The following is a 115,699-nucleotide window of genomic DNA, read 5'->3' as shown; positions in this document are numbered from 1 at the left end:
AGGTTAACAAATTAAAAGGGCCGCGGTACTACTATACGTATACGTGATGCATGCATGAAAAATTCAGACGTCACCAGTGCCATGCAAGCGCAAATTAGTCCCGGTTGGAATTGAGCCGGGACTAAAGGGGGTCCTTTACTCCCGGTTAAAATACCCGGGACTAAAGACCCCCCCTTTTGTCCCGGTTGGTTTATCCCGGATGGATATCCGAGAGATATGACCCTTACCAACCGGGACTAATGCTCAGTTTTCTACCAGTGTTCGTTGAGGAGGTATGTCTGCTCCTCCAACCTCTCCAGCAGCGCCTCCACCTCCGCCACCCTCATCACGTCCACACACACACACACACGCGCGCGCGCGCGCGCGCGCGCACACACACACACACACAATGGCATATAATGCCTCGAAATGAAGTTCTGAAACTTACACACCATGTCTACGAGAAATGTATTGGGTGCACAATAATAGAGGCTGACAAAAATATCAGCCGTCGACTAATCAAGACGATGCGTAAATTTAAATCATGTCTCTACATTTCCAATTCTTTTATTATTTCAGATGCATGGTCCAACATGCAGGCCATGCATGGCAAGCACACTGCATCAGAAGTTCTCAGGGACACCCTTGCTCTGGCGATGCTGTCTGGAGGATGACGGCTTAGCCGCCATAGTTGATTGTAGTTTGGAGTCAGCGTTGATTGGTCCCGGCTTCTCCGTCCTTCTAAGCGAAATTTCCTCTCCCAAGCTTTGTAGACCTTGATCCGGTTGGTTTAGAAGGGTGACCATCACTCGATGATGAGTATAGTTGGAATCACTTTTTCCTGATTCGTTGTCACTTTTTTGTGGAACAGCGAATGAGATAGTGAAATCCAAATCCACAAGCAACACTTGAAGCTAATAGAAGTAAATGGAAACTGAGGGTCAGCAAGCAGCAAACACATATGTAATCAGATATCTAGAACATATATACTGTTACTGTATCAAAAATCTGCTTTGGTAGTTCATCTTGTCAAAAAAATCATGTGTAGCAAACACATGTGTAATCAAGTACACAAAAGAACATGAAGAATGTACAAAAGAAAAGATGGATATCTCACCTTGCAGCCAATGGAGCAGAAGCGACATGCTGCGTCCATGAGAGCCCACTCGCACGCGAAGAGTTGGTGTCTTCTTCCATGTAGAGAGATAGCACTCCAGTTCATGCCACTCCAAGATTTTCATTTGATTTTTTCCGGCCATCTTCAGTCCAGATCATGCAAATATTAGCGAATGGCCATAGGTGCTGATTAGCTAGTCCCTGTATATTACAGGCCGGTGATTCGTTTAGCTTGAACCATGCATGAAAATCACCTCAAGTGTAAATTAACCAACAAGTCACTACACGAACCTTTTGTCTTCAATAGTTTCCTTTCCGATCCGTTTCTTGTCCTAACCCTCTCAACGACAGAAAATCTGACTTATTACCACCTCAATCCCTTGCACAAATACATTTGGGTGTGTCCATCTGATATTATTTTCTACGCTGTAACAATCCAGCATAGCAAATAAGTAAATGCTTGCCGGACGCAAATGAGCTTTTGTAAGCTTGCTTTCATATACTAGACACAAAATTATTTCTCATTTTAAGCCAATTGATCAGTTTAATTTCTAATTTAGGATACATTGTTATGACTTCATTTCCTTCTTATTTTGATAAGGAATTCAATAGGTGTAACATCCCAATTTTTCCCTTACATGGTTACCCAACGCCCAAGTTTGTGGATCTGATTCGTATCTTGTCATTGCTTATGATATAACTAGAGGCATATAGTAACTAGCAAGTAATTGAATTTCCTCATATGAAGTGTTGATTAACATATAAAATATGGCGTGCACACACCCATACTTCAATCTGACCGTCCTGATTGCAAGGAGTGAGAAGCTCATAGGGAGAGTCCCTAAAGAACTTGGAAACTGCAGGAAGCTTGCTCTCATACGTGTCTGTCCTTTAATTCCTTTTTACGGGCTATATATATCCTCAAAGAACTTGCAGGTTTAGAAGCTATTATATTGCCCATTTTGAAGTGGAAGATAACAAAATCACTACGGGAAAGCTAGAAATCGCCGAGTGTATTTTTTTTTCCGAGTGTTTTTTCTCGAGCACTCGGCAAACAAGCTCTTCGCCGAGTGTCAAATAAAAAACACTCGGCAAATCGAGGCTTTGCCGAGTGTCAAATAAAAAACACTCGGCAAACCACCCTCTTTGCTGAGTGTCAAAAAAAACACTCGGCAAAGAGGGGAGTTTGCCTAGTGTTTTTTTTGACACTCGGCAAAAAAATAATTTTTTTCCCTCTTTTCGCCTCGAAATTTTTTCTACTCCCCACATACAACATGTGGTACTCCATGTTAAAATTTGGTATATTTTTGAATTTATTTGCTATATTTATTTAATTAATTGCATTTCAAGGAAATTTTTGGTATAAGTCAAATTTGAACTGCAAGTGATTCAAATTATGGAACAAAATGAGTAGCAAAATGATATTCATATTATTTGACCCAATTTGAGACCTGACCCATGAAATGAAAAGAAATTTCGAACATCTTGTTCAAGAAACACGACCATGAACGTGTGGCAGTAGTATTTTTAAATTGTAAAAAAAACAAGCAAAGTCTGAAAATCATGAGATTTGTCATGATGTGATGATATAATATGTGGAGGCTATGGAAAAAAAATTGAGAAGGTTTTGCACATTTCATCATGTACAATGATTACAAACCGAAGCATCTCAGAAGAAGAATAGTAATTTTGAGAAGATTCGATAAGATTTAGAGTTGAAGTGACGGTCGAGTTTGGTTTGACTACAAAACTTTTTGTATAGTTAATAGAGAACATATATTGATTCGTGTGAAAATTTGATATTTTTTTGAAACTGTTGGATATTTTTTAAATTTTTTTCAAAAAAAATTTGCCGAGTGTCCTATGGTGGACACTCGGCAAATCAACCGTTTACCGAGTGTCCACATAGGACACTCGGCAAACACACGGCCCACAACAAATTAAAACACCCCCCCCCCCGGCCCGGCCCCCTCCCCCCACTCTCCTCTCTTCCCCTGCTAGCCTCTTCCCCTCCTACCTCCTGCCTCTTGCCTCCTGCCGCCGCCGCCACCGCTGCACGCGCGCCTCGAGGCCGGATCCGGCGGGCCCCCTCCCCTCTCCTCTCCTCCGGCCCTGCCGCCACACCTTCCCCCGGCCCCGCCGCCAGCGCCGCCCGGAGCCCCCCGCCGCCCGGCACCCCCGGCCCCGCCGCCCCTAGATCCGCCGCCCCCGGCCCCGGATCCGCCGCCGCCCGACGCCCCTCCACCGGATCTGCTTCATGGCGTGGCGACGGGAAGCAGTGGTGGTGGCTGGCGGCGGTGTGGATGGTGGCGGCGGCGGCGGCGAAGCAGGTGGCGGCGGCGGCGGCGGCGGAGCAGGAGCAGGTGGCGGCGGCGGATGGTTTGGAACATGATTTTTTTATTATTTTTTTCAATAATTGTTCGCCGAGTGTTTTCTGGGCACTCGGCAAAGTCTTTGCCGAGTGCCCGACACAAAACACTCGGCGAACCAGTGTTTGCCGTCAAGATTTTTGCCGTGTGTCGTTTGCCGAGTGTTACACTCGGCAAACGCTTTGCCGAGTGTTTTTGGGGCTTCGCCGAGTGCCCCTGGCACTCGGCATCTTTCCTGTTTCCCGTAGTGAATGTCATGTCATTGGAGATTGGATTCAAAACTGGGGAAATGTTGTATCAATAAATCTGACATATAACAAGTTCGATGGTTTTGTATATACTTCCCGGCTTCCCGCCATATGTCAAGCCAACTCGTTGTGGTTAATCAACTTGCGTTGTAATGATTTGACTGGGAGTATCAAGGATAGATTTAAGAGATGCAGCTACTAGGAACCTTGTTCAACTGAATTTGCAAGGTAACATTTTCTATTGTGAGATATCTGAATACTTGGCTAAGCTACCACTCACAATACTGGAATTGTTCTACAACAATTTTACAGCTATGCTTCCTGGCAAGTTAATGGAGTGATCAAATGCATGCAGTTGCATTCTCCTCTTATAGTCCACGATGCAACTCAACTTCTCCGTTTTGTGTAGTGGCAGAGAGCAGCACCCCCCCCCACCACACACACACACCCCTAATCACTCAATTTACAATTCCTAGTCAAGCTCTAATCACTTCAAAATGCTACAATGGAATCGAGAAAAAACTAGTTGGCTAGAGTTGACGACTTACCTTCCAGGAGTGATTTCCCCATGTTTCCCCTTCGAATCCGGTGAGGGATGGAGTGGATCTAGAGGGAGGGAGGAGGGGCGCCGCCATAGGAGGGAGGGAGGGAGCTTGGGTTGTGCTGAGAAGAAGGAAGGAAGGGAGGACGAAGAAAGGAGGGGGCATGGCCGTGCCCCTAGAGCAGAAGAGGCAGCCTGCATCTTGGAGACCCCGATCACATTCCTCACATCTAGCTACGTCGGGCTTCCCCTGCCCCAACATGGTCCGCTTGTCCAGGAACACCGCCGGCTCACCATTGATGAGGTAGGTCTGCACCAGGAACACATTCAGCAGGTGCGATATCTCCGCCACCTTCACCACGCAATGGGACAACAACTTCCATATCTGCAACCCTACCTGTAGAGATCGAGCAGACGAGCACTCGTCAGAACAGATCACCTTGCATTGAAATCTCCACGGAGCAAGTTCTCCATTCTTCGTACAAGCAGGAGAAAACACGTGCGCGCATGCACGCGCACACGTGCTCAGGTTTAAAATATTTTTTCAATAAACTTTTTGGATGCACCATCCCAACCGTAACCATTAGTCTCGGTTTCCTTGTACTGTTGTACCGGTCGGGAAACCGAGACTAAAAGTGGTTTTCCAACCAATACTAATAATGAGTTCTAGTAGTATATGGTGATGAATTGACACGCTCAGTAGATGCTCCAACTCAGCCACCTTCACCACGCTTGTGGCACTTTGACTTTCAATTCTGCAACTCTCCGCAAAGCACACGCATTGGAATGGATTACCTCCGAACTAAGCTTTGCCACAACCCTAGGGGAGGCATCCCCAACATTGAGCACGACCGGCGTGGTGGTGGTCGGTGCAGAAGAAGCTTCAGCCGGCATTCCTCATCGAATGGCTTGTGCCTGGGTGCTCAAGTCACACTCGAAGAACTTGGTGTTCAATGCTGACAGGGCACACTCCGCATCTAGACAGGCTGTCTCCTTCTTGCTAGCCATCGCTACAACATCTCGCAGGACAAATAGTGAGCTACATACTACCAGCAAACAGTGAAGGAAAACGTACGACCACAAGGTACCTGCCTGCTGCTCAGGTGAATGGAGTGAGGCAGATGAATAGATGAGGAGTTTGGAGCCCTTTTTCTTACAAGCTTTTTTGGATGGATTTGGATTTGAGATCTTAGACATATATAGATGTACCTGAATGAAATTGGTATCTGCACTGCATATTTATATGTCAATTAACAATGGTGAGGGTTATTTGAAAAATAGCACAATGCCAAATGTTCAGAGTGTTAGATTATCCATGAAAACCTTATGAGAGACAACATGCATGCATATATAGATGTGTCATGAGCATGTGTGCTGGATCAGTTGGTGGCCGGGTCTTCGGCAAGGCAAGCGCGCGGTGCAAGGCGTGACCTGAGGGCAAGGTGTAGAAGAAGTTGCAGGCCCGGCGCTCTATGTTCCTGTGGCTTGCATCCAGGTGGTCGGAGCACTCCTCGAAGTACTTAGAGGCATGTTTTGTTGCTAACCACACATTGTCACAACTTACCTTGGGTAAAGTGTAGTAGCCACAAAAGTATCACCAACAAATTAGACTTTACACTTGTGGTAAAGTTTGGCAACAAAATACTCCCTCCATCCTTTAAGTTGATTAGTTCAAAAATGAGCTAACCAACGTCATATAATAGAGAACGGAGGTAGTAATATGGAGGATAGGACTAAGAAAGTTTGCCGAGCTGTAGTTGTGGCATGAACTAAATACACACCTATAAAAATGCCAAAGTTATGCCTTACTTTGTGTTGAGTTGCGGCCACAGCCATGCCGCCAACCCTAGCAATGCATCCAACCACCCCTTAGGAGGCGCTGATTTAGACTCATCATCAGATGATGATCATCCTTCTAGCCTGACCGGATCAAGGTCTACAAAATTTCGGAGACGACATTCGGCTCAGGAGGGCGGAGAAGCCAGGACCAGCGCTGAGCTGCTGACTTCAAGCTACAAACCACAATGGCTGCCGGATCATCATTTGGCCAGCCAGCATCGCTAGAGCAAGGGTGTCCCCAATAACTTTTTATGCTGTTTGCTCGCTATATATGCATGGCCAGCATGCTGACTAAGCATATGAAATAATAAAAATTTTGCTAATAAGGTGGCAAGAGAAAAGAAATTTGTTGGACTAAGAAAGGGTGTCCCCAAGGTTTTCAAGTTGCAATAATTGATATTGCAATTAATTTATTATTCTTCTCTCTATTCCGGCGTCTGGGCTAGCTAGATACAACATCTAATCTGTGCCACACTAAGGTGCCTCTTTCTCTAATATAATCAGCTTTAACAAAATTAAAGCAAAATGTTAATAAGAAATGAATTGGAATAAAAATATCAAAGTTGATGAACAGATTCCAGACAATAACAACAATAACTTAAACCATGTTCAACTAAAAACTTAAACCATGTGTACATGTTCCCAATTTCTTCATCATTATTTCATGCATGTTACTGTTGATACGCTGCCTGGGCAGCCGGCAGCATATTGGTGCTTGTCTCAGCCTCCTCCTACCTAGATCGGTGTCCTCTAGCGGCAACCTGACTAGATCCTGATAAGTCTTTGAGCTTACGAAACTTCATTGGACGGGATAAATCATCATCATCTGATTCCGACGATGACTTCTCTCCTGAGCTGTCGCTTTTTGGATCGACAGCGAATGACATGTTGAAATCAAGCCTGTCCTCTATTACTTTAGCCTAATAACAGCATAAGATGAAGCTCATCAGCAAGGATATATTTGTAGAGAACACACACAACTTGAAGTGTTTTACATGCAGTCATGTACTTTTACTAGAAACAGTGCATGGCAAAATTATTTTTTTACATAAATAGCAGGAGCTCTGCCTTTCAATTGAGAAGAAATAGAGTTTATGCACAAGAGCAGCGGCGCTTGCACCGCAGCGGCCACACAAGAGGCAAAATTAATTTTCATTGAGTGGGAACAATGGTAGCACTAGGATCATTACCAAATATTATGCAGCTCCTTGAATATATGAAATAATATAATGTGTCAGCTTAGGTAACCCAAGAGGTCCTAGAAATCTAGAATAATTATCATCCCGTGCTCATATAGCAGGGAGAATGGATTATATTGATCTTGATCTAACAGCTTTGGCGAAGTGACTGAAAAACAGGGGGGATATACCACCTTGTAAAAAGGTACTTGTACTTTAAAATGTGCTAGGAACTCTATCTTGCACTTAAAAGGAGATGATGAGTGCCCGACCAGATGATCAAATATCAGTCCCTATATGCAGACGTGAATTTATACCCAACCATTTCCTTTTTCCGCAAAAATTCCCTTTGTCGTATTCGGAATGTACATAGATAGGAAAAACAAAGCGAAAACACCCAGAGACAAAATACTAACACAAAACAAATTAAAGCTTTACAATATAATAGCTAGAGTCTGAGTATGCGATAATTACATTTAAGCACCAAGCAACTGTGACCCACAACTATAATTGTCTGCAGGATGCATGTCAGGACGGATATGTGTAGCCCCGCTGACGTCAATTTTAGTTCTTATCAGCATCTATATATACCCCACAAGAGATATATTGATGTACCTAGTCACAGTCGTCAGGCCAGCTAGCTATAATGACCCTCTACAAATAGTCTACAATCATATATTTTATGGCAATAACGTGATAAAGTTATCACGAAACATTATTATCCTGGCAAGTTTTCCGGATAAAGTTGACCATGTGAAAAAAAAATTCCTAGAATACTTTCCAAAACTAGAAAATTATTGTGGGAAGAAAAAAAACACTATAAAAATAAAATTTTGGTTTGTCAGAGATTGCGCCCGCCTCTTGCCGCGTGCAGCGAAATTGTATGCATCAGATAGTGTATCGCAACTCGCAACTAACCCTAGCAACAAACTTTGAATTCCTGATGAGCAACTCACACAGTCGTCTGCATATGGCTATAATCACGTCCACAACCATTTCATAGTAACCAACATAGGAGTACTTGAAAACTTGAAACACGCATGCATGGATCTAATTTCTCCTCCCATGTTTCTATCGCATGCCCTCTCCCGGCTACACTTCAAACTGGACAACGACAGAGGAAGCGAGCGAGAGTTCTCACCTTGCATCCGAGCGAGCAGAAGAGGCAGTCCATGTCTTGGAGACCCCTGTCGCATTCCTCACATCTGGCCGCGCCGGGCTTCCCCTGCCCCAAAATGGTCCGCTTGTCCAAGAACACCGCCAGCTCTCCATTGATGAGATAGGTCTGCACCTGGGACACACTCAGCAGGTGCTCAATCTCCGCCACCTTCACCGCGCAATGGGACGACGACTTCCGTATCTGCAGCCACGTCCGCAGAGAGCACTCGTCAGAAATTAACAGATCATTACCTTGGAATCTCGATCCTCGAAGCTAAGCTATGCCTATCAGTCGCCGCTGCGTACCTGGATGATCTGGTGGCCTGCGTGGTCGGCGGCGAGGCAGCCGGAGCAGAGGGCGTGGGCGCCGGCGCACTGGGTGCAGAAGAAGTTGCAGCCGGAGTTCCTCGTCGAGCGGATCGCTGGGTGCTCGGGGCACGGCTCGAAGAACTTGGTCTCCAGCAGCGGGGACAGCCACGCCGGCGGGGCGCGCTCGGCGTCAAGACGGGCCATCTCCTTCAGGCTAACCATGGCTGCAAGCTTGAAACGTCGTCTCGCAAGATGAGAACTGAGCTGCAGGCTACCAGTGAGAGAGGTGAAGAAAAACGTAGGATCACAAGGTACCTCTGCCTGCTGTTGCTCAGGTGATGAATGGAGGAGCGAGAGGCAGATGAACAGATGATGAATTCGGATCCCCTTTTTCTTTCTGAAACGGGATGGATTTTGATCTGAGATCTTAGAGATGTGTATATGTACGATATAAATGAGAACAGGTAACTGCACATTTGTATGTGAAATGACGCGGCGGATTTGTGTGAAGTAACACACAATGCCAAATTTGTATGTGAAATAACTACGCGTGGAAATTTGAATTTTGTTTCAAAGCGGGAGCTAGACAGCAAAAATGGAAACAACTGCGGAAGGACCTGAAGTCTGTACATTGGCTGGGTTCACACGCTGGCGACGAACTGGTAATAAATTCCTTCCTAAAATAACCAGATCTCCGAGTGGATCTCTTGATCCATTGGTTTTCCTTTGATTTTTGCTTGATGACCATATCTGGGAACAGATCATTTTGGTTGATGCCACCGGTGAGAAACAACCAACAACCACCGTTGCCATGTACTTCCTCCGTCCCAAATTTTTAGTCGTCTTAGTTTTTCTAGGTTCATACTTTTTGATATATATGCACCTAGACATAGACTGTACATCTAAGTGTATAGTAAAATCTACGAATCTATAAAGCTAAAACGAACTATAATTTGGGATGGAGGGAGCATTGTCTATAATCCATTGAGCTTGACTTTATGATGCCATGGATAGAGTCCCACAAACTCACTTCTTGTAAAATTTAACCTGAATGGCATCAAAAGGCATGGAGGTGTCCACATATATAAACATGAACTCTCATCTCATTTCACATTATATATGTGTGTATGTATCTATCTATCTTTAGAGGATCGAAATCCATTTGGATTTTTTTAAAAAATAAAAATGAGAGAAGCTCCGAAACCTCTAATCTCCACCATTACCCGACAGTTCTGTCTAGTGATCAAAATTCCAGCTGAAATTTCGTAAATTTTGTGAAATTTCAATCTTTTTTGTCATGACCGAAACCATTGTTCATCTAAAAATATCGCACTATTCAATGAAATATCTAACTATATTTAACCCGAATTTCAGCCAAAATTCCGCTCATTTTGATAGGGACAAAAAAAGCCTAAAATGAAATTTGAAACCCCTGTCGTCATACAGCATTTTTTCCTTGCCTTGGTCTTGCGGGTGGGGATTCAGTTCTCTCATGTGTTTGTTCTAGTGGGACAATGAATAAATGGTGAGTGTGAACGAGCCAATATACGTTGATACAGGTACAAAATCTCATCATTTTACATATAAATGTAACATATATAAAAACAAAAACGTTTCAAAGCATCGACATCGTCTGAGCCCTTCTTTATTTAGAATTTGTATAACAGTCCAGATCATGCTTTTGCAACCCGAGAGATCACTCCAATATACTCTTGTGTAATGGCGGGAGCATGTCATGACAAACCTGTAAAACTTTTGTAATTTGACTCTCAATTAATTTGAAGTAAAAATATGGTGACGAAACCCCACAATCCCCACCCGCAACCATTGGTCTAAAAAATTTTATCCATATATCCCACTTAGGGTCTCCAAAAAGTTTCTTTTGCAGTGGATGTAAAAGTAGGAGATATGATGGCAAACATTGCCCAATAATTTGTCATTTGTACAAATTAGCTAGGATTCATGTCCAATATTTTTCTTGTCTAGGAGATAGATCACTATGTATGTACCTAGCAATGAAGTATAAATATGCCACTAGTTGTAGCTTTTTTGTCTCTACAAGACAAAAATAATGTCTCTACAAGATAAAAATAATATCTCTAAAATGTCTCTATACGATGCACAGCGATGACAAATAAAAGGCAATACAGGTGTTGAACAACATGCCAAGATGGCGAGGTGGAGTACATGGTGAAGCAGGTCGGTTGGGTAGAGAAGAGATGGCAATGTTTGCTTGGTGACAGATGAAATAGTAGTTGTCAAGCTTCGTTCCAGGCTTTCTTTGTTTCGGTACAAAGTACTACTAGGTTAGCATCCTTTTATTGGGAGTGAGGAGTGTGTTCGAAGAGGCGCCATTGGGTGAATTGGGATTGGCGGCAAATAAAACGGAGTGGTAGTAGGGTTTGGACAATCATCTCAGCCAGTGGAGATATTAAGGTTCTCATGAATTTCAATGTGATCATGTCTAGCACAAATTTATGCAATCTTCAATACAAATCAATTAGCTTCTCAAAAAGGCAAATGCCCTACACCTTCCTAGATTACCTCTCTCTCCATTTAGTTGTCGGATATATTACACTCTAGACCTGAGCATTTTAGGCCCAGTCCAGCCAACTCGTTGGGTTTTTGTCCATCCACACCTATTGTAGGACCGGGTCAGACAATTAAATAATTAATTTTAGGTTGGCACAGCCTGATCTGAGCCCGGTTCAAGCCTAGCCTAAAAAATCAGAACAATCTTGCCCAGGAGTGGGCATGAATTTTAGGTCCGAAGTTTCTTGGGCTTTTTTAGCCTATGCTGACGAATGCTTGGGTCTATTGTACTCAAACGTTGAACAACAGATGGAAGCACCCAGCCAAGCTGGGCTAAATGGGGTAGGCCTGCAAATGGTTGGAGAGCCCATAACGATCGGGTATAACTCCCCCTTCGCAAACCACTATTGATGAGATAACCTCATTTACACTTTGTGTTATGGCTGCCAGTTCCTCTTCTTCCTCTCGCCGTCTCCCTCACCCCCATCCAGATCTACAAATTGTGCCGATGATTGCTCGCCCCCTTCCCGTCCCTTCAACAACAACTCACCCTCCTTCCCATCCATCATTGTTCGCCCACCTGCCTTCCCTCTCACCGGTGGCATATTACCTCCCTCCCCTTCGCTTGGTGTCTCCTCCCCTCCCACCAGGTCCTCCTCATCTGTTACCACAAGGCAAGTCTCACAAGCGGAGGCGGGCACCATCATCGCGCACAACTAGGAATGGTAAGCTAGATTCCTTCTCCTTTTTGCGTAGGAATATAGTGACTCTCTCTTCACTCGTGTTGTTGTGTGTCTCTTGTTCCGTTCCGTGTACAATCCGTGATCTTTTATTAGGTTAAGTGATACAAATATGTTGAAATCCTAGTACTTTGCTACTATTGTGTGGTCACCTTGGCAATTTTTGGTTCTTGTTAAGTTTGGCATCCATCAGATCTAGATCTGCAACCTAGTAAGAATGATTTGCCTAAGGGTTTGGTCTTTTAGGGCAATCTCTTAATTTTCTTCTCCTCCTTTTTTACCAAATGATTTGTTGTTTGATTTTAAAGGAATAATTTGCGCTTTTACGAATGATTCATGTTTGTGTGAGTGTGAGAGGAACGGATCATAGCGGAATCTCGGCACGCGTAGTCAGTGGCGGATCCAAAGTGTAGTACAGGTAGAACTAGGACGACCCTGAATTTCGGCCCAGAATCTCCTTACTACTCAGCTTTCAGAGCCCAAAATGAAAAAAAATAGCCCAATAAGCTAACAGACCAAGCCGAAGTGCCCAACTCCTTCCTGGCCCGGCTGCATGCCCAGTGCCCACCTACCCCCGTGGCCCCGTGCGCCCAAGCCCCCGTGACGGCGGCGACCCCAATTCCCCGTCCCGTCTTCCGCGTCTGCGCCGCCCGCGGCCTCCCACCGCCGCCCGCCGCCCAGCCGCCTGAGTGCCCAACGCGCCATCCCTTCTACTTCTCCAGGCTACGCGGCGCCGCTCTGGTCTAGGCCGCCCCGCCCGTTCTCCTGGTGCCCGACGCCGCGACGGGGGTCCTGGCCTCCTGCGCGGCTTCGCCCTGAGAACCTGAGGCTGAGTCCCCTGACGTCGACGGGCCATTGCGGCGCGCGGCAGATCAGCAACGGGCAGCCATCCCGAGATCGTAATCGGCAGCAGCAAATCCCATCACTGGTATTGACTACTGTCTAGTCCATCTCCTTCCTGCTGCTTCTGAATTGCAAGATGCAATTGTAGATTCAGTGATTGATTTGTGTGTCCATACACACAGAAGCAGTTGTTTGTTTGGTCACTCTCGTTGAGCATGGTATTTTCTGCGATATAAGTGAGGGTCCCTTTAGTTCACACTTTTCATGGCCATGAGGAAGCAAGCGAAAGCCCATAGTGTTCCAATCTTCTATTTATCCATGTTCTTATCTTTATTCGAACTTTTTATATTGTAGTTTTTGCAAATTTCAAGCTTACTTGTTGAATTGAAGGAATTATGAGACCTTTAATTGCACTTGGTTTTTTTTACTTGTATATCAAATCGTTAAAGACCTGTGTAGTTTGTGTTACCGAATCGTGTATTTGATTCTACCATATTGCAGATTGATTCTTTTTTTAGAAAGCGCATATCGAAACTTTTGGCTAGGCATACCCTAGGTTCAAATCTTGAGTCTACCAGGCCCAGTTCCATCATACCAGGCGCGGTTTGGTTCTTCTTTGGTTGGTGAGTGAACCCTAGCTTGCTTGTTAGGATGTACTTTGTCATCTGAGATAGTTGATTTTGCTCTCAATCAGACCAGATACATTCATGGTTGAATTAGGTTACTAGGTTAGGGTATTTTCCGTTGATACAACAGCAGTTCTTGGTACCCAACTGAAATATGGGGCATTTGGGCGCGGTTAATTTTCCAATTCTTGGGGGTTCAACTTTTGCAGTCGCTTCCAATCTTGCAGCATTTATCATAGCATCCCATTGAGCCAGAAAGAAGGGTTAAACCATAAATTTTCTTTACTGTATGGTTTCATTCACCTGGTGCATTTTTTTTTCCTTGGCATGTTTACAGAACGGCTAGTTTGTGCAGTAATAGATATATAGTGCAGGCTTATCTGACACATATCAAGTAGTCATGTGGTTTTGTTTGCTGATTGATTATATGGGATCTGGCAATATTATTTAACATGCTGTATTATTGCCGGCCTAATTGACATATATCAAGTAGTTGCGATCACTGCTCTATTAAATTGTCTTGTGTTTCAACAGGAAACTCCAAGGCTTTGCCTGACAGGATGCAAGACCCAAGCGGTGATGATTTCCCTGCCCCAAAGTTGCACAAGAAGAAGGTTGTGTACCGGCCGCATTCATCAGGCCAGCTGAAGGGTGAACCCGAACTGCTGCGGAGAGACGTTCCGCATTCATCAGGCATGGCCCAAAAGCCACCCAAAAGAAGCTTGAAGAGTGAGCGCCCTGCCACTCCTCCATCTGACAGAGGAACTCCAGATTCCCTGCCAGACTCTGGTCCTACCGATGAGTACCGTGCACTACGGAGGAAGTACATGATGCTGGAGGAAGAGAACTTTGCCCTGGACAATGAACTGCGCATGGAAGATGAGGAAATCAAGGCACTTGAGGAGGAAAAGCTTGCACTTCTTGATGAGCTTGTTGTCTTAGAAGGCCTTGTCGAGCCATCGCAGCTGCAGTTTCAGCGTAGGCCGTGAGAGGCATTTGGTTTCTGTGATCGTCGTCGTTCAGTGTAATTCAGCAACTGGTAGCTGTTAATACTTTCTGGATGTAAACATTGTGGTTGAAACAGCATAAACCTGTTATGAATTGAACTCCCTTGGATGAATGTTTTGAAGGGTCGGCAAGTTGTTAGCGTATAAGATGATAGGGTATGAGAATCAGATAAATTTCGGTCGCGAAGGTAGTTCAGTGCATATGAAACCTGCTTATCTGAAGTTGAGCTCATGATGCGGAACAGGAATGATGCACTATCTACATATTTTATCTGGTGATGACTACAGAGAAGCATTATGGTTTTTGGTAATACTGTCATAATCTTTGTTACAATGAATTAGGGAAAACTTTAGATGGATGAGCGTGGGATAACTTGTATCATAGTGAATGAGATGATTAGGGCAATCTGTTAGATGAGATGATTAGGGCAATCTGGGGGAAGGAAGAGTGGGTCAGGGGCTTTCTTCACTTCTTTGATCGACCAAGAGTTGCTACCTCGGGGTGTCAACTTAGCTATTTGCCGAGAAATAAGCACACCCGTTATATCGACGATTCGTTAGGGCAAGGTTACCTGGATACGTACCGTTCCGCAATTTAACATGCACAGAGAACAAATACTATCGGTGGTTACCGGAAATGTTAAGTCAAGCATACAGAATCGAGTCCTCGCAAAAAACAAAAAAAAAAAACTTACAGAATCGAGAAAATATGTAGCTCTTGTTCCGAAAATTAACAAGTTCTTGATGTTCAGTCCAATGAATGTTCCAGATGAAAAGAATTAATGAATTTTTTTAAGAAATTCCGTTTAAGGAAAAGAGAGTGTTGCAAGCAATTCTCGCTTCTCATCAGGCATGTTGAGCAAATAAATCCTCGGCCAAAATTTAGCTGGGCTATTGTGAGCACAAACCAGCCCAAAATAAACCACAGACCGGACTATTATTCAAGAGCCCACGGCCCAAACCGAAGCCCAAGCTTTTCGCAAACCCTCGCCGTTTAAAACCTGAGCCACAGCTGCATCCGCTCCTAAACGCAACGGTCGAATCCCCTCCATTTCGAATTCCAGCCGGAGCGACACCCCCACCCACCTCACATGGCGGCGGCGGCGGCGGCGGCGGCGACGGCGAAGGCGGCGGAAGAGATGGTGGCGGTGCTCGACGACGAGACGCTGGCGCTGATGGGGGTCAGCAACTCCGCCGCCGCGGCGCCGGTGGTTGTGGGCGCCGAGTGGGAGACGTTCAAGGAGAACGTGCGGCCGCTCAAACGCGGGCGCGATGTGTCCAAACTCAACCGCGCGCTCAAGGCGCTCGTCGACCCCGCCCAGCGCGCCGCCCTCCTCGAAGCTCGCAGGTATGTCGCCATTCCCTCCTTCTCCCTCAGCAATGGAAAAAAATATTGTTTGATTTGATCTGTGTTTCTTGATCTGGAGAGTGGGCAAGTTGCTGCAGTAATGCAATCTTTCTTCTGTGTTAATCATTTGATTGTTTCCCCTGATCCAGGAGGATGATCGAGGCAATCTACGAGTATCAGGGCGAGGATCCGCTCCAACCGTGGCTGGAGTAAGCGTTTCTCCATCCCCTTAACTCGCCTCTGTCGGATTTCTTGGTTTTTGGTAGCTGCCAGAGGCAAAAGATTGCTCATTTCTTCGGATCTTCTCCTGCTTCTTCCGCGCGCAGCTGCATCAAGTGGGTTCAGGAGTCGTTCCCGACCGGCGGCGAGTGCTCGGGGCTGGTGGTGTTGTACGAGCAGTGCGTGCGGACCTTCTGGCACGACGAGCGCTACAAGGACGACCTCCGCTTCCTCAAAGTGTGGCTGGAATACGTGAGTCGTGGGGATCCCAGCTTGATTTTTTTTCTCTGGTTATCTTCTGGGGAGTGGAGGCATCTCACATACCTGTTTGGTTGCCGGTCTTGTTTTGTTTTGCAGGCTGGAAATTGCGCTGATGCTGAGGTGATATACAAATTCCTGGAGGCAAACCAGATTGGGCAGGGCCATGCCATTTACTACATGTCCTATGCGTCATTGTTGGAGGCAAAGAACAAGCTGAGAAAAGCTAATGAGATCTTTGACATTGGTATAGCTAGGTGGGATTTCCATGAGACTGTCACTTGTTGTTCATAAGGCTCTTGGATTTGAGATTGCCCAGTAGATTGTGTTGCTATAATCTATAGATATTCAATCCAAAAGTGTTGCCTACTTTCCTTATAATGGACATCAGGGTGGTTATCTTTTGGGGAAAATATATATTTCTTCTGTGCTTGATTGTCGTACAGAACAAGAGTCAATGGTAGTGCAGAAAATTGATGGCATTGTTATACTGAATCAGTTTGCATTATTGTTCTTTTTTTAATTTGCATAAACTTGAATCAGACGTTCGCGAAGATACCATGATCAACTGCTAATTTGATACATGCTCCCCAATGTAGACAGACAGAGATAATTCATTTTAGTTTCTAGTGAACAAACCTAAAATAATAAATTTCTTGTAGGCTTTTGTTCCTATTTATTTAGATATAGCATGCCTCGGTTAGCCATGCCATTATCTTATGTGTGATGCAACACGCAGAATTTTTTTTACTTGTCATGGTTTCAGCTTTACCTCTCTTTCGTTAGTTATGAGTTGGTTTTAATACTTGATTAATGCATATGAATGGATGGAATTTCTAATATTCATTTTTCCCTCTCAGAAAAGCAAAGCCTCTGGAGAAGTTGGAAGCTGTATACAGGACATTTCTTCGAAGGTCGACCAAAAGGAGCGAACATTCTGAGGTTTGCTATTTGAATGATAGCAGTGTTTATTTAGGATCCAATATCTCCATTGAACGAACCCTTTCCTTCTGTAGCAAAATGATACAGCAAATGATGATCTACCAATACGTAGCTTCGGGACTAGCTTGAAACGCGATGAAAACAGTAAGCTTTTTCAGTTGTACAGTGATTCAGCATGAACTTCTCAAGTGGTTGCAAGCTAATATTGTATTTGACGTGACAGGAAATCAGCAAGCAGAGAACTCCCAGCTGGGGAGGCCAAGGGCGCTGCAAAGGTTAGTACCACACGAAGCTTGGAGGGTTTTTTTCTGGTCGTGTCACTGATTATGCCTTTGCACTCTTGCAGAATCGACGTTAACAGGCCACTTTCAGTATTCAAAGATGAGAATTCATTGCCAAATCAGGGCATTGACAAAATAAGGAGAAAAGAAAATACGAGCTGGCGCACCCTTGGAACACAAGCAGATAGGAACAAAGAAAATAACATGATGCCCACTAAATGGACATGTCACAAGGTATTTTTGCCAGGCCACTAGAATTCTCTAAAGTGTCTTATGTGAGACATGCATTGGGGACAACTATTTAGTAACGAACTTGTGAAAATAACACATTGTTGTGCAGGTTCCACAAAAGTTAGGAGCAAGAGGAGCAGTTCCGGCAACCCGGGCCAGTTCCATTGAGGTTTTCGTGGACGAAGAATGTGCACAGTATGTTATTTGACATCTTAGTATCAGTTTTTTAAGGATTGTTCAAAGTTCATCATTCTAGAAATCATATTTTTTTTAAAAAAAAACTTTCAATTGCTACAGGGAACCAGCTCGGCAGGTACCAAAGAGCCCAAATCCTTCTGTTCTGAAGCTCAGGCAAGCAACAAGCAAAAACCTTAAGAAGTAAGTGAGGCTTGACTTTGCATGTTCTGTTTCTTTGTTTTCTTTGTCAGTGTCTTAACCTGTCCGATTTATTTCAACAGGGAAACTGAATTACTTAAAGAGAATCCACTGCGCAACTTCCCCCTGAGCAGCCTTAGATAATCAGCATTTAGCTGATTCTGTGAAACATTTCGAGTTAATGGTTTGGTTGTTTGATTGTTGTGAGGTTGAGGTTGTGCCTGTTGTGGAATGAGCTTTAGCCTCTAAAGCTTAGACAAGCAATGAGCCAGTTGGCTTATTTTAGTGTTGTAATCTTCTTCGATAAGATGATAGACCTGCTATTTTGGACAGACCTGCAGATCCTGAGTGCCTATACGAATCTAATATCTTCACAAAGTAATTTTCTTTTACAAATTTTAGTTGGTGCTTTCTGCTTGTTTTTGTTAATATACAGGGCAGACAAAATATGCTGGGACTAAGTGGGTGTGTATGTATTTTTGTTCAATTATTTCCTGCAAATATAGAATCAGTAAAGCACGTCCTCCAAATAATTTGCAATTTCTGTTAAAAAATATTTTGCAATAAGGCTACAACCAAACAAAACGTGACTGAAAAATGTCATGCAAGTGGATGCAGGTAATTTTGTCAGGACTACAACTTGCACTTTTCCCGGCAGACACAAATATAAACACAAAACTTTCTGACGTCCAGACAGGGCCTCATGGCCTCCAAAACAACATGGTGAGATCATTGCCATTTCAACCTTAGTTCAAAACGACTTATGACCTTGATGCAACCGAGGAGAGATCAACAAACGATGAGACGAGTCCAGAAGTTGAGAATTTCAGGTGTGCATTACATAATCCAACAAAACACGCCTGGATCGGTAAGACTCTCGATTGTCTTTGCTACTGAGCTCTTGATCATAGTATCATAATCTACATTTTATCAATTAACTAGACATGAAACCATGGGAAGCACACTGATTCAAATCAAGTTCTATCGACGACCCCATCTATAAAGCGAATGTTCCAATATAGCGCGTACTATATAGCAGTAGCAACCAGTGTAGTACACCACTCAGGCCAAGAAGATCCATTCTACACATCACGAAAATGACAATTAGATATTTTTAGTGCACAATGACAAACAATTTCACCAGGTGATAATGTATTAAAACTGTGGCTGGCTTGCCCTGGTCCACATCCTTTGTACCCTTGCATAGTTGCATTACATCATGGCTTGCTATGTGACATGGCCGGTTGGTTGGACCCAGTAGTGATGATACACTGCTATATAAGAGGTCAGTCACACGCATCCTCCGTGTGCACCTGCTCCATTCAGGGTTTCAGGCAGATTCTCTCCTCTCAGGCGGCGACGAGATGAATCGCCGGGCGAGCCGTCGAGGCCACCGGGTGTGCCACGTCCGGCTCGGATCGCTGCTCCGGCTGCGCGTGCGGCTGTTCGGCCTCGCCGGCCTCCTTGTCCGGTGCCTGGAGGAGCTCAACTGCTGCCCCAGGAGGAGGTCGCCGGCGACGACGGCGAGGGCGCACAAGATGCTCAGCCACGCCGGCCGGTGTCCCCGGCCTGGGCCAGCAGCGGAGAGGGAGAACTCCTTCCAGGCAGAGGCCATTGCCGACTGCTTGGAATTCATCAAGAGATCCTACCTCGCTGATGATCACAAGGCTACTTGCTAGCTGCCCTTCTTCGCCCCGATTGGAACCGAAGAATTTCCAAATTCGTGCAGGCTGCATATCTTGAGAATTTTTTGTGAAATTCCTACATTCCAAACAAGGCCAAAATGTTTCATTCTTGTAGTTTGTATATATATCAGTTTTGTTAGCTACCTGTTTGTTGTGTATCAAAAGTTCATCAAGGATGATCAAATGTGTGTTAGGAGACCTCAGTTCTTGAATAAAACAAGAGATTGTTTATGGGGCTACTGAAAGTTGAAATGTCATTTTCTTGCCACTAAGAAACGTGTGTTGTTGCTTTTCTGGGCGGTGGTTTTCAACAAGGGATTAGGTGAACATGAGTCACGGATAGTGACTGAGAAGCATTCGAGCATTGTTTTTCAGGGCGGTTGACCTGGCCCTGCATGGTACAAACAAATTTGAGGATGAGAGCCTCTTGACTGATACTGACTTACCAGAACAGATACCTTCTTAACAACATTTTTGAAGTGACAACCCATCTGCCTTCATTAGTGCATGCAACTCAATATGGTTGTTGGAAGTGTCGTAAATTCAGAGTCCTAGCTAACAAAAAGTTAACATGATTATAAATTCTTCGGGGGAAAGGTAATCTGATAAGAGTACAAGTTGCAATACTGATGTAGGCATGGCGCCTTGACATGAGAATTAGTGAACTTTATTGCTGACCTTTCCTTAACAGACAACTTTGAGACATCCATTGCTGTTTCTGTTGAGAATGAAAGTATATATTGACTACAGTGTGCATACTGTTATGGTAATTAATTCCAAGAGATTTGGCAGATTAGGGGAAAAGGTAACATCGCATGAGCCCCTATTCGCTTTAGTCTTGGTAGCCGTTCAGGAGAGCACACTGTACAGAGCAATTATCAAAAAGAGAAAAATTACACCGAAACTGTGCTCAAAATCTCTCGGTGGTAAGCAAACCACCCCTTGCAAAATTTCAGAGCTGTTGGTGCAGGACAGAAATTAGGGAGCCTTGTTCCAATCTTCAGCTGCTTTGACATGTCGATGATTACCCATCGGATTAAAATGAAAGTTAGAAAAGAATGGCAAATGCGCCTCCAAAGCCTTCCTTCAGGCATCTGGGTCGATGTTACATGTAGCTGCAAAACATATGGTATGCATAAATTAATCCCCTACTTTTATTGAATGTTTAACATATTAAAGTGCGGAGAATAAGAAAAGGAATTCACCTTTGACGCCAGAGTTCTGAAGGACAGGTCCCAACAATGAGTCATTTACAGTACTGTAAAGCTGTACCCTTTTCTTATACCATATTCTGATGTAACCACTATTCAAATGAGCTACCTTGACAAAATGGACGGACAAAATTGTACAACTGGTGAGGAAATAATATATACTACACTGATATTATGGGGCCTATGGACGATTGGAATATATTATACAGTGCAACTTGAACTTCTCCAGAGCTATGCTCGCAGCGAATAAGATTAGCTAATAAGGGGAAAAACATGGGCAAGTTCCTCCTAAAGCAATTCTTCTCCAAACCACCCAATAACTGCATTACATGAAGGACCAACGAAGTTCTAGCCTCCAGTTCCTCCTTTTTAGCAGTACCCAGAGGCACCCGATGCAAAGCTGAATCTCTACCAGAAGCATCATTAGACAGTTCATGCCCTGCACAGGTCAGATACATTCGCAATATTTTCTCACAGACAAGCATAACTTGTGACTCCACGTTCATATTTTCTGACAAAGATGGGTTGTCATGAAGAATAGCTTGCAGAAGTTTGAGGTAGCTCTGGTAGGACTCGCTCTCAAAATGGATGACCGCTGGCTCAGATACCTCCAAAAGGGAACATGCTTTATGTAGTTTTGTGTGCAAGTTAGATTCAGAGTTCACTTCACTTGCATGTGATGCAATGGCAGATAGCATCTCCAACATTATGCCTATATGCTGAGCATAAAGATAGCTCCTGTGCACCTCATACAGTCTAATGATGCCCTGCATGGAAGCCAGGAAAAGATTGTATTGTAAGTATAACTGTTGGCAAATTAAAAAAACATGTAGGCCTCTTTTTCGTCAAATTCAATTCCTGTTTTAATTGGATCTCATGGCATCTATTATTTATTCTAAAAAAGGAATTAATGGTATCAAATTAAATTTATGTAGCAGTGCTTACCACATAAGGGGATCACTAAAAACTAGTTTAACTAACAAAAAGACACATGATTCGTATATTTCAATTAAGTACCTGAACAATTAAGAGTTGCAAAGCCATATGATTCTTCATTCTGACAATAGCATAAGATGCTGTTTCCATATTAGCTTCCTCTTCATCATCATTGTAGATGTCATGATCTGAATATTGCTCAGCTTCAGAGTAAGATTCATTTCTATCTGGAATTTCAATGTCTTTCATCGTCCTAACTATTTTGTCAAACAAGACAAATGTATGTGCTGCTGATTCTTTGAAACACAGCAAAATCTTCTCCCACTCATCATTGGAGAGCTTGCTTGCAAGTCCTTCTGTTAAACGCTGAAAAACTGATATACCTGTGCTAGCTGATTGCTTATATGGGCTTCTGATGAAATTTGTAACAACAGAAGTAACTCTAGAAAGTTCTGGCCGCATCACTTCAAAAAAGGTAATGTACAAATCTGATAAACATTTTAGAGCCACCATTTTAGTTTCGAAATTCCAAGAATCATCCTCAGTACTATTTACACTTGAAATATGACCATTTGGTGCAAAGCTTTCACTGCTAAATAGGGGATAGATAACTGATTCGAAGATATTAGCCCAGAAGGACTGAGAAAAGAGGTGCCCATGATCTTTCAGAATGTCAAAGAGCACTTCCACAGCACCTTTTCTAATAGTTGGTCTTGAGTCAGTTGTCAATCTAGCTAGACCTGGAAAAGATAAAATTCAAACAAAAATATGTTACAAATGTAATAAATTCCCAAATTTCCATCAAGATTGATGTAATTTTGTGAAGGAAAAAATAAGTATACCAGCAAGCAAAGGAACCCAGAAGTAAACGTGATCATCCTTATGGACCATGCTATGATCATCCTTATGCACCGTGCTGTTCCCATCTGAAGAATCTAAATTATTTGGTTGCTGGTCAGTATCCTTGTCATGGCAAATAAATCCTTCCTCAGCAAGTTTGACAGCACAGAACCGAAGAAATGCAATAGCATTGAGGCTGGCATCACTGCTAAATTTACTACTTGTGAATGTAATGAGGCATTTAACACAATCAGTAAATGTTGTGGTTTCAGTTTCAGTTATGTAAGGGAAATAGTCCCGAACAATCTTTTCCATGGTTTCAAATGCCAACAGAACAATACTTTTTCGATCATCAGCAGCAGCTGCAGTAAAAACCTGTAAGTACAAAAAAAAAATTGTTTATATTGAGGATGAATTTCAGAAACTTATTCTAGCTTACTTCCTGAGAACAGCTAATTGTAGATCTCATGAACTTATGCCAATATATCATGATAAACTAAAAGTAATCATAGAACATAATACGTACTGTAAAAACACTTTTCCATCCAGATTTTATATTGTTGACACGACTGAGAACCATTTGGGAGACACATCGAACTATAAGTTCCCGTACTTCTGAAGCATTGCTCTTCTGCATAACAACTGCAAAAGGTTGCAGGAATTCATTCTGGAAATTATAATTTGCCAGTTCCTCTCTTTCCAGAAACTTCATGGCTAACTGCCTCAAAGAGTCCATAACAAATATTGCAACTGAAAGATTCTCTGAGAGCCCAACAGAAACAAAAAAGTCTGATAGAACTTTCCAAATACGGGACCAAACCAAACGTATGCGGTTCATATTGTAATGCCTGCACAATGAAATTTTGAGTTAGATCATTTGGAAAGTATTGGTTATGAATATATTCGTGTAGCTTGAATTCGGTTCATAGACTAGAAGTACAAATGTTCTTACGCAATCTCAACAATCTTTGTTAGGCAGAAGATACGAGGATCTGTAGGAGATTGCAACTCTGTCATTGAAACTTTGCAAAGAGCTTTCACAAAAGCAACAATAGCATCACTATTTAGTCTTGGGCTATGAGCAAATATGTGATTTAACTCAAAAATGCCAATCTGATCTAGCAGGTTTATGTTTGATATGAAATTATTAATCTGTTCAGGAGTAACCAATGGTGACGCATTATTTTTTGCTGTTGTGCTATCATAAGAACCCCCTCTAACAGCAGCCATTACAGCTGGATTCTGAAGTGCATTAGTTCTCTTTGACAACGTAGAGGTGGACTTTTGTGTTTTTTCTTCTGAATCAACCAGTGGTACTGTGAGAAATGAAGCATCAGTAGGTGCCCCCTCTCCAAGAAGGTGTAAATGCTCAAACCGCGAAAGGCATGTTAATATATGCTCCCATGCTTCCTGCAAATAATCACCATCTTCGATTGCAATGGATATTATAGCCTGTCAGGAAACAAAGTAAAAAACTCATGACTTGCTTCAAAATGGACAAATAGAAACAGTCCAACTGTGAGATATATTCAAGTGTTAATTCACGTTTTAAATATAAATGCTAGGATAAAGCAATATAATCCAGTAAATACTTTGGATTCACAGAGATTCCAGGCAGAATAAAGTTAAGTTTGTATTTTTATTAATGAAAAAGGATGCACATGTGTGAGGGATTTGCTAAAGAAGTGCAATATAAATATTACAAGGTACGGAAAATGAGTACACTATAGTAAAGAGGGACTAGAACAAAATCATTAAGCATCTGAGTACTGCACGTTTTCAAGAAAAAAAATGGATGTTGATTCCTAAAGTATCAAAGAATTTGATATGCCTCGCATTGACTGTAACTTGAAGAAAAAAAATGTAACTTGTTTGGCCTACCCACCTTCACAGCATCCACATTCTTTTGTTTCATGTCAGCAGCACAATGGAGATATGTGAATTTGGCTACAGATGTCACAAAGGCATCTCTCTGTGTCTGCATGCACATAACAGAGGTAACATGAATAGCAGATCTGAATCCTTGCAAACACTGCGACGTGGCGGCCTTATCATCACTCTGGTCAAGTGTCACACTGAATGCAGCCATCATTGGGGCCCAACAAACCTCGATCATGAATCTTAAAATTGTCGTATCAGTGATAACAGAAAACACAGACCTACACAAAGCACAAGCTTGAATTAACTGCACAGCATCAGCGGATACAGAACTATGGTCTACAAATAGTTTGTGTTTGACTTACTCTGACTTTCCAGTCTTTGATTTAAATTTCTCTTGTATGTTCTTGATGAGCAAGTCATTTGCTCCATCTGCCCTATCCTCAGCTTGTTTCCAGCTAACGAAGCTGATAATATTGTCCAAACCTAATAGCTTCATCACACTACTAGGTTGCTTGTTTTGTGGAACTGATGAATCAGCACTCATTTTGATCTCATTTTTGACAATTTGGTCATATAGTGTACCCAGATAAGCCTCAGGCAAGTCCTTCCCATCATCTATTCCTCGGTTATTGCGAATGAAGTCAGTCTTAGACATCTGCACAGGAAAAATCCCATAAATGAACGAATCTTGAAAGAAAGATGTTTATTATCAGTTTTCTTACCTTATCCTTGACCATAGTATTGTGAGCATCAGTGTTAAGCATGATTACAGAATAAGCAAGAACATATGCAGTATCTGCACTGGTAAAGGAGTTTGGATTGCATTTGCAGTATCTTTCAGCAAATTTTTCCATGATTCGATCAATTTTCTGTGCTTCCCCAGGCAACCTGAAGCCTCGCAAATAATACCTAATGGCTTCACCAAAGTCCATACCTTCGAAGTTCAGTGCATCAACATATGCATGCATAACTTTGATAGGGAAGTCATCTCTTTCACCCAAATAGTCTCCAATCATTGTTGCATTTAAACCAGCAGTATTTCTCAAGAAAGAAGCAACATCTTCTGGCGAATGCCCTATCTTCTTACTTTTAACAAGAAAATCAATTCCCTTTGAAGGCTTTCTGTTAAACAAGGAAATTCCTTTCTGGAGAAGGAAATTTATACTTCAGTAGTCCAAAAATGTAAAACCCTCCTTAAAACTGAGAATCTTATGCTCTAAACCAAGCGTGGGAATAACATTTACCTGAAGTTCTATTTTAAAAGCACGACGTTGCTCAAGGGAGGGAGCACCAGATACGTCTGGGCTACCAGAGTCAGATTGCAGTTCATAATCAATTCCGTTCCCATCTTCTCCAATAAGGATGTTAGGAATGTCCATTGAACTCAAAGAACTCATAGAACCCAAAGAAGCTTCAGAAATTTTTGGGGAAAAATCACCAATTCTCAGTTGTTGGTCCATCCATGAACCCATTGATTTGATTATGGTTGCGAGGCACTTGACTGACTCAATCCGAAATGTTTGGTCTTGGGCAGCAGTTAATGTTGTAGTAGATCCTGGAGGAACACCTAAAGCAGTTTTTAGAAGTCCATTGACAGCCCTGCAAACATCTACTGGAATTAGAGGTGCCTTAATATATGATCATAATAAGATAACAAAACATTGTTTTTAAAAAGCTGCCCTACACTCAATGCGTCAATCCTTACAGTGTAAAGTGCAATATAGAACAAGAAACCAGTCAATAATGCTTTGCATATTTAAAAACAAACAGAAGGTGACTATTCATCTAGTACCAAGTTTCATACCTTTCAAAAATATTTGGAGCATCTAGATCACAATCGTAGTTCACAAAGACATCGATAAGAACCTGAGATTCTTTACAGATCTTCTCCAACAAGTTTAGAACCGTCATTTTCTGTAGAAAGCTAGGTTGATGGACATTCTCAAGAACCCTTAGGACAAGCATCGGAAAGAATATTCCAATTTCCTCTTTCAGCCCTGATCTAAACCTTGACAGCAAGCCCACAAATATGGAGCACAACAACTGGAAAATACTCATTGCTGACAAAGCACTGTTCTTCAACAAGGACAAACAAAGGTACTGCTTGATTGCTCCAAGGTACCTGATTCAAAAAAGAACGTTCAATCTGTGAGTGTTATTTTCTGCCAAGATCACAGTAATTTCAACACTCCTTTACAAATAACCTAAAGAAAACTTCATAAAGGCTAGTAGCTGTACAATAGCATATTTCAGAATTACGATTTCTACTTTGCAAACAAAAAAAGTAGATTTTTTCTTCTTTTTCAAAAAACATATTAAGCCTATTTCATTTCAGGACTACTATGAAGTTATAAGTCATATGTAGAATGGCATTCATTTTGCCTCCCTTTTCTAAGTGACTTAGCACATAGCCTTCATGCAGTAATACCATCTCATTTTCTTCCTTTTCACTATACTGCTGATCCCCTGAATTATTTATTTGATGAGGCCTTTTAGTAAAAATACTGGACAACAAACTTAACAAAACCAAATGAAGACAATCATCAGGATAACATACCGACCATTCTAGCATGTTCCTAAGTACATGATTGATGACAATACAAATTCAGAATACAGACATAATTTTGACAAATAAGTAAAGAGCGCTTTCTTAAAAAACATCCGCTGATCAGCCATCCACCTAAATCCTAGCCTTTTCCAAAATGCGGGTAATAGCATCTACCTAAGTACCTATTGCTATTGCTTTTTCTTAATTCTTTCCGTTTCTATACCTTTCACTTGTGATATAGAATTAAATCTTTTTTAATCCAAAAGTTGTAGGATTTTACATTTTTAGCTAGTGAGATGCAAACATTTAGGAGCCACTATGCCTTGAGATTCGCAAAAGCTCTGGAACTCGACATAGTGATGCAGACAGATTAGAGAAATATTTGTCATGATGGCATAAAAAGGGCATGCTTCTGAGCTAATATGGCGTATGCTTATTGGAACATCTTTAGCAAACAAGAACGCTCCATAGATTTCAACATTGCACACTCTGTTCCATCCTCCCTATAGTCATTTTACACTTCACAGCAGTAATAATTTTTTTATGGCTAGGCATTACAACAGGTCGAATAATTGAAATGCATAAAACTGAAACAACTGCAGGTATGAGATCATACTTTTCATTTGTTCTCCAGAAAGGGCCAGCATTGTCAACAACCATTTTCAGCAACTCAAGAGACAACACTTTGCCCCGCAGCAACATCTGATCCTCAGGGTTATCTGGCGTCGAGAATTTCATTGACAGCTTGCACAGGTTCTTGAAGAGTGCTAGCCCATCCTCCCTGATCTTGCTCATCCCAGCATCCTCCTTGCCATCCACCTCAGTTGGCTCCACAGGTGACCCTGACTCTGGGACATCACTGCCCTCCATAGCCTCATTTATAAACCCCTGAGCCACCTGCACGATGCTGGAGTCGTTCAGGCTGCGGTCAGACATGTCCATCATGTCCGTGATCGACACCGTCCGCACACGCACGTCCATGGTGTCCACCTCCACACGCGCAAACACAATCACCAGCACCTGCGCGAGCGCAAGCTTCGCGCAGAGCTGATTGGCGCCGCTGCTGCTGCTGAGGTATATGTTGTAACAGGTCTTGAGGACCTGGCCGAGGCCCTCCCCGCGGATGGCGACGGTGGGGCACCGCGCGGCGGCGACAACGACGCGGAGGGTGGCGAGCTCCATTGCGTCATCGGAGAGCGCGCCACACGCGAGGACGGCGTTGAGGAGCCGGGAGGTGGGGGAAGAAGCATCGTCGCCGCCGCCGGCGCAACCGAGGTCGCCGAATAGGAGGCGGTGGTAGAGGAGCTTGGCGACGCAATCGAACGCGGGGTCGGCGACCTTGGGCGAGGCGGACTCGAGCGCGAGCAGCAGCGCGTGGAGGGCCGCGTCGGCGGCGGCGAGGGGCAGGCCGAGCAGCGGCGAGGATTTCGGCGAGGTAGGGTCGGGCGACGGGTAGGCCGACGAGGAGGAGAGGAGGTCGAGCGCCGCCTTCGCCGCGGCCACGAGCGCCGAGTGCTTCCGCCACGCGGCGTTTTTGATGATCCGGTCCAGCGCCGGGCCCAGAACGCGGCCCGACGGGGACGCGCCGCCGAGCGGCGCCGTGGGGGTCGCCATGGTGAGCGGGCTACGCGATGGTTCGTCGCCGTCGTGGTGGTGGTCACGTCATTGGGGGAAGGCGCGGAGATCTGAGAGAGGGAGGGAGGGAGGTGGAAGAAATGGGAATGGAGGGAGGTGACGGGTGCGTGGGGGGAGGAATTGAAGGGAGGGAGGGGTAGGACTGGGATTTTGACTTTTCGTTGGGGCACTCGAAAAGAGGATGGAATTGTAAATTCCATGTTGCGTTTGACTTTCAGTTTCGGAAGTGAAAATGCATGATGTTGCCGAGACAAACTACGTTCAGTTTGCCGTAGTGGGTGATCATCCCTCGACTCGGCATTTTGAAGCAAATGGAGTTCAAACAAGTTTTGAATCTCTAAAATTAATAAATCAAATAAAAAATGCATCTCCTAATCTCTATCCTTGCCCTGGGCCGAATCTTTCAGGCCTGGTTTCTCCAGCCCACTGTACGAGGCCCGAGCGCGTCGCGGCTCGCTGCTGCTCGCGGCTCACCTTCACCCCCTCCCCTCTTTCTTTCCCCAGTTTCCCTCTCTATTCTCACTCGGTCTTCCTTTTTCCTGGCGGCGACGACTGGGCGATTACCGGCGCCCCTCGCGACGTCTTCACCGGGCCCTTTGCCGGCGACGAGCACCACCAGGTATGCCCGCTCCTTCGCTTCCCTTCCTTCTGCGCGAAACGGAGCACACCCAAACCCTAAATTATGCCATTTGTGTTTTCTTTTTGAAGTAATGCTATTTGTATTCTGTCCTAGGAGGAATTGTGATGTTTGTTGGTTTTCCAGTCTTCCACTAGCAGGGACCGTAGGCCGATGGAGTGCGTGGTGCAGGGAATCATCGAGACCCAGGTATTGTGCCATAATGCGAGTCCTTCACGCATTTTAACTTTTGAAGGATAGGAGCCCCTTCCTCATCCGTTGTGTAGCCTAATTTGTTGTGTTCTAAGGTTGTTGATCTGGCATAAGCTTTTGCGCTCGCCAATTGCATCTAGATCTGACAAGTATTTTCAACACTTGGTCTCTAGAATGCTAATATTCGTCAAGAGAAATTTCTGAGTTGATTTAGAATATTAATTTTGTTGTTGAACATTTCAGCATGACTAATTGAATTCTTATTGCAGTGGATAAAAAATCGTATTGATGTACAATGTTGAGCACCACTGTCAAGTTTAGTGTGCACCACTCCATTAGCTGCACTGAGTGCTCGTTTCAGCTCCCTCTCTAGCATAGTTTCTAACTTCCTCCGCCACTGTGCTAAGCCTACTTTTCGCCCTCGACTGGAGCACTAGATCCTGCCAAGCTATGATACAGAAAGTATGGCCTCATTTGTGTCAGTAATTGGTGAAATTTGGAGGACTGAGAGGATTTGGTGTGTGTTGGGAAAACTAACAGCATGAAGAGGGGATAGGATTCGCTAAAACAAATTTGTGAGAGAGAAGGATAATTTTCTGGGTAGGATAGTTTTTTCATAAACTGTTTCGTTTGCTAAGAAGGTGGCCTTTTCTGTCCTTGTTGGGAGGGGTGTTTAGGTAGGAATATGATTTTTTTTTGAGTTGTTTGTTATGGAAAGTAATCTTACTCCTTTTTTATTTTGTTTTTCAGTAACGAAATTTTAGGGTGGGAGGGTTGGCCCTCACCCAGTTTATTGGGGTCAGCCGACCCGACAAAATTTGTAAATCCTTTAGTAAATCACTGTTAAGACTTAAGAAAAACCCTATCATGTAATGAACTGTAACCCCCAAAATCTCCAACTTTGCATTCTACTAAAATTTGCTAGAAACAATTTTGCTTGTTTAAGGCATATAAGGTCATTTTGCATTTTTAGGCATTTAAAAGCATTTTTCTAATTAAATAATGAAATATAGGATTTTATTTGCGCATTCATGCCACTGCATTGTTTTCATCGTGTTTGTTCGGTTTCGAGTTTGTGGTTTGCTTTTGGTGGCTGTTCTTCTTTTTCCATCATTTTTGGCCATTTGAGTTTCAGTCAGTATTGCCTTCCAGGCGATTCAGTTTCTGGCGCTGGCCTCCCTGCCTTGCTGCCCCTAGTTGCCTTGCGGGGTTTGGTTCCCATTCCTCGGCTGCTGCATCTGATTCTGCCGAGGAGCACTGTTGCTTTGCACGGGGGTAGTTGGCCCACCCTTCTTAGGACAAGCGTTGGCATAGTCGCCAACCTCGCCACACTTGAAACAAGTGGGGCCCACTGGATAATTAGGTCTCGCTGGAGTGCCGGTAGGAGTCATCTGGCGATTCTGCGGGAAGCTGGGCGTGGGGTTTGCATCCCTGGGTGCTGAAACTGGGGGTTGGGGCGCTGGAACTGCTGAGCTGGGTGCCGAAATGACTGCTGCCTAAAATTTCCATTCGCCCCCCTTGGACGGAATGGTGTCCCCTGCTGTGGAGCATAGCGAAGGCGAGTGTTGCTTCCTGACGGTGCCTAGGAGTTGTACTTCCTCTTCATGTCCCTAAGCTTATTCCTCTTGTGCTCCAGGCCTATTGCTTTGTCCAGCATCTTCTGAAAGTTATGGAAGGTGTGCGATATCAGTTGGTACTGGAGTGGTCCAATCAAACCCTCCAAAAACAACTCCTGCTTCTGCTCATCATCTGCGACGTTGTTGGCGCTAAAAGTCAGCCGATTGACCCTCAGCGTCGGACACACGACCCGGGAGAATCTGCTTAACTCCTGTTCGGGTGATCGCCCTGGTGCGGTTCGCGTGGCGTGCTAGCCAATCTGACTTGTTGATTGGCAAGGAAGAAAACGTGTCAAATTCCAGGGGTTCCGATCGGCTAGGGTTCCGATCTCGAGAAGCGTATCAGCGAATCGGCCGATTTGCTATAAAAAAATAATCGGCTATGATACAGCCGACAATCACATAGCGGTTGTGAAGAAAACTACTAGAGTAAACTAGACAAAGCTACGAGAGCAACACTTGAAATAGATATAATCGGCTATGCGATAATAATGAATGAAAATAACAATAACAGAGCCGACAGTTCAGATCTCAAGCTGGATAACTGGTGATAAAACTAGAACAATAGATAAAACCTACGATTCTAGTAAATATCGATAACTTGTGAATAAATCTAAATGAAATGACAGCAATGCATCCAAAGGTAAAGCTTAGATATTACTCGATAAACGGAACTGACAGAATCGGCCGGAGATCGTGTCGATGCAGCCCTGCCAACCCGTACAAACTCGTGAAAGAAAAAGATGTGTTGGCGAAGTCACCGACTTAAAAGTAAAGTACGATGAAAAGTAGATTTGTTTGTATTGATTGATGTGTTCTTCTACAAATCTCTAAAAGATGGCTATTTATAGCCTGTTACAACCAATTTCATAACCGACTAGGATCTATCTCTAATTTTAAACGAAAACGAATATTTACAAACACAACTCGTATTGTAGTTGGTTATATCGTACTCCCACGGGCCAATCTTTTTCTATCTTCTTTCTCTGATCCTCTTTAAACCCATATTGGCCCAATCGCTCCAGCCTTCCAATTGACCGATCTCCATCAACTCCGTCCGCCAAAACACTGTAGCGCCAATCGGCCGATTCCCAACTGCAACACCAATCGGTCGATTCCTAGTCGTGACCTTTCAATCTGCCGCATCGGCCAATCCTTTTCTTCCCTTGGCGCCGATTCCATACGTGTCAAAATCTGGCGTCAACACATGCCCCCATGAGCGTAGCGGGACAACTGGATGAATTTGTCCCTGTACTCAGTCACTGTCATGTTCCCCTGCTTGAGAGCGAGGAACTCCTTCTTGAGCTTCATCAGTCCGGAAGGAATGTGGTGACTCCTGAAGTTAGTCCTAAATTCCTCCCAGGTGATGTCGTTGGCGTTAGCATGGGCGATGGTGTAGGCATCCCACCAATCAGCAGCAGGTCCCTCTAGGCGTCCTGAAGCATACAGGACTTTTTCTCTATCAGAGCACTGAGTGATGTTCAGCATCCTCTCCACAGTCTTCAACCAGCCATCAACATCAAGCGGGTTTGGAGAACTCGTAAACGTCGGGAGCTTATGGCTCATGAACTCCCTATGCTTGTCCCTTGGCGGCGGCTGCTGCTAGTTGTTGTTGTTATTGTTGTTGTTATTGTTCATTTGAACTTGCATGGCCGTCATAGTGTTGGCCATGTTGGCGAGGAGCTGAGTCTGAGCTGCCAAGAACTGCTCCATCCCTGCAGGTGCTTCCTGATTCGGCTGAGGAGCGGGATTGGGGATGCTGTTGTTGTTCGTGTTACGGGGCGTTGCGGGCTGGTCAACTCCTGATCCGGACCTGGTATTCACCATCTCAGCATTAGAAACAATCGATTTAGATGGGTGCATAAATAGATAATTCAGAAAGATAAAGTAACAGGATATCCAATAAGACAGATTCTGATCGCTCCACTATATCAAATGTGGCTGTCAGTGCAAATATCCAAAATTCGTGAAAATTTACCAGGTCATTATTCACTAAATTTGTAAACCAACCCAACTGGAATCACCTCAATCGGAGGTCTAGATCTTTGAGATATAAAATTAACAAGTTGGCAGTATCAGGTGACAGTTTGAGATTCTGATTGCTTCACCAATTCACACATATCTCCCGGACAGATTATTCAAAAATTCTGTAAAGTTAACAGAAAATACTTCACAAAATTCTGAAACTAACCCCACTGATTTCACGTCATTTGGACTTCTGTAGCTCGAGATATTAACAAAACAATACTGACATGTCACTTAATGACGAGAAAAGATTTGATCATCTCACAACTTCCGTGATAGACAAATTTAGATAAATAAGGATCATGATTAAAGAAGGATAGATGCTGATTTAGAACAGATTCTAAAACCCAGCTAAGCACTTTATTACTAAGACCGGTGTCGTTTGGCAATCACCCCACACACCGCACTCATTAAAAAAAAAATCCAACTCAAGCATTTAACACAAGACCAAGCATCCAAACACACTCCTTAAACTAAGCACACTCTAACGACGACGACACTAACGATTACAAGAATTTAAACTTAGCACTCCTAAATCCTAAGGATCTTCCGTGCGGGCATCTGGCTGGTTGTAGCGTGGGCGCTTCGGAGGTGGCGACATCGGCAGGAACACCGTCTTAGGATTTCCTGGATCACCTATTCCCTAAACAATAGCAACCAGTCGGTCCCTCTCAGCCCTAAGTTCCCGCAACTTCTCCTGAGCCTTGTGCAAGGTGTTATTGGTGCCGTCCAAAGCGGTGTTGGTGGTAGCCAACAACTCGCTGACCTCTCGTACGCAGCCATTGGTGCAGTTTTCAGTGACTGAAGCGACGTAAGTCTTCGCTTCACCACTGGCTCTGTAGGGGATGTGCCAGCGAGTAGTACCACCCAACTGCTGGCGTGCCCGGTGAGAGAGGACACAGAGTGCCCTCCTAGCAAACTCGGCAATCCCTTCCTCCATGGTTTCCCTATGAGCCACGTCGGGGTGAATAGATTCAACCCTCCATCCTTCTCCCATCTTCTCGTAGAGGGATACTACCACCTCCTAGTACGTAGCATAGCGGGGGTGAGCGTACTCCCTACACTTGTATTCTGGCTTCAAGACTTTTCCCAGACCCAAGTCCTCCGTAGCGTACCAGCCATATCAGCCATGGGAATGCCTTTTCCCAACTCATCCCTGATTGACACCGTCCATTTGTCCGACGCCGCAACTGGCGCGTCCTGCTCCTCAACTGGAACGTCGTCAGGGTCGCTCTCTGGATCAGACGAATCAGACGACTCTGACGGATCTGCATCTGCGGCGTTGAAAGTAGGCAGAAGGAATAGACGTTGAAGAAAACACTCGTTTGTAACTGGTTTTGTATTAACATAGATGAATGAAAGGTTAAGATGACACCTTGTAATCATTCTGGCATTAAGATAGTACCTTGTTCTGCTGGAATCTACTTAAACTGATGTAGGGCCTGTTTGGTTATGGTTGCTTATTATAAGCAACTTAAAGTTGCTTATTGTAGTTGCTTATTTTTAAGTTTAGGTATTTGGTTTGGGTTGCTTATTTGCAATAAATGAGAGTGCTATTGACACATTTGCCCCTACCATCCCATTTCCCTCTACCCCTAATCAATACCCGGGTCCTGGACCTCCTGGTCCTTGGCGCTAGAAGAAATTGGCGCCAGGAGGGAGCGGCAGGTGGAGGCGGGCGACGGGTCGGGAGCGGTGGGGCGCGGAGGCGGGCGGCGGGGTGCGGAGGCGGGCGGCGGGCCGGGAGCGGCGGGGCGCGGAGGCGGCGGCGCGGAGGCGGGGCGTGGAGGCGGCGGCGCGGAGGCCGGCGCGGAAGCGGGCGGCGGGCGCAGCGGCGCCGGCCGGCGCGCGGAGGCGGCCGGCGGCCGGCACAACGGCGGCGGGCGGCGCGGAGGCGGCCGGCGGCCGGCACAACGGCGGCGGGCGGCGCGGAGGCGGCCGGCGGCCGACGCAGCGGCGGCGGCGGGCGGAAGCGGCGGTGGGCCTGAGTGGTGACGGGAGAGAGGAGAGAGAAAGGGGAGAGAGGAGAGAGAATGAGGGTAGGAGGTGTAAAGTGCCCCATAAGCAACCATAAGCAATCCAAAAGTTGCTTGTTTGCTTATGCATAAGCAACTTATAAGCAAGTCTATAAGCAAGAGTGATTGGTTCATAAGCAACTTATTTGCTTATTTTTAAGTTGCTTATGCATAAGCAACTCAAACCAAACAGGCCCGTAGCCCTCCAGTTTGCTTAAGGGCGTTGCTTAAGAGCGTGTTTAGTTCACTTTTATCCTGCCCCCTGTGCACCTGATGCCTGTTGTCTGCAGACTGCTATTTTGGGCTAGGCTACTACAATTTGCCTATCTGTTCGCTGTGCCTGGGACCATATACTCCCGTTGCCATGTTGGATAATGGATATGAGGGCCGCAATGCTGTCATGCCTAAATGTTAGATTTAATTCTAACGGAAGAAACCTTCCAGGAATTGTCTAGTTAGCAAATCTTCCACATTGGACCTTAAAAAGGATCTCTTCCACACTGAAAAAGAAGCCAAGGCAGGAATGACAGTGACACTTTTATCCTTTTTATTTAGTTGTGATCATAGGGGCATTTTGTCAGTCTTATGTCCTTGTATATGGCATAATTTAATTATAAACTTCCCGTCTTCATAGCAATCGAATCAAATAGGTTTAGAGATTCAGCAGAGATGAAACGAACAGTAGTAGATATACAGGCGGAGACATAACTTACAAACATTTTGGGCATTCCGTTCGGTCCCGGTCCCGGTCCCCCCCCCCCCCCCCCCCCACCCCCTAATTAGAACAGCGGCATTCCTACCTCGTCTTTGAGAAGGATGTCGCGAAACGCAGAACAAACTCTTGATTCTTTAACAGAGCACACAGTGCGATCTAGTTCGTGTGTAGGTGGTGCAGCCTACGTATGACCACCTCTTAAAAGTTCATCATAGCTCTGCATGTTTTCTGTGCAAGATGTGCTTCACGACCTCATAAGAGGAGACGACAATGCCCACTGAAGGCCCTGCGCGTCCCATTCGTGGGCCTGCACCCCTGAACAGAACCGTTGATACCTTCCTTCCTGCAGCAAGTGTCATATCCAAAGTGTTATTTGCTTTTGATCGTGAAGAAATCGTGCAAGATGCTGGAGATTTACAGTGACGATAATGACACGAAGGATTTCGGTGATTAAGCATAAAGACTGTTCTTGAAATGCCTAACAAGTTGCTATATGATGTGGCTTCAGCTTTGCACCATAACAAACATTACCACTAAAGACAATAGTAGTAGTGACTTGCACCACAATAAGGACGTTTGAATTTGATTTGACAACCAAGATCGTAGTCGTAAATGTCCTATTATAAACAGACTCTTGTTCCAATCTCATACAGCGAATGATCACAGTGAAGCTTACTTTGCATTGTAACACTGACATACAAGGGTTTTCCATTTGATTAAGAACTGGCACAGATGCAAAATCTTTGCTTTTATACCACAAACCAGAACCAGCAAAGATGAGCCAACATATATAGGAAGAATTGAATATGTGTCACTGCTAAAAGAGAAGGCTGGATAAGTACCTCCAAACCTCAACCAATATGTGCCTTGTGTTCATGTTTAATACCCTTTAGGGTCCTTCTGCAGAAGAATGCAGGATTCAGAGAGTCATTATTTATTGTCACTAGCTGATTCCAAGTTCTTAGGATGAAAAGACCAAAGCCAGGCTTAACTAAATAGCAAGAGTTTAAGAAAAACTAAAATTTGGATAAAAAAGGTATAAGAAACTACAAATGAGCCCAAAACACCACACTTGCCTCTATTTGTCTGCGTGTCTTGGCAACATCAAGCGGGCAGGTAGCACCAGCGAAGATGACCCCAGCAATGAAGCCTGCAGAAAAGTTTGCCCCCAATATAACTGCTGGATTGCTTTTGTCACCAACTAATCCTGCCGAGTGCCTTCTAATCTGCATAAGAAGCATTTGGAAGATTAAAAAAGAATGTTGTCTCAGCAGGTCTTATTAAATTGAAACTTTCTTTTAATCCAAAGTATGACATAGAGAGCATCAGTTCAGCAGTATCTTACTGGTTGAAGAACTGTCCAGCATATACTGAGAAGGGGACATCACGTGCTAGTTGTGCTCCTAGACCAGTCCATAGGAGGTAGTATCCCCGAACTATTTTCAAATTCCAAAGTACATAGCTTTAGTATTCAGAACAAATGAGAACATAATGCTGTGGTTCCAAGATTCATATGTACGCGTTCGTTCAAACATTGCAGATAATATGGTTCAGAAATTGATAAATTGTTAGTATCTTAAAATGTTATGGCAATATAAATTAAAAGTTTGTCAATTACAAGCTAAAAAATAGTGATGTAGCATAGTACACACAGTTTTCAGGGTTACTGATGCAGGTCAGCATCTTGAACTTTTATACTACTGACCTGCATACGTGTCCTTGCAAATTCAATAGGGGAACAAGTTATACATGCCAGCGATCGTGCAATAGAGCCAAAAATAAGAGGAGCATATGGTCTTAATTTTGGAAAATTATGATCGGAGTATTCTTCAATCCAATTTCGCCATAAATCATAAGAAAGTAGATACATTCCAACCTGAAGGAGCAAAGAGAAAAGAAAAGAAAATTAATGTGTGTCTAATGAAAGCACGTATGAATACTGATGAAAAACATGTGACGTACAAACCTAATGTTTATAGCTAGCTATATCTATATTCCTTGTTGCCTGACATGTAGCAATATAATAAATTGATGCTGCAGGGTTAGGGTACAAACATTGTTGAGCTGAAAGGACTTACCGCTGGCACAGCCAATGCTAGGCTTGTACCAGTACCTCTCCATAGTCTAAATATTCCTTCCTGCAGATGTTTATTAATCATTAGAACAGATGATTTTCGGGAAAGAGGAAAGCACAAGGAAGAGAGTTGCTCAACAAGCACTTGCCGGTCTAGTGACTTTAGAAAACACGTCCACAGTTCCCCTGTACTGAAAGCATTCAGGACTGCAAGATGGGCCAAAACCATTGATTCCACCAGTACTGCATGAGGGATAGCACCTAAAATCTGACCATATCTGAGCAATGTATTTTAGAGAAAATAAGTGCACAGTTCACCTGACAGAGTATCTTTCTGGAGAACACTTGACAAAAATATCTTGAACTACTAGAATCTGATGGCAAACTGAAGAACCAATTTATAATTACAAACCAGTTAAGCAACGGGACAAGAGCTGAAGAAGCTTCCACAGATGTCCAAACTACACTAACAACAGGAGATCATCAGACAGTCTAGAGGGGAACCAAAATAAAGGAACATTTACATTCCACCAGACGCTAGCTAGAAGCCAGACGAACTTGGCACACTGTTTGCAGCAGAACACACTCGTCACTTACGATAAAAGTCAAGATCAGGCCAAAGCTTTTTACATGATGCTGGAGTGCAGCATTCTTCAACTAGTGTAAAAGCATCCACCCAGTTTCAGATTAACTTATGATACAAGTCCACTCACTGCCTGTTATTAGTCTAGAGAGTTACAGAAACAAGAGGTCATGCCTCCATGGATTCGGTATCATGTCAAATCAGTATGTCCTGCACCTGCAAGTGTAGCCAGGAGCCCAGGACCTGTTGATGACTTGAAACTAGCCCACCAGAGGATAGGCGGCCGCAAGAAAAAAAAAGGATCAGGATGTTTCCATCCTGCGAAGCAAATTACTAGAAGTGGCAGCATGCCAGCGTCTGATCGCTGACGTCTTGCTACAAATGTAACTGAGCAGAAGGCAAGACAGAGTAGCCTGTCAGTCGGTGGGAATCATTGCATCAGTGAAGGAATCTGAGGCTAGTCGCACAGGTTCACAAATTTGCTTGGCTGTCGAGAAGCAAAAGCTGCTTAGCTTCAGCGACATGGATCCGGACGGACTCAAGATCCGTTGCCACCTTTTCACCAACAGGCGGCATGGATTGATCCAAGCTGCAAGAGGTTAAGCTTCTTCTGTCATGCAGAAGCTCAGCTAGCTCCCGCATCGCTTGATTTAGCTTCAAGTGCAGTTCATCCAGACCCCTGGCTTGATGCTGCAAGGACTCCTCACACACCTTGATCTCTTCCTCCTTCAAGTTGACATGGAAAACACAGTCCTGGTAGTCAATCAGCAAGGCCTCCATGTTCTTCACCTCACCCTCCCAAACCTCTGCCAATGTGTTGTCACGAACAAACTTCTCAATGTCAGCTTCCAGCAAGGAGAGGCAGCAATCTTCTATTTCTGTTTCAAGGAGTGCCATCTCGCAATCAATATAATCACATTTCTGCATACTTTTTATTTCCTTGTGAACTATGCGAAGCTGTTCACGGGCGTTCTGCAGTTCACATGAAAGCTTTATCCGCTCCTCCTCAGATTTCAGCAGATCAGTTGCCTTACTAAAATTCTTGGGTTTATGTGTCAATGCAGTAGATGTATCAAGATTATCAATAGCGAACAGAACCTTTTCTTCCTCCTTCCTTTGAGCTTCATAAGAGCGAAGCTTCAGTTTAAGGCCATCAATTTTGCTTCGCAACTCAGTTTCAGATTCATGTGCCCTTGTTCTCATGGCAGATAGTTGGTTTTTGCGAGTTTGGAGAAGATTCAACTGTTCCTTCTTTTCATTCATCAATGCAAAGTTAGAATCAAACTTGGATGAAGCAATGGCTTTGGTCTTCAAATCCAAGTTCCAACACGATGCTGCAGGCAAGAAATACTTGCCTTCAAAAGTATCTTTCTTGTCCTGTGATTCTGACAGTGCAGACTTCAGGGCCTTGGTTTCTTCCTGACCATGCTGCACGTCTAGACGACGAAGCTGAATGCTTGCAGAAAGTTCTTCCGCCTTTCTACTTACCCTTTCGAGTAGCTCAAAATATTTTACTGCATCCTGAGCAGACACAACCTTGTCTTGGACAAGCTCCAGCTTAGTCCGAACAAGCTGCAGCACTTCTTTCAAAGCTAAAATTGTAGAGTCATGAACATGTTTCACTTCAAGACTCTTAGGATCTGCGGCTTCACTCATTTCATCATCTTTTTCATCCGACCGAATCTCTTTTACAGTTTCAGAGTTGCTTTGCTCTAAAATTTTCCTTTTGTATTCATCCCTTTCCTGCATAGCTTTCTCATACAAACCCATAAGTCTATCATTTTCCTCGTGCATCTCTTCCAGCTGAAGACACAGTTCAGCAGATGTATTCCTTGACAAGTTATCCTCGTTGATGCATTTCTCATCCGCTATCTTAGACTCTTCTTCCATGCTGGATGAGTTGTGTGCATGCAAATCTGATGGGCCTGCTGGTGGGGCATTAGGCAGATCTTCATTCACAAGGTTTTCTCCAAAAGGATGACTACCTTGCTGACCACTTGCATGTTCATTTCCAGGAATGGTAGGGCAGTTTCCATCTTGATTTGCCTCAACATTTACAATAGCATGTTCATATAGATCAAACAGTCTCTTGTTATCCTCAATCAAAACCTTAAGCTGCATCCTCAATTCTTCATTTTCTTTGGCCAAACCAATTGCAGTTTCATGGGCTTCTGCTTCCCTTTGACTTGCCGAAGATATTGCGTCAACCAAAGTCTTAAGTTCTATCTGAGCATCAGATAAGTTATGTAAACCTGCCTCTCCTTGCTCCTGGAGTTCGACAGCCTTGCATTCATTATTTATGTCATCATGTTTCTTTGCAACTTCCAATTCCGTGGTTAGTTCATCAACACGCCTGCACATTATTCGATACATCAGGTAATGTCATCAGAACAATGGTTATTTTACTAGGTGTCAGAACAGTAGTTGATAGCACACATGTAAGTTCCATAAAAACATAAAAATGATTTTCTAGTTCCTAGAGAGGAAAAAAAAGAAACATGGTGAAAGGGCACCTGAGTAGCACCCAGTAGGCTCGGGTTCGACTCCCCGTGGGAGCGAATTAAAAAGGGCTGGAATAAAAAAATTATAAAAAAAAATAGGTAGGGGCTTCCCCTGCTGACTTTGGTCAAAAAAAAAGAAACATGCACAGATTGCAATTTATCAGGTACAATCAGCAGCAATGATGACATGGAGAAGTGCAAATGAATGATTTAACAAATGGTCTACTGATTGGCCTTTTCAAACATTATGAGTTCTAATTAACATTACTGTGCAAATCCTGAACCACAAGACATGCTATATCTGGTAAAGTGGTACTGGTACATGAATACGAGTGAATCAAAGGAAACATAGTAAATGAGTTGAAAATAACAAACCACAGTGCTTCAGAATTTTAACCATCCTATATGTGCCCAACAGATACACTATTATTTACCATCTTTATAATCATTAATATCACAGTATACTATGGAAGAAGGAAACATATTGATTATGAAGCAATAAAAGCCCTCGTAGCAGCATGCCAAGGTAGGAAAATAGTTATACCTCTCAAGGTTCTCCTTTGCTTCAAGGCAGAAGGTCAATTTTTTACGCAATGACTCGATTTCTCTCTCATTCTGAATAGCCTGCAGTACAAAATCATAAACTGGATTCAGCCACAAACAAACAAGCATACTATAAACAAAGGTGTAATCAGAGTGATATTGCACAGGAAGTACTCTAACACCAACCTGCAAACGAAGGAACTCATTTTCCTCATCACCAGCTGACTCCCCAAATAATGAGAGGCCCTGCACAAGTTATTATAAATCTAAGTCCATTGACAGGTAAGCGTGTAATATTGCTGTAAAGTATTTTTTTAAAAAATGGCTTAGCTATTAGTTCTATGTAAGTCAAGGGTTTACTAATAAACGCACAAGTGACATCCTACATTCAGAATTTTGCGTATAGTTATAATCAAACATTCAAACCTTGTTGACAGGATCTTTCTCGTGCATAAGCTTCCAGTCAAGAGCCTCTAGCAGCTGCAAATCAATTCAGAGATGTTGAATAAGCTCACTACTTCTAGATAGTAAAAGAGGTAATAATAAAAGTTTGCCTCAGCCCCATCAACACCTAGATGTACCTTATCTTGTAAAATAATTATTTGATCATGCATCATTTCCCGTTCACTTTCATCAACAAATGACTGCAACCTGATTTTTTTTAAGAACAAATAAAGTGTTGTTAAGCTTCCAACACAAAGCAGATAAACAAAGAGTCAAAGAGCCAGACCGATGAGATTATTCAGATAATAAAATATACAAGAATCAGTTACTCCTTTGCAGCAGTGATACAACAATGTAAATTGAGTTGATAATCACATAATAAAATATTCAACAAGTTATAAGTGACTGGTAGCAATACAATAAAGAGTTAACAACTGAAAACAACTAATTCAAACAATAGTTTACTCAAGAATAAATTATTCTTTGCCAACAGGGGTGCATGATCATTTAAAATCACTAAGATGTTAACAGCAATGCTAACCTTCGCAGCTCTTCTTTTAGTTGTAGGTTCTCCATTGCAAATTTCGTGATTTCTGGATTGTGATCTAATTGACTCCGCAGGACCTCTAACTCCTTCACAAGGCTTTCCCTCTCTTGCAAAAGAAGCGCCTCAGCAGATAATTTTCCTGAAGCAACCTGCTCCAATCTTTTGATCCGATCTTCACGAAACTTAAGCCTCATCTTGAAACTTCTTACCTCTTCTGTCTTTTGAGCTGCCTGTGCGGAAACAAAACATTAAGTTAGAAAATACATGACTACCTGTGCACATTTTTTCTTTGATTATTAACTACAGACCAGCTGTTCAGCAATCTGTTTTGCAGCTATTGTTGCCTTCAATTGTGCTTCCTTCTCTTGCTCCCTCCTAAAAGCAGCGACAAGGGCAGCATCGTAATCATTCTTCTGAACACAGCACACCAACAAAACCAGTGTAAGTCCCTGTGAATCATATCAAGTTCTACGAGCAAATTCAGTTATGAATACCTGTGTAGTCCTTTTATCAAAATTAAGTGGACTGAATGTGCCATGACCTTGATCCCATTTGAACATGCTAGGAGACTCACAGACAAATCCATGAGAACCAAGGCCTTCAGTTTTATCAGAACCTACTAGTCCTTGCAAACGGCTAACTTCTTTCTGCAATATCGTATCAATGTTAATATACATGATAAATTAAAAATTACAAATGTCTATGCAATAGAATATTTAGGGAAACAGCTTCCAATATACAGTAAAAAAACTGAGAAAGCTCAAAGTCATCTATACCTTAAGGTTCTGGATCTGTAAGCGCATGCTGAGAACATCACCAGAGGCATCCTCATTAATGATAGCCTATGTAGAGTAATGGTTAGCTGATGCGTGCAGGAAAAACAGTTGTATCACAATTAATATGCAAAAAATTACATACATTATTCCTTATGTACTTAGCTCGTTGCGCAAACTTCAATGTGCTTAGTGTCTCAGCAGCACAACTGGGTAGAAAAGGAGAGTGTCATAATATATCATGTAGAACTGTTTCAAAATAGAAAGGCAACTGAATAGAACAACAGATCATAATTAGGAACCTACCAATGAGATGGGCTTATGTTTGCAATTATAGTCGTCTTTGAATTTCCTCCAAGCGAATCCTATAAAGCAGAGGTAGAACATATGCAAAACTTTTATCATAAATGGACCGTAACGCAAATTTGCATTGAAAAATTTTCAAATTCATAATAGCTCCTTAGCCTTCAACTTACAACATGAGAACCTTTATTGTCTCAGTTTTGCATATTACCTGGAGGAGGAATGTTAATTTTGAATCTCTGTAGGGAACGTGGTGTGATTTTTTGTTTGACACAGCAATGAGGTTCGTAATGACAAGTCTGCAAGAATGCCAAAGCCCAAAATAGTTTTAAAAGAAGTGTAATGCTTTGAGAATCTGGCTTAGTGCGCTAAGTTCATAAAAAACATTAAACATTTTCTTTAGTCCAAGGTATATGCTAGAAGATGATCAACTAACCCCAAAGTTGAGAGTGACTTGTTGATGTTGGTAGCTTCCTTCAAGCGCTCTCCTTCAGCACCTGAGCTTTTTTGCCTGCACAGCAGAAGGCATGCATGTTGAATTGGAAGGTGAGAGAATGAAAAAAAAGTGTGCTCGCACTAAAAATCCATTAAAGTCGTATCAAATAATTATAGACAGTGCTACTTGAACAACTTACCTCTCTGAGCCCGCAAGATCAACAAGGTTGAGCCGAGAAAATCGATGGTGGTTGATACCTTGCGACTCCCACTAAATAGTTAATTTCAAGAGTGAGTAAAGGGAAACACATATGTGATGTTACCCACAATAACATGATTACATGTACAACGACATCTTAACATAGAAAGATCTTTGGAAATTATTTACTTCATATACCTTACTCTCTATAAGGCAAGTGAAAACACTGTGAGAGCGGCTACTTGCTCGGTTCATATTAGTGGCTGCTACCTTTCTGTTTGCTGCCCCCTGAAAATAAAATGCAGAATGTCTTAACTCTTAAGGTTTGATTCATGTACTGAATCTTAAACTTGGGTACCAGACATTAAAGTGACTTGGGCAATCATTGATTGCATTTGAAGCTGGTAAAAGAGATCCAAGTTTCTAACAATCCCAACTAGAGATAAACCTCAGCAGAACACAAGAACAAAAATGCAAACATTTTATCAACTAACCTCAATAAGTTGTTGAAGCGCTTCTCGAGCATTGGAGATCTCATGTTCCGTCAGATTCTCAACATGGACACCCTTTTTGGCATCCTCTCTTATCTGCAAGAAAGTAACTCGAGCTAATCAGCTCATAGTCTAGATAATATATATCTTGAAATACAGACATTTTCAAACAGCATTACAAATACACAAGAAAGAAAAAGCAGTCAATACTAAATGAACAGGAGGTATGAGTAGTCTAGGCATAACTTGAACAGAAGGTACAAAAACAATAAAGACCTGTATAACAGAAACCTTGCATGATACTTACCTGCAAGTTTACAGAATTTGGGTTGAGCAGATCAAGAATCTGCTCATTATATATCTCCAGAAAAGAGCATTTACATGTAAACCTGAGCTTTTCATCCCTCCTTATTTCCTTTTCCTGCAAACAGTAGCGAAGAAAATAGCTAATAAAATTAACATGACATGTCTGCCAAAATGAGGCATCCAAAAAGCAACAGATCGTAGAGACTTGCCTTTTGGATTCTAGCAAAGAGATGCTCGAACACTCGAGGCGTCATACCACAATTCGCATTGTTCCTCCGTGTCCCATTTTCTATATCACCAAGCATTGTATGTGTCTTTCCACTTCCAGTCTAGCAAAAGCAGATACAAAGCGTTGAAAGATAAACAGAGAATTATGCACAACCTGTGCCTGTGGGACCCAAAAAACTTGAGAATCTGCAGCATCAAGTTAAACGTGTTGCTAACCTGCCCATAAGCAAACATGCAGCTGTTGTAGCCAGAAATGCAATTCTCCACCATTGGCACTCCAGCAACCTTGAACATATTCTCCTGAAGAGCACCAAATGAGGATCAGTTATACATTTTGCACAAATAAATAAGTCAGAAGAAGCAAATAGATGCGAATAATTGGGAATCGAGAGTGTCAAGAGGACCTGCGTGACATGCTCGTCCGCGACGTGATCAAACGTGAACCGAGACTCAGGATGTCCAGTCCACGTAAGGCTCTGGCTACTATCCTGCCGGACGCACCTCTTCTGCCCCTGCAGCGATATCTCGCTGCCGCTGAGCGGCCGGATACGGATCACAACCTGCAGATTGGAGCACTTAAGCAACCACCGATAGGTACTCGACGAAATGCCCGCGGACACAGCCACTTTTTTTTTCCGACCCGGCCGAATTGGACCGGAGCACTGCCGCTAATGGAGTAGAAAGTGCGCCGGCTGAGAAGGGGAGGAGACAGCTCGCAGCGAGGCGGAGGAAACCCTACCTGCACGTTGTTGTCCTTCCAGAAGGAGGGGTCCTCCTGGAGCTCGAACCGCGCGGGGGCGGGGGCGACGCTCCCGCCGCCGAGCTCGTCGTCGACGCCGTCCGACGGCATCGCGGGTGCAGCGGAGGCGGAGGAGGACTTCCGCAGCTGGGTGGGGCGGAAGCAGAGGCGGAGGCGGTGGCAGATCGGAGATGCGGTGGTGGAGGGGGCCGGCAGCTGAGATGGGGTCTTGGTTTGAAATGGGGAGCGGAGGGGAGGAGACGTTAGCCAATTTTGAATTTGGGGTCGCGTCCAGAGTCCACACAGACACAGCAGCGCGAGGCCGTGAGCTGTGGCGGACTGGCGGCCTTGAAGTCCAAAGCAAGACAAGCGCAGACTTTGAATGGAGTACATAAATGAAAATTCGAAATTTTCATTTTAAAAAATCGAAATATGGAGCACGTGTTCATCTTCTTGAAATATTTTGCCGGTGTTTTCATGAAAGATTCATTAATGATGCTACCAAATAAACGTGCCCACTAGTTCGCTCCCTCCATTTAAGCGTTTGTATTTTTTTTTTATAAAAAACCAATACAGAATTTGTTTCTATGAACAACTTCGATAATACGGTATAGCTATATTACTTTAAATTAAAGATGAAAATGCAATATTTTATAAATAATCCTTACATGGAATATCGTGATGCTATAGTTTCTTTTGATATGTAAAAACGCTATCAAATATGCACGGGAAATACTAATTGTATTATTTTATTTTTAAATATAATTTTATTATATTATTATGTTGTTTATTACACACAATTCCTAGTGTTTTTACTTTAGAAAATGAATTTATATAAAAAAAAATATTATATCATAGAACATGATCTCATCTCTAATTCTAATTTTTCGTCCAAGTTGATGAGGATTTCTTTCACGCACCGTCCCGTTCTACATTGTCTCCCAACCAAACGCACCCTTAGTGTACGTGCATGCGCTAGCAGATGTGTACTCGTTGCTCAGCCCAGTCGGGAGTAATTTGTGGCCAACGCTAAGGCGCGCAGTCCATGTCACATCGAATGTTTGTGTCGTTATCGAAAATCACGGATCAATACTACAGCAAGTAATTTGTTTTCTATGCATGTAAGGCTCGGATGGTTGCACGAGAGAACACGAGGTGTATATTGGTTCGGGCAGGAATAGCCCTACGTCCAGTGCAGGAGGCTGCTCGTGTTACTCATACAGAATTTGCAGTAGGGGTTACAAACGGGTGAGAGAGGGAAGCTGGTCCCAAGTCTTTGTGGGTGTGTACTGATGCTCGTGTAGGAGAGTTGTGAGACGGGGGTTGTTTTGTCTGCTTGAGAGCCGCCTTTCACTCGAGCTCCCTGGTCCTCCTTTTATAGCATAAGGAAGACACAGGAGTTACAATCGAGCCAGGAGTAAGGGAAGTGAAAAAGGTAAGTAGGGAAGTAAAAGCGCAGGGAGAAGGACCGAGCCCCCGAGGTCGTCGCCTTCCCTTCCGATTTCTGCTCCTGTCAGCATGGCCGCCGGAGAAGGATGGCTGTTGTTGGGCCCTTCTGACGACCCAGCGGTCGGCCACTGTAGTCGAGGAGACGTGCGTGGCGACCGACCGCTGTAGCCATGCAGGTTGATGATGATGACTGGCCGCCGTAGTTGTGCACGTCGCGGATGACGGGCGACCTCTGTAGCCATGCGTGATGGTCGGGAGGTACGGCCGGGACGCCCCTGATGCCAGGCCGAGCGGAAACCGAGCGGCGCACAGTGCTACATGGGCGAGACCGCCCTATGGCAAACGCCACAGAGGAGGGTTAGGGCGGTGCAACTGTTGCCTCATGCAGTCATGGCAGCAGTGCGCCGCACGAAGACTCCAACGGGTCACATCGAGGAAGACGGGCGCCTCTCCGTGTGTCAGAGCCGTGTCCCGGTTGAGCACGCCCCATCGGTGGCATTTATGGCGAGATCGATGGGGGCCCACAAGATCTGCGCCCTCATCTGCGGATCCGCGCACGTCCTAGGGCAAGGCGAAACTCTGTCCTGTGGGTCCGGGTGCGTTCGACCCCTTGCGCCTGGGGTCAGGCGAGGCGGAGCCTTGCGACAAGGGGTCGGGCGCATCTGACCCCTAGCGCCCGGGGTCGGGTGAGGCGGAGCCTTGCGACGAGGGGTTGGGCGGGGCCGACCCCTTGCCCTTGGGTCGGGCGAGGCGGAGCCTTGTGACGAGGGGTCGGGCGCATCCGACGCCTAGCGCCTGTGGTCCGGCCAAGCCGGCGGAGGTCACTGTTACCGGAGGTGGGCCCAGGCCCTTATGATCGTTGTTTAAGGAAAATGAGGGAGTCGTTAATATTTCCCCCAACAGTTTGGATTACAAAACGAATTGTATAAATGAAGACTAATTCAGGAGACGAATCTATTAAGCCTAATTAGTCCATGATTGGTCATGTGATGCTAAAAGAAATATGTTAATCATAGATTAATTAGGCTTAATAGATTTATCTCACGAATTAGTCACGACTTATATAATTAATTTTATAATTAGCTCACGTCCTTTTAATTGATATCAAATATCCGAGGTGACCACGTTAAAAATTAGTCCATGCACTACTCTTCCACCTAATACGAATGGTCTTCTAAAGTAGATTGAATTTTATCAGATCAATTTTTTCTAAGCATGTAAATACATGCCGCCCTTCTCATTCCTTCTCTGTCTGTCGGCATTCGGCAAGCAACCTGCAGCCAGTTTTTTTTTCCTCCTCACGTTGTACGCGTCGAGATCCAACACACATCGAGCGGAGTAACGGATGACTAAAACCATATTATTTTATTTTTCTATTTTATATACTATCTATACCTATCTATGCAAATTAAATATCTTTGTAATAGAATTAATTTATATTTTTTTCTTCCTTAATTAAAACCAGAATGCATAGGATTAATTGTGGTTTATTCGTTGCGTCACTGATAAGTCCATCTTCATCGTGGGCTTGTGGCACAGCATGCCATGATTAATTTATGAAATATTTATGCATAGGTTTGAATCTCTAAAATTAAATTAAATAAGAAAAAGCAACTCCTAATCTCTATCCTTGACCTGGGCCGAATCTCTCAGCCCACTTCTGTTTTCTCCTCTGTACGAGGGAGGCGGGAGGCCCAGCGCGTCGCTGCCTGCTGGGCGTTCGTCTCTCTCTTTCCCCCGTTCCCCTCTCTTCTCACTTGGTCTTCTCTTCCTTTTCCTGGCGGCGACAAGCCGACGACTGGGCGAGCAGCGGCGCCCCTCGCGACGTCTTCACCTGGCCCTTTGCCGGCGACGAGCACCACTAGGTATGCCCTCCCCTTCTCTTCCCTTCCTTACTGCGCGAAACAGAGCACCCCCAAACCCTAAATTATGCTATTTGTATTCCGTCCTAGGAGGCATTATGATGTTTGTTCGTTTTTCAGTCTTCCGCTAGCAGGGACAGTAGGCCGATGGAGTGCGTGGTGCAGGGAATCATCGAGACCCAGGTATTGTGCCGTAATGCGAGTCGGCAATGATGGTTTATGTAATGTTCTTCACGCATTCAAACTTTTAGTAGCCCTTCATCATGGGTTGTGTAGCCTAATTTGTTGTGTTCTAAGGTTGTTGATCCGGCATAAGCTTTTGCGCTAGCCGATTGCATCTAGATCTGACAAGTATTTTCAACACTTGGTCTCTAGAATGTTAATATTCGTCAGAGAAATTTCTCTGAGTTGATTTAGAATATTTATTCCGTCGTTGAACATTTCAGCATAACTAATTGAGTTCTCATTGCAGTCGCTAAAAAAACATATTGATGTAAAATGTTGAGCACCACTGTTGAGTGTTGAGTTTAGTGTGGACCACTCCATTAGCTGCTTTGAGTGCTCAGTTGAGCTTCCTCTCCAGTAGTCTCACTTCCTCCACCACTGTGCTGCGCCTACTTTTCGACATCGACTCCAGTACTAGATCCTGCCAATCTCTGATACAAAAAGTATTGCTCATTTGTGTCAGTGATTGGTAAAATTGGGAGGACTAAGAGGATTTGGTGTGTGTTTGGAAAACTAAGAGCATCTAGGGGGGATAGGATTCACTAAAACAAATTTGTGTGAGAGAAAGAATCTTTTTTCTGGCTAGGATTGATTGGTTAGAAACTGTTTTGTTTGTTGGGAAGGTGACCTTTTCTGTTCTTGTTGTGAGGGATTTTTAGGTAGGAATATATTTTTTTTGAGTTGTTTGTTATGAAAATAATCTTGCTCCTTTTCTATTTTATTTTTCGGTAACAAAATTTTAGGGTGGAAGGATTGGCCTGGCAGTCTTTTCAGAGAATTAGAGAGGGAGAGCCAAAAGAACATGGGCAGATCTAGCCCTGTTTATCAGGGTCAGCCGACCCCAACGAAATTTGTAAATCCTTTAGTAAATCACTGTTAGGACTCAAGAAAAACCCTATCATGTAATAAACTTGACCCCATGACCTGGATGATTTTTTCGGCTGGATCCGCCCCTGAAAGAACATACCATTCAACTACAAAATGTTTTATATAGTAGTAAAGATAACTACTTTCTTGTTTCTTTCAGACACCAATTGATCAATTGCTTTCTGATGAGGACTTGTAAAAACTATTTAAATATTATGTATGCTAATCTTTGATTCAGTCAGCCAAACTTTGGTGATCTACCTCGTGCTGAACTACCTTTAGAATAGAGAGCCATCAATCATAGAATTTAGAACCCATTCAAATCTCTGCACTATATACTTAAGAATGAGAAAGTGCATTGACTAGCCATGTTTTTGGGTAAGCATGGACTGGTTTTAGAAGTTAATGTACACAAATAATAAATTGCTAGAGATTATCTTTGACTCGCTGTCTCCATGACTAGTTGCTGGTCACTTTTCAGTTCACTCCAGCACAGATTGGCACTAATAATAATAATAAAAAAATATACTTCACAGAAGTGATAGATAGATCATGTGCACCACTGCATGCCAATCATTTATTCCTCACTTTGAAGGACTGCTTCTGATCACTAAGGTTTCATTTGCTTTTCCTGCTCAGCATGTTCACATAATAATAACATTTAATATGCAGTTGGAGAACCTGATCTATCACTGTGCTTTTACAATAGAGAGGAACTTAATTCATTTGTATATTCTAGTTGATGTGTTGTGCACTGAATGTCACTTAGCCTTCATTATACTGCTCTGCCTTTTTTTTTCCTTGGAACTGCCCTGTCATTAGTAGTGTAACCTTTGATTGATCTTCACGTTTTGCAGCATGTTGAGGCTCTTGAGGTTCTTCTCCAGGGTCTCTCTGGTGTCCCAAAAGAGCGTGTTAGGGTGCACGAGCTCTGTCTTAAAAGTGGACCCAATCTAGGTTAGTTTGTGATTAATCTGCTCTTCCATTCTTACACAAGTGGTATATTAACTGACATCTTTCAATGATCCAGGTGTTGTCCCATCAGAGGTTCGTTTGTTGTGTGACTTAGCTCAACCCACACCATCCTGGTAACTAGCCGTGTTAAGCTGCTAAAAGTTTCCTTTTGTAGTGTGTGTCATTAATTGTGGTAAGATTGTAGGACCATAAGACATGTTGGTGGTGCCATGAGAGGTGCTGGTGCAGAGCAAATCTCAGTTCTGGTCCGTACAATTGTAGAGAGCAAAGCTAGCAAGAATGTCTTGCAGTACTTTTACACTTTAGGGTACAAGTTAGACCATGAACTCTTGAAGATTGGTTTTGCTTTCCGTTTCCACCGAGGTGCCCAGATCACCGTCACTGTTACATCTGCTAACAAGATGCCAAGACTCCATGCAACCGATGAAGCTGTGCCGGTCACTCCTGGCATACAGCTAGTGGAAATCACAGCTCCTGCTGCTGCTGACAATTACAATGACGTTGTTTCAGCCGTCACTGCGTTCTGTGAATATCTTGCACCGTGAGTACCTCTTAGCTTGAATTCCAAGACACCAATTGGAAGGTATATACGGATGAATCAAACTGTCTTCTTTTAATAATCCTTACTCACACAATGCTGCAGGCTGCTGCACCTGTCGAAACCAGGACACTCAACTGGAATTGTCGCAACTGCTGGCGCCGCTGCTGCCTCGCTCATGTCAAGTGGTGGTGGCAAAACCTTGTAAAGTGGTCTTCTTGGTCTCTTGGAGCTGAGTGGAATGTGTGGCTGTTGATGTGTTCTTCTTTGTGCTGAGTAGGCAGTTTTTCCGTATTGCTGGCGGTCCATGGCTGACGCTGCCTGTACCCACCCAGTTAGTTGACCTCCTACATCTGATTCCATGACGGTGTCGTGCCTTGTGGCTGCACGGTCCGTGAGACCCACCTGTGGTGTATACACCTGTTTTTAGTATAATCTTATTGACCAAGCTGGCGTTGTGATCTGATCCGGGTAGTTGTTCTGAAGTAATGCACTCGCATGTTTCGCTATGCTTTAGGAAGCTGCAAATTGTTGGTGTTTGGGACATCATGGGGCAATCTTTGTAATCTTTTGTGATGTCGATGAGACGATGACTATTATTCTTGCACTTGTCTAATTGCGTTCATTGGAGCAATGTTGGACTGAAATGTTGAATGTGATAGGCATTTAATTTGTCCGATGGTATTGATTAATATTGTCCCTGTATAATCGAGTTATTTACGTCTTCCACGACTTCAATTATCCTTCGCTACTTCGTCTCTGCAACATTCTTAAATGAGCAATTCAGCCTTTTCTCTGACATGCACAACGAGCCTGAACTACGGGACTACGAACCAGGACCTGTGTCAATCTTACTTCCTGATTCCTGGTGGCAGGATCACGAGCTCACATCGAGTTCCAGGGGTAAAATGAGAAAGGCTATGGGCCAACAAGAAAGATTGAAAGGTTCAGGACTTAATCAACTGGTGACCCAGCTAGCAAATCCCTCTTTCGGTACTATCTGCTGTTATCACCGACTTTAAACACCATTTTCTGAACTACTTTTTCTTAAAGCACATCAGCAAGGTGTCAGGAAAAGAAGGGAACAAAGATTCACAGCGATGGTGCATACAGAGGCGTTCCAAAGTGCCAACACGTTTAGCAACAGCTCAGAGAAGGCTTGCAAGATGACCGGCGTCCCGCGGTAGCAGCTACTGCATACCAAGGCAACCAAGGTGACTTGATCCTCGCCCTTGCGCATCTGCAGCGTCTCCCAAGGCGAACGAGTTCCAAACTCCTAGGATCATCACGGTTTGTTGCCACTCGGAACATCTTTACACCTTTTGTTGATGTTCTGGCCAGCTTTGCGAGATCTCTTCCGAGGCTGCTTGGAGCCACCAGGCTTCTGTTGGGTACGCCGGGGGTCAGGAACAGGCACACGATGCTCACTAGCCAAAGCAGGGAAACCAGCGGCAGGGTTTCTGCACACAAGAAACGTTTGCATTATAGGCAATAGTATAACAAAACCATCTGCAGCTACTCAGAATCGGAATTTGTTCCACACAAAAAAGAATGAAATATGGTTGTTACATTTCATCTTTCACATGACTGCCGGAAGAAATTAGTCTACATCTCCTACTTCATATTAAATGAATATGGATTATAACTTCGCCAACAGTAAAAAAGATAAACAAAACACCACATGAAGGTCAAAATGCCCTATCAGGAAAAACAAGGAAGCCAAAGAGTACTGCCTTTGTATCTCCTTTTTGAACATGTGGAACTCAATACCTGATTAGTTATCCTGGTGTTATTAGCATAAGCGATTCAAAATCTTACAAGGTAAATCATGCCTACAGGCTATACAGTAAAAGGATTTATTCAAGGACTACCAAAAACTAACTAGCATAAAGGATGATGCAAAGTTCATAGTCCATCCTGAGAGCACTGAAGAATGATGAACATGTCCACAGTGGATCCCAAATACAAGTAAAGACTGATGCACTGAAACTAATGTACATGCTGGCAGATCTTACCCGTGAGTACGGCAGACTCCTGCATGGCTGTGGGGGCACCAACCGGCCTATCCTTCAACAAACTCTGGCGAAGCGCCATGTTCTCAGCAGCGCAACACTGGAGGGCATAGCTTAGGCGGCAGCACTCTGCCTCCAGATACTTACTCTTCATCTCCAGATCTTTTACATACAGCTTCTTCTTCTCCCTAGATTTCATGGCAGAATCCCTATTCCTCATTCGTCTATTGAAACACAACACAAAAGGCACTGATATTATATGTTGCCAAACCAAGAAGCAAACAAATGTATCATACATGGTTCTCTAGTTACCCATCTTTCATGACAACCTCTCAATCGATATTTACAGTAGTGATGAATGTGCCACCAAAAAAAAAACAACAGAAGATACATAGACAATCATACATTTTTTTCTTCAAATTTTGTTTAAAGAGTATAAATGTTTTTATTAGATCAAGGGGCAGCCTCATAAGCAGGACATGAGTTGAGAAGAAGCTCATCAAGTCTCCAACCCACAAGAACGGATTTCCTTTTTTCTATTTCCCACTACCAGATAGTGGGCATAAATCTCATGATAAGTCCCAAAAGATTCATATTGAACTTCAATCGGAACTTCTCTTGACCCAACGACGCGTTGATCTAGTTTCCATCGGAGCCACAAGGGACTGTTCAAACCGATTCGTTTCTGTCTATAAGCTCCCAGTGCATCATAGGAACTAGAAAAATGGGGTTCTTTATCTTTCGTATACTTATTTATATTTGGAGAGTTTCCGCAACTATTATATCTATTTGCACAAATACCTCAACGGTTTCCAATCGTTAATACATAAAGTCTGATAAGCATGTCTTGGGTTGGCACGCAAATAGGATCTTGAATAGCGGGAGACTGGAGATTCATATGAGAAAACATAAGTAACCGGGCTTCCGCCTGAGCTTCCAAGTAATAATGGAAGGCCAGAGATGCATGTGCTGCTCACGTTCTGAACAACAAACCTAATCAGCCTGAAACCTCAACTAAGAAATAATGAAAACCAGAGAAAAAGACCTGAAGTATTTGATCTTTTTGCAAAGGTTTACATACTTATAAGTCTATTATGGATTACAGTACTTCTTCATCTCCCCAACACTGTACATAATCATCTTACAGTCAGTTCTGGAGAACATTACACTTGCAGTTTTCCCATGAAGAAACTAATCATGCAATTATTCCGGGTCATTCAACTTGTACATACATATACTGAACTAGATACTTATGAAAAACCAAAGTTTAGCAGTTCCTCCTCCCACACTAATCGATGCCCAATTATCCCTCCATTCGGTTTATACCACACATAATACTTGTAGCAAATTTGCTATTCCCTTGACAAACTTTGGCATAACAACATTCAGACTCGAAATTTGCAGACAATTGGATTTATTTTTGTACCAAAAACACGGAAAAGAAGAGGGTCATACCTCCTCTTCTTCTTGCCGTCAGGATCATCGCCGCCATCCGCACCCGCAACCTCCTCATCCTCCCCTGCGGACGCCCCATCCGCGCTCCTCTCTCCAGTGGTCTTGGGGCTCCCGTCGTCCTCGCCGTCCCCGACGAAGACGCCGTTCAAGAACTCATCAACCCCGTCCACCCCTGCCTCGTTCTCGTAGTCCTCCATGAGAAACTTCTCCACCTCCCCTAACCCCTCCCGGAGGCCCTCCCCAGGAGCCAACAGCTCCCGCGACGCCCCCGCCACCGCCTCCGGTGCCGGCAGCGGAGCGAATACGGCGGCGGGGTCGCCGGAGAAGGAGGCGAGGACGGCGTCGACCTCCTCGAGGGGAAGGTCGTATTCCCCTCCTCCCCTGAACCCCGCCGCAGCCATGGCGACGTTGGCCCGGCGAGGCGGCTACGGCCGAGACGTGGCAGCTGAGTGCTGGGCTCGTTGGCGAGCACGCATTTCTTCTCTTCTCCGTTCAGGAAAAAAAAAACACGCATTTCTTCAGTTGGCTATCACTTTCTGAGGAAGGAGACGGTCTAGTCATCCAGTGGGCCTACGGATAGTGATGATGTGGTTGGGCCAATGGGGAGGCCGGAAAGTGCCACGTGGATTTTCTTTTACAATGTGGTAATAAACCGCATCGGCTCGATTACTGTTTTACTTTGTGTGGGCTACTTATGAGGGCATATTCATTACTGGGGGCCCAACACATAAGCCCAACACGCACGCACGCATCAGTTTCCTCCTTTTTTTTATCACACCCAAACCCGATTCGACCGCCGCTTCCGCACCTTCTCCCCTTCCGCCTCCAATGGCTACAACGACGGCGACGGTGACGGCGCCGGCGCCGGCGCCGGCGGCCAACGCCAACTTCGTGCCGACACCAACGGCTCCGCATCCACGCCCCGCAGCACCACCCGCTTCCCGGGCCCCCTCCACCTTGGGTCCCGTCAAGTCGGAGGCCCCTCCAGCCCCCTCGTCCACTACCTCCGCCGCCGCCGCCGCATCCGGACCGGAGGATCCATCCTACATCATCACCGTCCCAAGTTATTCAGGTAAATCAAACCGGTGCCTTAGCACGGCGGCGCCTACCTCTTCTGGAGGCTGAAACATGGAACCCTAACCGTGGATTCCCTTGCAGCGTGGTTCTCGTTCGACTCCATCCACGACACTGAGCGCCGCCTCCTGCCGGAGTTCTTCGAGGGGGAGGCCGCGGCGGCGTCCGGGTGCCGGGGCCCGGGCGCGTACAAGTACTACCGCGACACCCTGATACGGAGGTTCCGGGCGCGGCCGGGTCGACGGCTCACGCTTACGGAGGCCAGGCGGGGACTTGTTGGCGATGTTGGCTCCGTCCGCCGCGTCTTCGACTTCCTTGAGGAATGGGGGCTCATCAACTATGGTGCTTTGCCGTCGGGCTCAAAGCAGGCGAAAGAGAAGAGGGAAGAGGCTGCGCCACAGCCGTCATTGCCTTCTGGGGCAACAGCACCCAGGAAGCTTTGCACTGGTTGCCGCTCTGTGTGTGGGCTTGCTTACTACGCCTGCGATAAGGTGAGTGTTTTTGTATTGTGGACTTGTATATAAGTGTATCACTGCATAAATTTTCCATTACGGATGTAGACATATGCACCGCTGCATAAATTTTCTGTTACGGTTATAGATTTGGTAATAAGCATGAAACATTTAGGTTCGAGTAGAACTACTTAGCGCATTAATGCTACTATTTGGGATACCAGTTAGTGTAGTTGCAGTGCAAAAGCATTTTGTCTTGGCTGGTAACATTAAGAAAAATTGAGCTGCCAAAATCTGTATCTTTGGTTTCTCATGTTATGTACTGCAAGGAGTAATAGTTGTGGTTATGAGTTCGGTACCAAGAAATTCATTTGGCGGGGTTTGAATGTGTTCCGGGTTGGTTCATGATCCATTAACATGTCTCCTGGAAAGGGTATTTGGACAGGTGAACGAACAACCTTTTTCAACAAAAATCCCATGTTGTATGCAAGCATATTTTTGCTTCCACAATTGTTATATTTAGTTGTTCATGAATTTTAAACTGAGGGCACGATGAAACTTGTGTGCACAAAAATTATCTGCAAATATTTGAGGTATTTATCCTTCTTATTGTTGTCAAGAAGGGGCAGTAGGAGTGTAGGACTGGTGGGCAATCAGCTTATTGATAAATGGTGGTCGATAAATGTTTGTTTCAGCAATTGCCAAATTTTGTTTCTTCTGAATAAATTGGGAAGTGTTGTATCCAGTAGGCCTGTTGTAGTTTTACAACAATGTTTCTCATGTAGGAACATGTATACTTGTTCAGGCATTGGCACACTGCTTCAGCTTTTGTAGTAGAGGCATTGGTTCATTTCTTCTTTCTGGAGGGTGTCATTATTCATCACTTTAGAGTGAAGTTTGAACTTAGACTCTCTATACAGTTAATTTTTCCAATCAAAGTGGCATGGACATGTAATGAAGATTGTAAACAATACAGATCAAGTTCATGTCATTTCAAGTGAAACAAATAGTTTCAGCTATTGTCATTGTATACTGTTCTTACCATGCTGGCTGAAACTTTTTCCTTGACTTCTTAGATTTTTAATTTGAAGAGTTTCTAAGTTGCCCATATTGACCTTTTGCATGTGATCAGGCGGATATAAGTCTCTGTGCTAGATGCTTTGTATGTAATAACTACCGGCCGGGTCTGACTGCTGCAAACTTCAAGAGAATCGAAATTACTGAAGATGCAAAATCAGATTGGACAGACAAAGAAACTCTTCACTTGCTTGAGGCTGTCTTACATTATGGCGAGGACTGGAAAAAGGTGTCTGAGTATGTTGGTAGTCGATCAGAAAAAGACTGCATTGCAAGATTCATCCAATTACCTTTTGGAGAACAGTTCATGGGACCTAAGGAGGATAGAATGGGGTTTGAGAATGATGGCGACATTACTGATGAGCCTGGAGCACATGTCTCAAAACGACTACGTCTCACTCCACTGGCAGACGCAAGCAATCCAATTATGGGTCAGGTCCGTGTCATTGCTTTTTATCCTGATTTGGTAGCGGCTAGAGTACTTTTAAGCAGTATGACATTTGCTTGGGCTAGGAGCAAAGGCGGCAATGGTACTTGCCAATACAGATCATTTTTGTGAGTTTTAACTTCTGAGTCATTTCATCTATTTAAGAATGTAACCTGGAAATTGCATTTGATTCCATATCATTATCATTTGATGTACACAACGTTTCCTCAAGTAGCCTTGGTTCCACACATGTATAGCCCATATTCTTTACTTCAGAACCAGCATGAAACATTGCAATAATATTTGAACAACCTCTGGTATACCATTTTATAAAGTGATCCCTAACTTTGGTATGCATGGTGCACAAATGTGTTACACTGGCCTCACATGTGCATGCTGGTGGCAGGCATGTTTCATCGGCTGCCTTGTACTGTACCTACTTTGAATCCGGAGAAAACTAAGTAACTGTTATTTTTCCCAGGTTGCATTCTTATCAGCCATTGTGGGTTCAGATGCGGCCTCAGCTGCAGCTCAAGCAGCTATTTCTGCACAATCCCATGTTGATCTAAATGACGGTGAGATTGATTCTTCAATAAATAGCGCCATGGAAGAAGGTATAAACTCTGCTCTCTAAATCATGTCTTTGCCTCTCTTTTTTTTTCCTTTTGCAACTTCTGCCATATAGATGTTCGACATACTGCTTGCACAGCAATGTGCAAAATGCAAACCCAACAATGAGGTTGGTGGAAGTTTGAATGTTGTGTGAACGGCTTCAGTTTGTACATTATATCCTAAGGGAGCACTATGCTCAATCATAAAATTTCTAGTATATAGCATTGTGCCATGTGAAAATAGTTGTAAACGCACTTGTACTTGAATTATTTAGGGTTGGCACTTAAATGATGAACAGTATCAAAATCTTTGCTAAGTGCCTGATGCATGCTTGCCTGCTGACATTACTGTTCTCTTCAGAATCGTCTCACACAAATGGGCTTTCAGTTAACGATTTGCTCAAAGAGGCTGCCACTAATGCACGGGCACAACTTGAGAAGGAACGGAGCAACATAGAGCAATCTTTATCTGATATAGTGGATGTCCAGGTACCAACACTAGAAGTATGGGATGATAACTAATATAAATTGATTTATGTACCGACTTCATGTCTCTATCATCTTTTGTTGTAAAACCTTTCTCAGATGAAGGAAATCCAAGATAAAATATGCCGTTTTGAACACAAGGAGATGCTGATGGAGAAAGAGCGGCAGCAGCTCCGCTGCCTGAGGGATTTGCTTTTCGCAGATCAACTGACGGTCATGCAACATCATCGCCGGCCCCAAGCTGTAGCCACAGAGAGCAAACTTGATGAGAAGCCAAAACCCGTTGTTAACATAAGTTGATTCAAATAGAGGGATTTGATGCAAGATAGGAAATGGTTCCTCTGCAGTTGTGAGGATTGGACATAGGTCTGCAGCATTTAGCTAACCTTTTTCCTTCTCCCCCTTTGTTGGCCTGACTCTAAGGTTGTATGTTCAATCCGTGTGCCATGTCAATTATAGCTGATGAGAATGGCTGGCTTCCTTCCCTCTAATCTTGTTGCACCAAAAAAGACCTAAAGTAGCATGGATCAGCAGTTGTGAAGAATCATTGATGAAGCGGTAATGGTTTGGAATCGGCCTCTTGTCGTTACTATCGTTGATGAGCCCTCGGCTTTCTTGTTTGCCTCGACTAATGGGCGAATGTGTAAATAAAAGCAACATTTTGCCAACGGAAAGGATTCATACCTTTCGTTGGTATTTATTCCCTGTGCATAGCTGCGTACCAGCAGGGATCTAGATAGGCAGGTCCACATTCAAAATAACCCTTATATATAAAAAAAGAAAAAAAATGTATTTTTCATCCCTCAAGTATACAAAAGTGTGATATTCATCCCTCATATTTCATTTTGTGCAAATCAATCGTTTAACTAACTAAATCGGTGCATTTATCATCCCCACCTTAATCTAATAATGGTTTAGTATCATATAGTATCAGTATAGGTCATGTAATCATTTTACTAATCACTATTTAGCCACGTCTAATATTGAGTCAATCACTTGGTCTGTTAATTTTTCAAAAAAGAATTTTTGAAATAGGCAACTTAGATAATTTATTTACTAATTTTTTTAGTTTTATATCTTTGACTCAGCATATTACATCGCTAAGTAGGGATTAGTCAGATGATTACGTTACATAAATCACAATGAGATGGTACTAAACCATTATTAAACAAAGGTAGTGATGATAATGCACCGGTTTAGTTAGTAATGAAATATGAAAGATGAATGTACACTTATATTTAAACAAAGGTAACAAAGGTAGTGATGATAATGCACCGGTTTAGTTAGTAATGAAATATGAAAGATGAATGTACACTTATGGATGAAAATTACACTTTTTTATAAAGAAAATCAAAACTACTTTACTTCTTTTAAGATGGCGTCAAGTCTATTTTACAGGTGACGAGTATGCGTAATCTTCAGAAAAATGATTGAGGACATGGGTACTGATCGTTTCGCAATCTCACCCGATCCCATTCCCAGCGGTAGCCGTCCGTCCCCCTCTGGCTCCTCCCTGTATTCTCTCGGGGGTTCAGACTTCAGAGCATTGGTTCAGTGCATTCTATCGGGCCTTCACCTCTCTCTCCCCTAGCGGCGACCACAGGGGGCGAGCGGCGCCGGCCCTTGTTCCAGGTCTTCGCCGGCGACGAGCATCAGCCAGGTATGCCCGCCCATTCCCTTCCCTTCCTGCCGTGCGAGATCGAACACCCCGAACCCTAGCTATGCTATTTGTATTCGGATCTGGCCGTGTATTCTACCTACTAGGATTTTTTGCTAAAAATATCGGGTGTACTTGTGTACCCCCCAAGGTGCGCCACTGCATCGGGGACTGCTGATCTGAGTGGTTCTATTCCGGTTGGGTTTTGTTTACTTCAAATGCGCGCAAGATCAGTCGCAGCCGACTGCGCGCAAGATCAGTCGCAGCCGACTGCGCACAAGTTGGTGTTCAACGCGCGGGTGCATTTTAGTTACCCAATTGGGGGTTGGGCAGGATCTGGAAGTTGTGATCCCGACGTCAAGTCCGCTTTCTGTGGCCTGTGAGTGATCCAGTGTTCTTCGTGGTGTATTTTGCTGGGAAATTGGGCGTCGATGTACATGCCATTGAGACCACTGAACGATTGCACGGATGGAGGTGGGATGGCAATGCAACGGCACCCAGATTGTGTTGAGTAGCTGGGTAAAATATCAAGGGTCTCTTTCTTTATTTGGAGCGGAGTAGTGTTTTCCTATTTGACGTATATGGTTTTGAGAAGATTTGATGTGTAGTCCCACTATCTCACTTAAATGTGTGCTTACATTTACAAGATTTGATGTCTTTACTTGTAGGTCACTGAATTTATGTGATTATCAGAGATAAACAAATTAGTGTGGTAGTAAATTAACGAATACATATGGACATCTTGTTCATTTTCTTAGTACCTCTGTACTAGCTCATAAGTCTAAAGCATCAAACAAAAAGGACTGGAGATAGTAGTATTTGTCCATAACAAAGAGGTAGGGTAGGATATAGGAAGGCAGCTACACAGGATCGGAATATACAAATTTTTGTAGCGTTTATTTGAGATTCAGAAATGCAATGCAGGGTTAGCTCATCTATCAACAAATGCTTAAGTGTGTTATCTCAAAAAGGTTGTAAAATGGCCTGATCATTAGAATTAATACAATTTACAAATTCTCGAATCTGATTAGGCTCTAGATTGTCATTGCTTCAATTGCATCTGTAGTTACCATTGGTTCCTCAGTAGATTTCATAATGCTTTGTGAATACTGAACAGCGATGCCAATAATAATTGCATTGGAAAGGTGCTTAATTTGTTATTTATTTAGACTGCTCCGTAATATGCAATCTCAAATCAAGAATATTGTAATTTGATGTAGGTCCAAATTGTTCTTTTCGGCCAACAGAAGTCTGATTGGCAAAAAATCATACCTAATGCTATTTCAGTAGCACATACCACAATATTGTTGTGTTACTGTGGACAGTAGGTTATACAATTAAAGATGAGATGTAATGATGTAGACCATACTTTGTATCCTTGAATGGTTTCTTCTGACTGCTATTTTATTCAGTTACATGGCAGCGATGAATAGTGATTTGGGAGGCCTAGGTGGCAGGCCTACAAATCCACAAGCAAACCCTTTTGGAGGTGCCTTGAATGGTACTGGATCAGGACTGATCCGTACTGGACTAGAAGCATATGGTGGGAGGATTTTAGATTCAAGTTCTGAATTTATGCAGAGCAATGTAAGTTTGTTCACAGGTTTCTTGTTTAGAGATCAGTGCAACTATCCCGAAATTAGAAAGTCTAAACCTCATTCTGTCATTGTCAGATTACACAATATTTGTCCGACCCTCAGTACTACTTTCAAGTCAACAGCCAGTATGTGAGGAACAAACTGAAGGTCATCTTGTTCCCTTTTTTGCACAGGGTAAGAGCTGGTGATATTTCATTTATCTCTGCAGGAATTTTTGCATATTGCGATTTTGTGAAGTCTCTTAACATATGCCTGGCTTTCCTTAAGGGTCACTGGACAAGAATAACTGAACCAGTAGGAGGAAGGCTATCCTACAAACCCCCAGTCCAGGATATCAATGCACCAGACTTGTACATCCCTTTGATGGCATTTGGCACCTACATTGTAGTTGCTGGGTATGCCTTGGGAGTTCTTGGAAGGTAAATATCTTTTATGCTGTGAGCAATTTTTTGCGTTTCATTTGAAATTAGAGAAGAACACTGTACTAGCAGCACAGACAGGAAGCCAAATAAATATTTGAACCACTGTGATTTACATGATTGGGGATTCATCCTGGGGTGCATTGCTTGGTGATGCAGGTTTACCCCTGAGGCGCTGACCCTACAGTTCTCTAAAGGGATACTTGGCTGGTTTCTGCAAGTTATCCTCATCAAAGGGCTGCTGTACTCCCTGGGCAGTGGTGAGGCTCCGTTGCTGGACATCGTAGCGTACGCTGGATATGGCTTTGCTGGTACTTCCCTCGCGATGCTGGCCCGCATCTTCTGGAATTACCTCTACTACTTCATCATGCCATGGTTCTGCATCTGCACGGGAGTCTTCCTTGTGAAGACCATGAAGAGGGTTCTTCTGGGTGGGCCAAGGAGCTATGAGAGGCACCCCAGCCGGAACCACTACTTCCTGCTCTTCCTTGCAGTTGTGCAGTTCCCTATGCTGTTCTGGCTCGGCAACATCAGCGGCTGATCTTTGATCCTACGGTCAGGCCGCACAAATCATTTTTGAGAGGCTGTTTAGCAGAATAGAACTGTGGTGCTTCTTGCCTGCTGATGAATCTTGGGTTATCCTGGAGATGGTACAGAACTGTTAGCTATAGATATCTGGGTAAGCAAATGAAAGGACGTGTGAGTACCTCATTTTGTTTCTGTATCCTGTGGGAGGTGATTGTAACCATGATCACTTGGGATAGGATGAAGATGAACTGCTTTGTGTATGCTCTTTGGATCCTACTTACCATGTTACGTCACGACGCTCAAATCCTGACTTAATTTTGATGATCATACTGCAAGATCTGCAGTTTCGATTCTATTTGTTCATGGTGGATTTGTTTTGTAGCCCCTGATCAAATGTATGAGTAAAGAGTTGCGTGTTGTTTGGATGATCTAATTGCGTTGCTTTCCAGAGTTTCAAACATGATGTCTGGATGGATCTTTTGTAGTTGTAACATGATGTCTGGATGGATGATCTAATTGCGTGTTGTAACATTTTGAGTAGTCTTTAGTTGAAGTTACCAAAAAAGGAACGTGGATCTTTATCCACTACTAAATGTTCTTAAAATATAGAGGTGGACCATGTTCAGAGATGTGAATTTGCTACAATTTTGTAACTTGTAAGAAAAGAATGGATATCTGAGCGTTGTAATACGATCTTTCCTCTCTCTCTCTTTTTTTTAAAAAAACAGCGAACGCACACGATGAGGTTTTTATCTTCTCGTTCAACAAACCTCGCAGTTTCCGGAATTCTTCACTTTCATTGTCTTTTGAGACTTATAACTTTTATAGTCTGATCCGAAGAACCTCAAGGTCTCAGTGAACACCTGGTACCAGTTTCAGGTTGCCACTAGATTTGTTTTCCTTGGACACTTTACCATAGTCTTCTTTCATAAGACTGCCGAGAGTTTTCTCTTCTGTAATTTTCACCAGATTTTTCTTCTTAACAAAATTTCTCACTATAATTGTGTATGTAGCCATGTAGGTTGTAAATATCCAAGATGCTACCTTCGATTTGTGCCACGTCCATCAGTCCAAAACAAAGAGAGGCCAAATTCAAAGCATACTGAAGGAATAAACAAGCCGTTCTTCTATAACTAGGCTCTTGCTAAATGTATTGTCCTAAAAAAAAGTTGCTAAATGTTGGACTTCCTTATCTAAATTTCCCATCATATCCTTCATGCACAAAAATCAACAAAAGTTTTTTTAGAGCAAAACCAACAAAAAGGTTTGCTAGGAGAAAATTCACTAAAGTAGCGAGAGCAGCAGCGTGATGCCGCTTGGGCCAGCTGCTGCGGAGGGCCTTCAGCGGCGGCGGGACGGCTGGACGGGCCTGCTGGGCGACCAGGGTGAGAGGAACACGAATTTTTTTTATTTTAGCATTTTGCAAAAATATATATCCAAACAAAAAATTACAAATCTACACGCATACCGCCATTTGAAACGGCTATATCCAGTTCAGCTGGCGGAAGGTGCACCGTAGCAACCTTGCCGCCGGTCGAATCGGCGGAATTTCCCTCCTTTGTACAACATATCTTTAAAAAATCATAACTAATTCATATGAACTTTGATGGAGATAAACTTTATATGAAATTGTAGTTCTCGACAAGATCTACAACTTTATAGTTCAAACTTTTATCATTTGGAATCATCTTGGTGCTTAAATAATCGACACAATGTTGGTGCTCAAATAATCAACACAATTTTAAATCTGAACATTGTGTCAATTATTTGAGTACCAAGATGATTCCAAATGAAAAAAGTTTGAACTATTATAGATATCTTCAAGATCTACAATTTCATGCAAAGATTATCTCTATCAAGTTCATATGAATTAGTTATGATTTTTTGAAGATATGCTATTCCGAGAAGGAAAATTTCACCAAATTTTAGATTTGAACATTGTATCAATTATTTTAGTACAAGATGATTCCAAGTTGTGGATCTACAATTTTTATATAAAGTTTATCTCCATTCTAGTTATGATTTTTTGAAAATGTGTAGTTCAGATAAGGGAAATTCTGCTAGTTAAACTGACGGTAAGGTTGCTACAGTGCACCTTTTGTCGGTTGAACTGCTATAGCCGTTATGGATTTGCAATTTTTTTTATTTGACATATATTTTTGCAAAATGTTAAAATAAAAAATAAAAAAATAAAAAAATCGAGGAACACCCACGGGCCGTGGGATTGAGGCCCATGTTGCAAAGATGAGGGCTGTGCGTGCAAACCCATGTGGCCACACAAATCATTTTGTTTAAACCTAAATTTGTGAAATGTCGAGCATACTTGCTTTGTAAATTTTAATCGTAGCCGAGCATACTTTGCTGTGCACCGTTGTCAACTTTGTTCCACCCTTTTTGTTTTTAAAAATGACAATACTCTGCAAAGCATTCGCCTCACCATGTCAGCACAGTGATGTGGAGAACAGGCCAGGAAACAAAACCAATCCTGCATGGACCATGGAGAGCACGCATCATCAGAACAACCTGCTGGACAATCGGATCAGTCTTGGGATGGCATGATGAACATTTTACTGCACAAAAGGGCGAATGAACTATTATCACAAGTTGATCCAGAGAATGTACAGCCACCTGATATCCCATGAGTGAATCTAAAGGGTAAGAAAAAAGAGAAAAAAAAAAAGCTAAGAATAATCTAATCTTATACCTTGCTATCAGTACGCTTTGTCACCAGGTTGAGAATCTAAAAAAGGTTTTACAAGAACGCATACGACAAAATACACTACAGCTGATCACAACTGCTGCTTTCTTTCTTTCTTTTTCTTTTACCTTTTCCTTTACTTTTTTTAATCTTCTTGCCTGGCCCCTTCACCTCCAGTATGGTTTCAGTAAGAGCTGTTTAGCTCTGTGGGAACTGACAACAGAGCAAGGGTGTTCGAAGGGATTGGAACACCACCCCCTCGGAGAGAGACCGAGGGTCTGCTCCAGGCAGCAGTTGTCATGGCATTTGAATCAAAAAAGACCACGATGACAGTTATATCATCGTGGAAGTGTCGCCTCACCCCACGGTCAATTTTCTTGAGGTCTGAATACCTCATCTCCCTCTTCTTCGCAGCTTCCTGCATTGCGGCCTTTACTAATCTTCGAGCGATTCCCTGGGCATAAAAGTGATTAGAGTCAACAAAACAGCAACTGGTATCTTTTTGTAAGAGCAATAAACCAACAAAAAAATTGTAAATGAGGAAGTTGTGAACTCGCGCTTGATCTATCCTGCCTATTAAAATACTTCCACACCTGTTTCATTGCTTGTTTAGGACATCGACATGGTATCGTATATAAATTTTGACTCTTGTTTGTCCTAATTAAATGGTAGCAAAAAGAATGTTACAACTTAATTAGCAAAAACTTCAAGAATTAGAAGCATATGATCATGATGTGTTTGACAGCATTTCAATGTGACAGATAAATGCTCTAGCATATATTAGTGGTCAAGTTTTCAAGGGATGGCCGCATGCATTAAAGGATGACATTTATTTAGTTAGACTGTAGTATTACCAAGTTTTGAAAAGCAAATGTGATTTCTATGAAGCAAGTCCGTAGTTTTGGAGAGGCATGATAAACATAGACAAAGCGGTCACAAAACAGATCATCCGTATTTCATGTTGAATGCAGATTTACACGTGAGCCTCCCATCAGACAAATACATGCCATTTTTACATAAACTCAGTCAAACTATATTTTAGTATTTAGATCTGTGACATTCAAAATCAAGTGCGGATTTGTTTCAGGAATAATTTCCATAATTTATTCGGTTTTATAGATATACCACAGTAGAAATCTGTGGTCAGAGTTGCATTTTGGAGACTGTCATTGTCAGGAGTATCTACCAACTAAAAATCTTATGAAGACAACAAACAGACATATCTGTTCTGGAAATAATCAAGATTACACAAGTAGATCTTCAACTCAACCACCAAAGCTTCAAGCGAAACAAATGAAAATGAAGATGACGATAACATTCCAGATTGTCCTGGAGACGGTCTAATCCAGTATGATGTGAAGAACACAAACTTGGAGGGACTAAGCAACAGTGCAGTTTCCTTGAATTACACTTTGCTACACACAATAATCACCAATACTGCAAATAGTAGATGTAGATCCTACAGACTAGAATGCCTAAAGACCTAGATCTTAGAAAATACTTATTCTGGTACAATTCTCACATTCAACAATCTAGGTGCCTTCATACCATGGCTAAATCTACTACACTTATTGTAGAAAGTTACTCATTACATCTTTAGAAACTTAGATCAGATGCTTCTAAAAACATAAAAAATTACAGATATTATACTCTCGAATTTCAAAGGCAACAAGGTACATCCATCTACCTCAACAGAAACATCAGTCAAAGCATGATTAAACTACTACAAAAGTGTATTCTTGTAATTTTGATCAGATAAACAAAAAAACAAACTAGCACTGTGCCTCAAAAGAACCAAGTTACAGAAAAATAAACATAAGATAAGAATACATACATTTCGAGGGCTACTCTGAACCATGTCAACTGCTTCCTGATTACTAAGATGCTCCCAGAGTCCATCAGATGCAAAAATGATGAACCTATCAGTTGGCTGTATTTGATGTACAGTAATTGCTGGATCAGAACTAAGGAGTGGTCTCCTGAAAGTTCCCTGGATGCGAAACTTGTTGTGCAAAGGTTCTCTATTGAACTCTGGTTTCTTCAGATATACATCTCCAATTGACCTTGTTATCTGCAAAACATCATCATACCATATGAGATGCCTGGAAGCAGAGAAGTTCAACAGGTAACATTGCATGCCAGAAGTTTCTTATACACACTAAGCACCAGAAGTAATTGGCATGGCATTTGCATAAAAAATTTAATTAATTGTTACTACATTACCAAGATCATCTCCATGTCTACAGAATTATCATAAATACATGTAAATATGGCTCTGTAAATGAAATGCCAATTACATAATATCAAGTAAAAAAGAAAATGCAAACATAAAACTAGCTACCTACAGCACACAAATCTCAATTTTGATGAATATACAAGGTTACAAGAAAAAAATTTTAAGACTACTCAAAATATTTGATACATGAGTCAGATTGAATGAACAAAAACTAACAACTTTATCTTACACAAATTACAGTTCAAGTTCTTATACCTGGATGATACCCTTAACACGCCAAACGTTGTGCTTTAGGACCACAATATGGGGATCATCAGGATGTGATGCCTGCAGCTCTCGTCTAACCTCCTCATAGGATGCATTGTGTTCCGCTGAGAGCTGCATTGCCAAAACCTCTCCAGTTCCCTTGACAAGTCTCCCAAGAACAGCACGGGAATCTCCAAGGCTTGCAACATATAGAGTTCCACTGCAAACCACGCCAACTAGACAGCAAGAGCCAACCGCTGCTAATTGAGGTCTCAATGACCATTGGCTACTAACTAAAGAAATGAACCCCTCCTCAGTCGCTCGGAAAGCCTTCCGAATCACATCCGCTGACATGCACTTGTGCTCAGATGCAAATCCTGGAAAACTAAGTTTGTCATGCAATGGCATAAATGAAAATAGATAAGCAGTTAAACGATATAATGATATAATTAGGAGATGTGACAGAAGGCACTATCCTTTTGTGATCATCAATAATTTCTAGCCGTTTTATAGTTATCACACTATTCCATGGAATGATGTGCTTCCATTCTATTCCAATTATATCAAGATCGAATTTAGGGTAACATTGGCTCTTTGTCTAAAGATGACTGCATTTAAATTTGCACGCGCTTTTCCGTATAACTCTACATTGAACATCATTCTATGCAACTCACGCATACAATACAGACCCATTGAAATGGCAAATATCTTTACTTGAGAGCAATCGGCATCAGCTAATACACACTTGCATATCAAAAAATTGGATATATCGATCGTAAAACAGATAGCATAGCTTGATCGTTATTTGATCTAAAGCATGAACTTCAGCAGAAGTAGAGGCCTTACTCCTCAGGTGGTTGAAGAGATGATCATTGATGTAACGTGCCGTCTCCGGGCCACCGTGCCCATCATAGACGCCGACGAAGGTGCCTTGGAGGCCAGGGTCCGTTGCGCTCAGCGGCCCCGATTCCACCTGGCTATGGTCCTCCAGCAGGTTATTAGCCTGGACCACGGCCATGGAGAACTCACCGTTGACGAGCTGCCCACCATCCTTGTACCACAGGAGCCCGTCCTGGCGGCCGGCGGTGTCTGATCCTCTGCGGGGGCGCCCGGCCGGCGATGCAGGTCCCCAGCAAGATCTCAAGTAATCCATCACAGCCGATAGCATCCCTTATCTCCGCCAGTGCCCCATCGCCCGCTTCATCATGAAGACCATTTCTGTACCATTGTCTTCTCCAATACCTTCTTCTTCCTGCTCCGTCACCCCACAAAAATCTGCAATCGGAACCAAACAGGATCAACACCCGGGCATGTAGCAGCCAAATTGCATGATCGAAGGAAGGAAGGAAGACCACCAGGTCCACCATACTTTTCTTGCAGCGGGAGGCGAAGCAAAAAAGGAATTACCTTTTCTTGGGTGTTTCCCCTAGTAGCTGCGCGATCTCTCGGCCAGAGGAGGGGGTCTTAGATCTGGAAACCTATCGATCTCGGCCGCGGAGCAAGGCAGGAAAGACTGGGTTTTTTTAGAAACGGCAGACTCCTACCCGCAGTGGCGGATCTACCGACGGAGGGCGGCGGCGGCGGCGGCGGCGCTTATACTAGCGTTAAATAGAGCAAGGGGGCGTGGAGGCTGAATCCGCCTTGACGGCGCGCGAACACGGGTAGCTGCAGGCGGATGGCGTGGATCCGGGTGGACCAGCACTGCCTGGCAATGGCGCCGCGGCGGATCCGCCCCTCGCCCCTGCCGCCTGGGCACCTTGGCCAAGCCGTGGAGGTGCGGTGCGGGAGCCGCGACGCTGCGTCGCTGCCTGCTGCCGCGGGGTGCCGCCCGGGGTCTGGATGGGCGGATGGCGATGGGATTGGGGAGGGTGCCGCCGGCCGCGACACGGGAGAAGGAAAAAAAAAACGACGCCGAAAACGAAGCAGAGCCGCGAGCGTGGTGCGAGTGCGATGCGAGCGTGCGTTGCTGTGCCTTGTTGGCTGTTGTGCGTGTTATAAGCTGGGCTGACCGGTGGGGTACACGGTGTTTCTTGGGCTGGATCCGGGTTGCGGCCCCCCAGCACGGGTCTCTGGACTCTGGATCAGCCGCCCCTGCCTGTAGTCTGGTAGACATGAGCATTATGTGGACTGGACTGGGCTCGGGCTGGGCTGATGAAAAAAGTCCAGTTTATTTCAGACCTAAAATCTGCCCATTAATTAACTCAATCAAACCTGGAAAATCGGGTCGGGATGGCCGGCGTGCCCATCAATTTTCAGTAAGAAAATAAATGATTTAACTATTTTGGGTCAGCCCAATTTTTTTGTTCAATATATTCAGCGCCATCGGGCAGGACTTTCTTTCTATGTTAAGATTTTTGCTTATACAAGTGTTTAGGACTAGTAGTGTTATAGTAAGTGGACTTTTTTTCTGGTAAAAGAGAGCTTTATTACTTAAACAGAGAGGAATTACAATAGTTGGCGATTAGGGTGTCAACGCAGGCAGGCGCTCTCCCTAACCAAACTGTTGAGTGTACGTCCCTCCTCGTAAAATGCGCTAATTCATTTGCCACTAGATTTCGCTCTCTCTTTACCTGACTGATTTTCCACTCGTTAAGCAGCTGTGCTTGCTCTAGCGCTTCCATCACCATGAAGCGAAGCTCCAACTTGTCTTCCTTTCTCTGAAGTGTTTGGACAACTCTTGCACAGTCGGATTCCAGGATAACTGAACCTTGTGCCCATTGGGCCGCTAAACGGAGGCCCTCCACACACGCCAGCACTTCTGCCTCCACCGCACTTGAACACCTGAAAAGCACTCTCCAAGCTGTCAATACCACTTCACCGTTGCTCTTCCTGATGATGGCGCCCACTCCTGCTTCTCCTGTTTGTGCCACAAATGAGCCGTCCACATTGACCTTTACCCAGCCAGTCGGAGGGTGCTCCCATGATGTTGTTGCAACCTTATTAGCTTTATCTCTCCCTTTCTTCTTTCTGTTATCGGACGGCCTGCCTTTCCGATCATGTAAATCAGCTCCTTGCCGTATCTGGCACAGTGAGGGCTGCATCGCCAGGAGGAAGTGCACCGATTCTAGAGTACTTATCAGCCTCGATTGATGAGTAATATTATTGTGGACTGTCCATGCTCTCGAAAGTATGAGCTTGATCAGGTTTCTCTGTTCCTCAGTGCATCCGTCTAGCAACAAAAGAAGCCAATATGGACCTGTGTATAGGAACTGAGATTCCTCCGGCAAACACCAATGCTCTCTCATGGCCAATCTGAGTCCTCGTGCTTGTGGGCATGCCACTGTGGCATGGAAACCATTTTCTGTCTCTCTGTCACACAACAAGCAGCAATCATCCATTTCCATTTTCCTCATGAACTTGTTGTGCCTTGTAGGCAGCCCAACCCTACACAGCTTCCAGGTGAATGCATTCACCTTTGGTGGAATGCCTTCACTCCAAACATTCTTCCAAAGTTTCCTTTCTCCATCAGGCAACGCACTCGTGGATTCCCAAACTTGGTGTGATTGAAGATCAAGAGCAAGATTATAAGCACTTTGGACTGAGAACACTCATGTTTTCTCCATGTGCCATGCAACAAAATCCTCTGCGAGGGAGCTTTATTTTTGAAATGGCATCCACGTCTGCCGGATTGAAATATCCAGCCAACTTGTCAAGGTTCCAAACACGACCAGTAATATCCAGTAGGTCAGAGACCCACCGCAAACGACATCGCCCCTGTCTGGACATGACCCGAAGGGAATGTTCACGTGGTATCCAAGGGTCCTTCCAAATCCTCACCTACGAACCACATCCAATTCTCCAGATTACTCCTTTTTTGAGTAAATCCAAGCCATGCATGATGGATTGCCATGTCTGAGAGGGGTTCAAACAAAATGCAGTATCAATTAAGCATCCTCTAGGGTAGTACTTCGCCTTCAGCAGTCTGGTGCATAAGCTACCTGGGAAAGCTATCAGACGCCATGCCTGTCTAGCAAGCAACGCTTGGTTGAATGGGCGTAGATCTTTAAAACCCATGCCACCACAACACTTCTTGAGGGATAGTTCTTTCCATGCAACTCAGGTTGTTTTCCTTTTACCATTCTCTACTCCCCACTAGAATTCTCGCATAATGCTTGTCAGGTCATCACACAGACCTAGAGGCAATTTAAACACACTCAAAACATAGGTGGGCAATGCTTGGCCCACTACCTTTATCAATGTTTCCTTTGCAACTGTTGATATATTATTCTCTGAATATTCTTTCAGTCTTTTGCCTAGCCTTTCCTTTAATGATTGAAAGTGTTCCCCTTTCATCCTTCCATTCGGAGTTGGGAGGCCAAGATATTTAGCCTCAAACGCCGTCTACTCAACCTGGTCATTTACAGCACTCGTCTCATTGTTACTGAACATAATGGAGCATTTGGAAGGATTTATTAGCTGTCTAGTACAACGACCATAGGTGTCCAATATATCTTTCACCTCTCCTACCTGTTGAATAAATAAGGCGACAGCGAATCACCTTGGCGAAGACCGTGAGTAGGAGTGATTGGTGTCGATAAGACACCATTGAAGCAAACCCTATAGTGGACCGTTGACACACATGTCATAATACAATCCACCCATGAACTCTGAAAGCCCAGCTTTAGCAACACATTGTTCAAAAAACTCCAATCCACACGATCGTACGCCTTGGAGAGATCCAGCTTGTAAGCACAATATTGGCTCATCTCATCTGTATTAGAGGTAATAGCATGCAAGCACTCAAAAGCAATAATCGCATTATCTGTAATCAGTCTGCCAGGGATGAAAGCACTTTGACAAGGTGATATAATATTCTGCAAGATTGGTCGTAAGCGATTTACCATGCATTTTGACACTACCTTGTAGATGATGTTGCAGAGACTTATTGGCCAAAAGTCTTTGAGCGTTTCCGGTGTATGAACCTTAGGAATCTGGATAATGCATGTATCATTAACCCCCTCCAGCATCCTTCCAGTTTTAAAGAAGTCTTGTACTATTTTCACAATATCATCTCGCACAATTAGCCAATTGTGCTGGAAGAAACGAGCAGGAAACCCGTTTGGTCCCGGAGATTTTATAGGACCAATCTGGAACAATGCATTTCCAATTTCTTCTTCGGTATATGGCTTGCACAGATCGAAGTTAATTTCATCCAAAATAACAGGCTAGAACAAATCACTTACCTCTTGTGAGTAGACACTCACATCTTTCTGGAAAAGGACGTTGAAATAATTTGTAGCCATTTGTTGCATCTCTGTTTGATCAGAACACCAGCTGCCATCCTTCTTCTTTAGACGTTTCACTCTATTCTTTTTTGCCCGCCATTGTGCTTTTCTGTGGAAATATTTGGTTTTCCTGTCCCCTTCTTTCAACCAGGAGATTCTCGATCTTTGAAGCCACATCATTTCCTCTCTATATAACATTTATCGAGCTCCATTTTTGCCTTCGGAATGATCCCACGGTTGTGTACCAGTTCATCCCTTTCAAGAAGCTCCAACTGCACCCGGAGCTCCTCAATGCGCTTTGTTACCTGCCCAAATTTTTCATGACTCCAGCACTGCAAATCCTTCATCACTATTTTCAGTGCCTCAGCTATATATCCCAAGTCACTACCCTTCTGCCAAGCCTTCTCAATAACAAGTTCTAAACCTATCTCGATAGATTCAACTATGTGCAGATTGAGAGCCACCTTGTTCCTCCTTTGCTTCTCTATTTCCTTTGCAGCTCCTCCTAGTCCTTTCGTACCATCCTTCTTCTCCACTTTGGCACCCGCCTTGGAGTCCTTTGCCATCATCAATCTTTCATGCATACTTAGGCGAGTCCCCAACCCACTTGCATTTTTAACACCACCAGACTCTTCACTCGAATCCACAAAGGAATCCATGCATGAGACCTTCTTTGGGTGGCCAATAGGTGGATGGTCATTTAAAAGATGGCCTGGAAGTCAAAAATATTGTTTCTGTAATTGTAATGAAACAATTAAACATCTCTTTTTTGACTATCAGCATGCTAAGACTATTTGGAGGATTGTTCATATAGCTACTGGGTTAACTCCACCTAAATCAGTATCTTGTATGCTTCGAAACTGGTTAACGGGCATAAGGAAGAAAGAAAGACTACTAATTTTTGTGGGGGTCGCAGCTCTTATGTGGGCTATTTGGTGTACGCATAACTATTTGGTTTTTAAGAAAAAACGGTTTATCTCTTTTATGCAGGTTGTTTTTAGGGGAGCATATTTTGCGATTTTGGTCTCTACTGCAGCGTGAGGAATCAAGGAAAACTATTTGTTCAGCAAGCAAAGCGTTGGAGATTGTTGCTTTGGATATCTTTGCTAAGAATGGTTGGAGAAGCAATAATAGATTTTGCTTTTGATTTATTTCCTTTATATGCGTACATCTTTTCACCTTTTTTTCATCAGCTTTTGAGCTGAGAATGCTATAAAACTTAGCTATGTGCGGTTGCAAAGGTCAGAAACATTTCCTTTTTCTAAAAAAGTTGTATGTCCCTTGTCATGTTCTCCACACCATGCACAAGATCCTCAGCTACCTCCGTCGGAACCCCTGAGTGTTCTTTCCCTTCATTGACGTGTACTTCATTATCTCCATCAGTTGACTTTCTTCCTTTATGCATATTCTTCTTGCCGCTGTTCAGATTATTGGAAGAACTTGCAGATGACATAACCTTACACCTCTGATCACAACTGAAATTGAGGCCTCGCCGAGCATCAGGGTCCTCCGCTGGTATTGTCATCTGCTTCCCCTCATCCTTCTTCTGTGGGGAGCACCTTAAGGCCTTGCTAAAGTTCACATCACCTCCCATCTGACCTTCAGCTGGACATTCACGTAGAGCATGTCCTATCCTTCCACACCCAAAGCAAAAATAAGGTATGTTCTCATAGCGCAGCAAAAACTCCATTGGGCCTTGACCTCTCACTTTTATTTCTACGTGTGCATAATAGCTTTAGCCAGGGGAAAATCAACCCTAACTCTTTTGTAATTCTTGCGAGCTTCACCTACCTCTAACACCTTCCCAATCTTTGCACCCAAAGCTCTTGCAAAACCCTCTGTCAGCATAGTTATCGGGATATCATAAATGTGAACCCATAGAGTAATAGACTCAATAATGATTTCTAAAGTTCTCATCACTCCACCATAAGGAACAAAAATCAGAGCATCTCCCTTGTGCTTCCATGGGCCACCTTTGATGGCCTTTTTCCATAGTCTCTTAGAATCAAAGTCAACAAGATATCTGTTATCACCAAGCGTTCTGAAAGGAACTGGCTCCTTTTTGCCCCACGCCTTGCTCAGTTCATTGAACATGCCCCAGCTGGAGAATTCCTGACCGGAGTAATATCGGGCAATTGACCTCCTCTTGAAAGGCATTTGAATTGCTTCTTCATCCTCTTCAAAGACATACTCATCTTCCTCCTCGGCCACTGTCTCCTTCACTAGATTACCTGACCTGCCAGAACAATCCTTTTATCAGGGTTTGACACCTGCATCTGAGGTGCCTTCCCCTTCTTCTCAGATCTGTCGACCTCCCTCTCTCCATATTTTGGAGATTGATCCATAGCAGGAACCAATCTGTTGTCTTGTTCCTGATTCGCCATCTTCCATGCAGCAACATCACCCAACTCCATCGCTTTGCTCGTGCCAGCCATTGTTTCCACGTGTCAAGCACCTTTGACTTCGGGTGGGCAATCTCCTCATCAGAAATCCCTTATCACCCCACCGCAGGACGCAGGACAATTATGACCAGAGAGCCATCACCAAGAACACGAGCAGAACCGAGAGAAAAACCCTAGCTCACCGTTGTATATATAGCCAGTCCGTCTCGTGGTCCAACCTGAGTCTTAGATCAACTTTTCCACGTCAATCCAACTCCGATTCAACTCCTTGAACTAGATTGGAAGCACTGCCTCGAAACGATCGTTTGCTTCCACGTCTACTCCCGTGAAGCCTAGATGGGATTCACGTAGCAGTAAAACCAGGGAAGCAGGAGCTCCCCCTAGACTGCCCGACGAAAGTCGTCGGCAATAATCCACGTGACAGGGAGGTCAGGCTTCAGCGGCGGCGGCGGCGGAATCGTGCTCTGTTGCATCCACTAATCCCTCTTTTTTTCCTTTCACCGCACCATTTTTTCCTAAGTCTAAAAAGTGAGGAGAAAAAAGTCTAAATTACTTCTCTCGATCATCAACACAGTCCGGATTAATTTATTATTAGGGTATTTACTCATAACTAGCAATGAGTTGCTAGAATTTTTCGGAGGGCAGGTCTCAGAGAGCACAAGAAATAATGTGTCCGTGGTAACGCTGCTGCTGGTGTCACCGTTATTACAAAATGTTTCACGGTCCATAGCGTGTGTCCACATGTACTGCTGCAGCAACTGATGAGAACGAAGTGGCTTTGCTTCCTCGGAGAAAAGAAACGTACCAAATCGTTTCCTAACGGCTTTAATTTAATTTAGCTCGAAAAATACGTTGCTTAAGAACTTAAGCTTTTTGACCCCGACTGGTGCTCAATCCCTCGGATAGCTGAAAACTGGTCGAAGTCGAAGCATCCCCCCTCTTTCTCAAAACCTCTTACGAACCACTGCTAGCTTCTCCTCTTCTTTTCCTTTTTTTTTCTTTTTTGCAATGCTCTTACGTACCATCCAGACCACTAACCCTTACTAGCTGTGTGTCTGGTGTTACCATTTTCCTTATGCAACCTGCAAAGTGATTTAGAATGACATTCTTTTAATGAAATGACCGTACTTAGCGCGGCCACTTTACCCAATTTCTTTACTCGCCGGATTAGCAGCGCACCGCACGGCGAGTCAACTTCCGGGAAGATTCCTGAGACCCGGACACTGCCCGCGGGCGCCGGGACGGGACCCGACCTCTCGTGCGTCATGCGTGGCGTGGCCGCGTGGGTGCTGGCTGGCTGTGGCGGCTGGCCCTGGCGTGTCCGACGACGCACCCCACGGCACCCTGAGGCCGTCCGATCCAGATCCGACGCGTGCAGGTCCACGGCATTACACATTGGCATGTTGCCCGTTTGCACTGCGCTTGTGGCTGCCAAAACATTTGCTAGCGTTTCTGTACGCGCCTGCCTGGCCCTGGTCAGCACCTCAAAGGTTATTCTACTTCACTTGTGCATGTCTGTTTCCCCTAACCTTCCCAAGTGGATCGACGAACCTAGGCAATGCTAGTTTTGACGCAAAACGTGTGGGGTGATGACAGCAGCATGGGAATGCCAGAGATCTTTTTTAGATGATGATTATGATACAGCACCATACTGGAGCAACATGCAGCAGAATGCCACTACTTTGCAGTTTGCACCATGCATGGCTGCCGTGCAAAGGATCTAGCGGACGCGATCATCAACGGCTGTCAGCGGCAAATGTTGCTCATTCCTCAAATGAAAGCAAAAGTATTTTTTTACATGATGTGCATGCATGTATAACACACTTCATAATAAAAATATCCGAAGATAGATCTGAACAGATTTAGAAGCAGCTTTATTAGCGGGGCAACTCAAATGTTGCAGGTATAGTTTATATGTAGTTGAACTGAGGAAGTAGTACCGTATAACTTTTTTTTAAAAAGAAAAATTACAGTGCAAACACATTCGTACTGATGAGGCTGGCAGATCTTGAGAATAACAAAGTTACCTTAGACGCCTTAGACGCTTTGAAAGGCACCCCACTTAGTCGGTGGTTCGAACACCCCCACCTATTATCTTCTTTATCTACAAGAATTTGAATATTTATGAAAATAAGTATAGCTGTTGGTAAGAGTAGCATACTAAGCATTTCATCAACTCGAATATCTATTTCCCCAAATTTAACAAAAATACTATAAATACATTAGATAACATGGTGTAATATTATAGTTCCATCAATAGCATTACAAATTAGTAATGACATCCGTAACATAACTACTATCACCTTACTCTATTTTTTATATAAAATCTAAATATAATTGGTAAATCTGTTCATAGTTAATCGTGTTCCAATTCTAGATTTAACAGTGTCCAAAAATAGAAGGATTGGGATTTTAAGTGGAAGCTTCAAAGTTTGCACGTAGGACGTAGCCATTTCCAAATTCAGATTCATACAACTTTCATTTCTATTATCTCATCTAAATTTCATTGAATAAAACTAGAATCTAATATTCACTTAGATTAAGATCAATTTCATGTTTTTCCCTATAATTAAATTTATATTTCTAATGTTTGACTACATTATTTTTATCCAAATATAATGAAATTAGTTACTCCGTATAGTGTATTTCAAGAGAAGCACATACCAACTGCACTATTCTGAAGATGGATAGATGACTATCCAATGTGAGGATATATAATAACGTGCAGTGAAGTAGGGTACATGGATCTCAGGAGATCATCTCTCTCGCTTCGGTAACTGAGGGAGAAATGCATGACAAGATTTTTTGCCACCTGACTTGATGGGTCGCAACTCGCAAAGGGTACGGTGCCCAGCCGCATGCCATTGCGTGAGCTAGCTCGCGCAGTTGCTGGGGGTGGATCCAAAGCATAAGGAGGGTGGGGAGGGGGGGCTTCCGTGGTTCCAGCGTAAGTAGGGGGGCTTAGCCCCCCCGGCTCCACGCTGGTTCCGTCTCTGGTAATTGGGTGACCTCGATTGACACTCTGTCGTGCCCGTTGCTTAGATCATTTTGCTAGCTGGTCGTCATTACTACATCCGACGAATTGGCAGCACAATAATCAAGGTTGGAAATGCTTTTTGATATGATCGTACGTGCAGGCGATATGGCAAAATTAGGGATGAAAGTGGTATGGATATTATCCGTCCGTTCGTCCGATCGAAGGAGTTCAGACACTCAAATGGATAGTTCGTATCCGAATTCAAACGTTCGATATCCGTACCGTATCCAAATCCGGTTACTCAAAGTTCGATATTTAATATACGAATAGGACGAATAATATATCATTATTCGACAAATATTGACACTATTCGTATCCGCATGGACTGATGATGATGACGACGTGTGTAAATATATATGATCTCTTATCTGCTGATGACTCTATGCTTTATTTTTTTAATCTCTAATTTTTGCTGTTGTTGGCACGTAATCGACGATGCATGGTATGTCCAGCTTGAAAACCCACCGCGCGCTAGATTTTCTGCTCGTAATAAGATACTCCCATCGTATCAAAACACTTGTCGCTGTTGATTTTTTCTGGTAACGTTTGAGCATTCATCTTATTCAAAAACTTATTGCAAAGTAATTTTTTGAACAAGACGAATGGTTAAACATTGTGAAAAAAATCAACAACAACAAATATTTTGATACGGAGTAGTAATATATATATATATATATGTGTGTGTGTGTGTGAGAGAGAGAGAGTGAGTGAAACGCACGCCCGCCGGGCGGCTGGGCCGAGGAGAAAGTCAATCCAGCATTGCAGCTAGATGTATAGCCGGCCCATGAAAGCAACACCGACCGAGCGACTTGGCGTTGCCTCTTCGCAGTCTATCCGAGCGAGTGACTGAGAAGAGTCTTGCGCTGAGCCGAGCACTTCTGTTTTGGATTTTGTGCTCTGCTCGTGGGTCAACGCGTGTAGTGAAAATGGTGGGTTATAGATTGTAATTTTGGTGATTGAATGACAATATAGTTATTGGGACTAATGAATTGTTTATCATGTATCTTGTAGGTTTTCTAGGTCTCAAGCATGCAAACCAAACCATGGCAAAAGTCCAAATCATGGTATTCAAGTGATCCAAATAACGGTATTTTCTGTATTCAAACGGTGGTATTCAAGTGACCAAGCTATGGTACCTAGGATTATTCTATTGTATTCAAGCATCTATGTGATGGAATACATCCATGTGATGGTATTTTCGGTGTGCAAGTGGCAGTTTTCAACTCAAAAAATTCAGTACCATCGGATGTTCCGATGGTCCACTGGAGCAAGCATCAGACTAACCATCGGAGCAATTGGGACAACATGAAAATCAGGGAAAAAGTTTGAAGTGCACCGGATGATCCAACAACCTGTATTTCACATGCGTTGGAGTAATTCGCAGAGAAGACGAAGACAACCCCAAGGCACCGGATGATCCGACGGTCACAAGTTAGAGGCGTCGGATGAAGCATATTTACTTTGCGAAGTTCTAGAGAGATTTCGGGTGAAACCCCTTTAGCACCAGATGTTCCGATGGTGCATCGGATGAAGCATCAGGTGAATTTTGATGTGTCAGTGAAGAGCTTGGGCGCAGCGAGGCCAACGGCTAGTTGCACCGGATGTTCCGATGCATGCCAAAAAGGAACGATTGGAACATCCGATCGTACACTTTAACTAGCCGTTGGAGCAACGGCTCTTTAAAGCTTTGGGCTATTTATACCCCCTCCACTCACACATTTGAAGTTGCTGAAGTGTGCAGAAATCCATTGGAGATCAAGACTAATCAAGAACACATCCAATCCACCAAAAGTGCATAAGTGATTAATCAAAAGCTTAGCACAAGTTTAGAAGAGTGATTAGTTCTAGTAGGCCTATAGAAGAGAGAGTGCAAGGTGTTGCTGCCTTGTGATCGGTTCAATGAGTGAACTATAGTTGTACAAGGTGTGCCGGCGCTTTGGAGCCTTGGTGGCTGCCAGCAAGTCTTCGACTCTCCGGCTTGGTGTGGAGCGGCGTCGACGACCGTGTGCGTCCCTTGCGGGGGACGAGGAGACCCCTTCCTTGGTGGAGAAACTCCGTAGTGAAGACGGTGTCAAGGTGACCGGAAGAGAGGGAGTGGTGAGCCTTACCTTAGTGGCATATTTCTCATCTAGCTTGGCACGAGCCTTTATGGCGAGTTCAAGACCTTGATCGGGAGAGATTTGGTAACCGGGAGTATATCCTCGGTGGAGCTCCAATGTGGACTAGGGATGCTATTTGCCTACGAATACCATGTGATAAATCATCATGTCTGAGTTTGCATTCTTTCTTACCTACTCTTTTACATTTTCGTATTTCGTACCTGCAACTTGAGAGCTTATCATACAAGAATAGAATTTTAGGCTCTCACCACGGTAGCCGCCAACAGAGAGCACCGCGGCCTTGGGCTACTGACGACGAGCAAGACCCTCCTTGGATTAGACGGCTGGGCCGATCTGGACCGCACAAACACGATTGGACGGCGCGGTAGGCACCCGGGGGTGGACGGTATCTCAAACACCGTCCGCCCTTTGGGGTCCTCCTGCGCAGCTCGCCGGAGCGCCGCCGCACTCAGGCCGGGCGTCTCTAGCTAACTTCTTCCATCTTGTTCCTTATGAGCACATCGGAGCCTCGCCATCTAGCTCGCGTGGCGATGGTGTGAATTAATGCGTGATATCTGCCAGCATAGGGGCCGACGTACGTACCGCGTTCTAGGCGCAGCGCGACAGCCGGCATGGTAGGCATCGTGGCGCGCGCACGAAACTATGTCAGCCACTCTTCGTCACCCCATCCATCCCATGTGCTCATCGATCCTCATGACGTCCTCGCTGCACGCCGGCCGGCCGGCCTCACCCGTGCGCATCAACCAGGCCCCACGCGTCTCTGTTCTGGCCCTGTTGAAGAATCGGGCGCATGCATTGCATGGACGGACTCGAGGTCGAGGGGTCGCGGGGCGAGAATCGTGGCGGACGGCACAGGCGCAGTAACGAAATCTGCGCCATGTCGGCTGCCAGCACGGTGGCGGCGCGCTGGCGAGGGCGTTCAGAGAGCGGCGGCCGCAATGGCCAGTCGACAGTGTCCGCAGTCGACGCATTTAGCAACAGCGGCGGAGCTCTGGGTGGCGCGGCCGCGTGGTCCGCCCGCGGGCGCCGGATGGGTATCGGGTTGCTGCCGGCGAACTTCTACTCTTATACTAAGCCTATATATACATCTCAAGTTATAGAAGAGATTTCAATGCATAAACGATGCCCTGCACGAATGCGCGCGCCAGCCGTAGCAGGAGTGCAAGACCCTCAGTTTAGGTGGAACACAAATACAGAGAATGCCGCTCAGCTGGAGGGGAGGAACGTTTCACTCCCACACTCCTCCCCAAGCTCGACCAACACCCTCTCCCCCCACTCGATCTGCCATTCCCCATCTGCTTTCGCACCTCCTTTTCTCGTCCCCAACTCCTTCCATCCCCGCGGCCAGCCGAGAATCAAGTTGTGGTAGAAGAGGCTCGATATCGGCTCCACACCAGCGCGATGCCCCTCCATGAGAAGAAGTAGTTGATTCGTAATTTCTTGCAAATATTGACCATGTTTTGCTATGCGATCCTAAGCCTAAAATGCATTATGCGTTCCAATCAATTTCTTAATATTCTTTGTGGTGCTATAATTTTTCTCCTAATGCCTGTAAATGCTCGTGATTAGAATAAAACCAGTGTATTGGGTCATAAATAGATCCTTACTAAAAGAATCTAAATATTTAATGATTGACGGGGAGTGAAATCTCACATAGATACCTTTTTTCCTGTGGTAGTGAGCCTGGGAAGCTTAGGACGCACCCAATGTAAACAAATAGGAAAGTACCTCGTGTATTCCCGCATGGTGAAAAGCATAAGGAAACTTATAGTCATGAGTGTGTGGTGATGGTCATATGCGGTTATCTTAATTCACTACGCGAAAGCTACAAATTGCCGAGTGCCCCAGGCACTCGGCGAAACCCTAAAAACACTCGGCAACGTGTTTGCCGAGTGTAACACTCGGCGATGAGCACACGGCAAAGTTTTACTCGGCAAAGTTAACTTTGCCGAGTGTCTTTGGTCGGGCACTCGGCAAAGGGTGTGCCGAGTGGCACAAAACACTCGGCAAACAATATTTCCAGAAAAAATAAAAAAAACATACCCCGGCCACCGGGGGCAGCTCCAGTTGGCCGCCGCCGCCGCCGCCACGCCCAGGCCATCCACGGCCACGGCCACCACGCCGCCCGCTGCCGCCCGCTACCGCCACGCCGCTGCCGCCCGCCGCTGCCGCCACGCCCGCTGCCGCCCGCCGCCACCACGCCGCTGCCGCCGCCACGCCCGCTGCCGCCCGCCGCTACCGCCCGCCACCACGCGCCCGATCCGGAGGGGAGAGAGGTGGGGGCTGCCGGATCCGCGCCGGAGGGGAAGAAGGGGGCGCGGATCCGGCTGGAGGGGAGGGAGCCAGGGAAGGGGAAGAAGGGGGCGGCGGCGGCCAGATCCGAAGGGGAAGAAGGGGGCGGCGGCGGGCAGGGTCGGGTGCCGGGCGGCGGAGGGGGCGGGCGCCGGGCGACGGCGGGGCCGGGGGCCGGGCGGCGGGCGGCGGGCGGCGGGCGGCGGGGCGGGGGGCGCCGGGCGGCGGGGCCGGGGGGCGGGGGGAGAGAGGAAGAAGGTTCGAGGGAGTAAGGTGCGGTGCAGGTGAACGGTGCGGTGCGGTGCGGGGATAAGGTTGGGAAAAACAAAAGGTCGCCCGAGTGTCCTACGTGGACACTCGGTAAAGGGTTTCTTTGCCGAGTGTCCAACGTAGGACACTCGGCAAACTTATTTTGAAAAAAAATTTAAAAAAATATCCAACCATTTCAAAAAAATACCAAATTTTCACACAAACCAATATATGTTCTCTATTGACTATACAAAAAGTTTTGTAGTCAAATCAAAACTCGACCGTCATTTTGACTCCAAATCTTATGCAATCCTTCTCAACGTTACTAATCTTCTTCTGAGATGCTTCGGTTTGTAAACATCGTATGTGACGAAATGTGCAAAACATTCTTAATTTTTTTCCACAGCCTCCACCTATGATATCTTCACATCATGACAAATCTCATGATTTTCAGACTTTGCTTATTTTTTTTATAATTTAAAAATACCACTGCCACACGTTCGTGGTCGTGTTTCCTGAACAAGATGTTCGAAATTTCTTGTCATTTCATGGGTCAGGTCTCAAATTGGGCCGAATAATATGAATATCATTTTTCTACTCATTTTGTTCCATAATTTGAATCACTTGCAGTTCAAATTTGACTTATACCAAAAATTCCCTTGAAATGCAATTAATTAAATAAATATAGCAAATAAATCCAAAAATATACCAAATTTTAACATGGAGTACCACATGTTGTATGTGGGGAGTAGAAAAAATTTCATGGTGAAAAGAGGAAAAAAAATTATTTTTTTGCCGAGTGTCAAAAAAACACTAGGCAAACCCCCTATTTGCCTAGTGTTTTTTTTGACACTCGGCAAACCTCCCTCTTTGCCGAGTGTTTTTTATTTGACACTCGGCAAAGCCCCGGTTTGCTGAGTGTTTTTGGCTTGGCACTCGGTGAAGAGCTTGTTTGCTGAGTGCTCGAAAAAAAACACTCGGCAAAAAAAATACACTCGGCAATTTTCATGTTTCCCGTAGTGATTGTCCAAATTAGAAATTCATCATATCCACAAAGGATATGTAATTGAATTCCTAGGCCACACAATCGTTATTGTAATCACACGACGTAAATTCTATAGTGCGTAGGCTAATATGCCAAAAATGAAGTCATTATTATTTCATGGTTTTGTGTGGTCAACACACACGCAAGATCATTATATAGATGCAACATAGAACTAGGAAATGCTTAAACTTTCCATATAATCTCTGCATTAGACCACACTAGTTCCCTTGACCACACTAGTTCCCTTGAAAGGGGTCAAGGAATTTAAGATATCCATATCAGATTTTAAGATGGGAGAGACTTGAAATCTAGTTTCCAGTGGCACACAGTACACATGTCCAAATACTCAAACATGACCAAGAGTCCAAGACCAAGTAAGAGATGCAAGATATTACTCAAAGTCCATAAACTAAATTAATACTGACGAGCCTGCCGATCAATACCCTAAACAAAGTACATGCCGATAACCTGATAATTTAGCCCAGTAATATCCAACAATAACCAAGTCCAGACTTTCCCAAGTATTACGCCAAACGAATGGCAGCACAGGTAACAGATGCAGACACTGATTCGGAAGAGCGATGAACAGTAGCACCATAGTACTGCCGAGGAACCGTCCACTAAAAAAAAAGTCTAAAACCATACTACCTCTGTCTCCTTAGGCTTTGTCTTCTCCTTCAATAAGAGTCTCACTTTGCGGAATTCTCCAATGTCTCTGGTCAGAGCAGACACCGGTTTCAGCTCAACTTTAGGTTTCGTTTCCATGGACTCCATATTCCTTTTGTCTCTTTGATACAACTGTAGTAGCAGAGAAATGCTCCGTAAGTTTTTCAGACATTTTTCTAAAACAGTGCGTACAGACTGTAGTTATGCAACAGTTTACCTTCCACTGGTCCAGAGTAAGAGCAGCCCAATTAGGAGCGCACTGAAGGAAATAAGCTAATGGGCCATAAAAGTCAATGACCCGCCATTCTCCAATGTACAGGCTCTTCAATTTGCAAAATGATAGGCCCTCAAGAGTTGAGTTTTCCATTATATCCTTTAGATGCAACAATCAACATAATGTTAGGTGTAACTTGAGGTGCAAAGCAGCATTGCAGTTAGGAGAAGAAAGATTTTCACCTGGAGAAACAAATTAAATCTGAATAACTCAAGATGCTGGGCATTGCAAATTGCTGCAATGAGATCATATCCACTCTGAGCAGGGTGCGAAACTCCTCCATCACAAAGGTACACCCATGCACTCACTAGAAATGGCATTCGATCAAGATGAACTTTCCCGAAAATAGTTAACCTCAGGGAACAAACATTAGGAGCAGAAACTTGAATCACATATGAATAGCAGTTAGTAATGAACAGAATCTTCAGAGTGTCAGATAATATCTTGAATGAACCAAGGAAGCAGTAGGACAAACTCACTCTTCAAGAACTGGACAGCGAGAGTTGATCTTCTCCACCGCGGATGGATCAGCAAACCGTACACTAAGTAGACAACTCACCTTCCATGCATCCCTTTTGTCCCGGTTCAAAGTTGGCCCAGGACAAAAGGTGCTTTAGTTCCAGATCAAATATCAATCGGGACTAAAGGCCCCCTTTAGTCCTAGGTCAAAAATCAGCCACACGTGGGAGACCCTGTAATCCCGGGTGAAAAAATCAGCCACCCGTGGGGACCCTTTAATCCTGATTGGTGGACTAAAGCCCTCGACTTTTTACCAACCGGGACTAAAGGATCCCCCACAGGTGACTGAAAAAACTAAAGCCTTAGATCCTTTAGTCTCGGTTTGTGTTATCGGGACTAAAAGGTCTCCCACGGGTGGCTGAAAAAGACTAAAGCCCTCGGACCCTTTAGTCTCGGTTTGTGTTACCAACCGGTAACGGTAACACAAACCGAGACTAAAGGGTTCCCCACGAATTAATGCAAAAGGATTGCATCCCCTATAGTCAGATGTGTTGTGTAGGTGGAATGATAAGAAAGCTATGCGCAAGGCTTGAGGTCGTGGGTTCGAATCCCACGCACGCGCACACGCATATTTGGCGACCCCTTTAGTCCTGGCGACCCGGGACTAAAGACCCCCCTTGTCTCGATTGCTTTATCCCGGATGGATTTTCAGAGGATTTATTCCCTACCAACCGGGACTAAAGTTGAGTTTTCCACCTTTATCTCGGATGTATTTTCAAAAGATTTGTTCCCTACCAACCGGAACTAAAGGTGAGTTTTCCACCTTTATCTCGGATGTATTTTCGGAAGATTTGTTCCCTACCAACCGGGATTAAAAGCGAGTTTCCAGTGGTACAGAGTCTAGGTGCAGCTTCTTCAGGCACGGGAGACAGACCGACCTGGGCGCAATAGGTTGAACTCACGTGTCAGGGCATGGCGTAGCCACCTGTGTGCATGGTCGAAGTTTTTCCCGTCGCAGCTGTGCAGGCAGAACGCGTGCAGCGGCACGGTTCCATCACGGAGGAGCAGCAGCAAGTTCCCGAACTTCTCGGAGCCGGACCGCAGGGTGACAAAGGGCATGGTCGCCCACAGGTACTGCCACCGTCGTGACAGGCTGCTGAGTTGGGTGATGACCTGCTGCGTGTCCAGGAAGCGCAGGATGCGGTGCAGGTAGTCATCAGGCAGCTCGCTCAGCCGATCACGCTCTGGGACCTCCGGCGTCGACATGGTCTCACCTATGACCCGTGTGCGCTGAACTCAGGCCTAGTTGCCCCCTGCAGAGCAGCATACGCATTACATCAAACACCTTGTGAGCCCTGCAAGTCTGCAACGTAAAGGGATGTTTGGATACTAGGTGCTAAACTTTAGCAATGTCACATCGGATGTTCGGATGCTAATTAGAAGGACTAAACATGAGCTAATTATAAAACTAATTGCACAACCCCAATGCTAATTTGCGAGACATATCTATTAAGCCTAATTAATCCATCATTAGCAACGGTTACTATAGCACCACATTGTCAAATCATAGACTGATTAGGCTTAATAGATTCGTCTCGCGAATTAGATTCCATCTGTACAATTAGTTTTGTAATTAGTATATGTTTAATACTCCTAATTAGTATTCAAAGATTTAATGTGATAGGTGCTAAACTTTAGGAGGGGTATCCAAATGGAGCCGTAACTTGACACTTAGAAGTTAGAACCCCTAGTGGATCGCGTCAAATTTCCTCACGGACCGAGAAGCTGCGTTGGAATGATGAGAAATCTGCGCGGGTGCGAACGCATCAACGATCAGAGAAACGTACACACAATACAACGCATAAATTTATTGGCGGGATGATGGACCGAGAGCGACCACTCCATTTGTCTCCTGCAGCCCGCACGTTGCGCCGCCTCGCCTCCAACCCCGCTCCCGGGCTGGCATTAACCTCCGGCTTATATAGCCGGTGGAGAGGAACCACCCGCCGCCGCCGCACCCCCACCCCCACCCCGGGGGAACCCTATGTCCCTATTGCGCCGGTGCGCCGCCTGTGGTCACCGCCGTCGTTGGGCCGCTAGGTGGATCAAGCCAGCTACCAATCGCCTTCGGGCATGGGTTCGCGTACCTGAGGGTGGGGCCTCGCCGCTGCCCCGCGCTGCCGCGCGTCGCCGGTTGGTTGCTCTGCGTCGCGGGGCGTGGAAGAGAAACGGGAAGAGACAAGAGAAGAATGCACGTGGAGACCGATGCTCGAACAAATCTGGTGGGCTCGATCTCCGTAGAGTGGGTCTGGCCCAGCCCAACAAGCCCGTCCTAGCGGTGTTCATAGTGGAGCATTTAAAAAAAGCACAAGTGATTTTTTGGAAAGGATAAACATTTTTAGAGTTTTTTTACAAAGCTTTTAAAGTACCAATGGTACTTGTAGGTACTTACAAAAAAGATTTAAATAGATTTGCACATAATTAAAAGGTCATTATAGTAATTTCTCACTATTTTTGTTCTTGATCCCACCAAATTGTTACTTCTCTTTAGATACTTCATGGTATTTTCTTTGTTTCCACCGTTCGATTTCGTCGGATGGACGGCTCTCAGTTTTTTTCCAAGCACTCTAAAAATTTCTCATATTTTTATCATCATGCGGTGCACCATTACTCAGTTTAGCAATCAATTTTAATTCTGACCAATTTTCTCCCACCTCCTTCTTTCTTTAGCTGATTTCATCCCACCTCTTTGTTTCTTTTTTTAAGCTGATTTCATTCCACCTCTCTCCTTCTGGGGCTACTACTTTCGCAAGCTTTTTTTTTTACGTTCCTTCCCATGTACTCAATATTATTGACTCAATATTAATTGCTTACCAAATTTATTGACGTAATATTCTTTTAGGAAATATTGATTTAAATTTTCTCGTTGACTTCACCTTTTTTCACAAATTTGTTGTCTCAACATTTTTGTGATTTAACTTTTTTATGGGAGATATGTCAATTCAGCTATTTTTGCAGGAAATTTTGGATCGACAATTTTTTTATCGACTTAGGTTTTTACAGTATACAGATCTGTTGAGCCAACTTTTTTAGTGAGTTCATATTTTTTTTTGCGTTTAAAGGAAAACACTTATTTTAAGCGGTGCACCCCGTGAATGAAAAGAGCTTTGTTCCTGCATGCAGTTGTTCTCCAGCCACTCCATGGTTTTATTTGCAGGCCATTGCCGAGGAGCGAGAAAGAACTCAAGAAGCACGCGAGGAAGAGGTTCGAACGTGAGGGTAGTGATAACTCCTTGGGCGCGTTCGGTTACCTTGTTTGCCTTCGGATCTGAAGCCAGCTAGCTCGAGTTATACCATAACTACATATGGCAGAAAGGGTGTGTTTTGGAATATATAGATATTTCATCACAAGAAACAGTTTGGTTTCTTTAGGCTCTGAAGAAAAGTACACTTTGCAAACAGTCAGAGACTCTAATCTGGAAACATTTCAAGAGCTGAACAGCAGCACCATGGTATGGTATGCAGGGTAAATGGCCACGTGGATCGAGTTTAAAACCATACCACCTCCATCTCTCTGGGTTTTGTCTTCTCCTTCAAGGCGCTGCGCATCTTGCGAAATTCCTCAACGTCGTCGCCTTTGGACAGTCTGATCCAAAGCGTTTCAAGGTTTCTGGGCAATGGAGGTAGCAGTTTCAGCTTGCCATCAGCACTAGGTTTCGTTTCCCTAGACAGTGATTTGGGTAAGCTCCGATCCCATTGAACTTTGATACAAGTTCTGAAGAAGCAGAGAGTAATGTCTTCAGTTTAATGTCACTAATGACAATAAGTGCCTATGGCAGATGTGCAGCATGTTACCGTCCATTGATCCAAGGAAAGAGCAGCCAGATTAGGAGCACCCTCTGGATGAAAAAAGCAAGGGCGTTGTAGAAGTCGGTGACCAGCCATTCTCCAACGTAGAGGCTCTTCAAATTGCTTAACGACAGGCCTTCAGTGGCTGGCTTATGCACAATATCCTTTACCAAAAAAAATAGATCAACAAAAGATTGCATACGAAATGTTACCATAAAAAGTGTCATAATTAGTTAAATAGTAGTGTAGATAGAGATTTTCACCTGGAGGAGTACGTCAAATCTGAATAGCTCAAGGCGCTGAGCATTGCAAAGCGCCGCGATGAGATCATAAGCACATGGAGCAAGGTGATCAGCTGCACCAACACAGTGCACCCAGGCACTCACCAGAGATGGCATGGCAGACAGATAGACTCTTCTCGAAACTGTTATCTTCAGGGAACCGGCGTTAGGAGCAGAAACATGGATCTCATCGTACACGCAGGCGGTAATCGACAGAGTCTTCAAACTTTCAGACGAAATCTTGAACGAACCAAGCCAGCACTGATACAGATTCAAGTCCTCGAGCGACGGCCATCCAGAGTTGAGCTTCTCCACTGCGGACGGATCGATCTGCACGTTCTCAAGGTGCAGCTTCTTTAGGCGCGGGAGACAAACCGCGGACTTGGGCGCGATAAAATCCCTGGCCCTGGATGACAGGCTGATCTCCTCTAGCGTCGCGCAGGTGAAGACGCGGTCCGGCAGCCCGATCGCGTTGGCGCCTCGGAGCGCGAGCTCGAGCACGCGGAGCCCGCGGCTCAGGGCGTGGCACAGCCACAGGCGAAGCGCTCCCACTGCCAATTCTGCAGGCAGAAGACCTGCAGATCCAGGGGGTCGCGGAGGAGGAGCAGATTGTTCACGAACCTCTCCGAGCCGGCGCTGTCCTTGTCCTTCAGGGTGACGAAGGGCGACGACGCCCACACGCGCCGCCACCGGCGCGACAGGAGGCTGAGGTGTCGCGCCGCCTGGCGCGCTTCCAGGGGCCGCAGGATGCGGTGGAGGAGGTCGTCGGGCAGCGCGCTCAGGCGGTCGCGCTTGGCGGCGGCATCGTCACGCGGCGACATGGTCTGGCTTGGCCCCGGCTGACCGACCGTCGACCTACTGGTTCAAAACTCTTGAAATGGAACCGAGGGCGCGCCGATGGTGGCCGGTTATGCCGATGCGAGAAGGGGAAACGGCCGCGCGCGCGGATGCGGGCCAGTATCACGCGCGCACGGATTTTTGTTTTGACCAGACAGAACTGCCAGGTTGCGCGGATTGTTGCTTCTGGGCTTCCAGCCCGTTTGTTCCTTCAACATGGCCTGCCAAATGAACAATTTAAAAAACAAAAAAAAAGGTGGGGGTGGAGTCGGAAGGAGGGCCGGACGAGGCCACCAGTTGCCCCACGGGGTCAGAGCCCAGCTTCGTGGGAGGGGCCCAAGTTTCGTGTTCGGAATATGGGCCAAGATAGCGAGCCCACTCCCTCGTCCCAACCTGGGCGATCTCACTTTTAACAGCGTAGACCTAGGTCCGTTTCACCTCCTTCCAACCCCGAGGTGTGGGCTGTGTACCGCTCATTTGAGCCTGGTTACCCGAGGGCAGTAAACCGAGATGGGACTAAATGTTGTTGTCTCGTCGTCAGGCCATGCATCCCTCCTGGCCCAATTGCAAGCCAGGCCCAAAATCAACCGCGAAGAGAGACCGAGAGAGAGCGATCGATCCAAAACGAGTCCGTGCGCCCTCGCGCGCCCGTCGACCGTCGTCATCCGCGTTCCGTTGATACGGCGACGAACTGGCCGGCCCGATCGCAATGTGCCTCGACAAAACAGCCCTGATAATAGATCGAGCTCGCCTCCCATGTCCATAGCATAACCTCGATAAAATTCGAGTGTAACACTCTTTTCATTTCAGTTCAAGTGAACCAACACCGGTACCAGAGAAGTAATCAGCAAACCACAAAGCGATTACACTACTCACAATTTGGAACACGCCGCACCACGCATGACAGGCATCAGAATATCCTCTTTTATCATGAAAGAACTGTCAGCTTATGCTGCCAAAACCCAAATAACTGTAAACAGACTCGAACGAGCAAAGGTTAAAAGAACTGGCGTGCATCGCCATGTATAAAGATTAATGAACATGTCCTATTCTCGTCTGCTCAGTGGTGCCGCAGAGATTCAACTATATGGATGTCACGAGTGACGGAGGATACAAAATTCTGCCGTCTGAGAGCCTCTTGCTCTTGTTATTCGACCGCCAAAAGGAAAACGACTACTGTAATTTATTAACAGGAAAAATGACGGTGTGTAAAAAAGCATCAGCCTATGTTTAGCTTCAAGCAGCCTTGTTCTTGCAGTAGTTTTCCAGCCACTCCATGGTGACACTCTTCGGCCTCTCCAGTGGTAGGCCAAGGGCACGGTCCCAGATGAGCTATATCAAAGATAAGTGACCACAATTAGCAGATAGAAGAACCAGAATATAAGAATCTAAGAGTGGAGGGTACAAAAGCAGACCTGAGATCCTATCCCCATGCTCCTTGAGACACCAAACAAGACTGTGTAATACCTGCGTGGTTAAAACAAGGTGTTCCGGACATGAGTACTCATACATAGATTTGATAGGTCACAAGTCAGGATTAAATTGATATCTAAATGCCAAGGATAAACATACCGTGCTTCAGATAATCCAAAGTGGTTCAGCAAAACTCCACTGTGTGCATCAACATTCGGCCATGGGTTCTTGACCTGAGAATACATGAGCAAAGAATGGTGTTCATGAGAGTATGTTAAAACAAGAGTGGAGAACATGATCAACCACATTACCTTGCCCAGCTCAGTGAGAATAGGAGGCACGACTTCATACAACTTGGATACCTGTAACAGAACATCACATTTTAGAGTGTTGAACCCAAGAAAGTAAATGCAATTAGATTCAGGGTCTAGACTGACCAATTGGAAAAGTGGATCCTCAGGCAGATGCTTCAAGGCAAACTCCCTTTGACATGAATACCGTGGGTCTGTCTTACGCAGAACTCCATGACCAAAGCCAGGAACAACCTATGATTGAATGCAACCAACTATTAGGAATTTGATTTCTATAACTTCATGCTCAACCAAATAAACAACAGTGCACGTAACATTGCATAAACATTCCAAGTCAACTCTATTAGACCTACTGCACAGCATTTCAAATCTCATAACATTTGATGAACCTGTTTTTGAGCATGAAGTAAACATCTTTTGAATTAATATAACACTGAGACATGCTACCTTTCCACTCTTTAGTGTCTTCCAGACATAGTCTTTGAGTTGATCTGTGGTAACATCACTCCCAGTTTCCTCAATTACAGATTTGATCCATAGAAGCACTTCCTGCAATATATGGTAAGTTTATAAACGTTATAAAATCAAGTCATCAAACTAAGAGTGGCAGGAAAATGTGTTTCTTCTTTCAGTGAAGGAGGTTCATTACATATCAACTTATCAAGTAATGTAGTGAAATAGTACAATGAATGGCTGTGGGGCCAGGGGGAGATTATCTATTGAGAGAAATCTTTTTTGCAATCACGAGTAAAAGAAAGCACAAGGCAAGATAAATATTGCAGAGCAGATCCGGTGTGTCAAACTGTGCATACCTGATTAGCCAGACCATGAAGTGGCCCAGCTAAACCATTCAGAGCTGCTGCGAAAGAAAGATAGGGATCTGACAGGGCACTTCCAACCTGCAATTAGATGAGCGGCATGATCAGAGGATGTTTCAACCCAATGCCATGGAGTAAATAGTAAAAGGCCATGATACCAAATAAGGTACCACACAGTGATCAGTTTTCATCATCTTGGCACGTTAAGAAACATTGTTTAGAAAATCAAGATCACAACCAGAGAACAAATATTACCAGATGACCAGTATGTGCACTGACATTCCCACCTTCATGATCACTGCAAGAACCCAGTTAACAGTATGAGAGGAAAATTAAAACAAGTTCTTCAGAAACATAAAATAAAAAAATATAAGGATGGATGGAAAATTACGTGTGAATTGTTATATAGAGGCGCATCAACTCCAGCATTTTGGGATCGTCAAAACCAAGCATGTGTGAGAAATTTGCAGCATAATCCAGAGCATTATCAGCTTCTATTGATTTCCCGTCCTTGAAAATCCTTCAAAGGACAAGTGAAACAAAATAATTGATACAAATTCTAAATTTGCTCATGTCTATAACTTCATCACAAAATAATCATTCATGGATGTCATCTCCAGTAAGTGAATTGAAAGATCAAGCATTTGTGAACAAAAGCTACCTCCGGTAAACATAAGATGCCACTGGCGGAAGCCGAGCAATCAAGTTTAGGACATCTTCATACGTAGGCTCCCAGAACCTATTATCAATATAATAATTGTAAAAACCATGAAAAGCAACTGTTGAAAAAATAAGAAAATGGATAGCAGTATAAATCCCAGGCTTACTTTGTTTTTGGCAGTCCTTTGTCATAAGCTTTTTGAAATTCACTCTCAACCTGAAACGGAGTAAAAACAGGAAGAGTCACACTTTGAAGGCTTAAAGTAATTCCAAATACCAGGAATGATACGATGAGAAATTAATCTAAATCCTACTTGCAACAGTTTTAGAAATACAACTGCAAATAAATCACAAATAGTGAATTTTTTCCACAAGACTTTCTGAGGGGGAAAAAAAGAAACAGCATGTCAGACATGGCAGGACTTACCTGAAGAGCCATTACTCCAGTGGTAAACTGTGTCATAGGATGTGCAGTTACAGGGAGAGCATCTATTGCCTTATAGACATGTGCTGCAACCATATCAATTATCAGCTGCTAGCGAGCAAAGTGGCAAGATAGAGCACATAAACTACACATGATCGTACTAACGGAAACATATGGACCTCTCTATTGATTTTTTTGGAGTTCAGATCTCGCTATTAATCTGTGACTACCTTTGAACTTGCAGAAAAGTGGGACATTAGCATCAATCAATTCAGATAGTTTCTGGATTTAATTTGACCAAATTTCCAAGGGGAAAAACAATAACAAAAGTAGCCAGCAGTGTGATCAAAGTACCTGGGACACTTGAACGGGCCAGCAATTCCTTTGAAAGGGAATCAACTTGCTCTTTGGTTGGAACCTGAAAACAAAAAACCAAGAGGCTTAAAACTGAGAAATACGGTATTGGGGATAACTGAAAACATATTACAGGAATAACAATACAAAGATAAGCAAGAAACTTGTCCCATTGAATCAATCAGCAACGAATTTCCTAGTTTTGGAGGAACACATTTGCAACAATTTTTAAACTATTATGGAGCAAGTGATTTATAGGCAGGGATATACCTTTCCCGTCAGAAGAAGCCAAAGGAGACCCTCAGGCAAAGGCTCACCACCCTTAACCGCCGTCGGCAGCACTTTCTGGCACTCTGGAATTGAGAGGCCCCTAAAACGAATGCCCTGGATAGAAAAGAAGTGGTTATTAGCCAATGAATGATGTGATTCTTTGCTTCACTTCGATGTTTAAATATGTTAACGCCGCCCGAAACTAGGTTGCATCCAACAACAAAGATGAATTTGTGTGTCCAGCCACTCAGATTTGGTAAAATCGAAATCAGCTCCAATACTATAATAAATACAAGAAACTAACTTAAAATATTCTGGTAAACCTGCGCCATAGTAAACTCTTAGAAAATTTATTCCATGTGCATCTTCTATAGATCATTGTGCACTACTTAATTCTGAAACTTTGATCATATTTTGACATAGAATGGACATGAACTGATAATACACTGCTAACATAGCATTATGAAGTGGATGAATGAAAGATTACCTCCTCTGGGTCAAGTAGTGATGTTTCCCAAAGCATTCCAATCATCCCTCTCATTCCACCAAGGACCTGCAAGAACATTATTCAGGAATTTCGCATAATAAGTCAGTATACATTCTAGAAAGGAACCAGAGGTATCCGTAGACATTTGAATAGTGATATATCCATACCATGTCCACATTTATGTTTCCAAGCTGGACCTTTCCATGCTCTGACTTGAGCTTCTTTAAGCGATCCTGTAACAAATACAGCAGAGTAAGTGATGGTTTCTCCTAACATTCGAGAACAGTAAGGCGAGATGAACAGGTGTTCATATTTCATAAGGACAAGTTTTTACAGAAATCAGCTGCCAGGTGGGTTTCTCTTAAACTAATTCTAATTTTTCTGATCGCAGCTAGGTGCAAATATAAAGCTGCACACAAACTAAGTGCCACTGACAGAAGCGGGAATAGAATTGATGCATAATAGATGCTACTTTCAGAGAAGAAAATTGATTTCATGTTCCACCACACGTTTGACAAAATGTATTAGACACAGAATTAAGCAAAATCTCACAAAGAACTACATGAACTGAACAAAAGAGATCGAAATTGACACTTTTGGCTAAAAGAACAGAAGATAAGGTATCAGATACCCCAGGAACTTTTTGGCTTTACAAGATTTACAGACAGGTCTATTGAGTAACAAACCTGTTGTTCGGGAATCAGTTCCTGCAATTGGGACCTAAGATCCTGCATTTGCAGAAACACAATCAGCATCATGTCCAGACTACACAAAATTCCATCACAAGGCACAACAGGAGGACGAAGTGTCTTACGAGATCGGAAGCGCTCTGCATCTGCACCCATCTCACACCACCCAGCGTGGTGGCCTCCTGCGTCTGGCGGCAACAACACCAAAAATCTCAGCAGAAAGCACCCAAAAAACGGTGAATCAGCCCGCAAATACACACGCGCCACTACTCACCACGCGGGATCGCAGCCTCGAGACCGCGGTGAGGCCCCGGAAGAACGCCATGGCCGGAGCGCTCGGCTACCGCACCTGCGCAGACACATCACATCAGGCCACCGCAGTTGAATCGAAACGAACCCCAACGAAAAAAAACTAGGGGAAACAAACTGATAATTACTACTCCACTCCGCCACGCAGCAAGCAAATCCGCAACAGAGCGAGGGGGAGATTGGAGATGGGATTGGATTCGAGGGCTCGCGGCGGAGGGGAGTTTCTAATAACGAATAAAACTAGCAATCTGTGTAGGCTTGCTTACCAAGGAATACCAAGGAATGAAGAGATCAACACGGGCGGGGACGGGCCGCGCGTTCCGCGGCGAGGGAGGTGGGGAGCCGAGAAGTTGGGGGAGGAGGAATGGGGGTGGTCGTCGCCTCGTCGGGCTCGGTTGGTGAGGGCTGAGGGGTCAGGGGCGAGCCGAATATATACGGGGGCTTCGGGTTCCATCCGAAATGATATACCCGCCCCTTCAATATCTTTTTGATTTGGTTTAGATAGATTTTACAAAAAAAATTGAAGTTAATCAGAAAAACTGAAGGGGCATATCCCAAGATGTTTTTTTTGTTATAATTGTCGAGGTTAAGAGAGCATCCAGGGAATTACTTAGAATGAAAAAAGAATGTAGGAGGCTTGCATGATTCTTTTGAAGAAAAAAAAATCTTCAGCGGAAAAAAGGTGTGCCTTTTCTAAAAGGGCGACACTGCAAGGTTAAGAACTGCATGAAACGTGGATCGTCCTTTTCTCAGATGAACAGCCCAGGTTGGGGTGGGGGACAAGTTTTGTTGTGTTTGCAATGAATTTTGGTTGAGACCATGGGAAAATTTGCATGAAACAAACAATTCATGAAAGGCAAATTCAACAGCTCGAAAGTGGGGAGAAAGAACACAAAGTACGACTTGTAGTCTCCAACTCTTCATGCACAATAAGGCTATCACCTTCACCTGACTCTGACATGGATTTTCTAGACGAATAGAAGCGAGCTTCCAGGAGGCACGGCTGGACCTGTTTAGAAATATACGAAGTGAAGAATGGTACACAACCAGAGGGCAAATATTATGATGCGACGTGTGCCTCTTCCATATGGGCATATGGCCTCTGCAATGAAGAAAGGGACATCGGTTTTTAGCTCCCAGGACTCGTGAGGTGGACGGCTTATGACTTGTGAATTGTGACACATGGTACTGATTGTTTTGAAAGGTTGGTTGAATAATCTATTGGTCAATGATTTGGAATTTGGTGGCTAAACTGCGCTGTACCACCGCAAAAGCGAGACGGCATCACACTTTTTCTTTGAAAAGAGAATAGAAAAGTGAGGACGTTTCAGGGTTCCCTTTTCCTTTTGAAAAAATAATGACAAATTAACAGTTTGACTTGGATATTTTTCTGGCAGGTCATCTTCTATTTGTTTACTTATTTAATAATAAACACATCTAATAAAAAGAGAAACTTCAAAACAGAACGGCGTCCTCGTGACGTCGTGGTTGGCAGCTAAAATCTCTCCCACCTGCCCATTAGGATTCTGAACGGAATGAGGAGGTCAAGTCTTGCTACCCAAGAAGAACAGGGAGGCGCTTTTCATCAAAAAAGAAGAAGAAAAGGGGAGGCCAGGCATGCCGCCGGGGCCAGATAGACAGGTGGGCCTGCGCATCATTTGGGCTGAGAAGCGGGAATGCACATCACCCTCCTTCGTGGGCCCGAGCCCATCGGTCGGTCAGTGCTTTCCTCTCTCCTCGCCTCGACCTCTCTCCCCCCGCCGCTGGCACTCGCTCACTCTCTTCCGCACGCCTCCCCGTCCCGTGGCCGTTGTTCAGACTTCAGAGGCCACTCCCCACGGGCTCCACGACCCCACGCGCTCCTCGCCGCGCCGCCGCGGCTTGCCAACCCTAACCGAACTCGCGGGACGCGAGAGCGGGAGCATCCATGGAAGACGTCCGCAAAAGGGGCACGGCCGACGGCGCCAACGGGGCCTCCGCCGGCGGGAAGCGCGCGCGAGGTGAGTCGAGCGGAACCCGCCCTCGCTCTGGCCGCAAACCGTCGTCCTCTCGGGACGTGTTTTATCGTCTACGCGGTTGAACATTTTAGGGCTGAGCGTCTTGGGGATTGGTTGTGTTTTGAGATGTTTGCTATGCTAGGGTTTGGGGATTTTCGGTGGGATGCTGCGCGGTGCGGTGATCTGGTGGGATCTAGGGTTGTTGTTTGGTGAAATGAGAATCACTTCGTTCCCGAAGTTTCGTCAACTCGGCGCGGAAGTTTTCGTATGTTGGCAATTTTGCATTATTCGGGTGGGGGCATGGGCTTATTTGTTGCATTTTGGCCTAGAATCATTTAGGGTACGGGTCTTCTGTTTGAATTGCAGGGGTTTATAATTTTTTAGTTGTTGGCTTGCTGTGTCCTCTACCCACTCAATAATTTGGCAACGGCTTGGAAAGAATCTCTGGGTAGCAGATACAAACTGAAGTCAGTAAACTTTGTGTTTTAATTAATGCACTGTACTGATGTAGGCAAGCCCTCATTAATGTTCATTCTTGTATACTGAGATTAGTAAATCAACAACATATTAACTTGGCGAGCAAAATTAATTTGATGTAACAGAATCGGAGTCATTTCAAACTGGTGTAGGAAGCAAAACGAAGCCATGCACCAAATTTTTCAGGTTATAATCCAACTTAAAATGAACTCCCACCTGGTAACATTTATTCTGCATAGCTGCTTATTTCAATTAAAATTTACTTGCTTTTGTTGAAAGAATCTCTTATGGCTAACAGAACAGTTAAGAAATATTGTGATACAGGTTCTCCTAATCCAGCTTAAGAACACTACTGGAGTAAAATTGGAAAGCACATGGTTGTGCAAATCACTTTGAACCTTTGAAAGACGCAACAACAGTATAAGGACATCTAATTCTTTCTGAGATGAACAATCAGTTGCTGTGGTCATGCTGCGTCATCTGCTCAAATTGAGAAGAAGTTTGAGCACATGACTTGGGAACTGCAATTGAATCCCATCTTGAAATTGCGCCACCTATATCTTTGCAACTTACACCAATTATCCAAATATTTGGTATCTGCAGGACAAATTCTACCACCTTATGGTTCGAAATTATACTTATTATTACTTACATCAGTAGCTGTACAGTAATGTTCATTGCATATATTATGATGTTTAAATTCTAGTAATCGTTTAACCGTGATGGAGTTACAAATTTTAAGCTTGGGATCTAGAACACATGGTACCAATAATATGTTCTTAAGCCCAGCTTTTGAAATGTAGCAAACTCTGAATGTCTTTTGTCAGAACATGGCAGATAATCCGTTTCCACTATTTTGTTAAGTCATGTTAAGTTTTCTTCAGATTTTTCTGAAGTTCATCCATACTGGTACATTATATTTTTATTAGCACACATTTAAAATGCCATATACTTTTGTTTTCCTCAGCTGCTATCATCAATTGTTACCATATATTTATTATTCAGCTACTTCAGTTACTTACCCAGATAATGTTGTCATCTTGCAGTACCTCTGGTTGTCCCTTTGGCGAGGGCTGCCATTTTCTCCATTGCTTCCCTGGCGGCTACCAGGCAGTTTCAAAGATAACCAACCTGGGTGGCCCAGCAGTTACACCTCCTGGAAGAATGATGATGGACGGGCCACCTACACCCACCATGAAGACTCGCTTGTGCAACAAGTACAAAACTGCAGATGGATGCAAATGGGGGGACAAATGCCACTTCGCACACGGTGAAAGGGAGCTTGGCAAGCCTATGTTGATGGACAGCTCTACGCACTTCCCCATGGGACCAGGACCCACTGGTCACTTTGCACCTCCGCCTATGGTCAACCCTGGCATGGCCACTCCAGCAAGCTTTGGTGCTTCTGCCACAGCCAAGATCAGTGTTGATGCATCCCTTGCTGGTCGCATCATTGGGAGGGGTGGAGTTAACACAAAGCAGATATCTCGAGTCACTGGGGCCAAGCTGGCCATCCGGGACCATGAATCAGACACCAAGTTGAAAAACATCGAGCTTGAGGGCACCTTTGATCAGATCAAGAATGCTAGCGCTATGGTCGGGGAGCTGATTGTCAACATCAGTGGCAGTGCCCCTCCACCAGCAAAGAACCCAGCTGGAGGACCTCACCGTGGAGGCTCAGGAAGCAACTTCAAGACCAAGATGTGTGAGAACTTTGCAAAAGGGTCGTGCACTTTTGGTGACAGATGCCACTTTGCCCATGGTGAAAATGAGCTGCGCAAGCCTGCTGCTGCTTGAGATCCATGTCTTTGTCAGTACTTTGTAGTGATTAGTCAATGTAACTCAAAACTTGATCTTGGATGATGGATTTGCTGACTTCTTTAGGCCTATGCTACTGAATCTGTTTTCTGTTTTTCTTCTTGAACGTTCTATTGTGACCTGTTTTGGGAGCCTGGTGGTTCTTCTACCCATCCCTTTCTTCTTGAAGGTTCTATTGTGCCCTGTTTTGCGAAGCGTTAATGCTGCTATTTTGCCTTTATCTCTGTAGTATCCAGGGTTTCTGACAATCATGGTGGACAGTTCCGATGGTTAAACATAAACGCTGCCAGTATTTTCTGTTGTAACTTTGTTTTGTCGAGTTGTTTAACCGTTTGTGGGGTTGTATTAGCTCTCGCATGGGTACAGTAAATAAACGAATAAAAATTTAACAGAACGAGCATCGAATGAATCATCATCAGCCTCTGATGCATCTACATAAACGTCGACGCGTCATGTCTGATCTACAAAGACCGTTCTATGGTTGAAGGATGTCAATGGAAGTTGAAACGACTGAAATTTAGTTACACCTCTACTTCTCAGAGAAGCACGAGCTGTGCTACGACAACATGGCATGGCACAACCGTCCTACAAACCTAACATTTGTACATACAAAATAAGGCAGGCTGCCTGCCCACACCGCTCATGCCAAGCAATTTCTAGGGTACAATGCTCATGCCAAGCAATTGCTAGGTCAGTCCTGATCTCTGAAAAGGCGCTTGCGCTTGGACGTTTGGTTCTCCTCGGGTGTTTCCTGGACTACCTGTTCTTGCAAGACCAAGCCTCGGTTCCGGGTGAGTTTTCTGATCGGCGTTCTTTGCGCACATGCCTCCAGATTTGGCTGATCATTCTCTTCAGTGCAGGTAGCACCCTGGGAGGTCCTGTGAGGCAACAGTTCTTCACCCTCTGAGACTAATTCTTTCATAAGCTGTAAATGGATGATAAGTGAAGAGGTAACATTAGATTACTTGTTAATATATACAAATAAGACTACAGTCACTGTTCCCCACCATGAATTTTGATTTTATTCATTTTTGTTTCTCTAATTTCTCTTGCAAAGGCAGCATGCTTATATGGACAACATGTGGCAGTTTAAAAAAAAACATATGGCAAACTGAATAGGTGAATGTGAGGTTTTCCTAGGTGACATATCTAAATCAGGGGTACTCAAAGGGGAGAGTAGTTCGATATGTTAAGCTAATCCTTCAATTGGATTTCCAACAATTATCTTCCCAAACTAGCAGCAGGCATGAGGTTGGATAATGAATATTTAGGTAAAATATATGTAAGTTTACCAATAAATACAAATCTAATGATCGGAAATTATACCTTCCAGTCCTTGAAATCAAATCTAAAGACAAAATGGCTGTAGGAGACATCTCCTGAGGCTACGTCACTAGCAGCAGGTGCATTTCTTGGGCCTGTTTGAGGTCAACAATATTATTTAGAAACATCTGCAGTAGAATAACCAGAATATAACTTAACCACAAAAGGAATTGAGTACTTACGTACTATATGATGCCCGTTATCGTCTATATTTATTTCCACCCTACCATCTTTCACTAAGAAAGACAGTGCAAAGATATTTTCAACTGTTTGAGCAAATGAAAGCCTGTTCAAAACAAGGTTTTCCAGCCTTGCACTCTTCTTCCGCCTCAGGGTATCAAATATTACCAGCACATTCCTGTCAGTGTCTGTCTTTACTTCCTCTGAAGAATCAGCAAGCTGCATTTTGGAAAAAATCATATGGCTGGAAGTCAGCTCCGAAACAGTCAGCAACCCTAGTGCATATAGATGACAACAAAGTTATAGGAAAGAAAGGCCTATTGCATTGAGATCGAAGGCAAAAGGAAGACCTAAAAGAAACCATGAGTTCACTTGACTTCTACTGTTTGAATGTATGATTTACATCATGAAAAGCATGTTGGTACCTCTTCAGGACGAGTGTTTTCTGTTGGCCGTGCAGTTCGTTTTCTACTAACAGTCGAAACCTTTCGCTGTTTTACTTCTGTATTCATGGGTCCAAGCCTGGAAACATTAAGAGAATGCACAGTTTAAGTCATCTGACTAGCCGAGGATGCATACATAACTTACAAAAAAGAGAGGAGCATACATGGTGCAGCATCCAGGCACAGGCCTGAAGGCATGTGAAACAGAAAGTCCAAGATCTCCCCAGCGCAAGGAGGTGGCCTCATCATCTGGGCTCTCTTGCTCTCCAAATTTCTTCAGCAAAGCTGTTATAAAATCAGAAGGGGTGATTCCTTCACTTGACTGGGACCTCACCGAAGTCACCAATGTGCTGGCAATGTCAAGCAGAGCTTCTGCATCAGCTATTTGCTCCCTAGGTCTCTGCACTGCAGTGTGGAAGGATACTCATTGTGAATTTTAGTGCAGATTAAATTTTGAATAGCCAACCAGCAAGGCATAGCAAAATAAAGCATTTGCTCTCACAATAAATAACCAAATTGGTGTGACAAGCAAATGGTACAATCAATTTTAGCACAGAATGCAATGAGCCATGTAATAAACCAAAGTATTGAGCAAGCAAATATTCAACATTACCAATTGGCACGGATGAACAAACTAATGCAAACTTCACAGTCCCTATAATATGTAATGTGAGTCCATGTTACATGTATTCCAGAAATTTATAAATCAAACTATTAAAGGCAACAACATTAAGATAACAACTTGTTCTCAAAATATACTAATGTCAAGGCTACACACCTAAGAGAAGCATCAAAGTCTATAAACACATCTATGGATTTTATAAACAGTTCACTGATATTACTATTGAACTGTTATTACTATACCCTGATGTTCACTTAATAATTTGCAACATAAATGTCAACAAGAGATTGAAATATGACTAGGAATAAATTAATGCAAGACCTTCATCAGTACAACAAACTGAGCGATGAGTTCAGAACCTCCAAACATTTCAAATTCAGTGTGAATGTCAATAGCAAGTCATGATCGGGGAACAGTCTTTGGAAGCTCTAGAGTGAAACTATACATAAGCTGACTAGAACTTGGTCCCAAGTAAACTACTTTATCAAAGATTTCAGGCTAGCTGTAACTGAACCTATCCTTGATGACAAAATTCGAGTTCAAATAATGCAGCTCCCTTCAATTGGAGCCATTTGTACCCGACTTGTGTGCTATTAAATCAGAAGTGATTATTCCTAAACCTGCTTCAAGCACTCCAGCAAACAACTCTACAGTAACCAGCAATCTTAGCACACCATTCAAATGATAGAAAAACACATCCCTAAATCCAAAACCCAAATAAAAGTTGGATGCAGCAATTCCAATCAAAACCTTCTCGTCTCACGCCACTTCAAAGTTGAATCTCAACCAATCAAAACACTTGTTTTCTGGAATAAAAAAGAAAAGAAATGCAGTTCGTTCGCAAGCAACAGGGAGTCGATCCTCACCGAGCTCGTGCAGGCACTCCACCTGCGAGATGATGGCCGTGAACTTGTCCGAATCCACCCTGGCCATCTCATCCCGCTCATCTGCGCGCAAACAAAGCCCCCTCAAAAGTCAAAATCACACCTCAACCCAACCCAGCCCGACCCAGAAATGGAAGCCCGTGCGAGCCGGCGCGGACAAGAGAGGGAGGGAGAGGCCGCCTACCGCTGATGCGGTTCTTCATGGCGAGGTACCGCGACCGCAGCATCCGCCGCTCCGCCATCCCCTGCCGCTCGCCACTGCTCTCCCCCTGCGCCCCCGCCATCTGTGGTTGGCCCAACCAACCGCTCCAAACCCTAGGCCCCGAGTCCCAGCTCTAACCGCAGGAGGCCACGAGCGATCGGATGGGGAAGGGAAGGAGATGGGGGGCGCGAATCGGAGAGCGCGCCGGCGGGATGCGCGAATTTTTTTTCGGAGGCGGCCGAGCAGAGGAGTGGAGGAGGGCAGCGGGGATTTGAAATCTTCCCGAGGAAGGAACAGGAACCCAGCGGCGCCCCCGCTCACCCGAGCTACCCATTTTTACCCCTCTGCTCGGATTTTTCAATGTTGTGGGGACGGAGGAAAGGGCCCACTTGGCAGCGACGGGCGCTGGGACGGTGGAGGCGGGTGGGGCTTCCGTGTCCTCGCTTTGGGCCAGGACGTCAGTGACTGGGGGGTTTGGCCCGGAAAATCCAATCGCGGATTCGTTTCGCTCGGAAATCTGGGCGCGCCCTGTCTGAGCGGAGCGCTGCCTACGCTTCAGCACTTCGCTTTGGTCCAGAGCAAAGCAGATGGCAAATGGCATCGTAAGTTAACAATCCGTAGTGAAAAATACAGTCAAGGCAAGGCAGTAATGATTTTAAACGCATCACTTACTGAAACATAACAAAAGGCGAAAGAAAATGTAAGAACGGTTTGGCTGCCTGCCTCGACAGGCTCAGGCAGGCGCAACATGCATCAAGATGTGAGGTTCAAGCTAGATTTTATAAACCGACGACAAATCGTTGTTCATTGCAAAAAGGGGGGGAAATGCTCAAACGCAGGGACCAGGAGTACAACAGCATACAAATGACAAATTGACGAGGCTAGTGCATCAATCTAGCCATAAATTTTATTCTACCCAGCGCCTTCATCCTTTCCTAGGAGCGCATCGCTTGAGGCGGGATCAATTGTAGCGAGCTCAATTGCAGACTTTGGGCTTGACTGGTAGGTTCAAAATGCATCGGCCTGCTTCTTATTGACAGCTTACGCCACACATAAACCACCACAATAATGACAATTATAACGGCGGCACAGATGGTCACTGCTTTTAGAATCACGTGAGTTGGATGACCCTCCTTATGCTTGATACTATCAGGAGCACAGATGCCAGGCGCAGCACAATCTGATAAGCTATGCATGCCAATCCGATTACCAGAGAAGTTGGCAAATGTGATGGCAACTATATTGCAGATACCACAAGGGTTGGAACCACTGAAATCATTCTTTGAGAGATCAAGATAGTTCAAATAACTGAGATTGGACAGTGCCAAGGGCAAGCTTCCGGTGAGGCTGTTGTTGTGGATATCAAGAGAAGAAAGTTGTCCGAAATCTGAGATAGACCCATCTAGGCTCCCTGATAAATGGTTACTGCTTGCATTGAAGAAGACCAGCGAGCTCAAGGATTCTTCATGCCAAGGACAAGATAATGGGATTTCACCAGAGAGGTTGTTGTTACTGACATCCAGACGGTTCAGGCTCTTGCTGCATAGTAAGGACTGGGGTAGAGTAGCCATAAATGCATTGCTGGACAAGTTTACAACTGCAATGTTCGGAAGAATGCGGCCTATCTCAGCAGGAATATTGCCATTTAGGTGATTATTAGACAGAAAAAGGCCTTGCAGGGTCAGCAATGGCGCAGACCAAGGAACCATAGGTCCAACTAATGCATTAGAAGAGAGATCAACAGTTCTAAGATTCTTCAGCTCACCAAGCTCGGCAGGAATAGATCCATTCAGCAAGTTACCTTGCAGGTGTAGCTCCTCCAGAATAACACAGTTCTTGATCGCGGGTGGGATACGACCACTTAACAGGTTATATGACAGATCAAGTAAGCCGTGATGTTGAACATACTCTGATTCAGGATGAGTTGGGTTCGTGAATCCCCCACAAATCTCAGCAGGAATAGAACCAGAGAGCTGGTTGTGAGACAAAACCAAGCCAGTGAGCGAAGTCAATTGCGATATGGATCTCGGGATGTGTCCGATCAGATTGTTAGAGCTCAGGTTTAGCTTCACTAGGTTTCTGCAGTTGAAGAGCTCTTGTGGGATGCTTCCAGAAAGTCTATTCCCACCAAGAGATATTTCTGTCAAATTCCCCAGATCGCCGACTGCCTGTGGGATAGGTCCTTCCATGCAGTTACTGCCCATCCGCAACCTCTGCAAGCTGCGGAGCTTACCAATGCTCTCAGGGATATGGCCAGTAAGCTTATTATTGTCGAGGTTCATTTCCAATATGGTTGATGACTCAAACAACTTGCTTGGTAACGCTCCAGTGAAATTGTTGTAGGACAAATCCAGTATCGTGAGCGGTAGCTTAGCCAAGTATTCAGGTATCCCACCATGGAAATGGTTACCTTGCAAATCCAGATGAACCAGGTTTTTGCAGCCCTCGAATGTCTCCTTGATACTCCCAGTCAGATCGTTACAATGCAGGTCGAGTGACTGCAGCAACTTGGCTTGACATATGGTAGGTGGTACCAAACCATAGAACTTGTTATTTCCAAGGTTTACAAAAACAACATTTGCCCATTTTTTAATCCAATCACTAATAGGACCTGACAGTTGGTTGTCTTCCACTTCAAAATGGGCAATATTTTTTAAACCTGCAAGTTCTTCAGGTATACTGCCAGTGAAGGAATTAAAAGACAGACGTAGAAGAGTAAGCTTCTTGCAGCTGCCAAGCTCTTTTGGTATACGCCCTACGAGCTTTGCCTTCCTTGCATTCAGGATAGTCATATTGCCCAAATCACCAACAGATGCTGGGAGTTCTGAGTTAAAGTCATTGCCTGATATGTCAAGTTCCACTAAGCTTCTAAGACCACCAATTGACCAAGGGATGGTGCCTGATAAGCTGCATTCAGTGAGAGAGAGTTCTTTTAGGTGCTTCATGTTACCGATCTCTTTTGGAATCCCTCCAGTGAAATGATTGAACCCCAAAGCTAAACGCTCCAGCATTTTCAGATGAGTAATCTCATTAGGTATTGGCCCCACCAAACTATTTGAAGAGAAATCAAGTGTCAGCAGGTTCAGCAATGCGCTTATTCCAGGAAATATTGAACCAGTGAGCTTATTTCTGCTTGCATCAAGGTAGAAGAGCCGAGTTAGGTTGCCAAAAGCTTCTGGTATTGATCCATCAAATCTGTTCTGGTGAAAGCCCAGGACCTCTAGGTTCTTCAGACTGCCCAGCTCCGGAGGAAGTACTCCAGAGATGTTGTTCTTGGATATCAATAACTTAGTGAGGTTCTGAAGCTGAGCAATGGCAGGGCTCAATTGTCCAGACAACTTGTTTCTGTCTAGCACTATTTCTTTTAGCATCTTCAAATCATATAACGAGAAAGGCATGGGCCCAGTAAGTTGGTTATTGCTCAAGTCCAGGTACTGGAGATTCTGCAAATCTCCCAAGGCTTCTGGAATCATACCAGATAAATCACACCTACTTAGGTTGAGCCAACCAAGTGACCGGAATGCTGTGATGCATAACGGAAAAGGGACACGGAGTGGCACAGATGACAATTCTATGGCCACAACAGCGCTTCCTTTACAAGTTATACCCCTCCAGTTGCATGGCTGAGTTTCTGAACTAAACCAGTCCTGAAGGAAGCCTTTTGATTCAGCGACTGCCTGCCTCAGAGCATATAGATTGTTTATATCAGATTCAGCAAATGCAGAGCTAGCGATGAAGCAGACAAATAGGACCAATAAGCTGATTCCATCCTGCAAAAATGAAAGGCAAAGTTAAAATAAAAGTTATAAATGTGCAGGTAACAAAGTTATAAACAATACCAACACCTTCAACCAATGAAGGACCGTAAAATGCTAAAAGAATGAATCTAAAATGAGAGTACATCGCACATAATAAGTTAAAAGTTGGTTCTGGTTTATAAAATGATTGCACTGCTTATTTTTCAGTTTCCTTACAAACTGAGAAAAGTTCCTATTACAAGTACTTCAACCAGTGGGTCTCTATTTGGCAATGGCTCATGCTTGTGCAGGGCTTATACTAATCGTGTGTCTAAGAAAAGAGATGCTGCTGTATTGGTATACTCATGCTAAACCAGATATCTACTAGGTTTGTAATCAGTGGCGGAGGTGGCGAGTTCACACGCCTAGGGCCAACTTATAAGGGCCTAAAACCATCGAAACCAAGCACATAACGATATGGAACGGTACTTTTTTTGAAACGAAAAAAAATGCATGATTTAACAGTACTGAAGCATAAAATGCATGATTTAGAGTATAATTCAATTTCAAGTCTAATTGTACAACAAACTTGATAAAAACTTTGAAGCTGTATAAAAGGAATATCTAACTGTGCCGATTTGGTTCATCTCCTACTGTTTCTAGTTCCAGATGTACTATTGTTTTAGATTGAGATTGAACTTGAATTATAGGCATAGGAGAGGGAGAATAAAAGAATTTCAATGTCTTCCTCCCGATTGAGTAATTCTACTAGAAATCTACAGATTGTATCATAAGTAACCCATGAATGACGAATTCAATTTGTTCAACTGAGGGACTGACGGATTGGAAAAGGAGCACAGAACTGACAGACCGACTTGCTTCAATGCCGGATTGGGGAATCAGGAGGATTGGGGCACCGGCAGTCTGCCGCGCCACATCTCCCACACGCTCACATCGGCGCCTGCGTGCTCGCCTCCTCGCCGGGCACCCCGCATCCGGCTGCACGGCGCACCGGCAAAGCACGCCGGCCGCGCGTCCAGCCTCCAGGCGCCGCTGCCGGTCCGGCCTTCAGGCCTCCAGCGTCGGCGCGCCACCTACCGGGATCCGCCGACCGCCGGGTTGTGCGCTGCCGTGCCGGCGCCCGGCGCCGCTAGTGTTTTCCCCTGCCGGGTGGCCGTGTCTATTGGGTAACATAGGGATGAACGGCCTTGATTTCATCTAGGTTGCCACGGATGGCTCGGATGTAAAGATGACAAGCAAGTGGGGTTGCAAGGCTGACGTGGATTTCCTTTGGTATCTTTGATAGTATACGTTTGAACGCTAACAAGTAACGTACCGTTTCAAAAAAAAAATGTAATGTACGATGCCCCCCTGCACGATCAGTCGATCATAACGAGCAAGGCATGTACAACCGCAACAAAAAAACACTTGATGGGGGAAAATACATGGAAATTGAAATACACCATGGAACGAGTAATTGAGTGGTCAAACAGCAAAGGCATCTTAGACACTACCTTTGGAGCCATGATTCCGAGCTCGAAGTAGGAATTCCAAAGACTCTGCTTCAGCAATGCAATCGGAGCGTGTCTGCCAGAAATAGACCCTGTAAAAAACAAAAAAAAAGAAGAAGAGAGTAAGCATTTAAGAGTGTTGCACCGCCAATAACTATACATGTAGGGTAATAAAGACAATGCAATTCTACCATCTCAATATGCAATTCTGGGAAAAATCAACATATAAGTTGGGATCGCAAAGCAAAATGGTAGTCTCATGAACTTCGCATAAGAGTAAATACCGAGAAGGAAAACATCATGAAGACAGATCTAGATCGTGAAATCCCTTGACGGTTCTAAAAGGGAGCTGATACGTATGACCTCTACTGACTGACAGAGTTTGATTAAAGTTTCATAATGCAGATCAGTTTGATCTATTGCATCCATTGATAAGCCTTCCATCGATTGCCTATCCCAACCCAATGCTTGTACACTACACGAGTACACGTCCACATGGACTAATGCTCTAAGAATGAATTACACACAACAAGCAAATTGACTACGCACAAGAAGTGAGCAAAACACATGCACAACCACGATGAGGGTTATACCACTAGCAACAAGATAAGAAAGGTAATCAAAGCTCCACGGCTTTCACAATTCTATCGTCTCAGAAAAGGCAACAAGCAAGATCGAAAGATAACTCGTTGCAATACAAATAAATAGAAAAATCGTCTTGTACAAAATGAAGGTGGGACTAGGATGGACAAAAAATAGTAGTTTTTTAGGAAAAAAAGTAACATATAAGCATAGGATCTCAAGCCAAAAAATAGCCTCATGAACTTTGTGTAGAAATAAACTCCAAGGAGAAATGGAGATCTAAATTGTGAAATACCTATTACGCAACAATGAGGCAACTCAGCTTTTCTAGTAGCTACCATCTAACCATCAAAGTTTTGTTAAGCTTTCATACTGTAGATCATGGTCATGCCATATTCTATCCTTCCACTATATACCTAACCTTCCACCAACTGCACATATGACCCAACAGACTGCACACAACCAGCAAATGGACTACACACAGCAAGTGAACGGACCACGCACAAGAAGAAAATGACTAGACACAATAAGTGAACGGACTACACACAATAAGTGAACAACACACATACACAAATGCGACAAGCTTTACACCAATGATAACGAGATATGTAAGATAATTAAAGGTCCACAACTCTTTTATCTCAAAATGAAATAAGGATGACCGAAATTGCAATACAAATGAACTAGAGCCTACAAAAAGATAACAATTTAGGAGAAAAAAAAGAAACATATAATTAAGTAGAGAATCACAAGATAGAAAAAGGCCACGTGAACTTCGTGCGGTAGTAAAATCTAAGGAGAACGAGAACATCAGTAAACAGATCTAAATTGTGAAATCCCATATGACGGTCAACACCTCAGATAGATCTCTACGTTCGATGTAGAGCGCGGTCGCACCACGTTTGATCTGGTCTATCAATATGCCCAGCCTTTCATCGATTGCCTATTCCAACCCAACGACTAAACACTACCCGTCTACAGGGATCAAATCTACAAGAACGGACTATGCGCAACAAGCGAACAGACTCCGCCACAACAAGTGAACAACGCAGGCACAACAACTACATATGCAAGAAGGGAAGTGTGTTGCAATACCACGAGATGGAGTGAGCGGAGGGACGCCGATGATCTCGCTCGCTACCTCGGCCAGCCTCAGTCTCTGTCTCGCGTCGGCGATGCGGCGAGCGAGAGAGGGAGCAGAATGCGCAGGAATGAAGACATGAGTGCCCTGGCTCCCTGTTCCGGTAGGTATTTATCAGCATGGTTCATGCTTATTCTCGTGATGGTGCCACGCCGTTCACCTGCTAGGGTGATTTCCTCTTTATTGTAGCTTTGATAAACCATCTATTTTTTTAGCAGGATTTTCATTTTGGTTCATGATAAACCATCCATTTTTTAGCAGGATTTTCATTTTGGTTCACCTTACAGCAGTAAACACCTCCTACTCTATAGAATTCAGTCGTTGTCATGGGCTTCTATATAGAAGATGCTGCAAAAAAAAATTTTGCGGATGACATTGAGCAAACTCTTTGCCTTTTCTTAAGATGCCAGGAATGTACAAACTTGCTATAGTATTAGTTTTTCTAAAGGAAAATAGAGCTTTATGTATTACTAAGAAAAAATCATGTTAATTTGCTCCACACATAGAGGCGCTTGAAAATGCCACACAACAATGTATGTTACGCCTAGCGAGTCGTGCCAACCTACGCGTCACATGATTTACACGCTATTCAACACTAAACGTGAAGCGTTGTAGCAACCTTGAACCTTCCCTGGTGATGGACACCATCCGGGATCTCGCGAATTCACCAACAAAACGTTTCCGGGAGAAATCGAAGCAAAATCCTTTCTTGGAGAATCCTGAACTTTAATTTGCTAGACGGTACCACATTCATTGCCTGCCATGGCTTCAGTTCTTCTGCATTACCCATTTGCCCCTATTGAAAATCCCCTAAAAAATTAGTTTTGTAATGAATCAATATGGATATTATAGGAATAACGCAAGAATGAACAAATTACATAATTAAATATTATGCTATCATCTTTGAAAGGTAAAAAAATATTTTACATTCTTCTGAAAAGAAAATGGATAATTTCGCTCTTGCAAATAGGGAACCCAAAATACTTGTTGCGTAAAAATATTAAAGGAGGGAAAGTTACTATTGAAAACTATGTTCGCGTATTTAGGAGTGCAAAAATTAGTCCATCAACGGGTGACTTTTGAAAACAAATCATAAGTCGACCACATGCTCCCCGAGTCTCCAATGAAGCTTTATATGTAAATTTTAGCTTTTGATGCAATCTACAACTTTATTGTTAGTAATCTTTTATTTGGCACTATTTTAGTGGCCAAAAGGAAGCTATATAGTTCATGACTAGTTTCCGATCTAAAAAGATCCGAGAATTAACGCATGTCAAAACTTTACAGCTGCCTTTCAGACTAAAAAATACAGTTTTGAAATTGAAAACGTATCAACTACAAAGTTGTAGATTGCATTGAGAGCTACAACTATAAAGATCATATCCATTTGAGATCACATGAAATAGTTATGATTTTTCTAAAGTCATATGTGGATGGACTAATTTTCACATTTTGAATGCACATTTATGTTTTCTAATAGTAACTTTCATCCTTTTATCTTTTTCGCACATTTTTCATTATTTGGAAGAAAAATTACTGTTCTCGCAGTTTGGGTGTGTGGAGATATTTTTGCATTCCTGTATAGTGAAAATATGCATTTTAGTAGGACATTCATTTCACTATACCTTACAACATTAAACAGCTATTACTCTATTGAATTCAGTAATCGTCATATACCCATATACAGGACAAAGAACATTTCTTGTTGCGAGCGAGTAAAAGCAAACTATTTGCCTTTTTCTGTCTAAAAAAGAAATTAAATTATTTTTTCCCATTTAAAGACCCCATGACATGAGCGTGGACATTTTCTCGGTCCTAGTTTTCAAAGGAAAAATAAAACGTTATATATTACTCCCTCCATCTATGTTTACAAGGTATGGTATAATTTAGCACGGTATTCCAAATAACAATTTGACCATTTATTTATCTTATAGTATATTGTTTATGGTTATAAACTTATAATCATTGTAGAGTATATTTGATTACGAATCCAACCATATAAAGTTTACATTATAAAAATAAAAAATTAATAGTCAAATTATTGGTCAAAGATTGCAAAATTTAAATCCTGATATACGTGTGTGCCTTATAAATAAAAACGGAGGGAGTACTAAGAAAAAATTCCAGCTCCACACCTAGAAGCGCTTGAAAATGCCACAACAATGTTTGTTATATGCCTAGTGAGTTGTGCCAGCCCATGTGCCACGCGATTGTGCTCTCCTGCACTAAGCCTATAAGTGTTGTGCAACCTTGAACCTTCTCTGGTGGTGGACACCATCAACGATCTCGCGAATTCACTAAGAAAACGTTTCCAAAAAAAGCTGAAGTAAAAATGTTTCTCGAAGCAATTTGCACTGCGGAGCCCTCAGTACTACTCGTGATTGGAATATGCAGCGCTATTTTCTTTTTCTAACTGCCCTCCAAAGACGTGCAATTCAAAAATCGACATGTGTGTGCTGAACTTGTAATCCATAGACCACATACGTCCAATTTTGTACGTATTTTTAATAGTGAAAATTCCACTCTCTTCATCATAGTGCCAACTGCCAAGCAACAAAGTCTTTCTGATCTGTTATTACCTGAACACGTTTCTAGCAAACACGGTGAGAGATGATGCGATTCAGAGTAAAATGAAACTTCTGTTTAACAGTAATCCACGGCTCTCCATGGCTGTAGGGACTGCCAAGAGTGTTAAATTTTAGTCGTGTCGCTTAATGATAGAGAGTTCAAATTTTGGCGCATACTTTGGATCGCATCAGAATTTCACTAGAACTAGTACAGATTCCTACAAAATTCTTTAGAAATCACTGGCAGCAGTTTGGCTGCACAGCCAGGCAGGCGAAACAAAATAATAATACCGCGATCAGGATGTCATGGTTCCAGTTAAAATTTATTACCCGGCGACAAGTTGATGTTCATCGCGGACCAGGAGTACAACACTACAACAGCATAAACATTACATGGCTAGTGCACCAATCTTAGGCCAAAGTTTTTATTTCGGTTTGGCGCCTTATTATTCTCTTTGCCCTAACACATGCACGCCCAATTGCCTGACAGACTGACGAGTCGTTGCCCACTTCAGATGCTGCTGTGAAGTTGAAAAATAGTTGTAGGGGTGTCGTTATACGCTCCAAGCTCATCTCCTTTGGTAGGTTGATCTCCAGGAAGTACAGGCTGC

At 44.0% G+C, this 115,699-nt stretch overlaps 14 protein-coding genes and 1 long non-coding RNA gene across 18 annotated transcripts; 7 read left to right on the top strand and 8 right to left on the bottom strand.

The window, feature by feature from the left end:
• The first annotated feature begins 12,574 nt into the window (after positions 1-12,574).
• LOC101756255 lies at positions 12,575-14,632 on the top strand. Its single transcript, XM_004951541.3, has 2 exons — positions 12,575-12,937; positions 14,013-14,632. Exon 2 carries the CDS (start codon positions 14,039-14,041, stop codon positions 14,465-14,467), a length of 429 nt encoding a protein of 142 aa, XP_004951598.1. The 5' UTR covers positions 12,575-12,937; positions 14,013-14,038; the 3' UTR covers positions 14,468-14,632.
• An 895-nt stretch (positions 14,633-15,527) lies between these two features.
• LOC101755855 (mitotic spindle checkpoint protein BUBR1) lies at positions 15,528-18,535 on the top strand. Its single transcript, XM_004951540.3, has 11 exons — positions 15,528-15,833; positions 15,983-16,042; positions 16,160-16,304; positions 16,410-16,567; positions 17,171-17,252; positions 17,327-17,396; positions 17,476-17,527; positions 17,599-17,767; positions 17,874-17,959; positions 18,062-18,142; positions 18,223-18,535. The coding sequence occupies exons 1-11, from the start codon at positions 15,577-15,579 to the stop codon at positions 18,281-18,283; spliced, it is 1,221 nt and encodes a 406-aa protein (XP_004951597.1). The 5' UTR covers positions 15,528-15,576; the 3' UTR covers positions 18,284-18,535.
• A 1,916-nt stretch (positions 18,536-20,451) lies between these two features.
• Positions 20,452-28,964, bottom strand: LOC101755441 (brefeldin A-inhibited guanine nucleotide-exchange protein 1). The gene is made up of 12 exons (XM_004951539.3): positions 27,857-28,964; positions 26,497-26,814; positions 25,937-26,291; positions 25,415-25,837; positions 25,055-25,347; positions 24,697-24,970; positions 23,764-24,263; positions 23,338-23,659; positions 22,814-23,186; positions 22,053-22,711; positions 21,030-21,802; positions 20,452-20,939 (listed from the first exon to the last, which is right to left on the bottom strand). The coding sequence occupies exons 1-11, from the start codon at positions 28,852-28,854 to the stop codon at positions 21,197-21,199; spliced, it is 5,121 nt and encodes a 1,706-aa protein (XP_004951596.1). The 5' UTR covers positions 28,855-28,964; the 3' UTR covers positions 20,452-20,939; positions 21,030-21,196.
• Positions 28,965-29,384: 420 nt separating this feature from the next.
• On the top strand, positions 29,385-30,360 carry LOC101755165. Its single transcript, XR_214435.2, has 3 exons — positions 29,385-29,494; positions 29,639-29,701; positions 29,974-30,360. It is a non-coding gene; the product is annotated as an uncharacterized LOC101755165 (long non-coding RNA).
• An 8,148-nt stretch (positions 30,361-38,508) lies between these two features.
• Positions 38,509-46,966, bottom strand: LOC101754758 (kinesin-like protein KIN-12G). Of its 2 annotated transcripts, none has more exons than XM_022825626.1 (21): positions 46,242-46,966; positions 45,907-46,062; positions 45,719-45,802; positions 45,484-45,603; positions 45,276-45,389; positions 44,972-45,064; positions 44,676-44,765; positions 44,479-44,549; positions 44,280-44,354; positions 44,055-44,142; positions 43,847-43,905; positions 43,686-43,749; positions 43,544-43,609; positions 43,262-43,414; positions 43,076-43,177; positions 42,762-42,997; positions 42,358-42,427; positions 42,203-42,256; positions 41,963-42,022; positions 41,778-41,857; positions 38,509-41,085 (listed from the first exon to the last, which is right to left on the bottom strand). In XM_022825626.1, the coding sequence occupies exons 1-21, from the start codon at positions 46,632-46,634 to the stop codon at positions 39,204-39,206; spliced, it is 4,110 nt and encodes a 1,369-aa protein (XP_022681361.1). In that variant the 5' UTR covers positions 46,635-46,966; the 3' UTR covers positions 38,509-39,203. The 2 variants fall into 2 exon arrangements, with proteins under 2 accessions (XP_022681361.1, XP_004951595.2); XM_004951538.2 differs by having other exon boundaries at positions 43,076-43,180; positions 46,242-46,965.
• Positions 46,967-49,232: 2,266 nt separating this feature from the next.
• Positions 49,233-52,834, top strand: LOC101754358 (mediator of RNA polymerase II transcription subunit 18). Its single transcript, XM_004951537.4, has 6 exons — positions 49,233-49,555; positions 49,673-49,735; positions 51,502-51,601; positions 51,675-51,732; positions 51,804-52,160; positions 52,263-52,834. The coding sequence occupies exons 2-6, from the start codon at positions 49,700-49,702 to the stop codon at positions 52,363-52,365; spliced, it is 654 nt and encodes a 217-aa protein (XP_004951594.1). The 5' UTR covers positions 49,233-49,555; positions 49,673-49,699; the 3' UTR covers positions 52,366-52,834.
• A 244-nt stretch (positions 52,835-53,078) lies between these two features.
• LOC101753963 (bZIP transcription factor 50) lies at positions 53,079-56,137 on the bottom strand. Its single transcript, XM_004951536.2, has 3 exons — positions 55,625-56,137; positions 54,173-54,393; positions 53,079-53,617 (listed from the first exon to the last, which is right to left on the bottom strand). Exons 1-3 carry the CDS (start codon positions 56,023-56,025, stop codon positions 53,295-53,297), a joined length of 945 nt encoding a protein of 314 aa, XP_004951593.1. The 5' UTR covers positions 56,026-56,137; the 3' UTR covers positions 53,079-53,294.
• Positions 56,138-56,392: 255 nt separating this feature from the next.
• On the top strand, positions 56,393-60,419 carry LOC101753541 (SWI/SNF complex subunit SWI3B). Its single transcript, XM_004951535.4, has 6 exons — positions 56,393-56,696; positions 56,783-57,189; positions 58,283-58,663; positions 59,136-59,268; positions 59,627-59,754; positions 59,851-60,419. The coding sequence occupies exons 1-6, from the start codon at positions 56,453-56,455 to the stop codon at positions 60,049-60,051; spliced, it is 1,494 nt and encodes a 497-aa protein (XP_004951592.1). The 5' UTR covers positions 56,393-56,452; the 3' UTR covers positions 60,052-60,419.
• Positions 60,420-61,208: 789 nt separating this feature from the next.
• LOC101752879 (protein YIF1B-B) lies at positions 61,209-64,381 on the top strand. Its single transcript, XM_004951534.4, has 5 exons — positions 61,209-61,411; positions 62,821-62,995; positions 63,082-63,180; positions 63,274-63,425; positions 63,585-64,381. The coding sequence occupies exons 2-5, from the start codon at positions 62,825-62,827 to the stop codon at positions 63,964-63,966; spliced, it is 804 nt and encodes a 267-aa protein (XP_004951591.1). The 5' UTR covers positions 61,209-61,411; positions 62,821-62,824; the 3' UTR covers positions 63,967-64,381.
• Positions 64,382-66,498: 2,117 nt separating this feature from the next.
• Positions 66,499-71,086, bottom strand: LOC101752467 (probable protein phosphatase 2C 72). Its single transcript, XM_004951532.3, has 5 exons — positions 70,541-71,086; positions 69,980-70,408; positions 69,143-69,510; positions 68,486-68,722; positions 66,499-67,105 (listed from the first exon to the last, which is right to left on the bottom strand). Exons 2-5 carry the CDS (start codon positions 70,299-70,301, stop codon positions 66,836-66,838), a joined length of 1,197 nt encoding a protein of 398 aa, XP_004951589.1. The 5' UTR covers positions 70,302-70,408; positions 70,541-71,086; the 3' UTR covers positions 66,499-66,835.
• A 19,667-nt stretch (positions 71,087-90,753) lies between these two features.
• Positions 90,754-91,853, bottom strand: LOC101773565 (putative F-box/FBD/LRR-repeat protein At5g44950). The gene is made up of 3 exons (XM_004954618.1): positions 91,654-91,853; positions 91,015-91,546; positions 90,754-90,915 (listed from the first exon to the last, which is right to left on the bottom strand). Exons 1-3 carry the CDS (start codon positions 91,851-91,853, stop codon positions 90,754-90,756), a joined length of 894 nt encoding a protein of 297 aa, XP_004954675.1.
• A 922-nt stretch (positions 91,854-92,775) lies between these two features.
• On the bottom strand, positions 92,776-98,024 carry LOC101786364 (citrate synthase 4, mitochondrial). 2 transcript variants are annotated; one of them, XM_004951531.2, is made up of 20 exons: positions 97,871-98,024; positions 97,570-97,644; positions 97,421-97,483; positions 97,293-97,334; positions 96,774-96,839; positions 96,607-96,672; positions 96,120-96,233; positions 95,850-95,913; positions 95,499-95,581; positions 95,239-95,288; positions 95,073-95,150; positions 94,803-94,931; positions 94,667-94,709; positions 94,406-94,492; positions 94,041-94,142; positions 93,720-93,827; positions 93,594-93,644; positions 93,442-93,515; positions 93,285-93,336; positions 92,776-93,201 (listed from the first exon to the last, which is right to left on the bottom strand). In XM_004951531.2, exons 2-20 carry the CDS (start codon positions 97,618-97,620, stop codon positions 93,106-93,108), a joined length of 1,419 nt encoding a protein of 472 aa, XP_004951588.1. In that variant the 5' UTR covers positions 97,621-97,644; positions 97,871-98,024; the 3' UTR covers positions 92,776-93,105. The 2 variants fall into 2 exon arrangements, with proteins under 2 accessions (XP_004951588.1, XP_004951587.1); XM_004951530.2 differs by having other exon boundaries at positions 93,442-93,644.
• Positions 98,025-99,368: 1,344 nt separating this feature from the next.
• Positions 99,369-102,069, top strand: LOC101785952 (zinc finger CCCH domain-containing protein 14). The gene is made up of 3 exons (XM_004951529.2): positions 99,369-99,604; positions 100,204-100,264; positions 101,125-102,069. Exons 1-3 carry the CDS (start codon positions 99,532-99,534, stop codon positions 101,873-101,875), a joined length of 885 nt encoding a protein of 294 aa, XP_004951586.1. The 5' UTR covers positions 99,369-99,531; the 3' UTR covers positions 101,876-102,069.
• Positions 102,070-102,298: 229 nt separating this feature from the next.
• LOC101784883 (non-structural maintenance of chromosomes element 4 homolog A) lies at positions 102,299-105,860 on the bottom strand. Of its 2 annotated transcripts, none has more exons than XM_004951526.4 (7): positions 105,533-105,860; positions 105,331-105,411; positions 104,007-104,247; positions 103,825-103,921; positions 103,402-103,618; positions 103,223-103,314; positions 102,299-102,821 (listed from the first exon to the last, which is right to left on the bottom strand). In XM_004951526.4, exons 1-7 carry the CDS (start codon positions 105,630-105,632, stop codon positions 102,588-102,590), a joined length of 1,062 nt encoding a protein of 353 aa, XP_004951583.1. In that variant the 5' UTR covers positions 105,633-105,860; the 3' UTR covers positions 102,299-102,587. The 2 variants fall into 2 exon arrangements, with proteins under 2 accessions (XP_004951583.1, XP_004951584.1); XM_004951527.4 differs by having other exon boundaries at positions 102,299-102,774.
• A 449-nt stretch (positions 105,861-106,309) lies between these two features.
• On the bottom strand, positions 106,310-113,169 carry LOC101785545 (leucine-rich repeat receptor protein kinase MSP1-like). Its single transcript, XM_022827836.1, has 3 exons — positions 113,141-113,169; positions 110,155-110,353; positions 106,310-109,320 (listed from the first exon to the last, which is right to left on the bottom strand). The coding sequence occupies exons 1-3, from the start codon at positions 113,167-113,169 to the stop codon at positions 106,486-106,488; spliced, it is 3,063 nt and encodes a 1,020-aa protein (XP_022683571.1). The 3' UTR covers positions 106,310-106,485.
• Between the last annotated feature and the right edge of the window lie 2,530 nt (positions 113,170-115,699).

Source organism: Setaria italica, chromosome I, assembly GCF_000263155.2.
Source record: "Setaria italica strain Yugu1 chromosome I, Setaria_italica_v2.0, whole genome shotgun sequence".
In the NCBI taxonomy this organism is placed as follows: domain Eukaryota; kingdom Viridiplantae; phylum Streptophyta; class Magnoliopsida; order Poales; family Poaceae; genus Setaria; species Setaria italica.
Note: the sequence above shows the minus strand (reverse complement) of the source record. Positions and strands in the feature narration are given on the sequence as shown.

Coding starts and splice junctions, on each gene's coding strand:
- LOC101785545 (XM_022827836.1), bottom strand. CDS start 113,169: ATGGTGTCCATCACCAGGGAAGGTTCAAG. Junction 110,354..113,140: donor ATCACCAGGGAAGGTTCAAG/GTTGCTACAACG, acceptor GGAGGCCTGAAG/GCCGGACCGGCAGCGGCGCC. Junction 109,321..110,154: donor GCATTGAAGCAAGTCGGTCT/GTCAGTTCTGTG, acceptor TCATTTTTGCAG/GATGGAATCAGCTTATTGGT.
- LOC101773565 (XM_004954618.1), bottom strand. CDS start 91,853: ATGTCGCCGCGTGACGATGCCGCCGCCAAGCGCGACCGCCTGAGCGCG. Junction 91,547..91,653: donor GACAGCGCCGGCTCGGAGAG/GTTCGTGAACAA, acceptor CCACGCCCTGAG/CCGCGGGCTCCGCGTGCTCG. Junction 90,916..91,014: donor GATTTGACGTACTCCTCCAG/GTGAAAATCTCT, acceptor TTTTTGGTAAAG/GATATTGTGCATAAGCCAGC.
- LOC101785952 (XM_004951529.2), top strand. CDS start 99,532: ATGGAAGACGTCCGCAAAAGGGGCACGGCCGACGGCGCCAACGGGGCC. Junction 99,605..100,203: donor CGGCGGGAAGCGCGCGCGAG/GTGAGTCGAGCG, acceptor TTGATGTAACAG/AATCGGAGTCATTTCAAACT. Junction 100,265..101,124: donor CCATGCACCAAATTTTTCAG/GTTATAATCCAA, acceptor GTCATCTTGCAG/TACCTCTGGTTGTCCCTTTG.
- LOC101753963 (XM_004951536.2), bottom strand. CDS start 56,025: ATGGCTGCGGCGGGGTTCAGGGGAGGAGGGGAATACGACCTTCCCCTC. Junction 54,394..55,624: donor GACGGCAAGAAGAAGAGGAG/GTATGACCCTCT, acceptor GTGTTTCAATAG/ACGAATGAGGAATAGGGATT. Junction 53,618..54,172: donor GGAGTCTGCCGTACTCACGG/GTAAGATCTGCC, acceptor TCTTGTGTGCAG/AAACCCTGCCGCTGGTTTCC.
- LOC101756255 (XM_004951541.3), top strand. CDS start 14,039: ATGCAAGACCCAAGCGGTGATGATTTCCCTGCCCCAAAGTTGCACAAG.
- LOC101784883 (XM_004951526.4), bottom strand. CDS start 105,632: ATGGCGGGGGCGCAGGGGGAGAGCAGTGGCGAGCGGCAGGGGATGGCG. Junction 104,248..105,330: donor GGAGTGCCTGCACGAGCTCG/GTGAGGATCGAC, acceptor TCCACACTGCAG/TGCAGAGACCTAGGGAGCAA. Junction 103,619..103,824: donor AAAACACTCGTCCTGAAGAG/GTACCAACATGC, acceptor TCCAAAATGCAG/CTTGCTGATTCTTCAGAGGA.
- LOC101755441 (XM_004951539.3), bottom strand. CDS start 28,854: ATGGCGACCCCCACGGCGCCGCTCGGCGGCGCGTCCCCGTCGGGCCGC. Junction 25,348..25,414: donor ATACTATGGTCAAGGATAAG/GTAAGAAAACTG, acceptor TTTCCTGTGCAG/ATGTCTAAGACTGACTTCAT. Junction 24,971..25,054: donor TCAAAGACTGGAAAGTCAGA/GTAAGTCAAACA, acceptor TGCTTTGTGTAG/GTCTGTGTTTTCTGTTATCA.
- LOC101752467 (XM_004951532.3), bottom strand. CDS start 70,301: ATGCTATCGGCTGTGATGGATTACTTGAGATCTTGCTGGGGACCTGCA. Junction 68,723..69,142: donor GTGTTAAGGGTATCATCCAG/GTATAAGAACTT, acceptor GATGTTTTGCAG/ATAACAAGGTCAATTGGAGA. Junction 67,106..68,485: donor TTCAGAGTAGCCCTCGAAAT/GTATGTATTCTT, acceptor TTTTATGCCCAG/GGAATCGCTCGAAGATTAGT.
- LOC101755855 (XM_004951540.3), top strand. CDS start 15,577: ATGGCGGCGGCGGCGGCGGCGGCGGCGACGGCGAAGGCGGCGGAAGAG. Junction 16,568..17,170: donor TTTGACATTGGTATAGCTAG/GTGGGATTTCCA, acceptor TTTCCCTCTCAG/AAAAGCAAAGCCTCTGGAGA. Junction 17,528..17,598: donor AGGCCAAGGGCGCTGCAAAG/GTTAGTACCACA, acceptor GCACTCTTGCAG/AATCGACGTTAACAGGCCAC.
- LOC101753541 (XM_004951535.4), top strand. CDS start 56,453: ATGGCTACAACGACGGCGACGGTGACGGCGCCGGCGCCGGCGCCGGCG. Junction 58,664..59,135: donor GCAATCCAATTATGGGTCAG/GTCCGTGTCATT, acceptor TATTTTTCCCAG/GTTGCATTCTTATCAGCCAT. Junction 59,269..59,626: donor AAATAGCGCCATGGAAGAAG/GTATAAACTCTG, acceptor TGTTCTCTTCAG/AATCGTCTCACACAAATGGG.
- LOC101752879 (XM_004951534.4), top strand. CDS start 62,825: ATGGCAGCGATGAATAGTGATTTGGGAGGCCTAGGTGGCAGGCCTACA. Junction 62,996..63,081: donor CTGAATTTATGCAGAGCAAT/GTAAGTTTGTTC, acceptor TGTCATTGTCAG/ATTACACAATATTTGTCCGA. Junction 63,181..63,273: donor TGTTCCCTTTTTTGCACAGG/GTAAGAGCTGGT, acceptor GCTTTCCTTAAG/GGTCACTGGACAAGAATAAC.
- LOC101754358 (XM_004951537.4), top strand. CDS start 49,700: ATGGAGTGCGTGGTGCAGGGAATCATCGAGACCCAG. Junction 49,736..51,501: donor AGGGAATCATCGAGACCCAG/GTATTGTGCCGT, acceptor CACGTTTTGCAG/CATGTTGAGGCTCTTGAGGT. Junction 51,733..51,803: donor GCTCAACCCACACCATCCTG/GTAACTAGCCGT, acceptor GTAAGATTGTAG/GACCATAAGACATGTTGGTG.
- LOC101754758 (XM_004951538.2), bottom strand. CDS start 46,634: ATGTACTCCATTCAAAGTCTGCGCTTGTCTTGCTTTGGACTTCAAGGC. Junction 45,390..45,483: donor TCTTTGCTAGAATCCAAAAG/GCAAGTCTCTAC, acceptor TACTGTTTGCAG/GAAAAGGAAATAAGGAGGGA. Junction 43,750..43,846: donor AACATAAGCCCATCTCATTG/GTAGGTTCCTAA, acceptor TTTTCTACCCAG/TTGTGCTGCTGAGACACTAA.
- LOC101786364 (XM_004951530.2), bottom strand. CDS start 97,620: ATGGCGTTCTTCCGGGGCCTCACCGCGGTCTCGAGGCTGCGATCCCGC. Junction 93,645..93,719: donor AGGATCCACTTTTCCAATTG/GTCAGTCTAGAC, acceptor GTTCTGTTACAG/GTATCCAAGTTGTATGAAGT. Junction 93,337..93,441: donor TTTGGATTATCTGAAGCACG/GTATGTTTATCC, acceptor TTAACCACGCAG/GTATTACACAGTCTTGTTTG.